General features: G+C 38.8%; 6 protein-coding genes and 1 long non-coding RNA gene across 15 annotated transcripts in view; 3 read left to right on the forward strand and 4 right to left on the reverse strand.

Annotated features, from left to right (window-relative positions):
* Positions 1-4,117, forward strand: part of LOC143889430 (uncharacterized) — a 15,237-nt gene extending 11,120 nt beyond the window's left edge. For 2 of the 4 annotated variants that reach the window (XM_077393633.1, XM_077393636.1), the window contains exons 8-12: positions 1-24; positions 374-477; positions 913-1,574; positions 1,846-1,950; positions 3,663-4,117. The exon at positions 1-24 is cut by the window's left edge and continues 19 nt beyond it. In XM_077393633.1, coding sequence (XP_077249748.1) covers positions 1-24; positions 374-477; positions 913-1,341 — 557 coding nt within the window. In that variant the 3' untranslated portion in view covers positions 1,342-1,574; positions 1,846-1,950; positions 3,663-4,117. The remainder of the gene's footprint in view (positions 25-373; positions 478-912; positions 1,575-1,845; positions 1,951-3,662) is intronic. The other 2 variants (XM_077393635.1, XM_077393634.1) reach the window with 2 other exon arrangements.
* A 3,067-nt stretch (positions 4,118-7,184) lies between these two features.
* On the reverse strand, positions 7,185-9,339 carry NDHM (subunit NDH-M of NAD(P)H:plastoquinone dehydrogenase complex). Its single transcript, XM_077393637.1, has 2 exons — positions 8,811-9,339; positions 7,185-7,533 (listed from the first exon to the last, which is right to left on the reverse strand). The coding sequence occupies exons 1-2, from the start codon at positions 9,252-9,254 to the stop codon at positions 7,357-7,359; spliced, it is 621 nt and encodes a 206-aa protein (XP_077249752.1). The 5' UTR covers positions 9,255-9,339; the 3' UTR covers positions 7,185-7,356.
* A 1,482-nt stretch (positions 9,340-10,821) lies between these two features.
* On the reverse strand, positions 10,822-19,827 carry LOC143889432 (F-box family protein). 2 transcript variants are annotated; one of them, XR_013254837.1, is made up of 2 exons: positions 16,965-19,827; positions 10,822-11,328 (listed from the first exon to the last, which is right to left on the reverse strand). XR_013254837.1 is itself a non-coding variant. In XM_077393638.1 (2 exons), exons 1-2 carry the CDS (start codon positions 19,633-19,635, stop codon positions 11,313-11,315), a joined length of 1,896 nt encoding a protein of 631 aa, XP_077249753.1. In that variant the 5' UTR covers positions 19,636-19,827; the 3' UTR covers positions 10,822-11,312. The 2 variants fall into 2 exon arrangements, 1 of the variants encoding a protein (XP_077249753.1); XM_077393638.1 differs by having other exon boundaries at positions 17,756-19,827.
* A 6,911-nt stretch (positions 19,828-26,738) lies between these two features.
* On the reverse strand, positions 26,739-27,328 carry LOC143890563 (uncharacterized). Its single transcript, XM_077395285.1, has 2 exons — positions 26,897-27,328; positions 26,739-26,783 (listed from the first exon to the last, which is right to left on the reverse strand). Exons 1-2 carry the CDS (start codon positions 27,326-27,328, stop codon positions 26,739-26,741), a joined length of 477 nt encoding a protein of 158 aa, XP_077251400.1.
* A 3,230-nt stretch (positions 27,329-30,558) lies between these two features.
* On the forward strand, positions 30,559-50,188 carry LOC143889433 (uncharacterized). 2 transcript variants are annotated; one of them, XR_013254839.1, is made up of 7 exons: positions 30,559-31,553; positions 31,649-31,705; positions 31,788-31,845; positions 31,994-32,059; positions 48,699-48,812; positions 48,923-49,040; positions 49,791-50,188. It is a non-coding gene; the product is annotated as an uncharacterized LOC143889433 (long non-coding RNA). The 2 variants fall into 2 exon arrangements; XR_013254838.1 differs by having other exon boundaries at positions 30,577-31,553; positions 48,699-49,040.
* Positions 50,189-55,566: 5,378 nt separating this feature from the next.
* Positions 55,567-104,769, forward strand: LOC143889435 (P-loop containing nucleoside triphosphate hydrolases superfamily protein). Of its 4 annotated transcripts, none has more exons than XM_077393640.1 (28): positions 55,567-56,077; positions 56,857-56,954; positions 61,148-61,237; positions 62,078-62,130; positions 64,317-64,382; positions 64,466-64,519; positions 67,222-67,281; positions 69,906-69,984; positions 70,345-70,412; positions 71,192-71,254; positions 71,424-71,528; positions 74,353-74,457; positions 74,635-74,742; positions 74,821-74,967; positions 77,745-77,927; positions 78,849-79,019; positions 86,541-86,777; positions 88,198-88,338; positions 88,435-88,560; positions 89,852-89,902; positions 90,007-90,054; positions 90,375-90,680; positions 91,231-91,926; positions 93,044-93,133; positions 98,095-98,177; positions 98,247-98,321; positions 101,122-101,170; positions 104,437-104,769. In XM_077393640.1, exons 1-25 carry the CDS (start codon positions 55,803-55,805, stop codon positions 98,113-98,115), a joined length of 3,441 nt encoding a protein of 1,146 aa, XP_077249755.1. In that variant the 5' UTR covers positions 55,567-55,802; the 3' UTR covers positions 98,116-98,177; positions 98,247-98,321; positions 101,122-101,170; positions 104,437-104,769. The 4 variants fall into 4 exon arrangements, with proteins under 4 accessions (XP_077249755.1, XP_077249756.1, XP_077249754.1 ...); XM_077393641.1 differs by having other exon boundaries at positions 98,281-98,321; XM_077393639.1 differs by lacking the exon at positions 98,247-98,321.
* Positions 104,560-109,021, reverse strand: LOC143889436 (aspartic proteinase Asp1-like). Its single transcript, XM_077393643.1, has 9 exons — positions 108,674-109,021; positions 106,963-107,080; positions 106,643-106,875; positions 106,317-106,553; positions 105,940-106,072; positions 105,650-105,841; positions 105,445-105,514; positions 104,936-105,023; positions 104,560-104,839 (listed from the first exon to the last, which is right to left on the reverse strand). Exons 1-9 carry the CDS (start codon positions 108,874-108,876, stop codon positions 104,704-104,706), a joined length of 1,410 nt encoding a protein of 469 aa, XP_077249758.1. The 5' UTR covers positions 108,877-109,021; the 3' UTR covers positions 104,560-104,703.
* Positions 109,022-119,654: the final 10,633 nt, after the last annotated feature.

Consider the following 119,654-nt stretch of genomic DNA (forward strand, 5'->3'; position numbering starts at 1 on the left):
AGGATTGCTCTTATTTCTTGCAAGGTGACTTGGCCTCTCTGTTTAGTGCTGCTTATGCATGGTTTTAAATTTCGGCCGAAATTTGAAATTTCTGATTTCATTTGGGTACCAAACCTTAATTTCCTGAAATCCGAAATTTTGGATCGGAAATTTCGACAAATTGATTTTTTTTTTCAAAAATATATTATTTTTCTGAAATTTCCGAAATAATAAATAATACTTTTTTTTACCGAATTTCGGCCGAAATTTCTGGATTTCGGCCAAGGCCGAAACTGTAACCGAAATTTAAATCCATGTACATATGTTGAGATATTGAGATAAATTATGTAAACCACTTAATAGTACAGACCTATTCTGACAATACCCTTGGCAGGAGTATGTACCAACAAGAATTGTCCATATAGGCATGTAAACGTAAACCCTGATGCATCTGCCTGTGAAGGTTTTCTCAGGGGTTATTGTGCTGATGGTGAAGAGGTAGGCACTATTATATGCAAAACTGAGCATCTATTTATATATTATGTTACTTTGGCCACTTTTGCTTGGAAAGAGAATCTAGACCCTGCAATGGCGAGAGCCTCGTGCACTGGGCCGCCCTTATGGCTTTCCTCCCTTCAAATATATCCTCATGCCTATTGGAGCGTGGGCATGAGTCAGAATTTGCTAGAAAAAGCTTACAATAATGGAATTTTCTTGTTTGATTTGACATAAAACCACGAGAAAAGCTTTAAAAAACATGTTCCTTATGCTCTAACTTCAAGTGGAATTGGGAGACAGATTTATTAGACTGAGACATTTGTATATTAAAAAAAAATTAGAATCCATTAAAAAAAAACTTTTGTCTCTCTTTCTTTCAAGAGCTAACATGTTCAACCGTTTTGTTGAAACTGAAAGGGTATTCCTTCTCTGCAGTGTCGTAAGAAGCACACTTATGTCTGCCCCCTGTTTGAAGCAAAGGGAATGTGCCCTAAGGGGCCAATGTGCAAGCTCCAACATCCAAAGAATGGTAACAAATTTAGGAAACAGAAACGTTCCAAGGACCAAAAGAATGCTAGAGGCCGTTATTTTGGCTCCTCTGGGCTTATTGGTATTGGTGAATCCGCAACCGCAGCGTCTGATCATAATAGTTTAGGGCAGAGTGGAGGAGACATTTTCTTCTGCGAGGGACGATTTATGGATTATATCGGCCTTGATTTTGATGTTGGAGAAGGTGGAGAGACTAAGGATTCAATGGTGTCACAACTAATGTTATTCAATAGTGACGCCTCCACAGATTTACAATCAGATGACCTTGATGAGCTCATTAAACCACTCCGTCTTATGAATAGCACTAAAACATGATGAAGCTCAGGGTTCACTGGCTCTCTCATGCGTTGTAAAGGTGGGCCCCAATGAAATTGGTACCCGTCACATTCATAAGTTTGGTTGGTGAATTGGGGTAATGCTGCAGTTCACTGACCAGACCTTTGGGGCTAGTTTTCGTTCTCCGGCAGGTGCAAAGCTTTCCTGTTTTCTGCTATTGCCAAATGGAGGATGGGATGGATAATAATGGCACCCGTGAACGTAACAAAAAGGTACAACAATGTTGTTACCTGTTGTTTTATTTATTTATGAGGAATGCTAGATTCACAGGCGCCCTTGCAAAAAAGTGGGCAAAGGATGCCCTTATTGGTCAATTTCTGTTAAAGACAGTTATGATCTTATTTTTTTGTGCCATATTAAATGGAATTTGACCAATAAGGGCGCCCTTTGCCCCCTTTTTGCAACGGCACCTGTGAATTTAGTTGCAATTTAGTTCCATTCCTTGGCTAACATACAGCCTGCACCTTGTGTTTGTGTCTTTAGTTGCAATTTGCAGGAGGGGGCTGTATATGGAATGACACAAGCTATCAGAATGGACGTTCAAACTCCTTGTGTACTTTTCGTGAATTCCCTCTGTTAATGAATTAGGTGAGGGGCCCTTTCACTCTTTTCTTTTTGTTCTCTCTTTATTATGGGCTCCATGAATGACTAACAATCACACATAAGCACACTGGAAATTCTCCTCCCCCTCGCCGAAAAAAAAAAAAACACAGATCATGTTAAAAAAATAAGCCTATATATGATCCGTGTGGTGTTTGGTTTTTTTGTAGGGATAGCTGTTATCGGATTCATCAGGTCATGTTTTACCGAATCTCGATCAATTTTTACCAAAAAAGTCAACCCAACCTGATCCAATTTCCACCCTAATTTTATAGAACCCTATTTCAGAAGACTTTGAAGCCTTTAATTCCCTTCCCCATTGATGCTTCCTGTCGATGAGTGAAGTGAGGCCCCTTGCACTGATATTCTTTTTCTGTCTTTATTAAGGATTCACACAACTTTAACTTGCATAAACATTAAAATGACGCATGTTTCATGCCTTAAGCTGTTTTTCATATTGGATAGCCCAGTTTTTCATAGTGGATGCCCACTCCATTGTTTTAAAAATAAAAATGATGTCAGAAAGTCCCAACAAATGTCATTAAAAAAAAAGTCCCAAAAATAATTAAAAGGTATCATTAAAATGTAATCATTCAAAAACAAAAAATGTATCATTAAAATGTTACATGTCCCCTTAAACTGGTTTTCTCTCTTTTTATTTTCTTTTTTTACTTTTTCTTCTATGGTTTTCGGAGTAAGGCTTACATTTCATGCCTTTCATTTTGCTACCCCAACTCTTACCTTAACATTTTCATTTTCAGAACAATCTTCAACATGGGGTCTTACCTCCATAGGCCTAACCCAAGTTGATATTACTACTGGTTCTGTGAATTAATAGTTTTTTTATGTGCTGGTCATGGTTCAAAGTTGTGCTATTCACCCGTGTACCTTACCTGTTTACATTGAATTTGAGTTAGATTCATGTTGAAAGCAATTCGTTTTTAAATTTAACAGAAGCTCAACTTAACCGAACCCAACTTCCACCCCTAGCTTTACCGAACCCTATATATCCAATGTTTCTGAACCCGCCAGCACCCTCCACTGATGAATGGGGTGAGAGCCCCTTATACTCACTGTCCTTTTTGTTATTAATATATTAAAATTCTAATGCATAACTAAAACTAGCATTAAACAAATCAATCATCACATTATGGTTACACCACACCATTCGAAAGACGAACATCAAGATCAATTTCAGGGCTTCTAGCACTAGATAATAGGCATTCTGGTATGGTACCTTGAATTGTACTACCGGTTGTCCCACCTCGGAAAGAGAATATGAAAAACCCGATTTCCTCCATAAATTCTCTGATCCCCCCCCCCCACACACACACACGAAATAGTGCCACTAAATCTATGAATTGTTTTGTTTGTGCCTTTTATGGTACACTATTGAATTGTTGAATTTTTGTCATACACTACTGTCCTACTCAGTACATGACTATTTGGAATGGTCTTTTATTTTTTTATTTTTTTGAATTGTTCCTCTTTTCATATATTCTTTCTTTCTCTCTTTATTTTCTTTCTCAATCCTCCAAGTAAAGCTTTTGCCTCAACCCTTGTTTTTTTTGCTTCCTTGATGACCCAACTTCCAGGCCTTACATTTTCTTTTTCCAAAACAATGTTCTAACTCAGGCCATTTATTATAAACGCTCAGTCTATTTCAGCCAATTTACGTTACTTCTGGTTTCTCTTAACAGTTTTAATTGTGCATATCATGGTTTCAAATTTAATATCAAAGCTTGTTTGGGTCATTTGACTGAGTCTTGGTCAAACTCGGAGAAAACTGGTGAAGTCGGCTAACTCGGCCGAGTTGGATGCTCTTTATTACAGTGACTCGGTAGTATTGCAGATAACTTTTGAAATGGTGCTCTTCATGTTATACCATCACATAACACTCACTAATCTTAAGTGATTCTTCAGGTGTGAGATGATGGGTGGCCACAAGGTAGATATCTCCTTAAATCTTTTCATTATATACATATACTAGAATTTTTTTTGTACCATTTTCTGTCAGAAATATCCTCCTGAACCAAGGAATTTGTTCCTTTTTTTTTGTTGGAAATGAGGGTATAATAAAGGCAAAAAGCATTCTGTGAAATTGTGCAAAAAATACTTGATCCCTCAATAAAAACACTAGTTTTTACTCTGAAAATATATGGTGTCATCTTTTTCCCTTTTTTTTTTCTTTTGGTTTATCTGTTAGGCGCTGTAATCTGGCGCCCGTGTGTGTGATCTGAACTGTTCATTTGGTGGCCCAATTCTAGGAAGGATGCGAGGCCACAAGATTTTGTTTGCTTATTAGTAAAAGATTTTATATGCTGTGCGGGCGTGAAGTCCAGTAGTTTTCAAAAAGTATGGTGGGGTCCACTTCATAAGATGATCCAAACCATTCACTCGTTGGGCCGCAATGTAAACAGGCTGTAAAGTCTCCATTCTCCATGGGATGATCCTAACCCTACTAGACTTCACTCGCACACAGATACAAGGATTTAATAATCCAGGATTGTATTTTCTCCTGGCGCTTCTGGCTAAATTTGGTTTCAATAACTCTTTTATCAACTTGATAAAGGGAGCCGTATCAAACACTTGGTTATCTATTTGCATTAATGGTGAACCAAATGACTTCAAGTAAACAAGGGGTTTCTGCAAAGGTGATCCTGTCACCCTATCTACTAATTATTGGTGTTGTCCTTGGCAGAGGCCTTAAAAACCTCTCCATGGTTCATGGTAGATAAGGCAAAATATTATCTTTGTTCAAGAGGGTGCGACCTTGTATCTCAAAATTGGAAAAAAAAAGAAAAAGAAAAAAGAAAATATATTTTGAAAAGCACATTAATAAAATCTGTCTCTGAATTGAAGATGGAAAGGGAAGTTACTATCTTCAGGGGGAAGCTGATTCTCCTTGATCGTCTTATGCCTTTCATTCTTATTATATATCTTATTTGCCTTAAAGCCTTGGATAGCTGTTAATAAACGCATTGAAAATATATTTTTTTCCAACTTCTGGTGGGGTACGACGGACCATGGCCTAAAACGTCATTGGGTGCTAGATCAGTTCGGCCAAGATTTTATGATATTTCTCTTCATATGTGGTCTGCTACCACGGTGGAATTCTGGGATCTCATCTGGGCCAGGTTCTTGAAACTCAACTCTTTGGAAATCATTCTCATTGTTTGGTGTTCGCCTCTGCCTTGGTATTTCCCCTTTGTGGAAATCCATTCCTCAGTTTATCAATTTAAAGGTAGATTCTAACATCTACTCGGTGGGGGTTAAGATGGTGTCTGAGGACAGCATAAATTCTCTGGCAATGTCGGTAGTGGGAGAGGTCAGTAGTAAAGATAATTTGCCACTTTTTGAGGAATCAGTCCGTCCAAATTGCTGATGATGTAGGGTCACCGACGGTAGATTTTTCACCGGAAAAGGTGGCAGAGGTTACTGGTATTGGGCCGGAGTCGGTAGTGGTTTCCAATTCAAATTTTGAATTCCCCACCTACCCACCTGTCCCCTTGAGCCTATCCCGTTTTCGTCATAAAGTAGGAAGGGTAAGGTTAGGGGCTCTGTGGGTCTGCCACTTGCAAGGAAATCACTAATGGTACCTCCACCTGGCAACAAAAGGAAAGCGGGAAAAGAAGCTGTGGATACTTTCGGCCTAAAATCAGCAAAAGATAAAGGTTCTAAAAATAAAAAATAGATTTCACGTGGTAAGGAAAAGTGATGAGACAAAAAACGCTCGCTCCGGAAAAGGTAAACTTAGGAAAAGTTTTGGGAATTATGCTTCGAGGAGGGTTATCTGTACTTAATAGAAAGCTTAAAAGTCTGTTCAGAAAAAAGGAAATCAGAAAAAAGAGGCGTGAATCCAATAGTTTTCACTATCTTCGATCCCCTCTAAAATCACCTTCTCAAAGTATGTCTAGCAACGATCACTTCGGAAACAAAAACACTATAGCTGATGGGGCAATCATGCTGGTTAATGAAGACTTATAACTTCTAAAAAATCTAAAGTACAACGAGAAGTTGGCGAGGAAGGAATTGCCTACACCAGCAGATGTCATGATATCTCCTTTGAAGAAACAATAGTTTAAAGAAAGGGTTGCCGGCACTCGAAGTTTGGGGTCATCCCCTTCTCGGTCCACTTTGAATAGTGAAGAGGAACTTCCCCCCCCCCCCCCCCCCCCCCCCCCCCCCTTCGTAATCTGCCCATCTTCAATAAGATTCTAGATAAGCAGAGGCTTATTCGAAGGCGCCTGTGGGAGGACGAAAAGCAATCGGCTATCTCTTGTTTGGAACTTAGGCGTCAATCTCTGGGCTCAATTCAGATTTGGGAATGAGGGACCCCATTAATGGAAGATACTCCACGGACATGGCAGCTTAAAGACTGCAATGATAAGGGTAGAGGTCTTTCTTTGCCATCAGCAGGTGATGGCCCTGGGCACCCTGAACTGGAGAGCTTTAAGGAATTCTTAGTGATGGGAGATGCCTTGGGATTCTCTTATCAGGGGAATATAGACAAGACCAGGGCGATGTTCCTCGGAGAGCAATCCAAAGTTGTAGAGGACAAAGTAGAGAAGGAAATCTTGATACTTGTCGAAAAGCAACTTAGGTGATTCTAAGCTAGTATCTCAACAAATTAATATTAATTATGATTGACTATTGTAATTATGTGTATGCTTAGATGGTGCTTCGCCACAATCTCGGTCTCCTCTCATCCTAACAAGTCCCCTAAATCACAACTAACGCCAATATCTATTCAAGTCTGTATCTCGCTATTTCCCAGCGTCCTTGTGAGGATATTTATCTATGTTGCATCGATATAGGTACGAGTGTCAGAATCCGACACTGGTATCATACATCATATTCAAATCTCAAAAAGAAGATTCGTGGATTCGTCAAAATATTTTAGGGCCCGTTGGGATGCTGAGAAGATTTTGATTTGGATTTCTCAAATATGTGGCCCATTTTGTGTTGTGATTTGGATCCGGATCACATCCTTTGATTTCCAAATCAGCGACGGACAGTGAAAAAAATCAGATTTTCAAATATGCTGTAGAAGTAAGTAATTGGAAATCCACATATCTGGCAGTTTACTTCATCCTCTTTCCTCCTCAACCTCTCCCCTCTAGTAGGAAGTACCCCCTTTCCTCTGTCCCTCAACATGAGCCGGCGGATCTATTCATTTTGTATTCAAAACTCAATTCCAAATTCAAGTACAAAATATGAGGTATCCAAACGGGCCCTTAATCAATTCTCATATCTTAATATTTTGAGATAAGATGGCTCCTATACAAATGACTATACCCAAAATTTTCAAAAGATACTGAATCAGGTGAGACTATTTGCCATACCTGAAGTAGACTAGATTTAATCATTACACGGTATTTGCGCAGTGTAGTTTCATTGTACATTTTCAATTTGGTTGTTATTAAATACAATACGAGGCTTTCCCATGCTGAAGTTGAGGACCCTTGCATTCATGTTGTACTTGATCTCTCCCTCATATAGTAGCTTTCGGATGTAATGTTCAATGTCCGAACCGATCAAACGGAGGGTATACTCTGTTAGCGGAGCGCCCTGTATACATACATACAGTACAATTTCTCAATTATACTAATACAGGCAAAACTTGGGGAATGATATATGATTTTATGAAAAAAAATCATCAACTCCTTTAGCCCTTTTTCGATTGCAGGAAAAACATTTTTGAGGAAAAAAAAATTCTAAGGAAAATTTTTTAGTTTCCATAATATAGAGGGAAATGCTAAATTTTGGGAATAATAGTAATTAAAGGTATAAAGACGGATGAGCCAACTTGATATTTTGGCATTATCATCACAAAGAAGAGATTCCGGATTTGGGTTCCTTCGTATCATCAGGGGTGATTGAAGTTTCAAACTTTCTATTACATATCCGTTGCAACCAGTATTTGGGTGTTTCCGCTTGAGCCGTACGAGATGAAATTCTCATATACAAATGATTAAATAACACCAACTCTAACAGCTTAAGCTTTTGGAGTAATTGGTTGTTTCACAGTCCGTTCAGGTTACCCTTTTTTCCTTTTTTTTGGGTGCTGAACATGGCCTTGGAACATGATGACGAAATTGTTCTCTGTTTTGTGATGACACAAAACTAGATGAATAGCTCTGTTTTGTGATGACACAAAACTAGATGAATAGCTTCTAGACTTCCCTATGCACATATTCATTGGGAAGAACATTGACATTTTGGCGAACTTCTCTACTATCAATTTCCGTGAGGCCCTCGACGTTTGATATCAGACAAGATGGGGGCTTAACGCGTTGATGATTGAATTGAAATCTTGTATTAACATGTCCTAATTGTGATCTTAATTTCACGGCTTATTCTATTTTCTTGATAATAAACCATAAATCCTATGCCACCTTGAAAACTATAATTCGTGAGAAAATGTGAAATCAGTGCTTCAAAATGCTGATGCAGGCCAAAATTGATCCTATTAGAATTGGAACGGTTGACGCAGACGAGTACTAAGTTGACGCGGCTTATTACTCGGTTGATGTGGTCGTAACTTACGAGAGTCAAAGGAGCTTTGATTCATGGTTTTGAAACTATGCACGAAATGGGTAATGAATCCATGGGTTTCAAATTATAAAAAGAGTTAGAATTTATTTTAGTAAGTTGATTTGAGCAAATTGAGGTTCGAAGCCGACGTTAATTACATAAATCATGATTGAGTTGCGAAAACTTCTGGACAGATATCCTACATCTGTACTGAATTCTTTCTGGTGAACAATTACGAGATTATACTAATTAAAATCCAAAATTGAAAAAGAATCACCATTAATTAGTGATATTAGAAACAATAATCATACCTCGTAATGATCTACGAGCTCTTGGAAGTAGGCGTAGACCTTGTTGCAGGTTTCAGGGGTCCAGAGGAACTCGTTTGTTGGATCGAGGATTAGCGTTAGCTTATCCATTTGTGTCTGATCAAAGGCGTATGTGACAGGATCGATGTAGGCCGCGTAGATTCGAACGTGACGGGTAACACTGCTAAGCCATTGACCTCCATATTCCCTACTCATGTTCTTGCTCTTTGAATTCAACTGAGGCATTAATGGAGGCTGTGGTGTTGCTTCTTGCTGTAAAATGAATTCTTTTTCTTGCTGTAAAGTGGGTATTTCTTGTTCTTTTTGTTCTTGTTTTTGTTGGGCTTTCAAGAAGAATCCTCTGCAAGTTTTTCCTTCTCTTCTACCTCCATTCCATCCAAGCATGGAGAAGCTTGTTGAATTCAGGTAAGAAGAACTGGTAGCCATGGGAGATTATTATTCTAAAATAATTACCTTTCTATATCTCCTTTTTTTTTGTTGCATCTATATGCATGGTCTTGAACCATTCATATCTATTTTTGTCCTTGGGGATAAGGGATTTTTTTTTCTTTTATTATTATTTTGTCTTTGAGAATATATACATTCGCTCGGTGTATATTCTTCAAAATACTGCCTGCATCTGCTTTCTGTTAATAATTCTTGGAATATTTTGGGTCTTTTGACAAGGTCATTTTCGTCCTTTCGCATATGGAAGGCATTAATTTTTCGTCTTTCTTCACATATGAAGGTAATTTGGTGTTTTTATAAGTAAAATAACCATGGTTATTTTGGTCACATTGATGTGGCACGATGGGATTTGCAAAATTCACTCACATGTGATGACCGGAGGGCTCATGGCATTGCTTGCTTGCCTATTTAATAAGCACAAAACCTTTCCAATGGTTATAATAGAATCATTTTCCCACATACCAGCCTTCTTATAATGAATTTCTAACTTCACAACTACAAGAAATTGGAAAGCCTACATTTTTCAATTTGCAAATGAATATTACTTGAGACCTTAGCATGCATTCTCAGCTTAGATTGATAATGGAGTTCTCTCATAGAGAGGATTTGGAGCGTTTGATAATGGAGCAGCTATCCTGCTGCAAAGACCCAACCTTTTGCTACACTTGAAAGATTTGTCAAACCATTTCCTTGCAATAACATTTCAGTAACCATCTCTCAGAATTCTTATGCCATTGTTAAAATCCCAGACGGTTGGTCTGTCGCATGATATAACAACCACAAAGACCACACTTTCGTTACCAGAGCTAACAAAGAAAAGTGGAGATGGGGATACCTTTACGAAATTTTCAAGAAAAAAAAGAACATATTTGCTGTGCAGCAATTGGACTTGACGCCGTTACTAATAAGGGGTTCGCTTTACCTTAGCCTGGAAAAATTCAAAGCAGGAAACAGCTCAGCTCCACTGAAAAGCTGACAGTTAGACATCTGAAGATGCCTTCACATCCTCTTAAGAGATCCAATTACAAATGCAGAGGGCAACTCACTTCATGGCAACAAGTTAGCAGAAATTCTGACAAATATATCCATGTATATGCATTGTACAAGATAGTAAAGGTGTTGCGATTATAGTTTTACAAGAATAGAGCATGTGTATTATTACCCTGATGTGCAGTATAGAGTACAAGTGTAGAACGTTTATTTCGGTAAGTTGGCTATAGTTGTCCAACTTTGATCAGTTCAACTTGAGCAGAAGTGTAGAACGTTTATTTTGGTGAGCTGCTTATAGTTGTCCAAGTTTGATCAAGTCCACTCGACTTTTGTAATATTTCCCTATTCAGATCCATCGTTTTATATGGCAGATGCTATATATAATTCATGATTCATCGTTTTATATAGCAAATGCTATATATAATCCATGATTGTAGCACCCGGAGATTTCTTCTACTTTTGTTAGCAATTAATATACATTCCACTAGCTTCAAACTATACTGATAAGAAGAATGAGAACTTGTTAATAATCTCAACACTAATGACAAAAATCTAATACTCGACAATGTGCTGAAAATTATATAGATACAAATGCAGGTGAAATGATAGAAGATCGTTGCACAGGTTATGTTCTTCTGAAACATTCGTATTTATCCTGAACTCAAGATTTTTTTTATTGAATTGGTAATCCTAAACTAAAGAAACAGATGTTGCTTTTTCGATATTATTTTCAATGAAATTAAATACAAGCAAAACAAATACACTGCTTCATCCTTCACACTCATTCAGGAGGGATTTTTGGGGCATTCCACAATAGCTTTGGCCATAGAAATAACGAAACTTGACAAACATCTTACAAGGTGTGCTTGGTCCTTGATGAGCAATTAATGGAACTTCATACCACAATAACAAATCAGGATTTGTACTTTTGAACCACCAGCCGGTGCCAAGCTTCCAAACATGATTCCTTAGCATGGAATCAAAGCATTGGTGCAGAACAACTTATATTCTGAATATTTGTTGTATCTCACAGCTCCATCCAGGTTACTAGCAATAATATTGCCTGAAATGGAAAATACCAAGTGTTGTACATCAGGAAATTGTTCATTAACTAGGTAGTAGGGGCTAGAGGAAATATAGAAACATAAGCAACAAAACATAACTAGACATTTCTTCTCCATAAGCATAGTTTTAAATTTCCACCAAAACCGACATGAAATTACTTAAATGTTTACGTTTCCATCTCCCCACCGAAACGCGTAGCAAAACCAAAAATGGAAGTGTATTAGTGATATACTGTATCAATATGTGTTATATAATTATATTTATATGATTTGCTGTGAAAAGTGTGCTTATTATGTATAAATATTTATGTAAATTACATATAAAATGTGTTTTTTGTACTGAATTATCAGACATGCCATGACAGCACATGTCAGTACGTGTTCGATATTGTTAAAACATTGATGGTGGGTTTTTTGCTTATGTGATGGTTTTTTATTGTGTATTTGTGCTTATTCACTCATTATGGTTTGCATTACTACATAATTCAAATGGATTGCATGTGAAACGTGGTGTGCTTATTATGTATAAATATTTATGTAAATTACATGTGAAATTTGTTATGTACTGAATTATCAGACATGCGCAACAGCACATGTCACTAGGTGTCCGATATTGTTAAACCATTGAGGGTGGGTTATGTTATGGTTTTTTGCTGTGTATTTGTGCTCGGTCTAGCAATTCCTGAGGTTTCATCTAAAATGTCCCATCATTTGCAAATGTTTCCATTTATTTTCGTAATTTTATGGGATTTCCACAAAAATTTCCATATGAAACTGACGTTTCCATTTCCATCACGACTAAAGCACATACCGAAACTGAAATCTGAAACCTTGTCCATAAGATTCTGACCTAGAATTCCATTAGGAAAAGATGCCATAGGTTTTGAGGAAAGATGAAACACTAAGGGGCCGTTTGGATACGCGGATTTTAGAATCCCGGTTTTTAGTTTGAAAACAGTGTAAAAGAGGGTTCATGATCAAGCTGCTGTATGCTGTCCTGACAGCATTTCTTGGATTTTAAGTGAGAAATTCAGGTTTTAAAAATCTCTCCCGCATCCTGAGATCTCAAAAACCTGGAAATATGGGAGGATCTGCTACTCTCTTGCTGATGGAAAGAAGGGAAAGTAAAAAAACGAGTCAAAAACGACGGCTGGTCCACTTCTTCTCGTCTCTTAGCTACAATTTTGAAGAAATCCCGGATTCTAAAATCCGTGTATCCAAACGGCCTCTAAATGGGCATTTAATGTTAAAAGTTCATATGTGGTGAATGCAAAACCATAATGAGTGAAATTTAAGATGATTAACTAATATACGGAATTACACTAGCACTCTGTTTCGACTTAGAGGCTGAACTATGCTAGCTGTATCGGAACTCCCCTCCACTGCTCCAAAGGGATACTCAAACAGCTGACACCTCGAGGCTGAACTATGCTAGATTATGCATAGAAGTTGAAGTGGGATGCTCCTTCACTGATTTCATTACTATCCAAACCTCGAAGGGACCCTCCGGCAACAAGCCATCAATGAATGGCGTCCATCTTCTAGTACCAAATGTCAAAATTTCATCCGTTCGGGCAAATCATGCCCGAGGAAAGCTGAAACAAAGATTCAAAAACCCATTCAAGACCTGTGTCCAAAGGAAACATCCTGAAGGTCGAGACTGAGAAAAAGGACTCACTGCCTTCAGAGGAGAATTAGACAGAAAATATTAAGCCAGAAGGGAAAATCCCGGAACCAAGAAAAATCCCTTTGCAGATTTCCTTCTCAATTCTATCCCCCAAAGAAGAAGAGAACTCAAATGATGTAACTTCTTCCCAAACCGAACCAGATTCATTATCCAACTCTGATGAAGATCCAGACCCTGGTGATGAATGGCAACCAGAAGAAGACACTCCAATACTATCTCCCCTCAATTTCTTGTCACCTCGACAACCCACCGCCCTCCATCAGAAGTTAGGGAAGAGTGAGAGAAACAGGAAGTTAGGCCAGGAGATGATAGCCCTCCTCCCACTGAGGACAAACCACCAAAAATAAAGGGCAAACCATGGAAAACAACCAGAAGTTGAGGACGAGCCATAGACTCACAGGAAGTTGAGTCAGAAGATGATAGACTTCCTGGAACATTAGGGGCACCAAGTTCACTTGAGTCATCTGCCCAAACTGACTACTATTGCCATGTTAACTATAGACATGTGGAAAGGGGGCGTATCAGGCCCCTTTTGGGATCCAAAAAAGTCAGATGAGCTTGAAATCTGTTTCTTCCCCATTGGTTTGCTCATAGCTCTAGTATTTGTGGATCATTTGAGTCCCTTGTTTTCCCTATCTAGTGTGTCTCAAGGATAGGGATTATGGTTATCATACTTAAATGTATCATTTTTCTTTTCATTTAATAAACCGGCAGGGGTTCCCGCCAAACCCCAACTTACCTAACAAAAAAAAATATCATCTGGCTCACCATTAGCATCAACCTCATTACTGTCAAGCTCATCACCATCTCTGTCAGGCTGTAAAATATCCCAACAACCTCTCCTGATTTGCCATGTGAATCCTCAATGTTAGTCAAAACCTCTTCCTCCTCTTGCTGATTACTCGACGCATCATCGGCCTCTAAGGGAGGAGAAGATGTGTGTCTGTTTGGAGTCTCTGAATCTGCACGATAAGAGAATCAAGATCAACCTTCCATTTATATCGAGTCTTCGTTCTCGATGACACTGGGTCGAGAACTTTTCACATTGGTCCTCATGGACTCTCTCCTCCTCACGTCACTGTTGATACTCCATTGGTGCATAGATCTTCAGAAAGTGATCACAGACCCCCTCTCATCTACGAGTTGGAGGTTCACCCAAATCACAATGTTCCATTTCCATGCATAGCCACATGGACTCGACACAGAGTGCTACGATTTCTCTAGCTCACTGGACGATCTCGCGATGGCTCAGACCGTATCGATCCTGGATTCCAGATACGCCTCTATGTCATGAATCCAATAAGTGCACTATGCCTCGCAGTCACCATAGCCATAGAACTTCAGAACGGAAGTAACCCCATGGTGGCTATATGTATCGATGCTCAACTCCGGAGTAGAAAGCAAATGACTAATTTCTTCAACTGACCCACATAAAAGTTCAATGAAGACAGGCCTCAAGGATGCTAGAATGGCATTCGAATTTATGCTCTGCTGAAATGAATTGCTACTGCATTGAATTGAACTCTGATGCAGTGATTTGGCACCAAAACTGATTGAGATCAAACTCAATGTTGGGTCAGGAATCGTGATTATTCAAAAAGTTTGGGAATTAGCACATTTCCAAAAGTATTGAAAGGTAACCACACTTCAGACTGGTTGTTGATCGTTTCGGCTACAAGAATATGGAGTGTACTAGATTGAAAGTCAATTAAATTAACCAGCAAAGGTATGTGTGCACGGTTTTCTCAAGGAAGAAGAAAACGTGAACTTTTGTCACGGGTATACTCCAAGCTGACTGATAACTATGATATTTCAATAACTATGTAGCAAAATTCCAGATCCCTGTTTCAAATTACTGCTAAAAAAAACTAAAAAAAAACTTAATAGATTGAAATCAGTTAAGACTTTATGGTCAAATCAGAATTCTCTCAGGTCTGTTTCAGATCTGAGATCAATTACACCCAAGAATAGGAAAATTAACTCAGTTCTTTCCCCTAAAATAAAAGCTTATTGGAAGTAAACAGATTGGGAATTAGCAAGGGAGAATCTGAACCGAAGTGACTTGTGCCTTATGCTTCAATATAGACTATTGAAAACAGAATACAAAGTAAGATATGTGGTAAACTTCAAATCAAACAAAAAGACTCGTCTAGTGAATCAGATCCAAAATTAATATTGAGTTTGCCTTGGAAATCTTAGATCCTAAACCTGAATCTCGGCAGATCTTATATCTCAATTCTGTAATTCAGTTGCTCCAGGCAAATATGATCTGAATTCAATGAAATCGAGAATTGGAATTCATCACAGATCAGAGTCTCAAGCACAGAAAGATTCCAGATCTGATGAGCAAGAGTGTAATGGGCTGGATCTGAGCTATTTCCAATAGAAACAGCTAAATCTAGTGTCCTAAGTTAGATCTGAGCTGCTCGCCTACTATCCTCTGAACTAGAGAAACTACACCCATTCATCACTCAGTTTGGAACAGATCTGGATTGCTGAGCAACTTGAAATCAGATGCAGTGGACGAAATGACGAATTGCTCACAATCGTTGCACAAGTCAGTTTCCTCATAGTTCTGGATCATAATAACTTCAAGGAACGACAGAAACTTAGAAGTTTTTGCAAACCTGCTCTAATACCATTTGACGCGGGCCACGATGCGTTTGTGATCTTCAAATCCAAAACCTACCAAATTTGACTGGTTTTGTCACAGTTGGATCAGATATGTGCTAGACTTGTTCTCTACTCTCTTTTCCATTCAAAAAAATACAAATTCCTGCAGATTTTAAAGAGAACATGAAATTGAAATAAGGAACCGCAGAGATAATTACAGATATACAATTTTTTTGAGTTTTATAGGAGATAATAAGCTTGATCTTTCCACGAGCGAGAAGACGCAAGCTATCAAATCAAGCATGGAATCGGCGAAATGGAATTCTTGCATTCCAGAGGAAGGACCAAATGCATACGAGAGATGGGGGAAAACTAGAATCACTAGCTTGCTAATCCATTATCACAAGAAGAAAGATGAAATGTATGAGAAGAGCTAAGTTCTCTCTCTACAAGAGAAGAATTTCAACAAATCTCAATATATAAGGGGCCGTTTGGATACGCGGATTTTAGAATCTGGGATTTCTTCAAAATTGTAGCTACGAGACAATAGAAGAAGCGGACCAGCCGTCGTTTTTGACTCGTTTTTTACTTCTCGCCCTTCTTTCCGTCAGCAAGAGAGTAGCAGATCCTCCCATATTTCCAGGTTTTAGAAATCTCAGGATGCAGGAGAGATTTTTAAAACCTGAATTTCTCACTTAAAATCCAAGAAACACTGTCAGGACAGCATACAGCAGCTTGATCATGAACCCTCTTTTACAATGTTTTAAAACTAAAAACCTGGATTCTAAAATCCGCGTATCCAAACGGCCCCTAAGTGTAATGAAAAATCGCGAGGGATGGACTCTATAAAGACAGCCCTTACAACTAATTCCCCAATGAACATAATTACCTAGTGAAAAGACTAAAAAGGGTATCACTAAGCAGAAAATTACAAGTACTGACACTAAAGGAAAAAAATACACTACCACTACTCCTATGCTAGAGCAGTCCACTTGTCGAGCCGACGCATCAATGAATGCTCTGCATAAAAGGGGTCCTCACATGGAGAGCCTTTCGGGTGGTGGGACGCGGATGCAAGCCTGTCACCCTATTGATCTTTAGAGGCAGAAATCCGTACCATTCACCTGATGTGAAGAAGGGCCTCCATAAGGAAGCGAAAGGAGTGGGTGAAGTTTTAGGGGAATCACTGGTTCGAAGCCCTTACGAGGCTAAGGCCCAAAGGAGGTGAACCCTCTTCCCATCTTCACTGGGTGGCTGATGGAATCGGAGGGGGCAAACAAAGGAAACTACAATATTAACAGAAGATAAACGAAGTAAGAGGAAAAGGCATTATACCTGCAAGGTGGTCGAGTCTGAAGTAAAGATAGCTTTTCTTGCATTCCTTAGGAATGGTGGCCGGCTTGTTTCCACAATGATTGGAGACATGGCAAATGGCATTGTTCTTCTTGAACCGATTCTCCTTATCTCGTCTTGTTGTTTGTGAGGGGTGGTCAAACGTTTTGCAGCTTCCCTAGAAGGTGTCGGCTTCTAGAAAGTGAGTTGCTTGCCGGCTAGTAGTTCAAGGGTTTAAAAGTCCAGAGTAGAGGTGTTTTCTTCAAATAGGAGTCCAAGGCTCTAGGAGCCTAAGAGTTCAGCAGGGGTTCAAGAGTCCAAAGAAAATCACAAAGATTGAGGGTGATGGTGCCAATCGAACCTCTTTGATGAGGAAGTCAACACCAGAGAAAATCCGAAAATAATACAAGCCCTTTTTGTGTTGGCTTAAACCATAAGAAGGCATATTTAAGTTGAATGTGGGCCACTCTTCTCTAGGAAACCCATGCTTAGAGTTAGAGCAAAGAAGATTGGGGTTGAAGGGAGGGAGGGATGACGTTTGCAGGAAGTGGGTCAGTTGTGTAAACCAAAAGAAATGAACAGAAAGGCCATTGGTTATTAAAATCAACACCTGTCATAACTGCATTCTATCTTGCTTGAACTTCCATGCAGAAAAATGGATATGCAAAGATTTGATGATGCCAAGAATATTAGAAATGAAACGATGGAATTCATATCTCCACACAAAGGGGGAACGAAAAATAGTAAACACCACATTTTCATAAAGACGTCATTACAGGGATAATAAAGCACACCTTGATGAAGACAAACAATTCGTGGTGCTCGAGAAGCCCGCAAACACATTTGAATAGGATTTGGTTAAATATGAAAAGTTGGCAATTGGGGGCAAGGGCGGCACTCTTTCGCCTTTTTTCAGGAGCTCTTGCAGGTCGAGCCTCTGTAAGGTCAAGACAGCCCTAGTTTCTTTCCAAACAAATGCGAGAAGTCCATTCTGAGCCACAAACAAAGAACCAGGCTTGGAGCCAGGATATCTGAAACCATACCCATTTGCAATACCCTCCCCACTGTAAGCATGTTGAATTTCCACACGGAGTGAATCCCCATCAGTATCCCACGGAAACCTATCTGAAGAAGGCTCATCAACATTCACAATAAACATCGCAGAGCCATTGGGATGAAGAACATAATGGGTTCCTTCCAGTATCTTGGTTGCAATGAGAAGTCTCTGCCCCTCGGACTCTTCATAAGATAACAAAAGGAAAAACAAGGCCTTCCCAGGCTTGTCCTCAGTAGGCCGCCCAGGAGGCCACCCCATTGTACCACCCCACAACCCAGCATACTCTTGACCATTCATCGGCGCCCGTAATGGCAACTTATACAGGGCAAACCGGTTATCGTGCATATTCGGCCATGCTCGATATGTCGAGAGCTTCATGTTGACCGCTCGTAAGCTCAGTCCCACTCCATCACCCACCCTCAGAAACTCGTGAAGAGGAACGTGTTTATTCTCACTACTCGAAATACCATTCTTCGAAATCTCTCTTCTCCTATTCACGGAATTCGACCGCCCTAAAATCTGGTTCAAACCATCTCTAAAATACCCAGCCACAGTTCTCCTCCTAGTATTCTGCGAATTATTACCCTCCCCCTCCTCCCCATTCAAATTCAAATTCCAACTACCCGGGCGATCTACAATCTTCTTCATCTTACTCAATTCCAAATGGGTTCCATCCAAATACAATCCAAACTCCCCCACCCACTCAAACCACCCCTCTCTAACCATATACATCTCGATCAACGATAACCTCCGATCCAATAAAATCCCCAAATCTTCCTTACACCGCGGAAACAAAGGACTACAATCCAACGATTCAGGAACTTTCAGACGAACCTGATTCGCAACAAGCTCCAAAAGCCTCCGCCTATCTCCAAACGCCAATCTACCAAAAGGAACCCTCATCTCCGCCCCCGTTCTCACCGCTGCCATGGCGGCTGCTTCCACTACACGGCGAGATCGGGAAAGTGAAGATTGAGATCGGGAAAGTGAAGATTCCGACCGACAGATTTCTCTCGAATTATGAAGCAAGACATGTTTGTTCTCGTTTTTCTGATCTTTCCTAGGGTTTACTTCAAGCAAAAGTACATTACAATTGACATCAACAGAATTCAACATACCAGGGTAGAAGAAATCCGCATCTTTCTCACGGCCATGGAGGAAGAAAACTGCAGACCCATCAGATTTTGCAATGATTTCAAAAACTGGAGCCCACAAAAGAGGGGAATCATCAATCCCCCTTTCACCAAGTTCTTGAGGGATAATTCTACAACCCACAAGTGACACAAACCCTAGCATGGTGTAGACTACGTTACCGAGTTCTGGGTTTTGGTGGACCCACAGGCCAAGTAAGGGTTTGATGGTGGAGAGGAATTTGTAGAGGGATTTGTAGGAAGAGAGTGAGGATCTCCATTTGAGAAGGTCATGAGGGGTAAGGAGAGAGAGGATTTGGCACTGGATGAGCCATAGTTTTTCAGAGAGGGCTAGGGTTTGGAGGGATCTACAACAGAGGCTGACGTGGTAGATATCGATTGGTTGGAGGTAGCGAGATATGATTGAGAGGACATCATCTGGCAGGGAGAGGAAGAGGTGAGAGCCACAGAAAGAGGAGGTATTCATAACAGAGGGAGAGAGAGAGAGATGGTATTACTGGAATTGGAGTACCGGCTGCAGTTGGAAAAGGGGAGAATGGAAGAAACCCTAGAAAGTCCAGAGATAGAGGGAGAGAGAGAGTGTGTGGGAAGTGTGGGATTGTGATTTGATATTGGCACCCAGATTTTTGGGAGTTTTCAGTTTTATGATGAGATGATAAGTGTGTTTAAAGATTTTTATTCAGCGGTTTTTACGCACGTGACGTTTTATATTAGGGGAATGATATATTCATCCCCTATTCTTCCCCAGGCCACACCCTTTACGGTGTAAAAAGAGTAGTAGTAAACTAGTAATTAATAAATACACTGTAGTCTGTAGGGGTGGCGCAAGGAAGAAAAGGAGCGGATATATCACTTCCTTTTCTACTAAATCTTCTTAGTACAGACTAATGAGTTTTTATACTTTGTGTGCCGGCCATGACAAATATTTTCCATGATTTTTTAGTTTAGTGGTGAGAGGGTGGGAGGAGCATGGTTTTAAATTTTGGTTTCCGAATGTGTTTAGGCCCTTGCCCAAACCCAAATTTTGAAATTTCGGCCGAAATGGGAAACAACATTAAAAAATAGTATTTTATTTAATACCAAAATTCAGGAAAAATGCTATGTGGTTATTGTTAGGCCTAAAAGCGGTAACAGGTTATGGTAGGGCTGGGTGGTCCGAACTAACGAGCCACGACTGAGGGGCTGGTTGAGTCCTGCGCTGCACAAGAGTACAGACAAGAAAGAAAAGGGTCAGAGGACCAACCCGGAGTGATACTCCGGACGGGCGCTTCGACATTCAAGTCAGTATGAGCAGGAGTGCAGAGCAATGTCAGAGCAAAAAGCTTAGAGTTTTGGTTCTCAGTTTTTCAGGACCCTCACCTTAGCACAAGTGAAGGCTATTTATAGTGATTCTGAGCCAGGTGGTGGCCTCTGTATGGACCAGGTTTCATACCTAAGGAGGGCAGGTGGAGGTCCCTGATTGGTCCAGGTGTCACACCTAGTGGAGACAGGTGTCGGCCTTCCAGCGGTCCTTGTGAGGGCCACGTGCCAGCAGCTAATTGGATGCTGAGTTCGGATTCTCTCAGTGCTGAGTCCGGATTCCCTCAGTGCTGAGTCCGGACCCTATCAGTTGCCCCCTGGTTCTTCAAGCCATGAAAGTGGCCAGAAGAAGCAAAGAGAAGGTAAAGACAGCGTCGGGCACCACTGCTGTTCGTCCTAAGTCTGCGAGAACCGAGCTGGAAGCTTGGTACTCAAACACTTAGGAAATATTTGAGGGTAGTTTCCACTGCGGGCGTCCTGGCTGGAACTGATCTCCAAGCCACTAGGATGAGCCGGAGTGCACCACTGCTGTTCGTCCTAGGTCTGCGAGAACCGAGCTGGAAGCTTGGTACTCAAACACTTAGGAAATATTTGAGGGTAGTTTCCACTGCAGGCGTCCTGGCTGGAACTGATCTCCAAGCCACTAGGATGAGCCGGAGTGCACCACTGCTGCTCGTCCTAAGTCTGCGAGAACCGAGCTGGAAGCTTGGTACTCAAACACTTAGGAAATATTTGAGGGTGGTTTCCACTGCGGGCGTCCTGGCTGGAACTGATCTCCAAGCCACTAGGATGAGCCGGAGTGCACCACTGCTGTTCGTCCTAAGTCTGCGAGAACCGAGCTGGAAGCTTGGTACTCAAACACTTAGGAAATATTTGAGGGTGGTTTCCACTGCGGGTGTCCTGGCTGGAACTGATCTCCAAGCCACTAGGATGAGCCGGAGTGCACCACTGCTGTTATATACTGATGTCTACATGAGTTACTCAAAGAGGGACACTTGTTCGGGGAACTTATTTTATTCATTCCAGAACTTGGATGATTACAGCAGTTCTTTACAAGCCTATGAAGGCAAACAAAATTACTGATAGTAGATCCGAAGATTTCTAGAATTCCAGGCGTGTGGTAGCATCTGTTCGTCGAGGGTCTCTAACCGATAGCTTCCTGGGCGGATGACTTCTTTGTCCTCTTCCCTTCGCAGTATGGGGAATGGATATTCTGGGCCCCTTTCCGCCGGCCTCGGGAGGCCGTGAGTTCATTGTTGTCACCATTGATTATTTCACCAAATGGGTAGAAGCAGAGCCTCTGGCCAAGATCACAGAGCAGAATGTACAGAACTTCTTCTGGAAATCAGTGGTGTGCAGGTTCGGAATCCCCCGGGTCCTCATAACGGACAATGGCAAGCAGTTCGACTCGAGGAACTTCCGAAAGTTTTGTTCTGACCTGCACATAGAGCAGAGATTCACATCTGTGGCACATCCTCAGACTAATGGGCAAACAGAGGTGACGAACAGGACCCTCTTGCAGGGGATAAAGAAGAGACTGGATGGCAAGGCCGGACGTTGGGCGGACGAACTGTATCATGTGCTCTGGGCGTATCGGACTACTCCGCGTACGGCCACAGGCGAATCACCCTTCAATCTCTCCTTCGGAACAGAAGCAGTGATCCCGGTTGACATCGGCGTCCCCTCCCCAAGGATCGTCCATTTCAGTGAGCAGCTCAACGGGGACGGACTCCGTGCCAACCTTGACTTGCTTGAAGAAGTCCGTGAGGAATCTCAGATCAGGGCGGCGGCCTATAAGCAGAAAGTATCCAGATATCATGACGTCAAGATCCGACCAAGGGAATTCCGTGCCGGCCACCTAGTCCTGAGGAAAGCCTCCGTTTCCCAGCCAAGAAGCGTGGGCAAGCTCTCTCCGACCTGGGAAGGACCGTACCGAATGGCTGCCAAAATTTGAGCCCTAGATGCGGTGAGTGGCGTGTAGCGCTCCCTCGTCGGGGGGCTCCTCTCCTTTCGAGGCCGGGGGGAGCTCCTTTCCTTCCGGGACGGGCTGCTCTCCTTCCTCTGGGGTCCGTCATCCCTACGCTGCTTGGCGGGGTTCTTCTCCTCTGGTCTTCTCTTGCTGACGGAATCCAGGGCAGCGAGAGTCTCCTCGACGGAGATGTACTCCTCCGCCCCGGTCATCAGATCTGCCAAGGACTGCGGATTGCGCCGGGCGACTGCTCTTCGGAAGTCGGTGGACCGGGCTCCGGCCAGAAGAGCATTCGTTGCCGCGGAGGGATCCAGGTTGGGTACCTGAAGGGCCTCCCTGTTGAACCGGCCAACGAACGCTTTTAAGGCCTCACCGTCTTCCTGCCTCAGGGCCATCAGTGAAGCCGTTGTCTTTCGAGGTCTTCTGCTGCTCATGAAATGCCGGGCCAGGTCGTCCCCGAAGTCGTCGAAATTGTCCACAGACTTAGGCTTCAGCCGTGAGTACCAGTCTCTCGCGGCTCCAGTTAATGTGGTGGGGAGTGCCCTGCAAAGGAACCCGTTCGACGCCCCGTGGAGAAGCATCGTGGTCCTGAAGGTCTGCAGATGATCCACGGGATCGGTGGTCCCATCATACTGCGGGATCTGCGGCATCTTGAAGCCCAAGGGGACTGCCGCACCGAGTACCCTGTCTGTGAAAGGGGGGTTGCTACTGAAGATCCTTGAAGCAGGGCGGCCATGATCTCTAGCCAGCTCTTCGATTCTATTATCGATCTTCTGGATTCTCAGTAACATCGGATCATCCCTCTGTTCGGCCAGACGGGCAGGTCTACTCCTTACGGCTGATGGGCTCCTTGCGGATCCGGACTGGCTGAGGGGACTCCTTCGCCGGTGCCGCGATCCCTCTCCGTGCATAGGGTCTCTCTTGCTGCCACGTTTCTGCACGGAGGGAGATCGTGACCGGTGATGCTGACGAGGCTCAGGGCGCACGTTCCTGTCCCGCGAGCGGTGGTCTCTTCTTGTGGAGTGACGAGTTTGGTCGCGGGGTGGAGACGCGCGTTCTCTGCGGGAGCTTTCTCCCCTCTGAACGGGTCGAGAAACCTCGACTGGGTGTTGCTGGAGTGCGGGGGCCGCATTCCTGAACTGCGCAACTACAGTAGTCATTTCCTGAAAAAGGGCCCGCATCTCCCTTGGGGTTGGGGTAGGGTCTGAGCGGTCCGAGTGGGGCGAAGTTCGCTCCACGGCCGCCCCGACCTCCACCTGTGAGGCCAGACGCTCGCTTCGTCCTTCACGGGGGGCCGTAGCCCGGGTAGCCCGAGAAGTCGGAGGTGCTCGCTTGCCGGTCTGTCCTACCATTTTTATCTGGGTGAGATTTCGAACAGCTTTTTGTTGCGTGGTCCCACGGATGGCGCCAAATCTGTTAGGCCTAAAATCGGTAACAGGTTATGGTAGGACTGGGTGGTCCGAACTAACGAGCCACGACTGAGGGGCTGGTTGAGTCCTGCGCTGCACAAGAGTACAGACAAGAAAGAAAAGGGTCAGAGGACCAACCCGGAGTGATACTCCGGACGGGCGCTTCGACACTCAAGTCAGTATGAGCAGGAGTGCAGAGCAATGTCAGAGCAAAAAGCTTAGAGTTTTGGTTCTCAGTTTTTCAGGACCCTCACCTTAGCACAAGTGAAGGCTATTTATAGTGATTCTGAGCCACCTGTCTAGGACAGGTGGTAGTTCTGAGCCATGTGGTGGCCTCTGTATGGACCAGGTTTCATACCTAAGGAGGGCAGGTGGAGGTCCCTGATTGGTCCAGGTGTCACACCTAGTGGAGACAGGTGTCGGCCTTCCAGCGGTCCTTGTGAGGGCCACGTGCCAGCAGCTAATTGGATGCTGAGTTCGGATTCTCTCAGTGCTGAGTCCGGATTCCCTCAGTGCTGAGTCCGGACCCTATCAGTTATAAAATTTGAGATTTTTGGATTGAATTTCTCGAAATTTCAAACGAAATATTAAAAAAATAAAATTTCGGCCGAAATCCAGTACCATTTCAGGTATTGGTGATTTCAATTTCAGTGTTGACCGAAATCCGAAATTTTAGATTTTAGTCGTAATTTAAAACCATGGAGAGGAGAGACCTTAGGAAGGGTAGGAGGAGAGGGTAAGAAGAAGGCGGAAAAGAAAAACTAATTAAAATGCAATTTATTTTTTCCATGCTTTTTAGCCCACTTCTTAAGCTCTCTTAGTCATTCTATCTCAAGTATCTTCATCTCCCATCATCTTCTCCAGCACTCTCTCACCCCTTGACAAACTTCCGTGGAAAAAATTCATAGTTGCCAAACATGACCATAATGATATTCATTAGCCCGATCTTGATCCTTACACATGGTAGTGGGTCTATATCGTACGTGGTTTTTATTAAATGCTATCATTTTTCTACTGCGATTGTGACTCACAAGGCGGACCAATGAGTCTAAGATAACATTTGCAAGATTGAAGGGTTGAAAAATTAACGGCTCAAAGAAAGTCTCAAGGCGATGTCCTTTTCATCATGATTATTCAAAGGTCAAGATTCGTCGGATGGAGGTAAGACCGAAGGAATATATATCTAGAAGTGTGATAGTTAAATAGACCAACACGCGGTCATGGGTCCACATCTTACAATGATTGTTTTCAGGAGAAACTACTAGGCACATGGGGTGTGTTTGTAAGATCGAGACCGTTGATCTTGTAAAACATCATGAGATGAGTCACATGGTCCTGGTCCCACGGCGAACGGACATCCCATGAGTAAGATAATTTCCATTTAGATCAACGGGATCTGAACACTTACAGGAGACAGATGTGGGGCCCTATAAAGATCAACGGATATGAACACTCAGATGTGGGGCCCAATAAGTGTCTTTTCTACTATGGGTAGCAGTATCAGCTCTCTTTAGATTCTTATACTCTAGTAGGGTAGGCGGAGGAAGAATTGAAGGGTGGAAAATTCCAATTTAAATGTGAAAAAACACAAGTGGAGTCTTGGGTCTTCCTTATTATTCATTCATTCAAGTACTTATCTATAGATAATCACTCGAGCAAACGTTTGGATTGCAGGAATCAGGAATTGGAATCGACATTCTATTCTAATTCCTCTAGAAATGGAATGGAAAAATAAATAAAAATTAATTAAAAAGTATCCAATAAAATTCTCATTCCGAACGGGATGAAATCACACAATAGAACCTCTTGGTGTAGGAAACAGGTTATGTTGTCATTTCCGCCTCTGAGATTGAGAATATGATGCCTCCAAACGCACCCATGGAGAATGTCAGGAGAGAAAAGAAAGGAAAATGATATCTACACTCCCTTATTTTTATAATAGCACTCCTAAGTTTATTGAGCACATACCCATTTGGCTGGTAATCGCTTTTGTTTGGACAAAATATAAAAACGTGGGGTGAGATTAGAATAAGATAAAGATGAAAACATTCTAATTTAACCTAATTACCACATCTAGCTTAGTTGCCTAGTCAAGCATATTTCCTTACTCTATCACCCAAGTAATCCAACAATGAGATCTCAACTCAATCTCACAATGAGATCTCACATATTCTATAATGGTTCAACAGTCAATGAGTGGTACATCTCCGATCAATATTTGTCCTACGCTCAAAGTAAATACGTTAGGGGTCCCGGAGCTTCGACTCCGAGGACCACTTTGACGCTCAAGTAAGAAATCGGCACAAAAGGTGTTATGCGATAGGAGAATGGAAAAAGAATAACTCTTGCTAGTGATTATGAGATGCGTACCTTTGAACGCGGGGCTCTATTTATAGGATAGGACACAACAGTTTAGGAAACTTGCCTTAATAGGAGTCTTTCCTTATTAAAGGAATTTCCATGGAGATAAGTTCTATCTTTATCTTAATTGACACAAAGTTTTCTCGTGGGAACTGATTTCCATACTGATCAATCGACCTTGTAGGAGGGTGATAGGTACCAAAAAATAGACAAGAAGAAGATGAAATAATGGTTTGTTTGGGAAACCAATCCCTCATACAGTAGCATGAAATTTGGTTGAAATCTTCTCTGCGTTTTCATTAAGAGATAAGAAGAAAATATAAAATGTCTACAATGATCTCAAGTTTCAACACAACTAGGACTCTACAACCAATCAGAATTAAGAATAATAAAAAGAAAAGTAAAAGATAATTATAAAAGATAGCTAGAACTAACAAGCCAACGTAAGCGTTGGTTATTGACATCCCGAAACTTTAGGGATTCAACATCCACTTCCCCTTGAAAATTGCCTTGTCCTCAAGGCAAATGCTCTTATTCATCTTCTTCTTCATTGCCACTGTCAAGAATTTGAATCAACTGAAATTGAGAAAACTTGCACTTGTGACCAGGAACAAATCGCTCGTTACAGTTGTAGCACAACCCTTTAGAACGTCTCTCCTTCATCTCGCCCATTGTAAGCCTTCGAAGACCTGTGGATCTAATGTTGAGTACTGATTCTCAATCATTGTACCCTTTAGAAATATCTGGCCATGCTGAATTTTTTCTTCGATCATCCGCGCCAACCCAATAGCATCATTCAATGTCTTTGGACAAAAGACTTGAACTTCTCCTGCCAACTCATCCTTGAGGCCTCCCACAAAAGTCCCAACCAAGGCCTTCTCAGTCCATCCTTCAACCATGTTAGACAGCCTCTCGAATTGTTTTTGATATTCCCGTACCGAAGCTGTTTGCTGAAGTTTGTTGAGTGTCGAATCAAACTCATGGAAGTCCGTAGGGCCAAATCTAACACACAAGGCTAACGTCAAGCCCTTCCACTCCATATTTTTGTGAACTTTCTCGTACCATTGAAACCATTGTAGTGCTTCACTCTCCAAATGGAAAGATGAAAGAGGTACCTTCATATCTTCTGCAGTCTGATGGAAGCGAAAAAATTGTTCTGCGCAATATATCGGTCCCGTCGGTTCTTCTGATCCATCGTATTTAGGAAAATCAAACCGAGTGTACCTCGCTTGGATAGATCCTCCATTTGTTCCAAATCCTGATGTGTCGTTTCCTCCTAATTCCACGTTAGAAGAGGTAGCCTTGCCACGGGAAACCTCATCCTCAACGGATTTCTGGTTTTCTTTCCATAAACTTGGAAAACATCTCTGTCATATTGTTAACGGTCTCTTCCAACTTCTCCACTCTCTCTTCCATGGCTGAATTGTTCTTGAGTTGACTCCTTTTTGCTATGCCAAGATCAACCAGATCTGATACCAAAATATTAGGTACCCAGAAATAGACAAGAATAAGATGAAATAATGGTTCGTTTGGGAAACCAGTCCCTTGTACAATAGCACAAAATTTGGTTGAAATCTTCTCTGCGTTTTCATCAAGAGAAGAAGAAAATATAAACGTCTACAATGATCTCAAGTTTCAACACAACTAGGACTCTACAACCAATCAGAATTAAGAATAATAAAAGAAAACTAAAAGATAATTATAAAAGAAAGCTAAAACTAACAAGCCAATGTAAGCATTGGTTATTGACATCCCTAAAATTTAGGGATTCAACAGAGGGTTGCCGTACCTGGCTGGGGAATGGAAGAAACCCTAGAAAATGCAGAGAAAGGGATAGAGAGATGGTGTGGGAAGTGGGGGATTGTGATTTGATATTGGCACCCAGATTTTAGGGAGTTTTCCTGATTGACGGTTTTACTTTTACGATGTGATGATAAGTGTGTTTAAAGATTTTTATTTAGCGGTTTTTACATACGTGACGTTTTATAATAGGGAAGAGAAAAGTACGAAATGGAGGTACAAGTTTCGAGAATTACGGATTTCGGGTACCTTTTAAAAGAAGCATCAAACACAGGTAATTCTTCAAAATCGGGTGGGAAAAAGAACCCAGTGCCATTATGACTTTAACATTCCTCGTACGTTGCCCTTCCTGACAAATTCACAACCCAACTTCAATCATTATCTTTGATGCTTGTTTTATTATTTCTCACTTATCTTTTGGGTGAAAACAGCTACGTTATTGAACACTAGTGGACAACCTGTGGACAAAAAAAAACTAATTCGCCAAAATTTTGCTAATATACGTAGGATATTGAGAGTTAGAAACAATTTTGCTAAAATCATGGTACATAGTGGAGCTTTTTCTCCAATAAATTGAAACAATTTTGCTATTATACGTGGGATATTGAGTAATAGAAACAATTTTGCTAAAAACGTGGGATATGGTGAGATTTTTTCTACAATCCAAATATATCACCTTATAGAGAGAGTTTTGAGTGCCACGTGGCGCACCCACGTCCTCCGGGATTTTGTTTTACACATATATTTTGGTTGAGAATGGCGGCGTTATTAAATATTTTATTATTTCTCGTGTCACTTTTGGCTTAGAACGGCGACGTTATTAATGTTTTATTATTTCTCACGTCTCTTTTGGCTAAGAATGCTGCCGGATTAAAGAGTACGCCACCGAAATATCAAGTATGTTGATGGATTCAAGGAACACCCACCATTCAAAGATATCAAGTATGGTGCCAGATTCTAGAGTATGCCGCCGGAATATCAAGTACGTTGCTGGATTTTCCGAGTTCAAACTTGTGTTCCAAACGTATCAAGTACGCCGTCGGATTCTAGAGTACACCGCCGGAATATCGAGTACGCTGCCGGATTTTCTTGGTTCAAACTTGTGTTCCAAACGTATCGAGTATGCCGTTGGATTCTATAGTACACCGGTGGAAATATAGTGTACGCCAGCGGAATTAAGGGTTACTCCAACAAAAATAATGGGTACGTCGGCGGAATCTCATACAAAGGGATGGCGGTATTGTTAGAAGACGCCACCGTTCCATATTGATGTCCACGTGTCGTGGATCCAACCGTCTATGCATATTGGCGACGGCCAAGATTTAAATGAAACAGAGAGAGTCCAGTGAAGAAGACACCAGTTTGGATGAAGGATTATACTCGTCATTAGAGTTAAGTAGAGGAGGATTAGTTAAAGGTTGCTAAACCAAGTTGTTATCTTTACAATTTCTTTTATTTGTAAAAAAGTCAGAAACTCAGAGTTGGTTACGATTGAGTGTCAGAGCATCAATTCCGTTAAGAATAGCTCTATATAAGAAGAGTCACCGCAAGTAAGAAAATAAGGAATAAAAATATATTTTCGTTGAGTCTCTTCCTCTGTTTGTCTTATCTTCTATCTTTTCTCTCCTTTGAACCTTCAGTTGCAGAAATCCACAAATTGCATTTGAGAGAACATATCATAAACCCATGTTTTATGATTGGAAGATTAGGGAGATGATATAGAGACCATCCCATGTTTTCGACTTGGGATTCCTCTTTATTTAAACTTCTTTTATTGGCTAAGGGTGCAACTTAGGTCGGGTTCAACCCAGGTTCAACCCTAATCGGTCGGTTTAAACCCGAAAAGAGGTCGGGTCAGGTTAGGTATCTTTTGGGTTGGGTTTGGGTTGAGTTTTCCTAGCCCGAGTTGAGCTCGGATCAACCCGACATTTTTGTTTCATACTTACTTTTAGTTTATAGTTTGTACACTTAAAGCTTAAAAACTCGGGTTGGGTCGGGTTGGAACTCTGGTTATGTGAGGTTCAGGTTGAGTAAATGGTTCCTTGGGTTGGGTTCGGGTTTGCCTCAACCCGGGTTGGGTGGGATATATTACTTAAATCAGTCATAATCGGTATCCTAATCCAATTCCTATTCCTATTGCCATGGAAATGGAATGGAAAAAAATTAATACAAAATCATTTCAATAAAAAAATCTATCCCAACAGGGGGAATCGTAGTCAATGTTTTAAATTTCGTCCAAAATCCGGAATTTCGGTCAAGACCGAAACCGAAACGTCCAAAATCCGAAATTGGCGAAACGTACCAAATTTCGTCAATTTCGGCGAAATTTGAAAAAAAATATTATTTTTTTATTCCTTTCACAAATTTCAGCCGAAATTACCAAAATTTTTGTTCCAAAAATTGATGTTTCGTGCGTATTTACTAAATTTTGGCCGAAATTTCAGTTTCGGCAAGGCTTGAAATTACCCCCGAACCCGAAATTTAAAACCTTGATCATATTACCACCCATGGGGTGGGGGGGGGGAAGGAGATTCCAAGATGTCATTTTCGCACTATCAATTTGTTCATTTCTGTTGAACCAACTGCTAGAATCGGAATAGGATAATGATTGTAACTATGATTCCAGCAATCCAAATGCACCCATGGGGAGCGGTTAGATTGCCGGAATCAGTAATCAGAATCTGATTCTGTCTCTGTCTATTCTAGCATTTAGTTCGAGTTTGTCGACGTAAACAGAGACTCCGGTGGTTGGAAAAGGGGTGGAATTTCAAGGGGATTTTGTTACCGCCGAAGAGGTGGTATTATTGATCCTGACTAAGAGGAGGTGTTCTTGATTCCGACTCCCCGTCACTATTTCAACCGAATCTCTCATCTTCTTCTCCACCTCCAAATTAATCTCTTTCTCTATGGAGAAAATTGAACCCTAAGCTCTTGTATCGTTATCGTAAATTCAATATCCTTGGCCGTAGCCGATTTCTATCTCGGACCATCACCTCTTGGCCCTTCATCTTCATTGGCATCATAACCCTCTTCTTCCTCTGCTCCTTGCCTTCGAGAATCCTTAATGAACCGTCAAATCTTGACTGGTTCCTTTGATGAGCCCTAATCTTGTCCAAACCTCAGGGAACCGTCAAATTATGTTTACGAGGGAGAATTGGAAAAGGAGTGGATGTGGTGTGGTTTGTTTACACCTGTTTTTTGGGCATGATCAGTCATGAGAGACCGAAATGTCGTACGGCGACTCATTTGGACCGAGTCAATGAGGATATATGCAAGCTTGGCACTCGATGAAATTGTGGAGGAATGTGCGAATGGTGGAATCTAAGAGAGTGGACAGTTATCAGGAGTCCCCTCCGATCCGGAGAAGGGTAAACCGCCCAATGAGGGAAAACCTGATAAAACGGTAAGGAGATTAACGGGAGGCAAAGGAAAAATAGAAACAGGGGAAAAAAGAAAAGAAAATAAGAGAAAAGAAAAAGAGAGGTTTGTCGAATCTGGAGAAAGAAAGTTACATACCCTAGAAGCCGAATCGGGTATTGATCTCAGGTATCGTTCAGGGTTTGGTATTGATCTGAAATCTTAGGATTTTTTATAGTAATTTCTCACTTCTATCCGATTGATTTCTTCTTTGGCTTGTTTAGGGTTTGGTTTATTTGATAGCTACATACCCTAGAAGCGGAATCAGGTATTGATCTTAGGTATGCGTTTCTGAAATCTTACGATTTTTTTAATAGTAATTTCTCACTTCTAGCCGATTGATTTCTTCTTTGCGTTGTTTAGGGTTTGGTTTGAATTGATAGCCACATACCCAAGAAGCCGAATCGGGTATTAATCTTTGGTATGCTTGTCTGAAATCTTACGATTTTTTATTTTAATTTCTCACTTTTGTTCTATTGATTTCTTCCTTGCATCGTTTAGGGTTTGGTTTGAATTTTTTATAGTAATTTCTCACTTATATCCGACTGATTTCTTATTTACTTTTTTAGGGTTTGGTTTATATTGAATACTCGACAGCTACATACCATAGAAGCCGAATCTGGAATTGATCTTAGGTATGCTTTTCTGAAATCTTATGATTTTTTTTATATAAATTCTCACTTCCATACGATTGATTCCTTCTTTGTGTTGTTTAGGGTTTGGTTTGAATTGATAGCCACCTTTTATATGATTTCTTTTCTTGGATAGGCAAGAAATAACAGGATGTACACAATCAGAAGGAAATATTGCTTTTTTTTCCCTCTGTTTTGTGAGGGGAAATTAAATATTAGGGCTCACAATATGAGATGCATGATTTGTTAGGAAGGGAAGAGTTTCTTTCAAGAATTATGTTGAACCATCTATAGTGTTAAATACTCTTGAAATTTTTGTGGTTGTCTGAAATTCATGAAAATTCAAGAAACACGCTGTTTTGATCACCACTTGTTATCTGTCAAATTCAAAGGTAGTGAACACAGTTTACTTTTTATATGTTTTTCTTTGACCCACAACAAACAAAAGTTTGTTTTGATGGTGTAGATATGAGATATCTATGTAGTTCAACAGTGGGATGGGGGTGATGATTTGGTAGGGCTCGACTGTTTGATCCTCGTAACGTCCAACATGGATGAGTTCTTGGTGTTGAGGTTTCATCCCGACATCTGTGTAAATGAGTTGCATGTGGTCTGTGAGCCATTGAACATAGGGCTGGGTGGCCAGCCAACGGCAAACCAAAGGGATGCAATTTCTACGTAAAAATGTTGATAGGATGCGACCAAACGGAGCCATGTGCTTAGCGCTTTGACACTTATCACCCTGCAACCCAATCGAAGGGGTTCTAGTCGGTTAAAAAATGGATCGAAGAGGAATCTTGACCTTGCTAAATGTTTATAGACAAGCTATTTGTCTTATTACTTTGATCTCCTTTTATCTAAAGAAGATAGGAAAATCAAAGTGTTTTCGCTTTAGTGGCAACCTACTATTTTTAGTTGGGACTAGGGAGCGGGTATGCAGCGATGGGTAATGGAGTCTTCACAATTGGATATTGTATTCACTGACAACATTGAGCCTGCATAAAGGTAAGTCTTAACTTTAGGAGTATGCGATTTCAAGGGCATTGTTGGTGGAACAATAGGTTACATGATTTGATGAATCCTATGCCTTATTTTAATCTGGTACACCATCTACATGCTTGCAATAAGGTTCACGACATTACATGTTAATCCATGGATTAGGAGCCAAAAGAAAGTCGGTCCATTTAATGTTATTTCCATTAGTTTCGGAATTTCCTACTTCCTCTCCCTGACTATGAAGGAATTTGGATAGATGAAGCGAACAGGAAAGAACTCGGTCTTTCGGTTAGGATGGGGATGGTGCCACAAAGGTTTGAAGCTGATCCATACATACACTATTATATCCTATTTCCCTAGACTCTAGGCCAGGCTAGGTAGGTAGTTGAGAAAGTCACTACTAAAGTAGAAAAGTAAGAAAGGAGAAGAAGCTAGAGTGTTTTTTCCGATTTTCGTGAAGAAGTCTTACTTACACCTCTCTCTCTCTCTCTCTCTCACTCTCTCTCTCTTAAATAGTCCCTAGGAAAACAATAAGAAAGTATAAATCAGAGGAAACTAAATAATAAATTATGGTGAACCAAACCAACAGACCATTAGAACCGAACTAGAGGGAACCAAACCAGCCAATACGATAATAATCCTACGCTTTAATGATCCCAGCTCATATGAAGACTATAATTGTGTGTCTAAAACTGAACCAACCAGTGAAGTAGGCAACTTAGATGAGCTACATCTTGTCGATTATGAAGAATCTCATTAGTAATTACCATCGGGACAACATCGCACCAGACCTCATCCATGTACTACCATCTTATATAAAACAAAACAAAGTTCCAAGTAGTAACAAGCATTGTTTCGAAATTCTCACGATTTACAGTTTAAATCTTATGGATTTTGATTCGAATCCCATGATTGAATCTTAAACTGTATGAATATTACACTTTTTGATTGAATCTTACGATTCGATCGTAAATCATACGTTTCATACGATTTATGCGATTTATACTAATTAGGTTTTATATGAAAGAAAATAGAACTTTCTTCAAAGGTTCTCCTTTCCTTTGCGCAGTAGAAGAAGTCTTCGCCCTCTTGTGTGAAGAAAGAAGACGAAGGAGTTCAAATGAATCGAACCAGTTTGAAACAATCAAGCACAATGCATGTGCTTGAAGGCATTACTCACATCGAGGAGGGAGACGACTGTAACGACGAGAACATCGATGACTTACCAATTTCTTATAATTTATATCTGTCATTTGATGTTTGAGGCTTTGAGAATTGATATGATCTTCTCTTTTACTATTTTTAAGAATATCATTCATATGCATGGGTTTGAATGGGAAGCAGATGATTAGCATGTGAGCACCGTTCAAGGCAATTTTGCAAGCTACATGTCCACTTCCCTGCCTATGGCACAAGGAGCTTCTTTGTCTTCCACTCCTCCCATGCCATAAAATGTAATCCAAGCTGCTGCCCCATAACCCAATCGACCGATAACGTGCTCCCAACATGCAACTCCCAACATGCAATGCAAGGAGCACAAGGTCAAATTTCAGCACTTGCACCTCTAGTATGATGCCATGGATTTGGTAATCTTGGGCAGTACATCAGGGATTGCACAAAACAGAAACCTCATATCTATGTTAATGAAGAAACCACTCCGGAAGAGGAGGATGATTGTCAGTGACAGCATTAGGCATCTGATGATGCTGAGGAGACCTATGTTATAGAGGAAGATGAGATAAGCCAAAGTTTGTTATCCTGGCGACTCTACTTGACTCCAAAGTTTAGGGAGGAAGAGTGGCTGCGACATAATATACTCCACCCACTGTACCATCAATGGAATGTTTTGCAAAGTCATTATTGACTCGGGAAGTTGCAAAAACGTTGTGGCAAGTGATCTAGTATGGCGCCTAGGATTGCATGAAGTTCCTCATCCGCACCCATACAACTTGGTGTGGCTTAACAACTCGAACAAGGTAAAAGTTTCCACTTGATGTTTGGTCTCATTTTCCATAGGTAATACAAATGAAGATTATGTGTGGTGTGATGTGGTTTCTATGTATGAATGCCACATCTTATTGGGACGGCCATGCCAATATGACCAGAAAGCTATTCAAGATGGCTTCTCTAATACCTACACCTTCGTCACGGATAAAATGAAGTTTGTGTTGATGCCATCCAAGGGTGAAAAGAAGAAACATGAGAAAATGAAGGACATACTCTAGCAAGGCATGAGATGGATGAAGAGGTTCAAGAAGGGACCGTTGGGGTAGTATTTGCATTGGTTGTTAGAAAAGCTGGTATGTGATGAATATGAGGGTTCCCCAAATTGCCATGCCTTTTGTTAATGAATTTTCAGATGTATTTCCAGAAGATCTTCCAAGTCAATTACCACCAATGAGAGAAGTTAAACATGAGAGAGTTGCAACCGGGTTATACTACCTACAAGCCTTACTAACAATTCAGATCCTCAGGTAATTGATGTGCTTGATAAAATATCTAGTAACGAACTATATGCCTTTCCTGGAAATCAGATTATTAGGTAATCTATGCGCTGGATGAAATATCCCGTAACTACCTAATGACCTTGCTCAGAACTTTGATGATTAGCCCTATATTTCCCCTCTGTCTCCTTGTCTTTTATCCCTATCTTTTCCCCTAATCTCACTCCTAATTTCCCTATCTGAAATTTTTCTGAAGAACCCCTTTTTCCAATCGTTGTTTTAGCTATTTCTTTAGCATCTGTTTTAAACTCCTTCACGAAGAAGACCATGGTCGAAGCTTGCACGATCAAGGTACGGGTTCCCCTTCATCTTTATTTCATTCTTGAAAACCTACTTTCATATTTGATACTTTCTACACTTATTTGCTTTTACCAGCCCCATCTTCATCACCCTCAGTCCCATACTATCCATACATCCACACACTCAAGCCACAATCCCTAGCTTTCTTGGACATATGTAGGTATTTTATCATGTCAAACAAATCACAATTCAATTTAAAATACTTATCTATGCCAAGAAAGGTAGGGGTTGTGATTTGTATGTTTAATAGATGTCTGTTGTAGGGTATGGAGCTAAGGGTGATAAAGATCGGGACTGGTATTGGCAAATTAGTGTTATATAAATTTGATAGAAATTGGGTTGGTTGCAATGAAGTAAAGATGCGTTGGAACCCCTAGCACGATCGTGCAAGTTTTGACCATGTAACGACCTCTTGGTCGAGGAGTGTCCAAGAGATGCTAGTGAAATAAATGCTGGACTGATCGGCAAACAGACTGTTCCAGCCATAGGAGAGAGTTCAGGTGACCAATACCCAAGTAATGGTATTGGTCATTTCTCCCCAACTAATAACGAAATAGAAAATAGCAGATAAAAATCCACAAACAAGGTACCAACACCAACTCCTTCCTTTCCCACTTTTCTTCTTATAATCATCTGTTACTTATGCTCTCATTCTCATATGATCATCTTCCACTCTATGCAAGCAATGCAATATGAAGAGTGGGAGTTGGACACGGTGACTCCCTCCTCAACCTCTTTTCACAAGGACTACCCATCAACAGAGTTCAAAGGTACAAATCCCATCAGAATCTAACATCGTTCTATTCACTCTGTAACATTTGCTTTGAAAACCAAAAGAAGCTTGAATTTCAATTAAAATCACAATAATCTTCAATGTTGAAATCATGGTATTAAATTTCCACCGAAACCAACATGAAACGGCCGAAATATTCCCATTTCCCTCCTCACATAAACCGAAACTGAAAAGGTCGAAGTGCATAAACCAAAATTGTAGGTGTAATAGTCGTATACTATATTAGTATGTATCAAGGTTGCGAGAGTGGAAAGTGAAAGCGGGAAGCGGAGGCCCTCGGGAAGGTGGGAAATGGGAAGCGGGAAGGGTCAGAGAAATTTTTAATAGTTAAATATTAAAAAAAAAAAAATTACCAAAAAACTATAATAAATAATTATATGAACCAAATTTTTTATTAGATGGATGTGCGGCTACACAAGGTTAGATAGAATTAAAAATGAAGACATTCGTAAACAGGTGGGGGTGGGCACCAATTGAGGAGAAGATGAGAAAGCACCGCTTAAGATGGTTTGGACATATCCAACATAGGTCTTTGGATGCCCCGGTGAGAAGAGGCGACTCGTGCCAAATTGATGGAGTAAAAAGAGGTAGGGGCAGAACGAAAACTTGGGTAGAAACAGTGAGGAAAGACTTGATAGCGAGGAACATGACAAAGAACATGACCTTGGATAGGATAGAATAGAAGAAAATGATCCACGCTCCCGAATCGAATTTTGGGGAATCGAGATTCCCCATTTTCAGTAGAGATTCCTGGTTCCTTGGTATGTATTACATAATTATGCTTATATGAATTTCATACAAAATTTGGTGCATTATTATGGATAAATATTTAGGTGAATTACATTTAAACTTTAGTATGTACTAAATTATCAGACAAGCGCGACAGTGCATGTCACTAGGTGTCGACATTTTTAAACTATTATATATGGTTGACTTGCTTATGTGATAGTTTCTAAGTGTGTATTTGTGTATATTCTAGCATTTCCTGAAGTCCCATCTTTAAATTCTATCATTTGGATATGTTTCCTTGATTTTACAGGATTTCCACCAAAATTTTCAATCAAAACTGAAACATTTCTGTTTTAGTGGCAACCGAAACTAAAACTGAAATTTAAAACCTTGGTTGAAATAAAAATTAAAAAGAAAAACTAGAGCACCACTAAACCTTTTAAAATATGAAACCATCTTTTATCACAACTGTGAAACTACTGGTTACTCCAAGAGCTTAAGCTGTTGGAGAAGGCATTATTTAATCTTTTATACTTTAACACTCCCCCTCACGTGTGGCCCCTCTTTTTAGGGTTGGCCTAGACGTGGATATGAAACCATCTTTTAAGACATTAACAACACCAACAAATAAATATCTATGATTTAATAAAAAATCAAAATTAAAAAACATGATAGGGTAAAATGAACAAAAAAGAAAAGAATAGGAAAGAAAATTTTCTAAAAAAAAATAGAACATATGAAAAATTGGGAAACACACTTCCCATGAATCAAAAACACACTTCCCCAGTTTTTCGGAATCGTCGATTTGGTAAACACGCTTCCCACAGATCAAAAGCACACTTCTTCAATTTTTGGGAATCGTCACATTTCCACCTCTGAAGCGTGATTCCCACCTGCTAGGTTTTTTTTTTTTTGGAATGGTATCCCACATTCCCACCTACTAGGGTAGCTTCCAATAACCTTGTAACCAACAATTCAATTGGTCCTTTGAAATATGGTATACCCCTACAAAGAATACATGCCAATGATTAACTCAAATTAGAAGCCTTAGAACCTCTTATTGCACCTATAGTTACTAAATTCAACGAATAATTGCAAATTTATCCAAAGAACTGTGAACTTTTATGACCCATTTGAACTTCATAGTATGGAATAAATTAAAAAAACCCACACTTTTTAAAAATAATGCACATTTCTTATATATTTGCAAATAATTCATCAATTTCCCATGTATATTCATAAATCTGATAAGAAATGTAAAGTATTTCAGTAGTGAAAATTGTATCGACAAATCAGCATTTCTCAACACATTAAGACTTGGGAAAGAATCATTAGGAACAAAAAAAAGAGAGGAAACCAGTGATAATAAAAATGATCACTACCTATGACAAATTTGGATGGAGCCATATGGGCTTTGTAATCCAAGATGGAGAGTTGGGATAACATGGTTTTATACTCTCGTTCTCCAAGTTGTGTATGCCATTATCAAAGCCCTCATTGTTCTCAACGTTGTCGTCATTCCTCTTCAACTGAGGAAAATCAAGAGCTGACAGAGAGAAGGATGAATTCAAGCCCAAGAACAACACCTGGTCACCTAAGCTTTCAAGCTCGATCCACTTTCTTGTGTTTTGGTCCAATTCAAAAACTTCAAAATAAGATGTCCTCGTAGTCCATCCCAAACTTCTTCGATTAAAATCATCATCCGGCCATTTAGATGGCCCAATAAGACGGTAATTCTCATTCTTGGGATTCAACTGATAGTATCGGCAAACATTCAACAACTTCCCAGATGATTCCACTACATACCTCCTACAACTTTTATCATCACGCATTGAAACTGCTGTTAAGTAGGGAAAGCCATTGGAAGCAAAGTCAAAAGCTACAAGAATACCCGAATCAGTGATGAAATAGAATTGACCGTTGTGATATATGACATCTTCACATGAACCACATGGATTCTTTAATGTAGTCCATCCTTTATCCCCCGGTTTATAGAAGGAAAATAACTGAAAATCAGCAACGATGGAGACAACAATGTAGTATGGTGCTGAAATAGGATCTGCCGATAAAACACTCTTGCACATAAACATGTTGTCATATGGTTTTTCAAGCATAAGATCATATTTGGAGAGCCCAAATTTATCAAGTGAGGGAAGCTGGATTTGGATTTTTGATAACGGATTTAAAATATGAACGTTGGATTTGTCATCTACTGTGACCAGCCATCCCTTGGAAGATCCGCAACACCATTTCACATGAAATTCTGGTATTTGAATATCATATGGCTCATTTTCAGAGAGACAGAAGAACTTACGAGATTCACTACGCTCTTTATTAGGGAGCATCAGCAATGGAAGTCGGTGCTGAGAGACCGACCTGTGGGGAAGTTTGGATTGATCACCCAAGTCATTGCTAATGTGTATCTTCTTGGTGTTGATTGCAATGAAAGCTGAGAAAAGAGAAACAACATAATAATAAACACATTGAGAATATAAAAAAACAAATGTAAATCCATAATGGAGATTTACAGCTTCATTGAATAGTCCCTACAAAAATATTTGCATATAATCATATTATTCAAATAAGAGATAGTTGTAGCTATGTTCCCAAATCATGTTTAATTACTTCCAAATAGGCCTTAATGTCCTATTGAATAATAATATTAGTTTCAAATAAATTTAATATTGATGTTGTCCAAAGAGGCTCTTAGTCTCATAATATAATTGTAATTGTCAATCGTACAATAAAAATGCAAGATCAGCACTAGTAAAGGGATAACACTAGTTATATTATAGGTTTACAATCACATTTACATTAGGAGACTAAGGGACCCATCTTATTTAATTCTATAGAGGGTTAGGATCAACCCTCTAACATTCAGATCGAAGGGTTAGGATCAACCTATGGAAATGATTTTTGGGGCACAACCTATTTAGGTTGTGGCCCATCTAATGGACGGTTTGGATCATCCTATGGTGCGGGCCATACCGTACTTTTAATAAAGTGAGGAGTGCCCTCATCAAAATACAGTGGTGCTTATAACATTTCCCTTTTTCAAAACGTATTGTATGACCCACGCTATAGGATGAACCAAACTAGACCCGGCAAAGGGGTAACCCGCACGGGTACGGGTATGATACCCGCTGGTACGGGTAAAAAATACCCACGATTCTACGGGTAGGTTTTTCATGTACCCGGACCCAACCCGCGCGGGTTGGGTAAACCCGCGGGCAAATTTAAAAAAAAAAAAAAAAACTTTGTGGCAACGACGATTTCATTCATTTCGCGGCCTATATTGTTGTTAATTGTTGTAAGTTTACCGACCATTCGTTGCAAATTTCAGCACCCAATTAAAGTTAATTAGGTGGATCAATCCCAACCATTGAAATTTGGGTCCCACACACAGGGACATGTAAGTGCAATTGATTGTTGGCCACTCACATAGTCTGATTGCTTTGACTTGTTTTGTTGGCTCATCCACATAGTCTATTTTTTACCGGTTAGTGTTTAGGCCTTAAGAATAAAAAATTGAAAACCGAATGGCGGGTAACCCGCGGGCACCAACGCCCGACCCACCCGCAGGTCACGGGTACGGGTTGGGTGGGGGTATTTTTTTTCACGGGTAATGAAATTGGTACCCGTACCCCTGTGGGCCGGGTGTACCCGCGGGTACGGTCCTATTTTGGTGGGCCACAATGTAAATTGGTTGTACCCACAAAATCTCCACAATGTAAATTGGTTGGGGATCATCCTATCCTATGGAACACAACCTATAATATATACTTTGCTGTTCCCATCGATTCAATATACAGAAAAAAAATAGGGCGCTGATTCCCCCCCCTCCCCCCCTTGGAGGCTACTTTCCCCACCCTTGATGGCTGGCTAACGTTAAACGTTAGGGTATGTCACTTTCCCACCATTTGACCGGTCTCTCTCCACTCACTCTCTCTCTCTCCCACCATTTGACCGGTCTCTCTCTCTCTCTCTCTCTCCACACACACAACAGGAACAGTTGGTGGGCCCAACCGTTGGTGGAATGGTGGGCCCATCTTTACACAACGTAGGCCCCGCCCATACCACTGTAGGATAATCCAAACCGTCCATTTGATGGGTGATAAACATAAATAGGTTGCGTCCCAAAATATCATTTCCATAGGCAGATCCTAGCCCTCCGATCTAAATAGAAACTACATCTTATACAACCTCTATAGATTGTAGGGTTGTGATCATCCTATGGAAATGATTTTTGGGGCACATCCTATTTACATTGTGGCCCATCAAATGAATGGTTTGGATCATTCTATGGAGTTGGTCGTAAAGTAACATTAAGGCCCGTCCACAACATAGGCCGCTGTCCATGGTTTGGATAATCCTATGGAGTTGGTAACATTAAGGCCCAATCGTAGGCCCCACCAATTTGTTTTCAAATTGAAGCGTACCGTCCACAACATAGGATGATCCAAGCCATCCATGGTTTGGATCCTCCTATGGTGTGGTTCGTACAGTAACATTAAGGCCCAATTTAGGCCCCACACATATTTTTGAAAATGAAGTGTACCGTCCAGACCATAGGATGATCCAAGCCGTCCATTTGATGGGCCATAACGTAAATGGGTTGTGCCCCCAAAAGGGTTGGCCCATCAAATGAATGGTTTGGATCATCCTGTGGTCGTACAATAACATTAAGGCCCATCCACAACATAGGATGATCCAAGCCGTCCATGGTTTGGATAATCCTATGGAGTTGGTCGTACACTAACATTAAGGCCCAATCGTAGGCCCCGCCGATATTTTTCAAATTGAAGCGTACCATCCACAACATAGGATGATCCAAGCCGTCCATGGTTTGGATCATCCTATGGTGTGGTTCGTACCAATTTAGGCCCCACCCATATTTTTGAAAATGAAGTGTACCGTTCAGACCATAGGATGATCCTAGCCGTCCATTTGATGGGCCACAATGTAAATAGGTTGTGCCCCAAAAATCATTTCCGTATGATCAAAACCCTACAATCTATAGAGGTTGCATAAGATGTAGTTTCTATTTAGATCGGAGGGCTAGGATCCGCCTATGGAAAAATATTTTGGGACACAACCTATTTACGTTTATGGCCCATCAAATGGACGGTTTGGATTATCCTATGGTGTGGTATGGGCGGGGTCTACGTTGTTCAAAGATGGGCCCATCATTCCACCAATGGTTTCTGTTGGGCCCACCAACTGTTCCTGTTGTGTGTGTGTGGAGAGAGAGTGTGTGTGTGAAGAGAGAGAGAGAGAGAGAGAGAGAGAGAGAGAGAGAGAGAAACCGGTCAAATGGTGGGAATACGTTAGCTAGCATCGGGGGGGGGGGGGGGGGAATATCAGCACCCAAAAAATATGCGGAGAAAAATTCAAGGTGCCATTGCCTCCCCTCTTTCGCCCCCATTTGACCATTTCCTCTCTTGGGTCGCATCATCCAGAAAACCCCATTTGCTTTGTTTGGATGCTGGTAGATGTTGGGGGGATTTAGAGAAGAAGAAGTCAAAGGGAAATCAAAAGGAAATCAGTCAACGGGGAGATTGTGAGCAAATCTCCCCGACCCGACGTTGTTTGGTTGGGGTAGGAGATGTGCAGGAGTTTTTTTACCGTATTTTTTAAGATTTTTTTTGGGAATGTTATCAGCACTACTGTTTTTTGATGAGGGCACTCCTCACTTTATAAAAAGTACGGTATGGCCCGCACCATAGGATTATCCAAACCGTCCATTAGATGGGCCATAGCCTAAATAGGTTATGCCCCAAAATTATTTCCATTGGTTGATTCTAACCCTCCGATCTATAGAGGGTTAGGATCAACCATAGTTGTAAATTCCGTTTCGGTTGCCATTTCGTTTTGGCCACCGAAATGGAATTTCGGTGGGATTTCGGTCATTTCGGTGCATTTCGGTCGAAACTTTTCGTTCACACAAAAAATATATTAAAAAATAAGAGAAAAATCCCAAAAAATAAAAAATCAATAGAAAAAGATGAAAAACTAATAAATAGTCCAAAATATGTGTCCCAAAAGGCATATTCATTACTTAAACACATAAAGTCTTGCACAAGTCTAACTGATAGTCTGATACATAGAAAAACATAAAAAAAAAGATACATGAAAGTGAAACATAGACAATAACTAGTAGCAACAACTCTCAGTCATCATAACCCGGATGATCATACTCAATATCTTCTTCGTCATCACCGCCGTCATCACCACCTGGACCACCAGTAGGGACATCTTCTTCAAGAGGCATGAGAAAGTCGTCGTCGTAGTCCCCGGCCCCAACCACAGCAGTAGGTGCTTCAAGATTTTCCCACCCAATGTCTTCCGGCGTGAATATGACATCTTCTTCTTCTGCAACCCAATCCATCATGACATCCAGATGGTCTATGCTCAAAGGGTCACTAGTGGTAGATGATTTCCTCAACAACTCCCTGAAAAGGAAAACATTAAGTTTAATGTCAAAGGTTAAACTTAAAAGCTTAAAGTGATGAGGTGAGAGTTGAAAACATTATATTACGTTGTATACTTTTCTCGAAACTTAAGATTGTAATGGACAGACACAAAGTCATCTAATCTCTGGTGCTCCAACCTATTTCTCTTTGCAGAGTGAATGTGTTCGAAGGTGCTCCAATTCCTTTCACACCCACTCGCACTGCAGGTCTGACTGAGGATTCTGATCGCAAAGGTCTGTAATTCTTCCACGTCACCTCCGAATTGATTCCACCATGCAACTGTAAAGTAACAAATAGTAAAGCATTATTTGTTGAGAAACTGAAAGTTAAAATGAATTATACTTAATTAAACAAAAAACTCAAATATACCTGGTCCCAACTTCGTTCGGTTGCGGATTGCAAGCTTCATTCCAAACATACCCTTAGCCTCTTGATAATCCTCAATTTGATTGGTGATGAGGTCTTGTGTACCTTCATCAGGTACCAGTCGAGTGATGCATGCCAACAAGCTTCTGGTTACTTCACTGTGCCTAGAGAAGGTAGGAGTGAAAAAGAGAGCAGGGTTAAGAAAATATCCTGCTGCATGGAGGGGACTGTGGAGTTGCCTATCCCATCTTTGGTCGATGATCCTCCAGATGGGATTGTAATCTGATTTTCTCTTCAACCTCTCCTTGATGTTCTCTTTGGCCTTATCCATGGCCTCATATAGGTAACCCATCGCCGGTTTGTCCTGCCGATCTACCAAGCGCAGCACTCTCACTAAAGGCTCGCTGATGTTTAGAATGTACTTGCATTGGTCCCAAAAAGATTTATCCAACACAGTACTAACTACCCCTTCATTCAGTGGGTGTTAGACAAACCTACTAGTACTATACTCATCAGATACAAACATCTGCTGAAGTGCTTTCCGATTCAACACCAGACTTTGTATGCTGATGAAATTTGTAGCAAATCTGGTTGCAGCAGGGCGGCACAACTCCTTCCCACCTGTGAACTTCTTCCTCATCAAATTCAAGAGGCTTCCATGGTTGTAGATGAACTTTGTAATCGTTCGAGCCCTCTCAATTGTGGTTGCTATGTGAGGAAATACAGTCGGTTTGCACAGATGCTCCAAGATGAGATCTAAGCAATGAGCTGCGTACGGAATCCAGAAGAATGTTCCAAACGCGGCTTCTAGTCTTTTCCCAGTAGCTTTGTAACTTGGCTCACTGTCAGTTACAAATTGCACCACATATTCCGGATTCACCTCTCCGACAATCTTTGCAAAGATATTGTATAATTCATCAGCATTCTTCACTATGCCAGATGCATCAACGGATTTGAGGAATATGACTCCTTTAGGGCAGTACACCAAAAAGTTGATTAGGGAACGTTGTTTGGTGTCTGTCCATCCATCTGCCATAATGCTACAGCCAGTGTATCCCCATGACATCTTAATCTCCTCCAAGTAGTTGTTTACCTCATCCACTGTATTCTTCAAAATGGGACCCCTTAAAGCATGATAAGTAGGTGCCTTATAACCCGAACCCACGGCATTCACAGCGTCAAACATAGGTTGCCAGAAAGGTGAATTGGCAACGTTGAAAAGGAGATTGGCATCGTAGCAAAGCATGCCAACCGCCATGTCTGCTCTATCCATTGTTTCTTTAGTAGCCAAAGCACTTTTAATGCTTGGCTGGGTTCCAGGGGTTGTTCGTGGTGCAAAGAAATTCCTGATCCCTCCTGTGATTCCCTTCTTCTTCCTTTTTGTACCACTCGGTTCTACAAGAACTTCCTTACCTCTTTGTTGAGGGACTTGAGGCAATTGTGTGCCAATGTCTTCTTCATCCTGCTCTTCTTCTTCGTCTGGTGTGCTATAAAAACCTCTGCTCTGGATATTCTCATCCTAGCCCTTTCTTTTCTCTTTGCATCTAAAAGTTGCTTCATTCGATATTTTACATCTTCAGTCACTTTTTTGCATGATGCTACTTCACCAGGAACATCCGCTAAATGTTCTTTCAAGCGGGTTATACCTCCACCCGATATGACTTTGCCACAGAATATGCAAGTTATTTTATTTCTTTGACCCGAAACCAATGTACCGTAAGCCCATGGCGGGTCATCCGATCTAGCGGGTGCCGAACCAATAGAGGATGTTCCTGCAGAAGGTCCTGAGCCCGACCCACTCATTCTGAAATAAAGTAGAAGGGGAAAAATGAATTAGAAGAAAGAAAATTGAAACAAATTACAAAAAAATGAAGTAGAAGGGGACAAATGAAGTAAGAAATAAAAGAAAGGAAATGGAAAGAAATAAAGAGAACCTTGAAGTTGAACTTGAGTTGAAGAGAAGAAGAAAAAATTAGCCTTCACTCACTTGAAATAAGCCTTTGGAAATAGTTCTTGACTTCTTGACCTTGTAGTGGTAAGTTGAATGTATGCCTTCCCTTTGCTCCAAAATAGACTTGGATTGAGTTGAAGAAGAGGGTAAATTTGTAGGAAATTTAGTAGAATAGATAATGTAAGTGAAAGTAGAGAAAGAAGGAGAATCACTTATGTGAAGGTGGAGGATAAGAAGGTAGGGAAAAGGCTATTTATAGAGTTTTTAATTGATTGTGCATTTAAAAATGACTAAAATACCCTTCCCAACAGCTATAAACGGTCACATTTTGAGGTTAAAATGGTCAAAAACCAAAAAGAGCTGTTGCAGGGGCATTGTCGTAAATTCTGCAAAATCCAGTCAAACTAGCCGTTATGCACGATTCCGGCCGGAATGTGGTTTTTTAAAAAAAAAAACTAGTTTTGCGTGTCGGGTGAGCACCACGCGTACCCGATACGTCCTGCTTCTTCCTGCTGCTTCTCTTTCCTCTTGTGTACTTCTCTCTACTCTCCAGTACTCGGTATTTACATGTAAACCATTTGCTGCTTCTCCTTCCTCTCTTGTACTTTTCTCTACTCTCCTGTACTCGGTATTTACATGTAAACCATTTAAGTTACTATTTTATTGTCCATTTACTTAAGATTTACATGTAAATAACGGAATACCCCTCTTTTGGATTTATTAAAAATAGTTTCAACACCTAAATCTAAAAGGAAAAAATCAACTCTCCAGTTCTAGTACAAAATTCAAAGAAAAATGGTCGGGTCAAAATTTTAACTTTCTTAACTTCCAAACGGTGGGGTATTTTTCAAATTTTAAAAATTCATAAAATCTATTTTGTCCAAACATTATTAAATCCCAAAAGTCCGGTAAAAAAAATATCATAATTTGGTCTCTAAAAATTATTCATCTTGTCAGGCACTGGTCAACACACTGGTGACAGACTTTTTTTTCTAATGAATGATGTATTGATCCCTCATGTTATGAAATATGGAACTTAATCACTTAAGAAATGAAGAGTAATATTAGAATTTTTCATTTTGGTGATATTATTGTTATTTGATTGCTCTACAATTTTTTTTTAAAATTTTTATAAATATATAATAAAATATTAAAATATATTATTATATTCGGCGTACCCGAACGTACCCGCACCCGTTTTTTTTGGCAAATCACGTACCCACGTACCCATGTCGTGTCGTACCCGCACCCCGTACCCGTACCCGTGCTTCATAGGAAATGATTTTTGGAGCATAACCTATTTAGGCTATGGCCCATCTAATGGACGGTTTGGATCATTCTATGGTGTGGGCCATATCGTACTTTTAATAAAGTGAGTGCCCTCATAAGAAAACAATAGTGTTGATAACATTTCCTTTTTCTTTCTTTTTTTATAGGAATTTGCTAGCAAACTTCTCCTATGCCACTTCTCGGCATGTGGCCATCCTTGTGCAGAGATGCCACATGGGCAAAGGTTGCTAGCAAAAGCAAAAATAAGCAAAAAAAGTAATCATTACAAAAAAGAAAAGAAAAGTAAAATAGCAGAAGTTATAAAGTTTTAAATGAAAAATTACCTAGAAATGGTTATAAAGTTTGAAAATTACGAAAAAAATACCAATAAAATGTAATAAAATATGACAATTACAGAAAAACTACAAGCAAAAGTAGAAAGTTATGACAATTACGGTGAAAAAGAATTTCCCTGAGAAATTCTCCCATTTTCCTTCGATTTGGAGAAATTCGTCCGGCGAATTTCGAGGGTTCCACGTCACCCGACAAGCGCCTGTCAAAATTCCAATTTATGCTAAATCCCTACCAAACACCCCTCGGGTAATTAGGAGAATTACATTCCCTGCTATTTTACTCAAAAAAACGTAACCAAACAGAGCAATTATTATTGTTCCTTAATCTCTTCTTCTATTGAAACAAAAATCTCTCAAACCCCCTCACAACCCTCTTCATTATTATTTTCCTTCCACGACTACTTAGCCTATTCTAAAATGTCCAAAACCCAAGACCGCCTTGTTTATATTCTTGAAACGAAAATCTTTATGCAAGTTATTAAGGAGTTTAATCTTCGTCAGGAAATCCTTCGGAAATATGATATGGATGAGGTAAGTCTGTAAAGAAAAAACCCCATTTTATTTTTTATTTTTCTCACAGATTTTTTTTCCCCTCATTTAGAGGGAAATAATCTGACTATGGTTCCCAAATTGAAGGTTCCTCCTAAGTTAAAAATTGAATAGGGTTTGTTTTTGTTATGTGTAAAAAAAAAAAAAAAGTAGCCATTTGGATTGCAGGAAAAACATTTCTCGAGAAAAACTTTTCCATTTCCACAATTTAAAGGGAAATAATATGGTCATGGGTTATTTAGAGGGATATCATTCTAGAGAATTGAAGAATAAAATTTGAAATGAATCAAGCAATAGAACCAAGCCAATTTGTAAAAATTTCGAGCTCCTCTTGTGATTCCTTCTATTTTTCTGTGTAGGAGGATGAGCGAGAGATAGAGAGTGTCCAAATTATTCTTCCAAAGGACTTCCCATTCAAGATCATCGATGAAAGCGGCATACTTTCAATCACCTTGGAGCGAGATTTCAATAGGGTGAGTATCCAAGTTGAGGTTCAGCCTCTTGTTCTTTCTAAGAAAGAAGAAGAAGAAGAGGAAAAGGAGATTTCGAGTCAGCTGAATATTTCTTTGGTGGTAAAACTCAGAACATGACGGGATTTCTTTGGAATTCTATTGCATTGCCTCTTCTACTTTTATCATCGTTGATAGAATACAATTAAAACTCTCTGACGTTGCACCTATTCTTATAGGCCCCAACTTTGTGTAAGTTTTTCTTCTTCTTCTTTTTAATTTCAATTGTTTGATTTCCGTGACTTATATACAAAAGAAATGGGCAGATGGAATTTCATTTTACGGAAGAACATTGGGCATCAATCAACTAAAAAGTGGAGATTTAGGAAATCAAAATAGGTTTTTCGGTTTTAAGATATCAATGTCATGAAAAAACGATGGTTGAGTATCTTGCAAACACTTAAAAAAGTGTTTTGGGCCCTGTTTGGATAGCAAGAAAAACATTTCTAATGATTTTTTGCACAAAGTTTTTTCTTTTCACAATGTAGACAGTAATTATATGATTATGGTTAATTTAGAGGGATATTATCAAAAATTGAAGTCCCTCTAAGTAAAAATTGAATATAGTTGGTTTTATTCATTTTTTTGTAGGTGGAAAATGCAGCAAATTTTGCCTTGTTGGTTTTTGGGTTGGGTACCTTTAAAACCCGCAAAAGGGTTATTTGCAATCAAAGAAAATGTATGGGGACTTGTGAATCTAAAATAAGATTGTGTTGGTTTTTAAAATTTTTTTTTTTTTAAATGGCTAAATATATTTAAATTTTTTGTTTTTGTTTCAAACAACAATTGGCATTCTCTTTATCAGTATCACACACACAGGATAGTAAAGATGTCTAGCTGGCAGTCTCAGCTGAAATAAAGAATTGGGCGTTTTGGGTATGGGTTGAATCTGGGCGTTTTGGGTATGGGTTGAATCTGTTACTTTATTTGTTTCTTCTGCAGGGATTTAGACGAGCAGTTTCAGAAAGATTTAAACAATTACCTGGAAGTAAGAGGCATTGATAGCTCTTTGGCGAATTTCTTGCTAGATTACATGATTTGGAAGGATAACCGAGGGTACTTGGCATGGCTATATGGCACACGCGATTACCTTAAGTATTGGTAAGAAAAGCTACTCAATTTGGGCCGAAGTTTGATGGAATGTAAGATCACTTTGGGAGAATTTGTGATGATTTTTAATTTATGTTTAAAATTAGTTTAAGATGGCTTTTAGTTGGGTTGATAAGGAGATTTCATATGAGTTTTTTTCTTTCTATTTTCATTTCAATGATGTTGCTTCTATGAAAGGTTTATGTAAGAGCTAATATTAGTCTGTTGGGGTTGGTAAGTCATTTTGTCTCTATGTGTAGCAAGTCTTTTTCCGGCAAGAATGAGTTATTTTTCTATTTTGGAAAATGGAAATTCTTTAGGCCTTGGCTTGGTCCCAACACACTCCATAGCCCACCAGTACTGGCATTTGATTGGATGGATAGAATTGCTTGACCTTGGAAAAACTTTGGTGGCATGCCAAGTTAATTCGCGAGGTTTTTTAAATCCACCTGTAAGATACACACGAAATACATGCAGGATCATCAGTAGAACCATCATACTTGCTGGCCGCTACTTTTGATTCTGCAATATTTTCTTCATTAATAACTCTGGATTCTTTCATTTCCATGTAAAGATCATTTCCTGCTATTTGTTTACATCCATTATTTCCTGAGGGATTCAATGCAGACTTTGATGGGGATCAAATGGCTGGTCATGTACCTTCATCTTTGGAGGCTCAAGCAATGGCCCGTTTACTTATGTCATCTCTAGTGAGGCTCTCTTGGTTGGTGGGGCCATGGTTGCTCACACATGCACCACATGTACATATGGTGTAGGTACCATCTGGAGAGCATGGGCGTGGTCCATTGCACCCAAAATACTCCTTTAGGATTTTCTTGTCACCCCTCTCTCTACTCAGAATATTAAAAAAGCCACTTATTCCTTTTTAAACGTTTCTTCACTAATGTTTCTTTTTCCGTTTTCATTGCTGCTATAATTTTGCAATTATAGCAAAAGCTTTTAATACAGCTATTATGTTTCCTATTCAGTGAAAGGAAAGATTTTTTAGCAAGAGTTTCTTTGGAATAAGGAAGCAACCCTTCCTATTTCAACTCCCCTTCTCTCTTTCTCTCTAATACTCCTTCACTTTCTCGCTATGGCTTTGCCGCGTGACCCCCTTACGTTTCCATGCCATTGCAAACGTCCTCTCGCATTAAGCTTTCCCACGTTTCCCTTCCTTTTCATATTCCTACACATCTAAAATTTAGTGGTATATACAATATGATTTTCGCCTATGTCCTTGATGGTTGCCTCTCTCTATATCATACACCGATGGAAGGTCTCATCCATCTCTCTGGCTATGCTGCTTTCCTATCAAGCCAATCAAGGCGAAAAAGGCTTCCTCCAGGTTCATTGATTTCAAGAGGTTTCTGTTTTTGGTTGCAGTTGATATTTATAGATCGTTCTTCTTCATTTTGGATATTTCAATTCTCTCTCTCTCTCTCTCTCTCTCTCTCCAATGTAAGTTATTTTTCAATTTTTTCCGCACTATTTTTTGGGATTTCAGCAAGGCCGCCAAAAAAGGATTCCGTCCCCCGTTTTGACTTATTACAAGAAGCATGCTTACCAAGTGAGTAGTATTATTTGAAGTCTCTCTATCTCTATCTCTCTCCAATGTGAGTTATTTTTCATTTTTTAAATCTCTGTCTCTCCAATGTATTTTTTGGATTTCGGCAGGGCCGCTTAAAAAGTGAGTTGTATTAAGAAGCATGCTTAGCAAGTGAGTTGTATTATTTGGTTTTTCTAAACTTTGTACCATGATAACAGTGTTTGTAATTCTCTCTTTAATATGCTATGTTGAATGGTACATAATCTCACCAATTGGGTTGGGGGACCTTGGCCATAGAAATGGATGATTCATAATCTCACAATTGGTTCATATTTTATTTGAATAAATATGAGCAAAACTTTATTTGTTGGTAAATTGAAATTATTTAAGAGGAAAATGATTATGAGCTTGAAGCTCATATAGCTTATATGAGCTTGAGGGCCCAAACACATGTGGGCCCATATTGTTAGGATGGTCCAAAGCATTCATTTGAAAGGCCCTTACATAGATAGGGTGTGTACAAAAAATCAGCTCCATAGGATCATCCTAACCCATCGAAAAGTGGAGGGCAAAATGGACAGATACCGTTGGCCACAAATTTGCCCTTTTTTGCCCTCCGCTTTTGGAGGGGTTAGGATGATCCAATGGAGCTGATTTTTAGTACACACCCTATCTATGATGGGGCCTTACAAATGAATGGTTTGGATCACCACAAAAATGTGGGACCCATCTGTTTGGGCTCTCAAGCTTATATAAGCTATATGAGCTTCAAGCTCACAATCATTTTTCTCATTATTTAATTGCTACTATTTGTGGGAGTAAAGTTTGGTTTAAGCTTATTGTAAACGGGTTGATCCTTATCTTCAAATGGAAGGCTAACTCCTCTTAGGAAGTCATTAGAAATGATATAGTTATTGACTTCCAAAGTGGCCTTACTGCCCTATTTGCAAATTAAAATAAGAGTGTGTATATGCAATTTTAGAAATCATATTTTGCAGCCCTTTTTCCACAGAGATGAGCGCTGTTACTTTCTACCTATCCATGTGTTTTTGCATGTGAAAACATGTTGGTATTTTGACTACCAATCCATGTGTTGCACAACATGATGGTTATTAGGTTTTTTGCGTGTGTGGTTTAGGTTGGTAATGAGCTATGCTACGCGTTTTAGATTTGCACTTTTGAATGTCTATTTCCATGTTTTTGTATATTGCAGTTGAAATGGCCCCGATAATGATACGCTTGATTATATATCGCCGATTTAGCCTGCATGTGCACCCAGTGTAGGTAATTGTGAACTCAATGTTCATTTTCTCATTTTTATTGGAATATACATCTTTACCAATAGATTACAACTAATGATCAGTTTTGCTTCTATCCAAAGATGGTTTGGTCTATTTTTTATGGTTGCATCTATAATCTTATCAATTTCATTCTTTTATTGGTAGTGTTGCTTCAAAACTAAAGAATTGATAATTCTATCTTTTCTTTCTTTTATTTTAATTACTAATTTGTTTGTACGTTTAGCTTTTCTTTCTTTTATTTTTATAGGATTGTTAACATTTATCCTCATAGATTTTTTTAAGAATGCATCTTTAATTTTAAAACAGTTTTAAAGCATATTTTGTTGGCTATAAAAGCCAAATTCCCTCATTTTCCATTTTAGACTTTGACATTGTATTTTTAACTTTGAAGAGAAATTGGACTTTTTGTTATTGGAGGAAATCTCATTTAGGAGAAATTTTCATCTTGAAGATCGATCAAGAGAAAGGAGATTGCAAGCTTTAGCCCAAGCTTGTGAGTTGCAAGAAGTTCTTCGAATGAATCAGATCTGAGCATCCCCGTGCCAGATCCATTTACTTGTACAATTCGTTTCAGGTTCATGAGTAAAGCGCAGGTTTATACTCTTCTGCCCTCACTGGGATTTCAATTGGATGCTGGAATTTCCTCTCTGTTGAGTTAGAAGCTTATCGATTAATTGAAGAATATCAAGGCATTGTTTCAGCTAGACACGTTTTCAATTATCAACAGTGGAATTCTCCTTAACGATATGGTAGCGTTGTTTTTTTATAAGGAATTTGAAAACTAGAATGAAAAGGAGGTGAAGCATGCAGTGAAAGGTCTAGCAATATCCATGCTCTATTAATTGATAAAACTTCTATATCTGTTCTTTCATTGTCATCTGTTGGATATAAAGATTTTCGTCATTATAATTTAGGGATTTTATCCAATTCTGTGTCATTCCTGAGTTTCAATCCCTCCTAAGAATCAAACGAATTAGTGAGGTTATTAAGATCAGATCCTTTATGAGTTATTGAATAACATTGTTGAAAGGAAGAATCCCATTAGAAAGCGTGCTACTCAAGAGAAGAACATGTACAGATGAAAGCTAACACATTCTGAAGAGAATTCCATTAGCAAGTGTGTTGCCCCATGTTGTCTTTCAAACGATCTTTATCAGCTAGCACATTAACAAAATTATTGTCTACATGACAGATCATGTATTCCCTGGTTGAAATATATTGTTTCATCGGAGCCCATTGTTTTTCCTATTTTCTCTCTCTAGGGTTAGTCTCTCTGGGGTTAGTTCGAAGAATTTTGATCGCCTGAGATCGTTTGTTCCCCTTTTCTTTTATGCTCTGTTTTGTTGCTCATTTTGGGGGGATTGTAGGAGTTTCAAATGCTTGAGTTCTTTCAAAGATCTTCCCAGAGCATGTTTGGTTGTCATTTAGACCTTTGACCACTATAGAACTTCTGAAATTTGTTTGGGGAATTAGGAGAAGATTCTTGTCTTATTCTCTCTCTTCCCTTTCTCTCTCTCTTCCATCCTATATTTGATAACGACACCCTACATCTTTGGCTAATTTTCTCGCGCAACTCCCATCTTCCATGCTTGTCTAATTCTCTTTGACTTCTTCTTCTCCTAATCTCCCAGCCATCTACAAACAACCAAACAGAGCATTATGATAAGGATGGTGCTTTGTGCTCCAACCAAATCATGTTTTATGTTGATCGGTTCTATTTTTTCGGTAGTTTCAACAAGTCCACCCCTCGGCTTTTATCCCATTGGGATGGAATGATCCGAAGCTGTTGATCAACATCTTAATAAAAGAGTGCATCTTGGAAAGATTATCTAAGATTCTAAAAATAGAGGAATGGTTTAGACTTTAGTAGGGTGCGACCCCTTTGGTATTGAATGAGGCACTAGCCACTAGTGCATAGTAGTTTCGACCTTTGATAAATCAGAATTGCTCACTTGATAGGCTTTGCTTTGGACCCAATATAGATCAAAATTCACTCAAATCATCCAATCCTAACATTCAATGATGGGTAATTTTCATCTGTCATTGAGAGGGCAAAAAACTACATATAAATAAGGAATAAAAACTACATATAGAAAAAGAATTTCGTAGGGAGCATCGCATGCAACAGTCCTACTGCAGAATAACATATCTGCCAGAGTTTTTTTTTTCTTGAGAAATTGTTTTCTTGGAATGATTTAGACGGAAATGAAATGATTCTGGCTAATTTAGGTAGATATTATCATAAATTGAAGGTCCTCTGACTGAAAATTGAATAGGGTCGACTTTAAGTAATTTTTTTTCACATGTTAAAAAAGTGAGAAATTTTAGAATTTTTTTTGCCTTTCGTAACTTTTTCCAAAAGTTCCAGCAGTCCAATAAACTAGGGAAATGATATCAGCACAACCATGCTTTTATATTTTCACTAATGCATATTCTATTCTAGTATCTAAACTGAGGGGTGCAACTTGGGTCGGGATCAACCCGAAAAAAGCCGGGTTGGGTTGAGGGCTTGGTTGGATCGACCGGAGTGAAACCCGACATTTTTATCATTTTTTTTAGTAACCCTAAAAAGCCGGGGGGGGGGGGGGGGGGGGGCGGGGTTGAAAAAATGTGTTCCTAGGGGTGCGTGTCGGGTTCGGCGGCCAACCAGAACCCGAACCCGACACGCACCCCTAATTTAAAGAGCTGTAAAGACAAGCTGGGTCCGTGCAATTATTAAAACATGGTAGTGCTGATATCATTTCCGTTGAACAAAATTGAGAGAGAGAAAGAGAGAGAAAGGAAGAGACGGCAGAGAGGGCCGGCAAAAGTAAACTGCCATTCTCCCTCTCTTTTTTCTCCCACGCCCTCTTCATCTTCCTCCATCATTACTCCTCTCTCTCTCTCTCTCTCTCTCTAAAAATGAAAAAAGAAGAAAAATAACTCGAGATCTCCCTAGTAAGTGCTACTGAGAGATTTCACATTTCTTCTCCGTTTCTAGATCAGAGCTTCTAGAACTACATTTTCCTCTCTACAATGTCGAGTGGTGGGTTGAGTTCTAGGGCACAGAGATTATCAAACAATGTGTCACCCTTCCGATCTCGAGCCTCTACTCCGTTAGGTTCGGCCAAGAGTGGCGGAGGAGGAGGAGGAAGACCCACCACTCCTTCATCTTCTTCGTCTCGCCCCCCATCTCGGTCCGGCCTCGGCATCTCTCCGGCTAACACGCCTAGCCCTTCAACCCCCACCTGTCTCGATCCCATTTTGCCTAAGGAGAATGTCACCGTCACCGTTAGGTTTCGCCCTCTCAGGTATACATTCACATTACCTTCTTCTTCATTTAGGCCCTAAGAAAAACATTTTTAATGGAAATTTTTTACTTAGGGAAATGATATGATTATGGTTGACTTAGATGGATATTACCATAAATTGAAGCTCCATCTGAGTAAAAATTGAATAGGGTTTGTTCAAGTCATATTTTATTTTTTTGTGTGTGTAAATAGTCCACATTAGCTTCTTCTTCTTCTTCTTCTAGGACCTGTTTAGTTTGCAAGAAAAAACATTTATGATGGAATTTTTTTTTCTTTCTGCAAAAATGATATGATTATGGTTAATTTAGATGGATATTATCATAAATTGAAGTTCCCTCTAAGTAAAAAAGTGAATATCGTCCCCTGCGTCACTGTGCACGCCCCCCCTAGTTGACTCCCCTTTACCATGACTGAGTTTTGTCCAACAATATCCATCAAAACTTCTTTGAAGTTATGACCGCGTTAACTGAGTTTTAAGCCGCGTCAACCAAGTACTCGACTAGGATTTGCTTTGGCCGCGTTTTGACCCACATCCATGTTTTGGAACACTCTTTTTTTTTATGTGTGAGTAAAAAAGTAAGAAAATTTAGAATATTTTCCTTTCCAAACTTTTTCCAAAAAATTCCTGCAATTCAAACAGGGGTCTACTGAACTTCATTTTGAAGTAGGACTATATGTTGCATGTGCTTTCAGTTTCGATGAATGTAATGTTGGAGTGGCTTTCTTGTCTCGGCGATGTTTGTTCTTACTTGTCGTTTTTCTGGGTGTGATTTGACAAGTGCTCGGGAGATTAACAAAGGGGACGAGATTGCTTGGTATGCCGATGGCGATTTCACTGTTCGAAACGAGTACAATGCATCGATCGGTTATGGTTTTGGTCAGCATTCCTTACCCTCTGCTCGGTTTCCTTTCATTACTCGTTCAGAATTTGGAATTTCTTCATTTATGCTTGAAAATGTGGTGACATTTGATAGTACAAGTTTAGTTCATTTGCTTCCTTTTAGAGCACTTTATGTTTAACATATGGATATGAAGAAAAATGATATTTGATGTTTAATCAAGAATAAAGGCTTCGTTTCTAATGACCGAATGCAATAGATAGAGGTGTTGGATTACATCCATAACACCACCCAAATGCGTGACGGAGAATCAATGCAAAGGAATGTGAAAACAATGATAGTTTCAATTTTGGCACTTTTTAGCAAGCAAATCTGCTATCTCATTTGCCTCTTGATTTTTATGGTGGAAGGGGACTTGAAGCTTCTCACAATTACTATGAATTTCCTCAATGGTATTTGCCCATTTCCATGAAAATTTAACGCCACTTCCCACCTTTATAGAACTATTCCTTCTGCCTCCAATATCTTTTGGCCACACTACGGTCAGAGAAAATATCTTACTGTTTAAAGAACGGCCAGATTTTCCACCTCACTAGGATCCTGGATACCTTAAACTTGAAAAAGCTAACCATCTCTACATCATAACCTTTGAAAAGATTCCACATGCATTATGGGTCTGATTTCCCAGAGTGGATCCATCCTTGAGGGGAATTCCATAACCTTTGAAAAGACTCCACATGCACTATGGGTTTGATTTCCCAGAGAGGATCCATACTTGAGGGGAATTCCATATTTTACTTTTATCACATGCTCTCTCTCTCTCTCTCTTTCTCTCACTTCTAGCTACTTGAAACCAACATTTATGAATATCCTTGCTTCTCGTCCCTCAAATTTCCTTGGTACTCTTTCCCACCAAATAATGTCTTTATATTTTTTGACTCTTGCAAAAATGCGAACTCTGCATTCAAAAGGTCATGATGCCACCTTAAAGCACCTCATATGAAGCTTGACTCACCCCCTCCATGTTGAATAGGCGGGGTAGAGAAGGTACCACGTCAAATTTGCATAAGGATAATGTATGAGTAAGTTATTTTTTAATTCTCTGAGGCGAGCACATGATACACAAGTTGGGAAGTTGTTGCATCGCTCAATTATGAAAATGGTCCTACTCTCATTTCACATAGCGTTTGCTCACTTTGGCTCCCCTAATCAACACTAACGTTTGTGCACTCTAGAGCTCCATAGAAGGGCATGGCTTTTTTTGTTTTGTTTTATGAAACATAAAGAAGCTTCTGACCGAAGTGGTTTGGGAAATGGGTTACAACTAAAGAAACAACTAGCGAGGAACATGGTCTCCAATAGCAAATGACTTCTTGGTTAAATCTTCCTCTATCAAGGCCCACTCTAGAGTTAGCCTCTCTTGAAACATGCGTGCACCAAACATGTAATGTCGAAGCAAGGCCGAGAGTCTCCTTGAATATATCTGCCATTCTTCAAGGATAAGATGACTCATGGGATACCCACTTAATGACATTCCTTGAGTCACCTTCTAGGCTTCCACCATCAAAGAGCTAAAGTTCAGGTTTCCTACCAACTCAAGACCTTGACTCAAGGCAAGAGCTTTAACCTCACTATAATCCCTGATTTCTATGGGACAAGAGAAAGCCACTTTCATGCTACATTCAACGTCTCTAACTACTCCAAATACTCATAGACCGCAGGTTGCCAAAGGAGGACACATCAAAGTTAAGCTCGATTTCCCCTAGAACGCACCAAGCATTTCTCTTCGGCTATGGCTTCTTGTTAGAAACAATTATTTGTTAGGCATCTTCTGAAGTTGTTCCCTAAAAACTCACTGAATTCTTCCCTTCCTCTCTCCCACCAATCGATGCAATTAAGAATCTTCTCCGTATACATAAGTGTCGCAAATCTTGTTTATGAAAATTCTGTTATTCCTTTCCTTCCATATTATCCATCAGTAGCGACCGAGCTTAAAGTTCATAGATTTCATTCTCTATGAGGGAGAAAATATTCCTTCTAACTCTCTAACGCTTCAGATATGGAACCAAGCATCACCCGACTCACACTCAAGATGGTAAAAAGGGCCACCCACAAGCTGTTCACAAATGGACAATGAATTAGGAGATATGAGACCGTCTCCTCATCTTGTTGGCTCTTGGCATATGATGCAATGGTTTGACATGCTTTAGTAATGATGAATTAGGTGATCGATATTGTTGATATATTCCAGACCTGTCACCCAACAAAAGGCAATGAGTTTGGGAGGACCTGGGGTGGACAAAGCCTATTTGTGGGCACAATTGATGGACTTGACCCTATAGAAGGACTTGACCCAAAAAAACCCATTTGGATTGATTTTCCCAACCCTAGAAACCTTAATGGCCCTCCTAATGTAGATGTTATCACGCAATGAAAGACACCTAATACACCCTCATATATCAACATCCCTCAAATTTCGAATGAAAGATTGTGACTATACAACCTTACCCCCCCCTTCCAATCCATATACTTAAGAATTAACACTTATTTTTTTGCATGCAATTCTTAACAAAAGAAAAAGGAGACTTTAAGTGGATATCACAGCACCATGGGTCCTCCCAAAACAGACTCATATCACCCGCACAAACTCTGAATCGAATGAACAGGGAAAAAGTAGTTGGATACTGTAAATGGTCTCGATACCCTAAACTCGATGGATCTCCATACCCTAGATGGATCTACACTCTTAGGTTCTCAATTGCCAAAACCGACACCATACTTTTTAACAAAGACTTTTCACCGGAAAGCATTTGATTCTTCACCGAATCTCCAGAACCACTTACTAAATAGGGAAATGCTCATCTCCGCATTCTTTCAAATCCCCAAGCCACCCACTTGTTTTGGTTTGTAGACCTCTTCCAAGCTACCAAATGATACTTCTTGAACTCAAGAAAATAAAGGACGAAGTAAAGCTTTTATTAGTGCTATGACAATAAAACAATTCATCCATAACTTGCATTAAGTTATACTTGACAGCATCCCATAACTCTTGGCAAAAATAGAATGAAAGTCCATCAGGTCCAAAGGGCCTTGTCTTAGTCTAAACACAACTTTGCACACCTCGTTAGAGAAAACAACTTTTTGCTTTACTTCTTTTACCGTCATCTTTCAGTATCATCTAAATTACCCCATTAGTTTATAGGAATCAATTTTTTGTTTGATATTCCACCGATGATAGGTTTAATAAGTTTTTTGTTTATGGATGGGAATGAAAGATCTCATAATATCTTGTTCTGCTATTGGCGATAGGGGGCATGTTAATAAGATCTTTCTTTCAGTCAATACGTGGCTTCATGCCTGAAAATTATATTCACCACCTCATAAGCAATGGTTCATCAAGTAGCCCATCTTATATGGGAATAAAAAAGTTATATGCGTTAATGTTACTCGGATCCTTCAAATGAGACGTAGTATTTGCGTCATTGGGATACTCCAAGAACACTAATATTGGATATTTCCCATCGTTCCCTAGCGCACTTGAGGTACATACTATTTCCTCCTCCACACCTTTGCTAGAGAGAATTGACCCCTTAAGCCTTTTTTAAGCTGGCAATGAACCTATCCATTCACAAAGAGCCCAGCTTATGTATTTTTTAGACCATATGGTACCTTTGGGTGGTTCTAGAAGTTACAGTTACCTACTTACAAACAATAAACACTAACATGCAGTTAGAACCATAGAAATGAACTGATTAATATAAACTTAAAAACCTTTTAGAAATTAATTTAATGTGGTTTTATGTTGACTTATATTACTAATATATTATAATTAGAAACTTAGAAATGTAACCATTCAAAAAAAAAAAAAAAAGAAACTTAGAAATGTAATAATCATATACAAATTTGATCTAAAAGTATAATATTTGGTGATATTCCCATATCCGACCCGCAATGCACTAATTTCCTAAAAGATTGGGGTTCGGAGAATCCATTGCACTCGTTCCTCGTCAAACTTGACCGTGTGATATTAGTATTCAGGCCACATAGATGTGATTATTAATCATTTTAGAACTGAGAACTTCCTCAATTCAAAGTAATATCATTTAATTTGTTTTTATTGCCTATTTCTTCATTTATTTTTCTATGGTTTATAGAATCACCATTTTTTTGAATGGCAGAATCCCATTATCTTTGTTTTCTGACCAAGTGAATATAATAATTTGCTTTGCAGATAGAGTTTTCGGGCCAGCAACAACCACACGCCATGTTTATGATGTTGCCGCTCAACATGTTGTTAGTGGTGCCATGGAAGGAATTAATGGTGACTCTTTTTCTAGACTGGGAATACCATTTTGATGCTTTTCAAATCATATTGGATAAAATTCATTTGGTTAATAAGGCATGGGTAGGTTTAATGACTTGCTTCTGTGTGTCAAAAGGGCCTTAAACCATAACTTCGTAGTTTTTTCTTGTCGTGATAAGTACTATCAATATACCTTATGGACCATGCTACCTGCATCCTTTCTTATGTAGTTCTTTACTTTGTATGTGAAAATGTGAAACTCTGTCAAGGTTGCAAAATTGTACTTCGCCTAAGTAAGAAGCAGGATAACACATTTTCATAAAAACTTTCTCAGAGGTAGTAAGAGTTGATGCATACTAGGCCCAGATACAAGGGTTCCTCCTACAAAGTTCTGTATCTTTGTGAATGGCTGCTTAATTTCATGGAGTAACAAAAAAAAATGCACATTTGCAAGATCCAATGTGAAGGCAAGTACCGAGAAATGGCTCCCACTACTGCTAAGTTGACTTAGTTAAGGAACCTCTTATATGAGGGCTCCATGAGCGATTTAATTCTCACGCTCTCTACTATGGTAATCATAGCACGATCAATTTTGTTAAGCTTTGTCTTACGGTCCTTGCCCATGTTACTCTGCATTTGTATCCATTCCCAAGTAATATACATTACAACTTTGTTCTCGTTGCTAGATTCTTTTTTTAAATTTTATTTCTATATACGGTAGGAACCTTCTTGTTTCAAGTGAAAGTTGATTCGTATTTATAGTAGTGATTTCTTGAGTTTTCAATTAAATGGTTTACTTCTTATTTTATGGTAACCAAGATTTTCTTGTGCTAATAGTGGGCTGAATTTTTCTCACAGGCACCGTATTTGCCTATGGTGTTACTAGTAGCGGAAAGACTCACACAATGCATGTAAGTTGTATTACTAGTTATTGGATGAAAACATTGCTTGGTTTCATAATATGTTTTTGTTATACCTTCAAAACAAAGAATTTCTTAGTTTTGGTTGACCATGTATGCGTCAAATGCTAGATTTAACCAATCCTGTGCCTCACTATTGAAACTTACTATATTCTGTGTCATAGACAGCTAGGCCGGTTGATAACCTTTCAAATTTTTTGAAGGAAATAACTATATATAGAAAAAGCAGAGGATGTTTCAATTCGTCGACGACCATCCTGCTTGCTGCCATCACTTTTTTTTTGAATGGTTGCCACCATCACTAGACTGTCAGAGAACACTACATGCATCCACTGTCCTCACGCCATTTCAGAGATTTAGAGAAGGCGACAAGCAACCACATGCTGTCTCCAAACTGCTGGAGAAGACAAGGACCAAGCCGTCATTCATCACCTTCCTTTTTGGTTTCCCCTAATCCCTTGGTCTGTCTCGTTTTTCGTTTACTCGTAGTCTTTGCACATGTCGGTGACCAATTGATGATCTTACTTGCTGTCTTCATGCCGTGGCCGAACCATCAGAGAAAGCGACAAACAATTGTCGATCGGTCTTACATATTCTCACTTTTTAATCTCTTTTCTTCCCTCTGACCTCATTCATCTTCACCCTGCAACCCTGTTGTTAAGCATCAACATCTTATTTTCCTTGCTGTCGTGGCTGGACTATTGGAGATGATTTGCCATACGTTTTTTCCCTTATTTTTCTTGATTTTTATATATTATTTATTTTTATCCCAAATTTTTTCTGTTTCATTCCCAACTTTTTTTTTACTTTTTTACTCATCAATTTTTCCTGAATCCAAACTTTTTAAGTATGCCAACTAGAATAACCTTTAAATGAGAGAAAAGACTTACTAAGCTAAAAAGAAATCTCCTTAGGTTACTTAACGGCATGTGGGCAGTGTTGGTCGTGGCCCTCCATGCATGCCAATTCTTGGTGCGCCATGGCTGACACGTGCATCACATTTTCAAATCTATATTGCGAGAATCATGGTTTCATCAAACTATCTCAAAATCATGTTTCCAATGCTAGGTTAAAGCATTTTTGGATATGCTATTATTTCATACACGAGAAGGTTAAAGATGGTGAAATTTATCTTAGCTACGTCACAAATAAAGAGTAAGTTGCAAATGTCTTCACAGTAAGTTGCAAATGTCTTCATAAAAGGCCTCACTTCTAGTCATTATAAATATTTGATCGGCAAGCTAGACATGTTCCATATCACACTTCAGCTTGTGGGGGGTATTAAAAGAGTTTGAATTGGACACTATGGAAATTTTGGTCAGTTGACCATTTTATTATAAATACCAATGTATAATCATTAATACCAATGCATCCCTCCATTTCAAAATTAATGAAGCTTGAAAAGAGTTCACACACCACATTCTTTCCTCTTTTCACCATCTTTTTAGTTCATCACATTCAAGAGAATTTATAGTTTCTACACTTTTTTTTTGATGAGTAGTTTCTACACTTCGACAGAAGGAAAGTTGAGAAAATTTATAATTACTAACCTCTTACGTGATACAAGTTACAAAATATTGGCTTGTGCAAGTAGTAATTATTAGAGGGCCAATGGCATTTAGTTGTTTTTTTTCTTCACTTGCTTCTTTCCAAAATGTGTTTTGTACATGCATATATACTAAATTAGCTTCTTGGAGACATTTGAACCTTGTAATACCAATAGCTGTATCTCTCTCTTATAGCAACACACTTACGGCTGAGGTACCAGTGTGCTTATAACTTACAAGTAGGCATATTTTCTATAGCAAAGGTTAATATTTGTATTTTTAATGGGGAGTGAGATTTAACTAATTTTGGTGATGTTGAAAGTCAACAGTCGTGGATAAATTATGAGAAGAGAAATTGAGTTTTCAACACGTGCTGTGCACCTTTTGTTTGGTTAGTTTTTGGTTGCAAGCCCCTATCTGCGCAACTATTTTTTCTTTTCTGTTATTAATTTTGTCCTCTATAAGTCTGATGTCTATCTTATGGACTTTTCTTGAATTAATTAATTTTATTTTTCTTCTTCGAAATTTATGTTTGACTCTGGGATGAATATTTCCATATAGGTTTTGTGCCTTTTTAAGGATGCTTGAGAACTGTTCACATAGTAATTTTCATCTTATTTGATAATGTAGGGGGAGCAGAAATCACCTGGAATTATTCCATTGGCAGTGAAGGATGTATTTGGCATTATACAAGAGGTAGCTACAATTGTATGTTTGCTAGTTGGTAGTTTTCATGTATTTCACTTTTTTGCAAACTAACCTTTCACCATATGCTTCAGACACCTGGGCGGGAATTTCTTCTTCGTGTTTCATATCTGGAAATATACAATGAGGTCAGCAAATCTCATTATTTTATAATATGGTGTGTTAGTTATTTATTTTCTAGTGCCAATAAATGATTCTAACTATTTGGTGCAACTGGTGGCTACCATATTTGCCTCGTGATGGGTATGAATTTCCTTAGAGGACAAATAAGGACAAATTTCCTTAGATCATTCCTATTGTCTTTAAGACCGATAAACTCCAATATTCCAATTGGGTTTGTGTAAACATGCAAGAATAACAAATGCAATCCACCAAATGGTCATGAAATAAATGATCTCTCCTTGTTTAAGGAAGACTTATATGATAGACTATGTCACTAGGTGTTCGATCTTTTTAAACCAGTATGGATGATTGTCTTGCTTTTGTGATGATTTCTAAGTGTGCGTTTGTGCTTATTCTAGCATTCCCTAAAGTTTCATCTGAAAGTTCTAATATTTGCATATGTTTTCATAAATTTCTTTGATTTTACCATTGAAATTTCCAACAGAAACCAAAATGTTTCCGTTTCAGTGGTGACCGACCAAAATTGAAACTAAAACCAAAACCGAAATTTTTAACCCTGGTGAAGAGAGCTCTCTATGTCATCCAAGGATGGGATCTATAGTTGATAGTCTCCATAGTCAAGAAGCGGGTGAAGGTGTTTACAAAGGAAACCTGAGGAAGGAGATGCTGCTCAGGGATTGATCACCAAGAACTTGTCTTCTATCTAATCATTCCTTGTGGTTGACACATTATTGTAGTTTCCAACACTAGACTCTACATCCACAGATCACCCACATTTGATGTGCTTTAACTAAAGACAGGAACTTTGTAAAACTTTCCTCAAATAATGTATGCTCCATGGGGATTTTGCCTCAGAAAGATATTTTTAACATGGGATTTCCAACATTTTTGGCCATAAATTCTTAGGCCTTGTGTTTTAGCCTTTTCCATTTTCCGCTTTCTAACTGATTAAAAAGCCAATCCTTTCACATACGATAATTCTATAGAATTAATATATAGAAACAGCTTTGATGATTTTTCTAAGAGATGTTTATTATTTTCTTTATTGATGCTCTCCTCACAACAAAAATAACTATATTGGTTGAAGATGGAGGTTTTTTACCCTAGTATGTATGGGCTCGAAAATTTAAGTAAATATGGTACAAGTAAACTACTAGGAATCCACAATAGAAAACTTGCTAGAGAATGGAACCATCACAAAAACAATCCAATAGCCCTTCACAGACCATGCTAGGGAGAGATCAAAGTTTTAAATTTCGATTTAGGCCGCCACGGAAATGAAAACATTTTGGTTTCAGTTGGAAATTTGATGGAAATCTTATAAAATTCCGAATACATGTGGAAACATATGAGAATGATAGAATTTTAAAATGTCACTCTAGGAAATGCTATAAGAAGCACAAATATACAATTCTAAAAAAAGTATTGGTTTAACAACATCGAACACCTAGTTAGCTGGAAGGAGGTTTGCAAACCCTTGTAGACAGGAGGGCTTGGTATTAGAAAGCTAAAAGCAGTAAATACTGCTCTCCTTGCCAAATGGCTTTGGAGATTTGGAGAAGAGCATCATCATCTTTGGGCTCAGGTCATCGAAGGTAAGTATGGGGCTCTCCCTGGCCATTGGTCATCAGATGATCAGTTCAGACCCGGGGGTGTTGTAATAAACATATGGAAACGTATGCAAATGACAACACTTTAAGATAAAATTTCATAAAATACTAAAATAAGCACAAATACTCATTTAGGAACAATCATATAAGCAAGAAAATCATCCTTAATAGTTTAATAACATCATAGACCCAGTGACATGTGCTGTCTCCCATGTTTGCACGTATCTGCTGAAAAGCACCTCGTGGCTGATGAGGAGGTCCACGAGGCTACTGAGAGGATCTATGACTCTTATCATTCAACTTAGTTTGCTCATTCATCAGTTTTGTAGGACAATTCGCCTTCCAATGTCCCGTCTGATGGCAGTAAGTGCACTCATCTTTGGCAATCCTTTGATTGAATCTGGTAGTCGAAGGCCCTAAATGAGTCAATATATATCACATTTCACATGTAATTGATACAAATTTATACATAATTCATACATCACATTTCACATACAATTCATATCAATATAATTATGTAACACATACTGATATAGTATATAACTAATGACGCATTTAGAAAGCATCATATAAGCAAGACAATCATCCTTAATAGTTTAATAACATCAAAGACCCCCATTGACATGCGCTGTCACCCATGTTTGACAATTCAATATATATCACATTTCACATGTAATTGATACGGATATTTATACATAACTTACACATCACATTTCACATGCGATTCATATAAATATAATTATGTAACACATACTGATATAATATATAACTAATGCACTTACGGTTTTGGTTTCTTTATATGTTTCGATTTCGATATCGTTTCTGTGGGGAGGGAAATGTAAACGTTTAGGTCGTTCTGTGTCGGTTTCGGTGGAAATTTAAAACCATGCTATGACTAATGGACCTACACGGGGATTAGAAAATAGACAAAAAATGAGTTGGTAATTTTTTATCTGAAATTTTATTCAAGTCCACATTGAATTTTTCCTTCAATATTTTATGTTATTTGCTGATTTTTTATTTATTTATGTCTAAATGTTTCTTTTGTTTTTTTTTTGAATGGTCTAAATATTTCTTTTGTTCTTTTTTCCTTTCAGGTTATTAATGACTTGCTTGATCCAATAGGGCAGAACCTAAGGATACGGGAAGATTCACAGGTAGAGTAGTTGATGTGGTGAAGTTTTACATGATACACATTCTCCCTCTAGCACTTGATATGATTGTCTAGAGGTAGACCATGGAATCTGTTTGTTGTGTATGTGTGTGCTTGTGGCTTTTTGCAAGCTCGCATGCTCATACATATGTATGTGATACATATTTCTATATCTAGGTATGGATATTTACGCTATATGGATGTAAGTATATGATAGTGTAGAAATCCATTCATGGATTTGTACTCGTTCAGCCACTTGGTCATGTTGTCCATGTGATTCGATAGGTTGACCTGTGGCTCAAGTAAATTATTCTTAAAAAATAAATTTTATTATAAAAAATACTAAAAATTAAATTAAAAAAGGAAAAAAACCTTCCAAAAGGAGTAGTTTCTAGAATATAACATGTTTTTTTATACACTTTTGGGGCATCAACTTGGCTAACTTGGGAAAAAACTGTAAAAAATACTAAAAATTAAATTAAAAAAGAAAAGAAAAACCTTCTAAAAGGAGAAGTTTTTAGAATATAATATGGTTTTTTATACACTTTTGGGGCCAAAACTTGTCTAACTTGGGAGAAAACTGCCCGGTAAACTATCGGGTCTTGTTTTACTCTATTGTCACCTAGTTAATGGCTGGTTTGAGTAAACTTTGACGAGTCCCATGTCAATCATCCGAGTTTTCTAATTATGCATATCTCCATTGGTAAGTGTTTATCAATGTGTCTCTGCCTACATCCTTGCAGGTCATGTGCTCACGCGTTTGTGCGTGTATATGGAACTGTATATTTGTACTTTTCTACATCAATATCATGTGATGCTTTTTTGAAAATATTAAATGCAATAAATATTTTAGCTTCTTCTCGCTGAAGTGGGATGTTTTTACCCTTGAAGTGGAAGACCTTCATTTTTTTCCGGTCGAACTGATTTAGGGTGTGTTCGGCAAGGCTTCTCATTCTTAGCCGTAATAATAGGGGAGAAACGGATTGATGAGATCGAGTCGCTCCGTAGAATCCCATCTTTTTAGGGTACAAAATGTACAAAAGTGAGAATATTTAGAATCGGACTTGTGGTGGGTTGGGTGAGCCGAACACGATTTTGGGGATTTCGATTTTTTCTCGTCCTCTACCCCTTAAAAATAGGCAGAATTCATTATCTAGATGGTTGCCGAACACACCCTTAGTTACCGCATCGTTCTTTTAGAGAAGTGTGACTAGGCATTGTTCATTGGTTGTCATAATTCTGTCTATAATCTGCCCAATCCATTCCAAAGGCGCTTTGGTTTGGGACCACTGGGAAAACAATAATCAATTTAATTTGGAGACGCACAACTATTTATAGAATTATTTAGACTTTTCCTATGAGTCTAACAGGTCTGAAATCTCATTATCTAAAGGATTTCGAGATTTCTAAATCTAAGCTATATGGAAGCATTAATGGTTTTAGTCAATGCATTGCAACAGAAGACTTCATTCTTTAGTTTTTTATAGTCAAGTCTAGATATCATTAGTTTCTTATAAGGAGATTGATAGGGTGGCTTTGTTGATGGAGGTGTTGGATGCTGTGTTCATAGAAAATGATGGAAGTGACAATAAGTGGGATTTCCTCCAGGGTTTTTAGCGTAAAATCGTTCTATCATCATCTTGTTCCTAGCTTCCTTTGTCTCTTTATAGAATTTGGAGGGTTCCTGTCCCGCCTTGGGTGTGCACCTTTGAATGGATGGCCATCCTTGACAAGATGGTAGATAATCTTCGGATTCGGAAAATGAAAATTGTGAATCATTGTGCAGCTGTGCCCTTTGCCTGGAGAACGGAGAATCAGTAGACCATATCTTCTTACAATGCAGGATCACAAGACAGGTATGAGGACGCGTTATGAGGGGATTTGGGGTATCTTCGGTGTTCCCATTGCGAAGCCTTTGAGAGCTGGACCTATGCTCCCTAGCCGAGGAAAGGGTGGATTTTATGGAGTGTGGTCTTATTGTCTACCTTACGGGATGACATGGAAAGAAAGAAATGACCACACATTAAAAAAACTACTATAAAATGCCTAAATATGTATTCTCCAAGATTGTGGCCCTTACTATTATGTTAGTGAACACTATGTCGTGATTCAAGGACATTTCTCACTTTGATCTCAGCTTCTTTTGGATGGGCATTTCCTCAGTAGAAGCGAATGAGGATCCCTATGCCCAGCAGTCTCCCCTGGATCCTAGAAAGCTAAAGCTGAACTTTGATGGCTTGAGCTTATGCAATCTTTGTCCTGCTGGCGTGGGAGGAATCCTTAGGGTGGAGTTCAGCTCAGTATTTTGGGCCCTTTATTGACTACCTTATAATGGTTGATTTGTACTCTCAACTTAAGGGGATTTTGCATGCGTGTGTCAATGTATTATTTGTTAATTATGGGTTAATTACTTTGAAATTCCACATTGCATTGCATTCTGTGAATACATGTTCATTGGAAGGATTGTGATCTCGAATAATCCTTAATTTGAACTATCAATTGTGTTGTACTGTCCATTGTTTTTCTGTAAACACTCTCTGCCAACCATCATTCAAACATCATGAATTCTCAATTATCTCTTTTGTCATTTTTCCTTATTTAAGATATCCTAAATACTTATTTTTTTAGGGAACGTACGTAGAGGGAATCAAAGAAGAGGTTGTTTTATCCCCTGCTCATGCCCTCTCTTTGATAGCCTCAGGGGAAGGTACTCAATGTTTCTCTTTGTATGTCATCTTATATCCATTTGCACAGAATACCCGTTCATGTTTTCTACAATACTTAAATGGTCTTGTAAAAAAAATTTCTTCTTTGCTTACTGTACTTATTCTTTTATTTAATATTTTAGCGTAAACTCATGAGTCACGTCTTTTTTTTTTTTGAGAATGCTATTTCTCCTTCATTTTTCTGCCTATTATTTTCATCCCTTTTATTTATTAGGATTTCATTGGTTACTTGACATTCATTTTTGTCACCTGTTTGTTTCTTTGTTGCTTGTTTCTTGCTTGTTTCTTGCTTGTCTAGTGGAACACTTATTAACATCCTTGTGATTGTTATGTGGTTGCAGAGCACAGACACGTGGGCTCTAATAATTTTAATTTACTCAGTAGTCGGAGCCACACTATTTTCACCTTGGTAACTACCTTAATTTCATGTGGCTAAATTTCAAACATATCCCCTACATGCATGTGTGTGCTTATTGTGTCACTGACTCTGTTTTACTGTGCTTGCCTTCATTCAATATTTGCAGGAATATAAACTACTTTTCTCTAGCAAGAGAAAATAGACCATCTATTTGCTTGATTTCTATTGCATGTGGTTAACATAGGTGTTGGTTTGTTGGTCTTTGTATAACTGCTTCATGTTAGCTTGTTGTCTTTGGATCTTGGTCTATGATATGATTTACTTTCTATCATGAGCTGTATATAATAGCATAATAGTCAACATGTACATGCAACACGAATGCTAGAAGTATGTGCGTTTCACATTCATGGTTGCTTAAAGATGCTCCTTATAACCTTGAGTGGTTGGCAATCTGATTGCTTAATGATGCAGTCCTAGTAAGGGTCTCACACAGTAAATCATTCCAAGATGACTGTTTCAACAGATCCAAAAAATCTCATATTTAAATAATCTAACACCAGACCTTTAGAGCATTGAAACAAACCCAAAACAGCTCATGTACTGACCTAGGGTAGAAATACAAGATTTATCACAATAATCTAAATTTTATGCTATTTGTTTGATCAGAATGCTTTCTTTATTCATTTATACTGTATTTATAGCTATGTCTATGTCTATGTATGTATATAATGATGATGATGATTTCTCCATTTTGATACCGACTGTATTTTCTATTTGCTTAAATCATATTCTTAAAGGACTCTGAATAGACGGTATATGTTGTATGTCAGACTATTGAAAGCAGTCCATGTGGTGAAAATCAAGGGGAGGAAGATGTTACCTTGTCTCAATTGGTAAATCTATCTCATAGAAGTTCAGTATTCTGGTCTAATTTATTCATGTTTCTTGCGGCCCAGCGCCAGCATTGTAGTTTGATACTTTGATGTCCTTTTGTGTTCCGTTGATATTTTATTATTGCTATCATAATTTTTTCCTTTTTTAAAATAAACTTTCTTTTGGCAGAACTTAATTGATCTTGCAGGATCAGAAAGTTCTAAAACTGAAACAACTGGGCTGCGGAGAAAAGAAGGTTCCTATATAAATAAAAGCTTACTTACTCTTGGGACTGTAAGATATTACTCCTTTGTATTTGTCATCTCAATGTTTTTCAGCATTCTGTTTTGTGATACCGCCATTACTAATTTGTTGTTGAGCTTTGATGTTCGTTTTGGAAATCAGTCACACGTATAGCCGTCTTCTGAGAATGCCACGATAAAGAAATATCAAAACTGAATCCTGAAACCTTCAAGTCTTCAACTAAACCCATGGTTTTAAACGTCCACCGACACGTGTCAATTTATGCTGACATGTGTCAACTTTTGTCAGGATCAAAGTCTGGACCGAAGTTTGATTCCTTTCGATGCACTTACATAACCAAAAGACCCATATATCCAAGAAATGAAACGGTCACCAAACATTCAAAATTTGTGAACTATCTTTGTTTAGAATGGACCATACAGTTCTAGACATGCACGACAACACATGTAACTTGGCGTTTGATCTTGTTAAACCATTATGGATGGTTGTCTTGCTTTTGTGATGATTTGTAGCTCTGTATTTGTGCTTAGCGTTTTTTGAAGTTTTATCGTAAATTTTAATTGTTTCCATGGACTTTCATTAGCTTCCATGATTTTTATGGGATTTCCGTGGACTTCCATAGACTTCTATGAAGTACTTAGACTACCGTGGGAACCGAAGTCCATACCAAAAAAAAACAACCATGGAATCTGTCCTTCCATATTTACAACACTGTCATAGGGAATTGATTTTACAAACACATTACTTGTTCATGTTATTTATAGGCGGACCCCACCACTCCCCAATAATGCTAAAGCGAGATAACTTTCAAATAGCATTAAAAAATCCAACGACGAAGACCCTTACTTGAGATTAACATGGGTATTAAGACTATCTATGCAGAGGATTTTCCAATGGATGGCTATAGAATCTGCAATCAATCATTTGACATATTGATGTGGCCCAGGGTAGGTGAAATAGGAGATAGAGTAGAAAGGAGAAGAAGGAGAAGAGAAGAAGGATAGAAGAAGGGAAGGGGAAGAGATTTGAAGAAAGAAGAGGGAAGAGATTTGAAGAAAGAAGAGGGAAGACAAGAATTTAGAGGGTAGAAATAGAAGACTAAGAGGGGGAGAAGAGGAATAAGAGAAGAAGAGGGATTGGGGAGAATCTTTGTTCTCAATTCATTAATTCATCATAAAAAAAACTAAAAACCCCAATACAAGAGGCCTATATATATATATATATATATAGGCAATTAAAATACCTTGAAATAAAATAAAATGGAAAAAAAATCCCTAAAAAACAAAAAACCTGGAAATAATAATTCTAGAAACTAAACTACAAATATGCCACTTAGTGGGCCTACAATACGCATCACATATCTTCTCTTCTCATGTTGATTACATGTTAGGATTTTACAGTTTTACCATTAATCGTTAGCTACAGAAACTTCACATCCTTGGAAGATGTTCTAGGATCCCCAATTTATGGATAGGGCAAATGTGATTCGAATTTTTGGATCTTGGAATAGTATGATTTATCAAGGTGGTGGGTATCCGACTGGTGGAAGAAAGGATTGCGAGCAGAAGAAATCTTGGATTGGATTCCGGAGGACCTCCTCCTTGATTTGCCGGATTTCCAAATCCAGCATATTATGGAGGAATTGGAAAAGTCTTCGGCCTAGGCGACTTGTCTAAAAGTACAAACTGAATGACTATCTAGATGGTGATGACAAGTCTGTTTTGATGAATGCCTTGCCTTCCTCCTGATTTGCAGAGATGGGAGTGGGACCTCAAGAAATAAAGCACTTTGGTGAGGCTTGTAAAGGCTTTTAGAAAGGGTTTGATGCCAGGAGAAGACAATCTTCTAAGGGTTTTGAGAAGGAATTGAATCTTAGGTCTGAGTGGCGTGTAAGATCTGCCCATAGCTTGGTGCAGGTAAGGAAGGGTCTTGACACCGCAAATATGGCACTTTTTGCTGGATTTGATTCAATTGAGGCTATTGGGCAATGTAAGGGATAATGGGTTTTCTTTTGAGCCAAGGAGATTGCTCCTGAGCAATTCATACTATGTAAATCTAGTGGGACTACTGGTCCCCATTGTAATTTTACTGGTATGAATATATTTGTCAATTTTCAAAAATAAAAATAAAAAAATAGTATGATTTATCAAAGTATACATTTCTTGAAGTTTTGCTGAGGTCAACTAGAGTACCCACCCTGTCTCAAAATCGGAGACCAGACCGAATTATTCCCAAATGAATCATAATAAGGACTGATAGTCATTGGGATTTTACTTCTCAAAAAAAGAAAGAAAGAAAGTCATTGAGATTTTAGGGTTGATTCGTGTTTTTATTCATGTTTGAGGAACTATTCGTCGATCATGTTGAAGTTTTATTTACTCATATTCTATTCGATTGTTACAGTTTGGTTTGATTTCTCTTTGTTATAACCTGTTTCCATGCTGTGCGATGGAATTGTTATCTGGGCACATGTGTTTGTTCAGGATTTAGATCAGGCGGTGCAATAATATACTTTTTTATTCTTTTTATATAAATAATCTTTATCTCTCAAAAAAGGATACACAAAATTTACCAAAGGGAAACCTTTGCTCAAAGATTTTGAATGGTGGATAGTTTATAGTTAATCAACTTAACTTCTGGAAATATCTTTTGTTTATGCATGCCAAGCTTAATGTTCTTCCAATCTACATGCATGTTTACCTCTGATATCTGTGAAGATTATCTGGTTTTCCTAGTCCTAAGCTACTCCAGTGCTTTCAAAGTTCTACATTCACAGTAAATGATTTAATTGGGTCATCTTTGAGTTCACTTTCTGCCCTAATGAGTAATTCCTACTACCTTTTCCTCCTTGTAGGTGATAGCTAAACTGACGGATGGGAAGGCTACACATGTTCCCTATAGAGATTCAAAACTCACTCGTTTGCTGCAGTCCTCTCTTAGTGGTCACGGACGGGTTTCTGTAAGTTCAATTTTGTAAAGTTGTTTTCCATTAGGTTTCTTTTTATGTATAATTATTTCTTATATGTATATTTGACTAGTTGACGTTAAAGATGTTGGGTATTTGTTGTAGTTTTGAGGGCTTTCTTTTCACAAACTATATTAAATCTTATCGTCTATGCACCCATTCTTTATGTAGCTGATTTGCACAGTTACACCGGCTTCTAGTAATAGTGAAGAGACGCACAATACATTAAAATTTGCACATCGGAGCAAGCATGTCGAAATTAAAGCTTCTCAAAATAAGGTAATTTTATTAAAAGATAGTCCATGTGTATCTTTATCTATGAGCTTCTTAAAGATTAACATTTAATCTCGAATGTAGATTATGGATGAGAAGTCTCTTATAAAAAAGTATCAGAGGGAGATTTCCAGCTTAAAGCAAGAGCTTCAACAATTAAGGCGTGGGATAATGGAGAAACCATATTTTATTGCATCTAGCCAAGAAGATCTTGTTAACTTGAAGCTTCAGGTTTGTGTGCTTTATTTATTTATTTATGGTTTTTAGCAACAATCACTGTGGCACTGTCTTTCTGAACTGATAATTTTAATACTTGAGAGATTTAGAATGCAAGAAACATTGCCATCATTATTTTATGCTTGTTTTATTCACTACTTCAGGAATGTGGTCATATTTTGTAGTACCTGCTTTTGTTTTATTGTTTTTAGCACTAGATATTTCAAATTCTTAAATGCGACATATACTTTACAGTATACTCACTTTTTAGCCAGTTTCATGCTATAAAGCCATTCTTTTATTGCTAGTCAGTGTTTTGATGATGCACTTGGAAAATTTTCTGCCATACTATTACTTTGCTTGGGACTATTGGAACTGCCCATGTTCCGAAACTGAGGTATTTGCAGAGTGCAATTTCCTTGAGACCATCGGAACTGCCCTGTTCCAAAACTGAGATATTGCGGAGTGCAATTTCTCTCTCCAACTTTGCAAGATAATTTACCCAAGTCATTTATCAGAAAAAGATCAATTTAAGTGGAACTAGACACTTAATATAAGACATTAGCGACGGATATGGAACTTCCTTTTCACTTAAAAATTGTTTCCAAACGGCTGAAACTGAGGTCTTGACTGCATGCGGTGCACAAAGGGGCTGGTAATTTGGAACTCATTTCCACGTGCTTCAGTGTAGGGTATTCCCTAGTTGCAATCCGCCAAATGTAGAGAACTTATCAGAGAATTGAACAAACAGAAAATAGTCTGATCGATTTTTGCAAATAATAATATTGGAAAGATAAAATACCACAAATTTGATCAAAACATGATCAAAGTAGGGTACACCCTAAATGCCAATATGAAAAATTTGGTAGGCTTCGTAAACTAGTCCAAAAAATTCATGAATACTTCATATTTATTGGTTCAAAACACTTAATAGTTAATACACCGATTTTGCCCTAGTCTCGTGGTCCATCCGTTCAGGTTCATTTTCTGACGTCAGATTTGCATAGGGGAATCTAATTTCTATTGTAAGACATACGAAAAGAAAGCACAAAGAATTACATTTCGCTGCCCTAAAATATAATCTACTATCCTTTTTTTTTTCTCTTCAATACTTCTTAATAATCGGCTTGGAATTTTCTAGACTCTTTCCTAAATTCTTGTAAACTTGAATGACTTGAGTTGCCAAATAAGAGCAGGAGAATTTTTTTTCCAAATGAAAGGATCTTTCCCTTTTTGAAACATTCATAGTTTTCCCGAAAATTGTTGTTCATATTTTACTTAACAATGCCCACCAAAACCTACTTAAACATCATCCAAAATTAGATATTCTTATTTTACTTAACAATGCCCCCCAGGAATTATCATAAATTGTAATGGCGTCACTTGCCAATTCTTGCGGCCTTGTTTGGTTGCTCAAAGGTGGCTGGGAGAGTAGTGGAATAAGAAGTCAAAAGGGAGTAGACAAGCATGGAAGATGTCTAGAAGAGTAGTGGAAGAGTGGTAAGTGGTGTTTGGTTGCGCGGCAATCCTCTAGAAGAGTAGTGGAAAATGTAGGGGTGTCATTACCAATATAGGGTGTGGTAGAGAGAGATGGGGAAGAGAGAGAAAGAGAATAAGACAAGACCATTTGTACTCTTCTTCCACCCAAATTTCTCCATTTTGGTGAAATTTGCTTGGAAGATGAGGGGAGGGAACATTAGCACCGGCAAGACCTTTTCTACTTTACTTCCACCCAAATTTCTCCATTTTGGTAAAATTTGCTTGAAGATGAGGGGAGGGAACATTAGCGCCACATGGGTGCTATGTATGAAAAAAGGCAATCATGATGTCCCCAACATATGTCGAATGCAGTTTCAATGCAAATTTGGCAACCAAACATGGTCCGGCATTTCAAATTCCACAAATCCCCCATCCTTCTTCCACGTTTTGGGCAACCAAACAAGGCCGTAATGATCACATCTTTACAAGGTTTAATATTGGAGTTGGCATTATGCTTCACTCTTTTTGGGGCCTACTATAAAGTTCCAGGTTTAGGTTTTCCTATGCATTTTGATTGTGGCGGAAATGAAATGACGTCGTTTTCATATGGAAATTTTGGTGGAAATCTCCTAAAATCATGGAACCGTATGTAAAGATTGACACTTAAGACGAAACTTCTGGAAGTGCTAGAATAAGTACAAATACATATTAAAAAACATAAGAAGAAAAAGAATAAATAACCATCCATAATGGTTTAATAGCATCAAACACCTAGTAACATGCGTTGTCGCATATGTCTAATAATTCACTCTATATCACATTTCACACTTAATTTATATTAATATTTATGCATAATACATTCACCACATTTCACATGCAATTCATATAAATATAATTATGTAATACATGCTGCTATAATATACCACCAATACACTGACGATTTTTTGTTTCGGGATGCGTGTCGTTTCTAGTATGCCATTCAGTGGGGATGGAAACAGAAATATTTTGGTCATTTTATGTAGTTTCAATGGAAATTTAAATCAATTCCTACCATTGAATCTCAATTGATCCACTTCTTTTCCCAAATATGTGCTTGTTCTTCAACTTTACCTGCTATATTTTAGCTCCTAAATACTCATTTGTAGTCATCTGATATCATATTGCATAACTAGTTTCAGGCTAAGATTTCAATTGTTTGTTGTACAAAGTTATATATGTATGTATGTGTGTTTTACGTTAAAAAAGTGTTATATGTGTGTGCGTGTGTCTCCACTTTTCTCTTTCCTAATATGTTGTTTTTTGAGATGCTACAGCTTGAAGCTGGCCAAGTCAAATTACAGTCCAGATTAGAAGAGGAGGAACAAGAAAAAGCAGCTTTAATGGGAAGAATTCAAAGATTGACAAAGCTTATCTTGGTATCCTCGAAGAACACAGTACCTTCCAGTATTCCTAAGAAGGTTGACTATAGACGAAGGCACTCTTTCGGGGAAGATGAGGTAACTGAATCGAACATACATTTTTTCTTTGACTTGGGGATGCGAACATATGATTGAGAGTCTACACAGTCGCTATGTCCCAAATAATGTTCTCGGGAATTTCTTCCCAAAGGAAAATCTCGGGATATATTAAGTTTTTTTTTTTTTTTTTAAATTTTTCGGGTTTATATCTGGAAGAAATGATAAAGTAAAATTATTTTAAAAATATAAAAATATATAAATTTAAGAAAAAAATATAAAATTAAAATCTCGTAAAAAAATCGGGATAATATCGTGATATCATCGCAATTTTTATGATAAAAAAGAAAGAGGAAAGGGTTCCTGCAAACATGTGCAGGTAAGCTTACCTGCACACGTTTGCAAAAACAGGGTGGGGGCCCACATTTTTTGGGGGTCCAAAGCATTAATTTGGAAGGCCCTTCCATGGATAGGGTGTGGCCCAAAAATCAGCCCCATTGGATCATCCCCCCCAACCTTTGATTGGGTTAGGACGATCCAATGGGGCTGATTTTTGGGCCACACCCTATCCATGGAAGGGCCTTCCAAATGAATGGTTTTGATCCCCCAAAAAATGTGGCCCCCACCCTGTTTTTGCAAACGTGTGCAGGTAACTTACGTGCACACGTTTGCAGGAGCCCTTTTCTTAAGAAAGAAATATCGTTATATTTTTAAAATCTCTGGATTATTTTGGGATTTTGTCGTTTTATCAAAATGCCATGACAACACCGCGATATTTTGGAAATATGGGAGATATTTGTGACATAGCACAGTCGTAATTTTCACCATTCACCATGCTAATGTGTATTATAGCTAGGAATTAGCTTCTTCCAATGGGTTTTGTTATTCTGTGTGAAGTGATATTCTTATTTGTCATTGCTCAATTAATTCTCATATTATTTCTAACGCTTTGTCTTGATGCAGCTGGCATATTTGCCCGATAGGAAACGCGAATACATGATTGATGATGATGCTACTAGCCTTGATTCAGAGTTTTCAGCAGAAGGAAGATCTGACACCACCAGCGTAGATGACTCTGTTAAAGATGAAAAAAGGAACAAAAGGCGTGGAATGCTTGGCTGGCTTAAACTGCGAGTGGGTTTTCCTCCTTTCTCATTTTTGTATCTTGCATACAAATGATGTTTTTCCCATGTGTTAGCGGTGTATGTATGTGTATATATGTGTCTGAGGGCATATTAGTCATTGTACCCTTTTCCCTTATATAATACATAAGTGAGGGGGAGCCATCTTCTCTTCTCTGTTCTCTTCTACCATGGTATCATAGCCCTAGGGTTGTGGTGCCCTAGGGACCACTTTGGAAGACCACCTTCCTCCCCTTCTCCTTCTCTCTTCTCCCTTCTCCTTCACTTCCTTTAGATTCACCCATTGCTTCACGTACACGTTCCCGTTCCACTGCACACCCTATTTCGTCTGTTGTCTCTTATGATCATCTCATTCACTCGTTTCGTAGTTTTGTATCCTTCTTGTCTTCTGTTTCTTTGCCCAGGTCTGTCCCCAAGGCTCTTGATCACCCAGTCTGGCGAGTTGCTATGGATACTGAGATGACCGCCCTTCAGGCCAATCATGCCTGGGATTTGGTTCCTTTCCCTCATGGTGCTCATCCTGTTAGCTGCCATTGGGTATTTGCCATCAAATACTTGCCTGATGGCACTGTCGAGCACCTTAGGCGTGCTTGGTTGCCAAGGGATATATCTAGACATTTGGCGTTGACTACACGGAGACCTTTTCGCCAGTTGCCAAATTCTCTTATGTGCGAGTATTTATCTCGCTTGCTGTCAATCGAGGGTGGCCTTTATATCAGTTGGATGTCAAGAATGCTATTCTCCATGGAGACTTGACTGCGGAGGTCTATATGGAGCAGCCTCCTGAGCATGAGATGTCCTCCTCAGTGTGCAGGCTTCGAAAATCTCTATATGGACTCAAACAATCTGCTAAAGCGTGGTTTGGGAGATTCAATGATGCTAACATGCGATTTGGCATGAAGCAGTGTGCAGTTGATCACTCTGTTTTAGTCGCCATTCTGACGCTGGGCATGTCCTTCTCATAGTTTATGTGGATGACGCTATCATTACAGGGAGTGGCACAGTTGGCATGTAGAGGTTGAAGACCTTTCTTCAGAAAGAAAGAATCTCCACAAAAGACTTTGGGCGTCTAAGATATTTTCTGGGGATTGAGGTAGCTTATTCTGCTAGTATTCTCTCCCTCTCACAGAGGAAGTATGTTTTAGATTTATTGAAGTATGTTTTAGATTTATTGGAGGAGACAAGCTCTATGGGATAGACGATCCACTACTGGATACTGTACCTTTGTTGGAGGTAACTTAGTATCATGGCGAAGCAAGAAACAAGCCGTAGTGGCCAAATCGAGTGCAAAAGCCGAATATCGAGCCATGTCACATACTAGTGGCGAGCTTATCTGGTTGTGCTCCCTCTTATCTGAGATTAGATTCTCCTCATCATCCCCAGCTCAGCTGTATTGTGACAATAAGGCTGCTATTCATATTGCCACTAATCTTGTCTCTCATGAGCACACCGAGCACATAGATGTGGATTGTCATTTCATTCGCTGGCTAATTCAAAAGGGTGAAAATACACACTACTTTCACTCGATCAACAGATTAGCTAGCTGATGTTTTCACTAAGTCTTTAAGTAGAGCTAAACTAAATGATATTTGTAACAAGCTAGGAATGTATGATATATACATTCCAGCTTGAGGGGGAGTGTTAGAGGTGTATGTGTGTGCATGTATGTGCCTAAGGGCATATTAGTCATTGTACCCCTTCTCCTTTATATATAAATACACGAGTGAGGGGGAGTCATCTCCAACTCACTCATTCTCTTCTCTATTTTCTTCTAACACCATGGTTTTAAATTTCGACTGAAATCCGGCAGGGACCGAAATTTAAAACTGAAACCGAAATTTAAAGCCGAAACCGAACTTGCCACCGAAATTTCGTTTTGTCTGAGGCCGAAACCGAAACTGAAATTTCAGACCTTGGTGATACTAAGGCCTAGAGAGGGTAATTATTGTCGAGCACATCGTAAAAGATGAAGCGATTCTGACAAATGTGATGTTCTTATTTGACTCGTGCATTTGCTCTAAAGTTGTGTAACCCTTGGTCAGAGCAAACAAAAAACCCCTGAAGCCTTTTCAATTGACATGTTCCTATTGCGTCTTGCATCATGAAGGCAGAAATGTAATTAGAGTTGAGCTAGTGGAAAGATGGATCTTTTTCTATGAGAGAACTTTGCAGCCTTGCTGAGATGCACACCTGGTTCAGTCGACCATTTCCCAATCGGGTTTCATGGGAAATGAAGATTTGATAATAAAGCTGCTGCAACCAATCTTGTTGGTATTCTTCTAACCCCGAGACAGGAATGGTTTCATTGCAAATGAAGGTGGAGGAACCTCCTGATGCAGATTTTAGGATTTATTTTCGCATTATTTAGCTTCTAGTATTTTATTTTCCATGTTATTTTAGTTTTCAGGATTTTATTTTCCATGTTATTTAGAATTATGAAGCTTAGTCTTTTAGGAATTCTTACTTTAGTAGGTTTCTATCTTTTAGGTTGTTAATTGCCTATTTATAGGCCTCTTTACAGCTTATTTTGTAACTTTGATGATTAATAAAGATTGATTGGCTTCTCCCCCTTAAAGGTTTCTTTTGTTCCCTCTAATTTCGTCTCTTCTTTTCTCTCTTCTTCTATTCTCTTCTTCCCTTCGTCTTCTTCTTGTATTCTCTTTTTCCCTTCGTCTTCTTCTTCTTCTTCTATTCTCTTCTTCCCTTCATCTTCTTTTCTATTATCTTCTTCCCCTATTCGTCTTCTCTTCTATTCTTTTTCTCCTCTTCTTTTCTTCCCCTATTCTTCTAATTCTATCCCCTTTCGTCTATTTCTCTCACCTTTCCTCAATTTCTCTTCACGGTCCTACATCAATTTCGTATCAAAGCAAAAGATTCAAGAATCCGAAGATCAAAGTGCAACTTGCGATCAAAGTCGAGGTATTTTTTTTCTCTTAAACTCAGTCCCAAATCTGCAGAAAACCCCTTCCCATTCAGCCTACATCAAATCTGCAGAAAACCCCTTCCCATAACACAACCCCCTCTCCTCCTAATACCTTGATTCCAAACCCTAACTCCTCTACCAACACCCCTAGCCTTAAATCTCTCTGTAACAACCACATATTTCCACTACATCTGAGAGCATCCCTCAAACCCAGCTTGCTTGCTTCCATTATTTGACCTTCCCGATTAACAAAAGCCTGCTTCGTATTTGCCGGGCTTCTTTGCCGTAAACCAGTCCCCAGGATCACATCAGAAATCCACTCTGTGTTGCACAAACAACCCCAACCAGTTCAGGTTACTTCTGCACAGTGTCCCACAGTAGCAGTTAAATCTTCTTATTAGGCCATTATTATTTGACTTGTAACTTGTAAACAAGGGGAATAAAAAAAAAGACAAGTGATAAGGCTCAATTTGCACCTTACGTTTCCAAGGAAGCTTATTTTCCACATAAGGAGGTAAAGTATATTTTCTCTTTCTTGTGTACGTGTGATTAAAAAAAGAAAGGGAGGCTTCTCATATGGGTCCCAGCAGCAAGTTACCATTCTTTATGAGAGAAGAATAAATAGGTTGCTCTACCTGTCATTTAGATAGTGAAAGTACCAACAGTAACTTGCCTTGCAAGTTAACATTTCCACCACTACAGAAGGAAAGTAAAAAGAGGCTATTTTCCAGCCCAAAGTTTCATGTGACAATCTGTCATGAGAGTGAAAGTGAAAAAAGGGCCTATTATTAGCACCCACCTTCTTCCCCTAGGCACCTTACTTACAATATTTGTGCACTGATTAACCCCCCCTGTTTTGCCCGAGGTACCACCCTCTTAAAAAAAATAAAATCTTCTCTCTCATCTTTTTCTACTTTTTTTCTCTCTATGCCATTGCATTTTCTCTCTCCTCAGCCGAGCCTTTTCCGCTCAAAATTGGCCCTCGACCTCAACACGAAAGTTGTTCGTGACAACTTTTAGAGCGCATCCAGTTTATTTTCAGCAGCGGACAACAGTCTTCAGCACAGTTTTAGGAGCCATCTCAGCCGTTGATCGTGCTCCTTCTTCCGATCATCAGCTTTCACTCATCCGATTTCAGATCCGCGACAGATATTGTGCTTCTTTTGACATGCCAGACAGATAATATAATTGATTTCAGTTTTTGACGTCGATCCCAATGGCTCCACCATATGTTCCATATTTTGACGGGTACGACGATCAATATTTCCAAGATCGCACTCCCTTTAGTTATTATGAGACTGTATGTCTACGGTGGATTAATGCTTTGGATGCATATCATGAGTACTACGGCTATGATCACTGAGCGACCATCTACTGAGCCAGAGAAACTGTACGACGACAAGCCAAGAGCTTATGGATTAGTCGAATCACGGACCGTCATCGCAGTTCTTTTTTTCGTCGATGGGAGGATGTCCGTGATGAGTTCATGGGTATTTTATGCAATACGAGCATACGGGTATGAAAGACAATTGATGCGTGAAGCTGCTCGACGAGAAGAAGCAGCTCGCCGTGAACAAGAAGCCGCAGCCCGCAGTGAGAGAAAAGTTGCAGCCCGTCGTGCACGCAAAGCTAAAATTGAAGCTGAGAATTTAGAGCGTCGCATGCGTGAGTCAGATTTGCAGAGCCACTCCACTACTTCATCCGTCTTATCCGTTATTGCTATTCTTCCGGGTCCAGATGCTAGTATTGATGAGCTCATTGATGTTGAGCCTTTGATTCCATCAGATTCAGACTCTGAGATGGACGATCCAGAGTTAGAGACTCAGTTGATTGCTGATATCGACATCGTTGCGCATGATGCGTCTGAGATTTCTGCCGCACCAATTGCCGATCATCTAGAGAGTGAGCTTCACTCTTCTGAGGCATATATTGTGGCAGATCCACGTGACGCTGATCCATTGCCTGAGTCCGAGCTGCGTGACCAGATCGTTGAAGCATTACCAGCGCATACACAGTACGAGCTGATCATTGTGCCGATTCCATATCATTACATGAGCACACTGATAGCATTGCTTCTCCAGTAGATGCCCCGATCGAGATGATTAGGGAGGTCGAGCCCGTCGATTTCAGTGTACAAGCTGACCATCTTGATGTTGATTGTGCATTAATACTGCCCATAGCTGTTTTGCCGATCCAGGAGGAGTACGTTGCCATCTTCTCAGCTTATTTAATTGTCAAGAAAGGTTCGCGTCTTTATGATTCTGCATGGATGATTTCTTCTGTATTATTACGCTCGCGTTCCATACCACTTTCTCAGTCATTACGAGCGTTGTCCAACATTCCAGAGTTCGGAAGATTGCGACTCATGCCACTTGAGTGGGTCATCTACGTATTTGATTGAAGCGGATTAGAACTCGAGGGCGAGTTCTTTTCAAGCCGGGGAGAATGATGCAAATATTATGATTTATTTCCGCATTATTTAGTTTCTAGTATTTTATTTTCCATGTTATTTTAGTTTTCAGGATTTTATATGCCATGTTATTTAGAATTAGGAAGTTTAGTCTTTTAGGAATTCTTATTTTAGTAGGTTTCTATCTTTTAGGTTGTTAATTGCCTATTTATAAGCCTCTTTACAGCTTATTTTGTAACTTTGATGATTAATAAAGATTGATTGGCTTCTCCCTCTAATTTCGTCGCTTTTCTTCCCTCTAATTTCGTCTCTTCTTTTCTCTTCTTCCCTTCGTCTTCTTCTTCTTCTATTCTTTTCTTCCCTTCGTCTTCTTTTCTATTCTCTTCTTCCCCTATTCGTCTTCTCTTCTCTTCTCTTCTTTTCTTCTTCTTCTCTTCTTTTCTTCCCCTATTCTTCTAATTCTATCCCCTTTCGTCTATTTCTCTTACCTTTCCTCAATTTCTCTTCACTGTCCTACATCACCTCCCCCCTTGAAGGGGGCTCCCTTCGATCCGCCATGGCAGCAAGCAGGTTACAGGTTTCTCTGATTAAAGCCTAAGGGTTTTTCTTCTTGCAGATTCGATCATGGCAAGAAATAAGGGAACAAATTGGGAGCACGACTTGCCACTTTTCATGCCCAAACTTGGTGGCCTAGGGTTGGCTAACCCTAGTTGATCAATGTCCTTATTTCTCCTCCTTGTTTGCTTCTGTTTGTCTTTTCATTTCATTGCCGATTATTTGGGGCCGAGTGTGATTGCTGATTTGATTGGATAAGTTTCATATGTCGGCCTTTTCTCCATTAGCCAACATCACTGTTGTCCTGAATCTCCACCCTTTCAGATATTGAACAAGAAATGTGACTATTTAGGGTTGGGTATGATTTGTCTTAGTAATCATAAAGAGTGAGGGCATTCAGACCTTTTACTTTGAATCATGGCACTTTGGACATAGCAAGATATGTTGCCCCTTCAGAAGCTTTCAGATGATACATATAAGGAGTTTGTTCAATAAGAGAGGAGAAAAGTCATTCAGTTCCTTAAGTGACTATATCCGGAGTTCAAGACAACATGGGCCAACATCATAAGTAGGGGACAGCTATTGGGCCTACAATCAACTTTGTCTGAGTTTTTCGAGATTGATAGCCAAAATAGTGAGCAATGCAATATTTAGGACTAAACATATTTAAGTAGATTGACATTTTGTTCAAACAAAGGTCCTCCCTGAGGCCAAGTGAAGAAACATATATTCCATATGTGAATGAAGTCCAAAGATCATTAGTCAATTTCTTTACTAAATCAATTGAGCATCATTATTCTAGGGAATTTTTGGCAAGGTGGGCCTGAAAGATATTTATGCTCCAGCTTGATGCGGGGTGTCAAAGTTTATATATTTTATTATCTTTAGTAGACTTGCTATTAGTAGCAGGGGAGATTAGTCATTTTCCCATTATTTAACTTATGAGTGACAGTTTTTGTAGCTTTTGAATTAGTGGAATGAATAAATCCATGACGAGAAAAGTCTCGAGGTTGGAATGCTCACAACTTTTAACCATGGTTTCAAATTTCGGTTTCGGAAGGCACCGAAATAGAAATTTCGGTCGAAATCCAACGAAATCAAATACAATAATATTTTACCTCCAAAATTTTGGTAATTTCGCCCAAAATTTTGGGATAATATTAAATAATAAATATAATTGAGATTTTTTGTGTGAAATTCCTTAATTTCGAAAAAGAAAAAAGAAAATTTGAAATTTTGGCCGAAATTTTGTAATGTTTCGGGTATACACAATTTCGATTTCGGTATGCACCGAAACCCGAAATTTCAGTCCGAAACTTTGGATTTCGGTCGAAATTTAAAACCATGCTCTTAACCCATTAATTCTTTTATATCTTCTTTATAGTTCCAATTGGTAGACTAGTACTATTAAAAAGATGATTGCATGCCATATGATGGTTCTTCTTACCATGCGGTTCTTCCGGATTTAATTCATATGCAGTTAGAACATAGGTTTTGCATACTTGGTAAATATAATTCTTGCTTCAATTTATACCACATGTTGACATTTATATTGAGCGAAACTCTTTTCTTGAGACTGCTTAAAAATCATGTGGTTATTTGAAATTTAATGACATTTCATGCAGAAGCCGGAACAACTTACTGGGATATCGGTTAGTGCCGATAGTGAGAGCTCTGCGAGTGGGTCTCCCGCATCATATTCACATTCATCCCAATTGAGAACTCTTGACATGAAGGATGGTCAAAGAAAATCAGTGAGTAGACGTGGTGATAATTCTTCATCAATTTTTGACTCCTTTCAAGAAAGAACACAAGCGGGTGACCTATTTAGTGCAACTGTCAGAGGACGCCGGCTGCCACCTGTGAGAGACAATTTCTAACTACTGGCTTTTAGTTAGTTACATACAGATATAAATAGATTATGAGGAAGAATATCATATTCTGAATTTTCGTATTTCATGCTTTTAAAATCTCATGGGTGTCGACTATGTTCCTAATCTATAATAAGCTCAAATACACACATAGAAGCCATCACATAAGCAAGAACTATTCATAATGGTTTAATAACATCAAACACCAGGCGACATGCGCTGATTTCTTCATTTAAGTATTTATACACAATCCGTACATCACATTTCACATGCAATTTATATAAATATAATTATTTAAATTATATTAGCTACTAATGCTCTTACAATTTTGGTTTTGGTATGCGTTATGATTTTGGTATCATTTCAGCGGGATGGAAACCCGGTCATTTTGTGTCCGTTTCAGTGGAAATTTAAAATCATGCTCCACAGCCTCTATCAGTTTAATTTCTTTTTCTTTATCTAATAAATTGGTAGGGGTCCCCGTTAAACCCCAGCTTACCCATCAAAAAAAAAAAACATTAGAAACATTTGGTTTTTTTTTTTTTCTGTAAATTATGTAGTGTTTTGTCAGAAGATCTATTCAATGACACCAATAGCATGAGATACAAGGGGCATTACATATGATGTTTAACTGCTATGAATTCATCTAGGAAAACAAAACTTTTGCTCAGAAATTAATTTATGAAAAATGCAATTGAGGATAGGCATTGAAGATCCAGATCTTTTGCCTCTTTTATTAACTTTGGTTGAAACATAAATATAGCTTTTAGCGTTCCTTGACAAGGTCTTTCGGGAATAAATATAACTCAGGAAATTATGGAGATCCTTTCTGTTATTCATTCATTGGCACATTTCCATCTTGTTGCTGTCATGTGGTCTTAAGTTTTGACTGAATCATTCCTTTACTGTTAATAACATTGCATTTCCGAAGTTCCATAGAGAACTGGAAAACTAACAGATATTTTTTATTAATAGATATTTACACTTGTTATATTACATTGGTGCAAAATTTTATTTCTCTTTCAAACAAAAAATATGTTAAAGATTTAATAACGACTTATTGATCACATGCCTTCAGTATGAATTGGTGGTGGCGTGGTGCTATTGATTCCTTAAAATCTGATATCTATTCTCAGCTAAACGACCATCTTATCAGCGCATTTAAGGAAGGGAAATGATAAATCCGCACCCCCTGTAGGATAATTCGCACCCCTTTAGCGTGAATTATGTGGCGGACTTTTAACACTTTTTCACGTTACAAGGGTGTGAATTATCCTACAGGGGGTGTGAATTTATCATCGCCCATAGGTGTTTCACCAGATCCATCAAAGTTTAGTTTTTTTTTTTTTTTGATAGGTTACGTCAAAGTTATATATGGCCCATAGTTTCTTGGCATGACTGTTTCTTGCAGACTGGGAGCACTATTACCGATCAAATGGATCTACTCCGCGAGCAGGTGAAGATGTTAGCTGGGGAGATAGCACTGTGTACAAGTTCTTTGAAAAGATTATCAGAGCAAGCAGCAAGAAACCCCGGAGATTCACATATTAAGGCATGCTATATATTATAAAGTTCTCTTAATCCATATATTTGAAACATTCTATGAGCTAGATGTAATATTTGGTGATGCTTATGTTGGCTCAAACAGGAACAAATGCAGAAACTGAAGGATGAAATCAATGAAAAGAAATCGCAAATGCGTGTTCTTGAGCAACGGATGATTGGATCAATTGAAGTAACTCCACATGCTTCAAATAGCTTTGAAATGTCTCAGGTAACATATGATGTAGCTGACACTTTGAATTTACTACTGACAAATGTGTCCTGCCGTGTGTGACATGACACGCGTGTACACACGTGTCGACGCTCCTCTGGACACTTTTAAATGTATTGCTACGAGTGTTAGAGTTAATGTGGGCGTGTGGACACGTATTTGTGTGATAATCAATAATTTTATGTGTACGTGTCGCCGCTTCTAAATTTTTAGATGTCGCCATGTCGGACAACTCATATCCGTGTCGAAACTCGACACACGAAACCATATCGACAAATCATGATTATATATACTTTTTATTTTAGCCTCGTCTCCGTTTCTAAATTTTGTGGGTTTGCCGTGTCCGACACTCCGTGTCAGTCCGTGTCCACAAATCATAGCAGGTAACTAATATTCTCGGTTAATTGACTCTTAAGAACTAACTGTGGCATTAAATGAAAAAATAAAGGCTAATAAGAAAGGAAAGAGTTGTAACTAATGGTGCTGCATAGGGTTGCAACAGGGTCGGGTTTTTCAAAACCTTAGCCCAACCCTGGAACCCATTATCTCGGCCCTGACCCTGAGTTAGGGCCGAAAAACCTCAACCCATTGCCCGCACTACAGGGCTCAGTGCTGGCCCTGGCCTGCCCTGATTGGCCCTGATTGGGGACCCTAGTGCAAATACCTGTTAAGAGTGCCAAAAATAAACCAACCACTTATCATATAGAGAACAAAATGATCAATAAACAGAGAGAGGGAACAAAATAAGACAATATGAATTCAACAACATGACGGGCAACAGAGACAATTAATTATAATAATCTAAAGAAGCATCAATCCAAGATAAAAGAAAACATTAGCAAAAGAAACATGCACAGATGGTTCAATTCTATAATAGAAAACTTAGGGTCGGGCCGGGTCAGGGTACCCGAGGCATTAACCCAGAACCCGACCCGACCTGAGTGAGGGTCTAAAAAATGAACCCTGACCCGCCCTCAGGGTTGGAAAATCCAGCCCTGACCCTGTTCGGGCTCAGGGCGGACAGGGCCAAACTTGCACCCCTAGTGCTGTATGTGGTTAAATGTTGTCCCCTTTTTTCCTCTTAACTGGGAATTGTCACTAATATCGCTATCCATTTAACCATATGTTTATGGGTTAACTCTACATGGGCTTGCACATTGTTCACAATTTCTATACAAGAATATTATTACTTACATTTTCAGAAGAAGATTAATATATCTTTTTAACGTAGCAATTCTCGCTGAGTGTTATTTTATTTGGTTTCTAATGAGTGGGCTGTACTTCCTTGTAGACTCTGTCAAAGCTGGCTACTCTGTTAAATGAAAAAACTTTTGATCTTGAGGTTTGTTCATCATATTTTGCTTCTTAGGATTTGATAATGATTTCTCCATGTATTGTACTGACTTATTCGTGTTTTTTTAATGTTACGGGATATTTTATTTGAAGATTAAATCAGCAGATAATAGAATTCTTCAAGAGCAGCTTCAGATGAAGGTGGGTTTTTACAATGGCATGGAGCCTACTCTGCAAGGTTTAAAATTTCGGTATCAGTTTCGGCTTTGGCGGAAATTCGGTAAAAAGAAAAAAATATCGTTAAAATCCCTCTTTTGCTGAAATTTCTGAAATTTAGGTAAAAAATTCAATTTCAAAAAAATAAATTTTTTTTGGAATTTCAACCGAAATCTAGAACCGACACCGATTCAAGGTACTTTCGGTGTCGGTCCCGGCCGAAATCTGAAATTTCAAACCATGCTACTCGGTTTACTGCAGGCTTAAACTATAATTTACTAATAATCATTTTCGACTTGTACCAGATATCTGAAAATGCTGAGATGCAGGAAACTATTCTTCTGCTACGGCAGCAACTTAGTTCTTTATTTGATAAAAGTTCCAGCCATCCAAATCAAATTGCAGACAGTGAGGTGCTGGTGTGTAGGAATTGTGTTTCCGAGGCATCCAAAGAAAATGGTAGATGGAATGATGGGTTTAGTTTATCAGAGGAAGCTTATGTTGATGAGAATACACCCACAAGTGTCAAGTGCTTGCCCGGCACATTCTTACAAGAAGATTCTATAGGGTGCAATCCTGACATATCTTTAAGTTCGCAAGTTCTCATGCAGGTTATTCTCTTCATCACTTTCATTGACCTTTAATGGCTACTTGTTAAGAAGCATATTTTATTAGGGGTGCAAGTCGGGTCGGGTTGGGTTAGGTTGAACCCAACCTGAAACTCTAAACTGCGAACCCGAACCCGACCCTCAACCCGATGAAGGGTAACCCGACCCAACCCGAAATATTAATCTCTCAACCCGAACCCGATTTCCCAATTCGGGTCGGGTTGAGTCGAGTTGGGCCGGGCTGACCCGGTTATTGTGATATCTTTCCCCTTTAAGTTTTTATGTTCTAAAAAAAAAAACAGAAAATGGTAATTTTTAAAAAAATGTCGGGTTTTTATGTGGGCCGGGTCACCCCGAACCCAACCCGACTCAGGTTCAACTTCCTCAACCCAAACCTGAACCTGAACTGACCCAAACACAACCTGACCTGTGAATTTTTCGGTTTGAACCCTACGCGTTCGGGTTGAACCCTACGATATCTGGTCAAGGCTGAAGATATTGTTGAGTAGTTGCATGATTCTCACTATGTGTTGTATTACTCTTTTGGTTTTAGGCTGCGGAGATCGAGAATCTAAAGCAAGAGAAGGTAAGACTCATTGAAGAAAAAGATGGGCTTGAAATTCACAGCCAAAAGTTAGCAGAGGAAGCGTGTTATGCCAAGGAGTTGGCTGCAGCTGCGGCAGTTGAGCTTAGGAATTTGGCTGAGGAAGTCACTAAACTTTCTTACCAAAATGCAAAGTTGAGTGGTGATTTGGCCGCATCAAAAGAATTGGCCCTTTGTGGAACTAATTGTTCTCATAGGCACATCCCACTTGATACTTGTTTGAGAAAAACAGAGGATGTTGTTTCGATTGAGGAGCTGAGAAAAGAGCTGATTGCAAGATGCCAGAGAGAGGCTTCTTTGGAGGCTGCATTATCTGAGAAGGATCAAAGAGAAGGTGAGCTACAGAAAAGAATTGATGAAGCAAAACGGCATGAAGAAGATTTAGAAAATGAGCTTGCAAACATGTGGGTGCTTGTCGCAAAAATGAGAAAGAGCGGAGTTATTTCAGAGGAAGCCTCATTTGAGGGGGCAAATGCTCCCGAAAAGTTCCAAATAAAAGTACGTAATGGCTTTCATTCTTCCCATGGGGAAATGGAAACTAGTGTAAACGCGGATGAGGAGCCTACGCTGGATGAACTTAGAGCTCGCTATGAAAATGAAAGGAGAAGATGCAACGAACTGGAAGAAACTATTTCCCGATTGAAGGTATGTCATTCTTGTACTGCTTGTGAGAGTAAACTTGTTGTTTCCTCTATTCCGTAGTTATATTTATCACAAGTGCAGAGGCAAGGAATCACATAATTCAGAAATGGGAGCCTCCAGAGAGGGGTTTTCTCAAGCTTAACTTTGATGGGTCTAGTTTTGGCAACCCGGGTCCAACCGGTATTGGGGGAGTGCTAAGAGATGGGGAGGGGTGATGCGGTGGGCCTTTGCGGGACCTATTGGTGTTGCCGATTCTAGTGAGGCGTACGTGCCATTCACCAAGGTGTGAAGCTTTCAGCGAGGGAAAATCTAAATCGTTTGTGGTGGAAGGGGATTCTCTCAACGTGATCCAATGGTTAGCCAGCTCTCCTCATTTTCCTTGGTGATTTGCGGACCATTCAATGAGATTAAAGATATCACAGGAGATTCTAGAATTTCCTATCGCCATATTAGGAGATCGGCTAATGGGGAGGCGGATAAGCTTGCTGGGAGCGGAGTTATCCTGGAATCGTTGGAGCAATATGATTTCCTCCCTCCTTGATTTAACTTTACTTTTTGCTTGAGTCTTGTTGTGTGTGTGTGTGTGTGTGTGTCTATATATATATATATATATTTATTTATTTATTATTTTTTATTTTTTTTATTTGTATCTTCTTTTACTATCTTGGTCTTTCCATGAAATCTTTGATCATTCAAAAAAAGAAGAAGTGCAGACTGCTCCTTATTTTAATGGAAGGGAATTTTTCCTTTAGTTGAGGCTGTCATGACCTTCTTGGAAAATTATACTGGTTAATATTGGGATATTGTCATTAGCATTACAAATGCCTCGTAAATATAATACCAATAACACATCTGTTGAAAGTTATTCCCGAAATTTATAGTTATGGACTGGTTTCCTCGTTACAGTTGACAAAGTTTGCGTTTTGGTAGGAGTTGTCCATATTTTTTTACACTCACTTTATGTGATGCTTGTTGAGTGTGAGTCTCCACATTCGCATGTTCGTTTGGATATTTGTTAGAGCATATGTACAAATACTACACACAACCAACACTTACATTTTTACTTTCATATGAAAAGATAAGCCACTTTCATTGATATGTTGTTCCATTTCCTTCTTAGAGTGAGGATCTTGGTGGTCTGGATATCCCTGCCCTTGAAGAACTGCAGAGCCTTCATGTTGAAGCAATATCAAAGATCTGCCATGCAAAGGTAATATTGTTTCATATATATATATTGAATGGTTTGAATGATTTATTTATTTTATTTTTTGACAAAGCATTTTTTTTTTATAAAGTAAAATGATTAGTCACTTGATGTGTGGGAAGTGGGCACTTTATTAAATTGCCAAGTAGCATAAAACAACAGAAGAGAAATTCATAAGGAACGCAATAAAAAAGTTCCGTTGCCGGGATATAACTCATATAAGCTCTTAACCAGTGTTATAACTTGTCCACTCGGCTTGAAGCATGGCCTAGGTGACCTGGTTCTGGGGCGACCACTTTTCGAGTCCAAGGCTTGACTTGTTTTAGCTAAGTCGAATGCAAACCTAAGCACAGTTTAGACCTGATGACTTGGCAGGGAATCTGAGCTCTTTTACAGTGTGTAGCAATTCTTCTTCCACCTCCCATTTTTTTTAAAGATCTTGAAAATCTTAGTGCTTGGTTGAAGAATCTTACCTCTATCTGAGTGATGCTCGATGAAAATTGAGAGATTTTCCCATAATATTGGCTCTGATCGAGCATTGATCCCATCATTTTCATCTCTGTTTCATTGGTGTTGCCCCTTCCAACTGTTTCGTCGGATTTTGTCTGCTTTTGAAGAATCTTGTTTGCAATCGTCAAATCTTGTGCATTTGAAGAATCTCTATGTTTTTCCAAAACAATCTCCGGCTTTGGTTGTCTCCCCACCCCTTTTTTGTGCTTGTTTTTCTTCTTCTTAAACATAATAGCCTGAAACCCTAACCCTAAATCTTCTAACCTTTAAATAGTAGATAATAAGTAATAACTATGTATTCCTATGTTAGGTGAGTAACATAATAATAATATGTAATAACTATGTAATAACTTCTATTTAAATTTTCTGTTAGTCAAATTTTATCATCATAAGATATAAAAATATTGAGGGATATTATATTACGTATGAGGACTGCTGGCGAAATGGAAATCCGTTTTGAAAAAAGGGAGCTTCTATCATGACACGTGCGTTAGAAAACAAGGGTGAGAGCCCGAATCCCCACCAAACATAAAAAAAAAAAGGTGAAATGACCAAATTGTCTGTATTTTTCACTTTTGTCTCTATTTTCAGAACGGATTTCCGTTTTAGAAGTGTTTTCCTATTTGTGTGTGGATAAAGAGTATGCTAAAAGAATGCTGGTGTTAGGCTCTTTCCTAACAGCCACATTTTAGGCCACACTTGTGTTACTTGGACATGATGGGTTGATTCGATTCGATTGAAGATTACATGTGCGATCCATTTCTGTTGACCCCACCTAGATTGGATGACCGTAGCCCCTTGATCCATGAAGCCTCGATTAAATACCAACAAGAAACCTAAACCATTTATTTATTTTTCTTCCTCCATTATCATATGGATATGGGACGTTCGTTTGGCATGGGACCGGGCGACACAAGTGGTTTCCCCATGATGATCTACCGGATAAATGCTTTCGATTAGACATACATGTCCCCATTTGGCCCAGAACATTGACTGCTAGGATTGGTACATGAAACCTTTTTTTTTTATGGAAAAGTGAAACAAGGTATGTGGTTGTTAGGCTCTTCCATTGGTGTGAACACTACCTAATTGGATGATCCTGCAATCCTTATTTTAAAAATTATTTCCGTATGCCTTTTGCTTTTTTTTCTCATGTGTTTTTGTGGACTTTAAGGACTCGCTTTACTTGGCCGATTCAAGTAAGTACTTGGCCGAGCCTGGTTGAGTCGACTTGGATTTATCATGTCGGAGTTTCAGCCTGCATCTGGGTTTTGAAACACTGCCCTTAACCCCCATATTGTTCCTTTCATAGTTTCTTATACTAAATTAAACATACCCGATGTATAATGGGTATTACATCTTGGTGCATTGGGAACATGCACTAAAAGTGTATAGCAGTTGATTTCTGTATTTTTTTTTGTTGTTTCCCAGACCATGCTTTTTTTAACAAATGAGGATTTTTTCAAAGCAAGAAGAAAAAGAAATTGAAAGAAGAGATGCAACGCCCCACTAATTGAGTAAAAACCAACATAAAAAAATACAAGGCCCGAAAGATGAGGCCAAATAAAAGATCATAAAATTATAGATTGGGTTTATAGTTTGGAGAAATTACATTAGGACAAGAGATGCCCCATAGTAGGATAAAACGGCCAAACTTCCTTCTCGATGAATATGTGAAAATAAACAATCATAAGATAAACTTGACCGGGAATTTCAGACCACTCCACACTGCTTTAACGTCATTGGCTTGAGAATCGTTGACAGGGCCAGTGCCAGTGCCATAAAAAATAACAACAAAGGAGTCATATATTACTCCAAACCAATTTATATATGCTAATCATTACCATCAGTGATGATTATGATTGTTCAATTAAAACATGATTCCATATATCTCGGATAAGTTTTTGTAGGTCTCTTGTAGATTTCTGTGAGGCTCTGAAATCATTGGATATGTGGATGAATCATGAGTCAACAATGGAATGAGATAGAAGTTTGTTATCACCATAAGACATAGATGATTTTGTTACACCATCTAGATTGTATGACATGGAATCCACAAGATGTAGCTGAGAGAACCAGAGAGAGTTAGAGGCATTGATCAATGGCTAGAATTTGGGGATTCATGGGTAGAGAGAGTTTTCCTTTTCCATGTCAAAATAATATCTTTGATTAGGGGACCCTCTCACAAGCATTCTTTTAAATTTTGTCCCAGTCCGAAATTTTGGATTTCAGTTGGGACCGAAATTTGAAACTTTTGGATTTCAGTTTGGATTTCGGCCGGAATTTTGTCATTTTGACCGAAATTGTAAAAATTTCAGCCAAATGACCGAAATTTGAAAAATAAATAAATAACGGTTTCGGAGGGGACCGAAACCGTAATCGAAATTTAAATCCATGCTCACAAGCAAGTTACTTATTTTAAGCGGAGCTTTAATTAAGCTAGTAAAATAATACTACTTAAATCTCTATGCTTCTCCGATGATAAAACGTCCACAGCTTAGTGAGTATTACAAGTTACTTGTTTTAAGCGGAACTTTAATTAAGCTAGTAAAATTAATACTCCTAAAATCTCTATGCTTCTCTAATGATAAAAAGGTCCACAACTTAGTGAATATTACGAGTATGTCATTGTCAACTGACGTATGAATTATAATTTATAAGTAATTCACTAATTGAGAATTGATTTCCAATAGAATGAAAGATCCTATCATACGACTAGGATCAAATGTGTGGAACCTATGTGTGTCCAGCGGCCAACAGAGTGTGAGCCACACCAAATGCCATTGCAAATGATGTAGAGCATTTCTAGTCTCCACAGCACTTACAACTATGTTATCCATACTAGGTCTATTAGTCTTGATGCCTCAGAAACTGAAAGCTACGTTCTTTCAATAGTCCTATGATAACATGCTTAATCTCTTACCAGGTAAACTATGATATTTTCCAAAACCTCATCTTTACGAAAATGATATAATACCGTCACATACATCAAAAACTAGTCTTCCAATTATCAAAAAAAATAAAATGATGTGAATATGTGCATTAACAATATCCTGGTCTAAGTCAAACCCATTTGGCCTAGCATGATGACTAAAATATGGATATTATGGGCTCTCCCTTGCTCTTGTCCAGTTCACATGCTTTTCAATCTACCTACATTCACAATTATGCTCTAGTTAGCCCTTCCAGCATGACATTAGTATAGAATATGGAATTAGAGGTCAAATTTCGACTTTAGGATGAGGGTGGGTAATTAAGGTACTAACCTCTCTTGCAGATTAGAAATGAATATCACTTATGTGCCTATAGGTACTCATCTCTGAGATGTGAAGTGATGAATCTACCTCAGTTTTATAAATTGTATGTATAACATCTTTGTACCGTCTGTCAAAAACAACACCATGTAGGCAGTCAACCTATTGGCTGAATGAGACATCTCTAACATTTCACTTATCTCATATAGGTCCATAATTCCTAAGCCACTACGGTGGTGTCATCTCTCGATCATCACATATCTTAGCCGATTTACTTCGCGATAGAAGCAATTCCAACCTATCGGTGAATTAATAAGGGCGGCCCAGTACACGAGGCTCCCGCCCGCTCCCGCCGTTGTGTGTCTGGGGAGGGCTAGATGTACGCAGCCGTACCCCTGCTTTTGCAGAGAGGCTGTTTCCATGACTCAGAACCGTGACCACCAGGTCACAATGGAGCAACCTTACCGTTGTGCCAAGGCTTGCCCTCTGATTGGTGAATTAATAACTATATCAAAATCATCACAGTAAATACCAGTTATTGGTAAATTCATCACATTAATAACTATATCTAAATCACAGTAAATACCACTTAAATAGATATCCACAATAAAAGTGCCCGATAAGCCACACCAATGTTTAATTAATATTTGGTTATCCTGCATAATGAATTGGAAGTTATTTTTTCCAATTCATAATGAAAGAGCTTTATCAAAAGCAAAGAACAACAAAGCTACAAAAGCTCAAAGACTGAGCTGGTCATGAGCAAAAACATTATCATCAAGGAAGATAAAGAAAGACTCAGTTACAGTAAAAGGCAACGATAGTCTCTTGGGATACCCTCTCATGCGGCAAGTTTGCAACCTCATTAGGACTAAAAACTTCTTCACACACGGACACACATGTTTTTTTTTTTTGAAAGTACACACACAAATGTCTATACTAGCATTCTTGGCCCATGCTATGCTTGGGTGCAAAATAATGGGCCCCACTCCCATCAAAACATGTGTAAAATGGTGGGCCATACCCTATGCATGGGTCCCACTCATTTAATCAGGCCACTGATACTAAAGTGTGCTTTCCTTTTATATGGGCTGACAAACATTTTCAACCAATGGTGTTCATGTGTATTTTTTAGTTTGGAACATTTATCCATATACTTGTAGAGTTGTAGTGACCAATGAATGGCTTATTTTCAATGTGTAGTGTTCGAATCATGTCTTGTAACCTGTCAAATGCCTTCACCATGTGGATACTTGAGCAGATGAAGTTAGTTTTTGATTCCTGAGGTTAGTCCCTTTATATTTTTCTAATTTTCTTAATTTAACTCCAATTAATCATAATTCCTTGTTTTATAGTATGTGAACAATAGTCATAAATCTCTACATACAGCTGCAAAGATTGGACAGTCAGGATGGAAGCCGTGTGGTAAAGTAATTTGCATAATGTCCTTGCAGTGTTATCTAGTTTATGTTAAAGTATTGCCGTCATCATCTTTTTGTTGTTGTTAACCCATCTGGAATGATGATGGAATTCAATCAAGAAAATGAGGTGAATTGGCAATTTTATGGGAAAACTGATAGAAGACACCCCCACCAAACAATGTGAAGACACGTACACATTACAAATTATACAAATTGTAAACCATCATAATATGGGAATTTGGTTGGATCAGACTAAACTAAGATTGCTTATCTGGTGAAGTGTTCCCTCTAAATGAATGTGGTAGATATGGCCAAGGGTGTCATCTGGCACCCAAATTATTGGGGAAGCTACACATTTGAGTGGGGAAAATGATTGTGAGCTTGAAGCTCATATAGCTTATATGAGCTTGAGGGCCCAAACACATGGGTCCCACATTTTTTGTGGTGATCCAAACCATTCATTTGCAAGGCCCCATCATAGATAGGGTGTGTACCAAAAATCAGCTCCATTGGATCATCCTAACCCCTCCAAAAGCGGAGGGCAAAAATGGGCAAATTTGTGGCCAACGGTGTCTGTCCATTTTGCCCTCCACTTTTGGATGGGTTAGGATGATCCTATGGAGCTGATTTTTTGTACACACCCTATCTATGTAAGGGACTTTCAAATGAATGCTTTGGACCATCCTAACAATATGGGCCCACATGTGTTTGGGCCCTCAAGCTCATATAAGCTATATGAGCTTCAAGCTCACAATCATTTTCCTCTCTCTCTCTCTCTCTCTCTATATATATATATATATAGAGAGAGAGAGAGAGAGAGAGAGAGTTTCTGCTAACGTTAGCAGCTAGCTTAGCTGCTAACGTTAGCATAAAACAAGGGTGGGGCTACATTGTTGGGGTGATCCTAAGCATTCATTTGAAAGGCCCCATCATGGATGGGGTGTGTACCAAAAATCAGCTTCATTGGATCATCATATGATGTCCATTTGTGGGGGTGAAAATGGACAGATACTGTTTGTCCACTAATCTGCCCATTTTTTCACCCCACAAATGGACACCCTAAGATGATCCAATGGAGCTGATTTTTGGTGGACACCCTATCCTTGAAAGGGCCTTCCAAATGAATGATTTGGATCCTCCCAACAATGTGGGTCCGACCGTGTAAGTTACCTACACACTAGCTTAAAATATAGTGGGGGCCCACATTGTTTGGGTGATCCAAAGCATTCATTTGAATGGTCCTCACATAGTAGGGTGTCCACAAAAAATCAGATCCATAGGATCATCCCAACTATATATATATATATATATATATATATATATATATATATATATATATATATATATATAAGGAAAAAGATTGTACGCTCGAGTGTACCTAACCTTAGGTACGCTCGAGAGCCAAATCACATGGGTCCCACATTTTTTTTGGTCATCTAAACCATTCATTTGCAAGGCCCCATCATAGATAGGGTGCATACCAAAAATCAGCTCCATAGATCATCCTAACCGATCCATTTGTGGAGGTCAAAATGGACAGACACTGTTTGTCCACAAATCTGCCCATTTTGCACTCCAGTTTTGGAGGGGTTAGGATGATTCAATGGTGCTGATTTTTGGTACACAACCTATCTATGATGGGGTCTTGCAATTGAATGGTTTAGATGACCAAAAAAAATGTGGGACCCATGTGATTTGGCACTCGAGCGTACCTAAGGTTAGGTACACTCGAGCGTACAATCCTTTTCCTCTATATATATATATATATATATATATGTGCCCAAAAAATCAGCTCCATAGGATCATCCTAATACTTCGATTTGTGGAGGTTAAAAACATACAGATTTGTGGAGATTTATACCCGTCCATTTTAACCTCCAATTCACATATGAAAATTTCCCACTGTTATGTGATTATTATTCTTGAAAATAAAATGCATCTTTTAAATCTCTCAGAATACGTCGAACTCCTTCCTTACAATCAGACTATGCATGAACAGATTTACAGCACTTACAAGAGAAGCAATATATATGGCTGTATTTATCTGTGCCCAAAAAATCAGCTCCATAGGATCATCCTAACCCTTCGATTTGTGGAGGTTAAAAACATACAGATTTGTGGAGATTTATATCCGTCCATTTTAACCTCCAATTCGCATATGAAAACTTCCCACTGTTATGTGATTATTATTCTTGAAAATAAAATGCATCTTTTAAATCTCTCAGAATACGTCGAACTCCTTCCTTACAATCAGACTATGCATGAACAGATTTACAGCACTTACAAGAGAAGCAATATATATGGCTGTATTTATCTGTGCCCAAAAAATCAGCTCCATAGGATCATCCTAACCCTTCGATTTGTGGAGGTTAAAAACATACAGATTTGTGGAGATTTATATCCGTCCATTTTAACCTCCAATTCGCATATGAAAACTTCCCACTGTTATGTGATTATTATTCTTGAAAATAAAATGCATCTTTTAAATCTCTCAGAATACGTCGAACTCCTTCCTTACAATCAGACTATGCATGAACAGATTTACAGCACTTACAAGAGAAGCAATATATATGGCTGTATTTATCTGTGCCCAAAAAATCAGCTCCATAGGATCATCCTAACCCTTCGATTTGTGGAGGTTAAAAACATACAGATTTGTGGAGATTTATATCCGTCCATTTTAACCTCCAATTCGCATATGAAAACTTCCCACTGTTATGTGATTATTATTCTTGAAAATAAAATGCATCTTTTAAATCTCTCAGAATACGTCGAACTCCTTCCTAACAATCAGACTATGCATGAACAGGCTTACAGCACTTACAAGAGAAGCAATCTCAAGCTGTGTAATTCGTCAGGTAAATGAGCCTTCTAACAAGGTGACGATATCTTCGAAGATCCTCATACAAAAAGCATTAGGATTTATAGGAGTATCAATTGGTTTTGCCCTTAATATCCAAAAGATCAATGACATACTTTTTTTGAGATAAACTGATGACAAGTTTCCATCGTACAACTTCAATGCAAGTTCCAAATCTTTTGTCTGTATTTGCTCTTGCAAATATACTGTTTTTTTCAATGGTACTTGCAAATATACTTTTAGTGCATCAATTTTCCTTTGATCAATTTTAGTAACAACAATGTCATCCACATAAACACTGACTGGTCCGCATGTCTTCGATGAATACGACTCCGTAACTGTGGATCTAAATTTATCAAACCAAGCACAAGTAGACTGTTTCAAACCATAGATAGCCTTTTGCAACTTACAAGCCTTACCAAACTCCCTCTGAGCAATATACCCCGGAGGTTTCTCTATATCAATTGTCTCTTGTAAGTTGTAATTCACCATAAAGAATGCGTGGCCATCTATGATGGACCCTCAAATTTAAATAGAAAGTACTTACATTTGTATACATGCTGATATAGAAAGTATTTAGTCTCACAGTTCTGATAAGCGTGGGACAGTCTCACAGTTCCGATAAGCGTGGGACCAGCAATGGGTCTGCATATATTAATATATTTTCTAAGGGGGCGGAGGAGATAGTTGAGACATCTGAATAACATGAAATACACAAGATGACTCGAAGGAATTGCACTGAAACTTTGATATAAATCTAACTTAAATTTTATAGCTAATAAAAATGAAAAAGGAATGACCCTTTGGAAATCACCTTATCTGCTATCATGTAGAGTTTTTGGAGAGGAAGAACATAATCTCTTAGGATGGAGAAGCCTCTCATAGTATGGTTTCGTTTAGAATTACAAGTTCCAATCGTCACATGGATTATTTTCCACTTTTGACTTGGGTGTCTTTCCATGGGAAACTATTGTAGAAAGTGGCACAAAATAGCGTGGGGCAAAGATGTTAAGCATAAATATGTAACTAATTGGGTCCCGCTGCTCCTAACTCGTTCAGATATAATTTTCATGGTAGGTCCAGTGGAAATGAATTGGGGGATTTTTCAGAGATTAGGACAATTCTATCGTTAAGGTCCTCTCTGGGCCAGTTGGTGTGGTGGAATCAAGTGAAGCCGAGTTCAGAGCTCTCCTTGTAGATTTGAAGGTGTTCAAATCCCTCGCAAAATGTTTCTTGTGGGTTGAAGGGGAACTCCCCAAATATCATTACTTGGGCTGCCAATGAATGTCCAGGTCGGTAGCGCTTGCTAATGTTTTTGTTGCAGATCAGAGACCTTTCCTGAAACCTATCAATACCCTTCACACAATCCCATGCTGCAAATGAGATTGCAGATGGTTTGGCTAGAGAGGATGTTGATAATGAGTTGTGGTTGTTAGGGATAATGTCCCTTTATTGCAATCTAATATACTTTGATGAATTCTGCTTTCTTATCTGCTATTTATAGGTTCAATAGATTTCCTTTTCTATCAGTCGAAAAATTGAAAAAAGAAAAGTAAAAAAGAAAAGAAAAAAAGTGCCATCTACATCACTACCAATAAGTAAAAATCGAATTATGCTAGAAGTTCATCTGGTGAATCATGAATGACCATTAACACAATAAATGAACCCTGTTTGTATTAGAGATTGCAGAATTTCTCTAATCACACAGAGAAACGGTTTTAACCCACACTAATTTTTATACATCTTACAACTAAGGGTCCTGAAGATTTACATCTGAAGGGCCAGAACACACACTTCTTCCATTAGATGATTACGGATAGAGCAACTGTGTTGTATTCATAGAAATCCACAACTGCTTCCATTTTGATAATGCAATGTGTCTGCTGCCAATAAAATGCTAACTAGAAGGCGATGGATTTAGAATGTACAAACATTAGTCGGCTACTATGATATTCCCAGACCATCCCATGCAATGATGCAAGAAATTTTGATCCAAATAAAATATATACCAGAAGGCGATGAACTTACGTCGCCAATGTACAAGCATTTGCCAATTTCTCAAATTCACAAATATCTGTTTCAGGAATTTCTTGTTGAGGATGTATCTCAGATTCTCAGGACAAATCTCCCGATATTTTAATTTTTTTTTTGTTAATTTTGGGTTTATATCGAGAAAATTGGAAAAATAAAAATTTTAAAAATCTAAAATTTAAGAAAATTAGGACAACAAATAATATCATGATATTTTTGCAGTAAAAAATAAAATATGAGGATATCTTAACAATTCTTAAAATCTCGAGAAAATTTCAGGACTGTCATTTTATAAACATTTCGCAAATTATTGTGATATTTTTAAAAATGCAAGATATTTGTGACTGATATTCCTAGATCAAGGAATTTTGACCTATTGAGCTCTGCTTACAATACTAAAGCTCCATGCCTTTTCTATTTTTCATAGCACTTATTTTCCATTGACAGATTAAACAAAGTAGGATTAGGATACAACCAGTGTTATTTACCATTTAAAAATATAGGATACTGTTATTCATTGTTAAACTACCAGTTACTCCAAAAGCTTGTTTATCTTTTATACTTTTAACACTGCCCCGCACATGTGGCCCACTTGGCAAACACGTGGCACGTGTGGCTCACTTTAGGTCGACCATCGCATGTGGATTTCTACCATCAGGGAGGTTTGAACTCGAGACCTTTGGCTCTAATACCATGTTAAACTATCAGTTACTCCAAAAGCTTAAGCTTTTGGAGAAAGGCGTTATTTATCTTTTATACTTTAACATTCATCATTGCGGTCTTGGTTGCGACCTAAAGTGCATTATTTTCTTGCTTATATATATATATATATATATATATATATATATATATATATATATATTGTGGACACCCTATGTAGGTAAGGGCCTTTCAAATGAATTGTTATATATATATATATATATATATATATATATATATTGTGGACACCCTATGTAGGTAAGGGCCTTTCAAATGAATTGTTTGGATCACCCAAACAATGTGGGCCCTGATTGTTTGTAGCTCGACCGAGTATGATAAGCTTATCCACTTGACCGAGTACAATAAGCTTATCTACTCGATCGAGTACGATCACTTTTCCGATATATAGGGGGCGAGGTTTCTGAGGTATCGCGCAGCCTGAGCAAGCAAGTCTCTATATATTTGGTGTTAATTGTGGCACTTAGTTTGCATGCTGAAGGTAATGGAATGCTGATGATATTTTGCTGATTGCAGATGGGACGCAATTTGTACAGAAACCAAATCCACTACCAACTCTGTCAATTTGGGGTAGAAGAGGAAGACATTGCCCATTAATTCACAAGATTAGCTAGAAAGAATTTTCAGAAAAAAAAGGACTAGCTAGAAAGAGATGCTAAATTTATTCTTCATATAACAATATGTAAATCAACATTTCTTATGGTACCTAGTACAACACCTTATGATTTTTGAATGAATGTATTTACCTATTTGCAATATAGTATAGAGGAATGGTCCTTCTCTTTATTGTAATCTTCTTTTCACATTGGCCTGTTTAGAAAACATTGGTGCAGTAAACTCTTCTGTTAAGACACCCATGTTAGTAACATGAGGCTGTGAGAAACCTTCCATGTAGCTATCATCGTCCACATCGTCCATGCTGTTGAATAAAAAACATAAAAGAGTTGCTTGTGAGAATCTTCCCCTTGCAGGACCACATAAAAAGGATCAAAATCACAAGAGAGTGATTCCAGACTTGGGAAGCCGATCACAATTCGCACGAGCCCATCCAATCTTTTGATTTTCATTGTCATAAATCACGATGAGATCTTGAAATGATATATCTGCAAGTACCCATGAAGGAAATGTCAAGCTAATCACGGTTACAAAAACATTTCGGTTTCGGTGGAAATATTGTAAAATCACAAGAATGTAAGGAAACGTATTCAAACGATGAAATTTAAAGATGAGAATTTAGGAAATGCTTAGAAACCGTATACATTTTCTACATTAATGAAATGAAAATAATAATTGTCCATTTTTTGTCGTTCCAATCGTTTCAGTCGAATTTTGAGAATTTCGGACAAGTTTCGAGAATTCCAGATTCTGAGAAATAGATTCGGAGAAATAATGACGTGAAAGGAAATCATACACATTTTTTTTCCGATGCGGATGGAAATGAAACATTTCGGTCGTTTCGGAGAAATTTAAAACCATGGTTTAAAAAAAAACACAGTTTAGACCCTTGGATCATGAGAATTTTACCTCCGATAATGTTATCTTGCAGCCCGATTTGGGTCCCATTCAGAATCCCCAAGCAAACATTGCCGTGCGACTGACGAGAAGAAAAGATCGTTAGACACCGAGTTCAGTCAATACAGAAGCAGTTGTTTGTGTTTCATTTAGTCATTGTTTTACATTCATACACTACAAGTATAAATTATACACCCTTAGTTTGAGACGCACTTACCGTAACGATCAGATAGCCTTCAGGTGGTATTTCCAGCTGAGCTTTCTTGTTTTTTGCAAATGTAAGTACCAAGGGATTGAAGTACTTCTTCACCTCCACTATGGATATGAACTTTTTCGCACCTCTCCAGCACTGTGGAAGTGATTCATCGAACGTTTCTTTCAATGGCTTTCCAGATAAATCTTTCCGCAGCTGAAAATGACAACATCAATCAGTTTTTATAAAGCTGAAAAGATATTGAACACATTAAAAAAAAAAAATCGAATTCCTTTTCTCTTATTTCGACCCACCGCAGAAATGAATGCTTGGTAAGGTCCAGAAGCAAAGTAAGTGTAGGAACTCCCGCTATCGAATACTAACTGAATATTACCAATAGGCTGCTTGCCTAATGCGAGATCCACAGCGCCGGCAGAGTAGTGTTTACTAGCAAAAAGAAAGCAGTAGCAAAAAGAAGCAGCATCCATCATAGGAAGAGAGACATCAAATAAGAAATACAAGTACTTCTCTGGGATTATGGTATAGAATTTCGGCCGAAATTCTGGATTTCCACCTTGACCGAAACAAAATTCGCATGGAATTGTTTTTTACAAGATTTCGGCCGAAATTTCCACCGAAACAGAAACCGAAATTTAAAACCTTGTCTGGATCACACAAGGAAGATGCTTACTGCAACAGATTGCGAGACATTGGTGTCCAAGTCACCCCTGAAGAAGGAACATAATCATCTCCAATGAACAGGTACCCTCCTCCCCGTCCACTTAAACAGTGACCAATCACATTCCGTGTTAGGCCTTTATCTCGTAGCTGAGATACTATGCTAGCTTTGCCATTACCCAAGCCGAGTACTCCATCAGTTTTAGTAGGTGAGATTTGATCGGCAGGGTTCTGTTGATCATAACCGCATCTAGAGACATGACCCAAAAATCAAACATCTCATATCAAGAAAAAGAAAAGAAGGATTTGAAGTAGCTCAGACACAATTATTTGTGTTACCCAAAAGCTAGATGGGGTTGGAGAAGGGAGCCATTGGCGAAGCGAAGGGAGAAAGCATCCTTAACAAGGACACCAAGGGACGAGCCTTGATCGGCGTACTCAATCTCGTAGTCGCATTGGTCTTTAGGATTCTCGCATACGTGATTTTGGGGAGAGGTGAGGGCGGCACAAATGGGATCATCACAAGGAACTAGTTTTTGCTTGCTGGGCTTGTAAAGAGGGTGTGGAAGGTTCTGCGAAAATTGAAGAGTATAATTAATAGAAAGTGAGGGAAACAGAGAGGAGGTAGAGTTGGAGAGCGTAGGGTGTTGGTGTTTTACCGGGGAGCAATGCACACATGGGGCGTTACATTGGAGCCATGTGAGATCGCTGCCAGTGTCGATGTCGAGAAAGTATGGCTTTGGTGGCTCTCCGATCTTGAGCTCAGCATAGTATAACCTGCACACCACAATAGAAAATAGGATCACCATCTTTCTTAAATGCTGAAACACATCAAATTTATTCCAAGTTGGAGAGAGAGAGAGAGAGAGAGAGAGAGAGAGAGAGAGAGAGAGAGAGAGAGAGAGAGAGAGATGGCTTTCTTGGATGACCCATGACACAAATTGAATGAGTTCCACAAGCAAACAGTTGAAATCGTATAAAAGGTAGCTAATTTGAGCATATAATAAGATCATCATCTTTCCTGACTGCTGAAACAAATCAAATTCACTACTAGTTGCAGAGAGAGAGAGAGAGAGAGAGAGAGAGAGAGAGAGAGAGAGCCTTTCTTGGATGACCCATGACACAGATTGAACGAGTTTCACAGGTAAACTGTTAAAATTGCATAAAAAGATACATAATTTGAGCATATAATAGGATCACCATCTTGTTTTCTTTTCTTTTATGGGTAAGCTGCAGTTTAACAGGGACCCCTACCGATTTATTAGAAATAGAAAAAGGTAGAACAATAAGATCACAAAATCAGCCCTAACTCGGAACAAACGAGAAGGGGAACCAAGCCTCTACAAATATGAGCGACAAGCACTGCAAATATGAGAGACAAGCACTAAGCCTAAGAGAACAAAATGATCAATACTTCTGAATTACAAAATCATCTAAGTTTGAAGGGGTGTGATGGGCTCTTTGTGAGCACTTTGGCCAGGTTTTCTTGGGAACTTCCTGCCAAATTGAAGGATCACCATCTTTCTTGACTACTGAAACAAATCAAATTTGCTACTAGTTGCATAGATGGAGAGAGGATGAAATGCCAGTCATCTTGGATGAATCATTAAGTATAGAATAGAATCGCCATCTTTCCTGACAACTGGAAAAAATCAAATTTACAACTAGTTGCAGAGAGACGGAGAGACAGAGAAAGGATGAAATGCCGGTAATCTTGAATGACCCATGACACGAAATGAACGAATTTCACAACCAAACATTTGTAATAGTAAAAAGATAGAGAAATAAGTAAATTAGAGAATTATTAAGTATATAATAGGATCAACATCTTTCTTGACTGCTGAAAAAAAAAAAAAAATTTACAACTACTTGCATAGAGATCACCATATTTCCTGACTGCTGAAACAAATCAAATTTACATCTACTTGCAGAGAGACAAAGAAAGGATAAAATGGCTGTATTTTTTAATGAAATAAATTAGAAATTAAAAATCAATCAAACCAACTCAGTAAATAGGACTCAACCCTTCTAAAACCAACTAAAAACAATCCATTGGAAGATTTGCAGAAAGATCAAATCAAGATGAACAACAACAAAGAAACCCCCAAATATTCAATCCTTCCAACTACAACTTCAAAACCTCAAATAAAAAACAAAGCCCAAAAACCACAAGTCAAACATAGAAACCAAAATCCCCTATCAAACACAGAAACTAAAACCCCAAATCAAACAGAGAATCAGATTAGGGTTGACCCACTAGCCCAGTCAGTTTACTCTTTGTTTCTCCAACCTTAGGTCCAGATGTTCAACCCAGCTTACCTCACAAAAAAAAAATAAAAAAAATAAACAGAGACAAGGGTTTTAAATTACCCATCAGGATATACTTTTCCCTTAATGGGGAAGACAACAGAGGACGGTTTAATGGGCTTGGAAATAGGGGTTGATGATGTGGATTTTTGCTTGTTGTTGTTGGGCTGTTCTTGTTTGTTTGCTGCAGCAGAGCAGCGGCTAGGGAAGGCCATGGCCATTATCATCATCACCAAAATCACCTTCCAACACACCTTTCTCCCCATTTTCTCTCCTTTCCTCCCCCGACACCTTCTAATTTATAGAGTTGGGGAGAAGGAAAGGAGGGAGAAATATCGTCTGCTTCTTTCAAGTCTTCGTGGAAAACTATAGCATTTGAACGCGGACTGACTTATGACTAGTAGGTTATTTTTTTAGTAGTTTTTTGTGGGGAGAGGGTTGGGGTGTTTATTTGTATTTATTAGGGGGAAAACTATGATTAGACCATGAGGTGGACATTGAATGTGGACCGTTGATTGTTTTTGCTTTCTGTGAAAGTCATTGATCTGATTTGTTAGGATTGTCTAATATTGGGCCTCAGGGGATGAACAATCCCCTGTTGTGGGCCCTTCTTACTATAGTTAGCAAAACATGATATGGCAAAAAAACGGGACGGGAAAAATTCGAGTTCAAAAAAACATTGTCGAAAAAACGGAAACACGAAAAAATGCATTCAAAATTTTTTCATTTACAAAATGGGAAGTGATATTTACGCCCCTTTTGATCACCAGGGACACCCAACGCCATTGTACGTGGCAATCAAATCCACTGGATTCTTCTGACGTAAAGTACATTAGCCCCCCTTTTGTCATTGATACACTGAGATTGGGTGTCCCTGGTAATAAAAAGGGGCGTAAATATCACTTCCATTACAAAATATAGTGGGGTAAAATTGGACCCAAACACGGAGTTTTTTTCACTGTAAAAGTTTTAAATGGCAAGGTAATAACATGTTGGAAAAAAAAACGCAGTTTAAAATGGAGTTTTGTTAACTATGCATCGTTCCTTACAAAGTCACAGCCATTACGTGATCTATCCGTCCGATTAATAGGCTTTTTTACGTATTGAATGTGGACAGTTCTATGCCTTTTGTGAATGTCATTGATCTCATTGTTAGGATTGTCTAATGTTGCGGCCCACGATAAGGCGGTATCGGTCATTCAATGCTATAACCACCCCTTTTTTTCTTGACCACTATTCTCTAGGTAAGTTCCAAGTAAATCCAATGCTTGTCCCATTTTGTTGACTACTTACACCACTAACCTACTAGGTAAGTTCCAAGTAAATCCAGTTCTTCTGTCCTCCCTGATGACTACTTACACCACTAATCTACTAGATAGGAGGGCTAGGATCATCCTATAGAGAATATTTCTGAGTAATGTGTGCCCCGGTGTCTTTCTTTTGTGTATTTACATTGACGGCCCTGCAGTGTAAAAAACCGAAAAAATTCCTATTTGTTTTACTTTAGGACAATGATAAATTCGCCCCCCTAAAAAGAAGAATATATCCTCTTTTAACAGAAACCTTTAAGTTTTAATGCATTGGAGCTAACCCTAGCTCCTCTACTAAGATATCCACAATTTCTGTTAAATGTGGTGTATTCTTCTTTTAAGGGGGTGAATTTATCACTGCCCTTACTTTATTTAGGAAATTAAAGTGACCAAATGACTGTGGAACTTAATCTTTTACTGATCTCAACATTGATAGGATCTATATTAGATGACCAATTTCTCAAGATGTTTGGATTGCAAGAAAAACATTTCTGACATTCCTTTTCATGATTTAGAGAAAAATGTTATAATTATGGCTAATTTAGAGCGATGATATGATTATGGGTAATTTAGAAAGATATTATCATAAGTTGAAGGTCCCCCCTCCTAGTAAAAAAAATTGAATAGTATTAGTTCAAGTTATCTTTTTCGAGTGTAAAAAAAGTTTAAACTTTTAGCCAAAAAAAATTCTTTTCCAAACTTTTCCAAAAAATCCCTGCAATCCAAACAGGGTCTTAAAGGATTACTTAGTTGCAAACAAATGGATACTCATAACCGTTGGATGCGGCGTGGGAGGGACGCGTGGTAAGGGCGTCCCTAACCATGCAAACATGGTTCTTCCTAGAAGATCTCTTTAGACAGAAGCAAGGTGAGGGGAGGAAGAGAGAGACTATGGACTTTGCTTGGGAATTAAGAGAAGAGAGGGATAAAGCATGCTTTTCTTTGATCTCTTGTGTTTGCTTTTGATTGTGCTTAAGGATACTTTGTATATATGCTCTTGGGTGGTTCTTTATTCTTTTCCCTTTCCTCCTCCTCACTTGGGGTCTTGTGGGTGAATTTGCTCTGATGCTGTACTTGTTTAATAATATTGAATAGAAAGATTGGAAAGCAAATATTGTTTTTCCAAATTTTCAATGTGTATTCTATCTAAGCATATGTCCGTTACAAAGATAGTAAAAAGAGTAAAGAAGTAACAATGATATTTGATCAGTGAAAATTGGGAAGCAGATAATAGTATCTTTTGCATGCTAGGAACAACAAAAAGTTCAAGAGAAGAAAGATTACCAATGCCCTAGGCCCTGTTTGTTTTGGATTTTAAGAATCGATTCTGGGTCCAAATCCGATTATTGGACTCAAATTTACGTAGGCCCTGTTTGTTTTGGATTTTCAGAACAGATTGTGAGTCCAAAACTGATTAGGGGACCCAATTTGAGTCGAAAAATCAATTTTAAACTCACAATCAGTTCTCAAAATACAAAACGAGCCGGCCTTAATTTTGAGTCCAATAATCAGCTTTCAAAATCCAAAACAAACGGGGCCAGAGTGAAAGATGGGAAGTCAAGTCTCATCCCCAATGAGTAAGCATTTCTTGTTGATAGTTGACATTAAAATACTGATAGGAATTCATGATGGTTAAATTCTTGAAGCATTTCAGTATGTGAAGTGTTGAGGCTCTTGATGTGTAGAAGGGAAGGTTAAGGCATAGGCAGTGATGTGACTTGATTCCAGTGTGATTTGCTCATGTTGAAGTAATGATAGTTTATGGCTATTTGGGCTTAGATTGAGGGGATATGTGGGGTCATATTCCGTAGACATGGAGAATATTTTGTGTGACATAAGCCCATACATGGTAGTGAATTTTGTCTAACAAATTTGAAGATGGATTTGTTTGAATTCTTGGAAATTTGTCCCTTTGAGTGGTAAGGTGTCCTAAAAGTATGTTAGCCAATGTTTGGTAACCTTGATTTTTTTTTCCTTGGAATACTAGATTACCAAATGGTGAGAGAGGGACAGGGAGAGTGGGAGAGGGAGAGAATTGAGTGGGCATGAGTGAGGAGATGATGCAAAGTGGCTGAAAAATAAGAAAAGAAAAAACTCTATTTTGAATAACCAATATGAATCCCTCAAGATTGGTTCAAATTCAACATCTCGAAATCGATGAGCCAGATCCAAATAGATCTGATCGATCTCTAATTATCTAAGTCAATCTCTCGAAATCAATGAACCAGATCCAAGCATATCTGGTAGATATCTGATCATCTCGATCAATCCTTCGGAATCTATGAACCAGGTTCAAGCAGACCTGATCAGTATCCAATCATCTCAATCAATCTCTCGGAGTTGATGAGCCAAGTCCAAGCATACCATATCGATCCTTGGTCGTCTCATTCAATCTCACATAATCGATGAACAGGGCTCAAGCAGGCCAAATTAACCCTCGATCATCTCAGTCGATTCCTCAAAAATTACAAACTAGTCCCAAGCAGAACTAATCAATCTCTGATCGATCTCTTGGCATTGGTGAACCAGATCCATGCAGATCTGATCAATCCGATCCGTGTGGAATCATGGTTTTAAATTTCGATTTCGGTAAAATTTCTGTCCTGGCCAAGACCGAAATTTTGGCCGAAATTCAGTGGAAAGTCCCGAAATTTCCGGAATTTCAGCCGAATTTCTAGAAATAAAAAAGGGCATTTTTTTCAAAATTTCGACTGAAATTTGGTAAATTTCGGGAATTTCAGTTTCAGTACATTTCGGTTTTTGGACTTGACCTAAATCGAAATTTAAAACCATGCCTTCTTCTCCCCTATAGTCTAGCTATAGCGAGAGTTGCCAAGATGACTGGTCTAGCTGCTTGATTTAACCTTAGAAAAGTTTAGATTGCTAACGAGAGATTTTAGACTCGATGTCCTAATCATGGTTTTAAATTTCGACCGAAATCCGAAATTTTGGATTTCGGTGGAGACTGACACCGAAATCATGAAAACCCGAAATGGTATTTTATTTCGGCCGAAATTTTGATTTTTCCGAGATTTCACCCAAAAAACCTGTTTTTTTTTTTTATTAATTTAATATTTCACCGAAATTACCAAAATTTAGGTAATTTCGGCCGAAATTTAATATTGAATAAATATACTTTTCTTTGTTTCTCCGGATTTCGGCCGAAATTTCACGGTTAAAATTTCGAAATTTCAAGGGTCCGAAACCGGTACCGAAACCTAAATTTTAAACCATGGTCCTAATGACAAGGTTTCCAGCAAGAATCCAAGATTCGGATTCCAAAACCTGAAAACCATGTGACCCTCACCAGCTATAGAAAAACAAAATGTTAGTATTTCCAATTTTGGCTTTCGGTTGTCGGGTGGCCTCCTCCTTGGCATCCAAACTCTAGGAAACTTGTGCCAAAGAGGTACCTATAAACACCCCATTTTGCGCCACTCAACTGATGAGAGCCTATGGTGGTAAACCTGGTAATGAATAAGATATTTTTTTGGAGGCTTAATAACTTTTATGGCGTGACCTCGATAGGAAGCACCTAATACTTTGGAAGATCTTACTTTGACAAAAAGACCTACCTTCTTTCAAAGACATGCCCCCATTTCAAAACCATGGAACCCTTATAGAAGATAGGATTGAGCCCTCAACATGTCCAGTGCACTTTTAACACATGCACGCGCGCGAACACAGATCCCACAGCCCCACCAGTTTCCCAGAAAAAAAAAAACCAAAATACAACATTTGCAAGACTCTTTGCATTCACACCTGCGCACACGTGCGTACGCGTACTGGTCACTTTTTTCTATGAAAATCAATCAAATTACTCCCTCAATTAGTTAATCTCACGTCAACAAAATACAGTGATTTCAGTGTACTGAGGGCCTATAAAAGGCTTTAAATCCATTGGAAAAGAATTGAATGCTTCCCTCGAGCCAAGCACTTTGTGAAATCTCCCTTTAAGGCCTTATACTAGGATAGCTAGTTCTCTTGTGTCCCAAGGAAAAAGAGTGACCCATGTGGAAGCTCGGGGCAGCTGAGAGAACAGCTTCATACTCAGCTCCCTCAACCACATAATCCTTTTTATTTCATTTCGTACCATTAGCTAATTAGACTAACATTTAGCCAACAATTTGTAGCTAATGAGCAAAGTGTTAGTTTAGCTTTAGTTTAAATCATGCATAGATAGCTTAGGTGTAATGGTTAAAGTAGTTTATTTTTCCTGATAGCATAAATTAATGTAAGCATGTAGAATATTAGGGGTATGAACAAGGCATTGAATTCCGGGCCAGAGACTTTTAGCCCATATATTGGGTACCAGCCCCTCCAATACTTGGCTTATTCATCACTCATGTTAACTCTCTTTCACCCTCTGGTCATGGAAAATCCCCTTTGTGGTTGAACCCCATGCAGCCTACATGATCACCCAACCCAGGATTTTGAAAATCAGAGTGGAAAAGACCAATATGGGAAGTAACTGCCCAATGTAAGCCACACAACACCTAAATAAATATAGTTCTAGCATAAATGCACCTATTTTCAAGTAGGGACAAGTGCAAACTGGTAATACTTTCCAATTCTGTAATTGGACACCAGACAGTCCTTTGGGAAAGTGAAACAGTGCCATAACAGACTCTACATGGATCCTAAGCCACATTCCTTACAGGGCCAATCTCTAGGTAATATCTGCAGCCTATTTGGTGGGGGCTTAGGCAAAATCTTCTTCTTTTTCCCACTTGCTTCTCTTCCTCTCCATGGTTCATGCTGGTTTTTTTATGAAATTCTCTTCTTCCTCTCTTCAGAAAGCCCTGCCTTCCCTTTGATATATTAAATGTTCTCAATAGAGATTTAAATAAAATCCAGCAGCAAAACCTGCCTCTGCCTGCTAGATATTACACTTCTCTTAGTAATAGTATCTTGATAAATTTTGTATACATACTCCCTTTTTTTTTTTGATGGGTAAGCTGGGGTTTAACGGGGACCCCTACAGATTTATTAGATAAAGAAAAAGATAGAACAAGAAGAACACAAACCAGCCATAACTCGGGACAAGCGAGAAGGGGGAACCAAGGCTCTACAAATAAGAGAGACAATCACTAAGCCTAAGAGAACAAAATGATCAATACTTCTGAATTACATAATCATCTAATTTTGAGGGGGTGAGATGGGCTCTTTGTGAGCGCTTTGGCCAGGTTCTCCTGGGAACTTCCTGCCAGTTGACTGTCCAAGTTCCGGGGTCTCCTCCTCACCATTATCCTCATGTTCGGCTTGAATCAGGTGGACTTCATTGAGTTCTTCCGCTGAGAATACATTCTTTTTTGGAGAGACTCCAGGGCTTTTTATGCTTGTTTGAAGTGAGGGAGTCTCTTCAAGTTCCTCTGATCCTGAGTCGTCTTCACACTCTTCTTCTTCCGTCTCTTTGTCTACACTCCCTTCGTCTGAACTAGGGTATTCGTTAAAGCTTTTGGGTTGGTCCTCTTCTTCGTCATGCTCTTCTAGCAAGTTGAAACTATTGTGGATCTGAATGCTATTCTCTGTAATCCCTTTTGCTTTGACTGCTCCTTTTAATGGTGAAGAAGATTCTCCCACAAGGACAATCTCTAGACAAGGGGCCAAGATTGGCTCTTCATTCTAGTCTTTTTCATCAGAATTCTTCACGGGCTTAGTGGGCTTTTTTTTCCATTCCTGTTTTGGTTTTTTTGTTTGCCGAGTGTTACTTTTCAGACAGTTTGCATTTGTATGGCTGAAATCTCTATAGCACAAACAAGCTGAAGGGCGCCAATCATACTCAATCTGCTGAGTAATGGTTTCTGAGGGAGTCTGGAGGTCAATAGAATCTGGCAAAGGAAGAGCATCGACATCTATTTCAACACAGAAGCGGGCATAGAGAAGACGAGAGCCTTCGGCTGTAGGAGTATCCATGTATAGGGGTTTTCCAATACCACTAGCAATTTTACTGATTCCTCTTTGGGTCCAAAATTGCAGGTGGAGATCCGGGAGCCTCACCCAAACGGGAATGCTAGCCAGGTTTTGTATACATACTCCTATATATTGAAAGACACAAATAGTCCGCACATATATTTATGCAATGTTAAAAGTCACAGTGATCTGTTCCAGCTCGTACTCAAGAATACTCAGTCATGTTTGGCAACCATGAAATTTTTTTCAGGGAATATTAGTTTGCCAAGAGGTGAGAGGGGAGAAAGAGTGAGGAGAGAATTTGAGAGTGCAGGAGTGAGGAGATGGGGCAAAGTGGCTGCAAAACAGGGAACAGAAAAACTCTACTTTTGAGCAGAAATTTTCTTTTCCCTATTTTTCAGCCACTTCTCACCCTCCCCTCACTCATGCCCTCAATTATTTCCTTCTCACACCACTGGATCAACTAATATTCAATGGAAAAAAAATTCATGGTTGCCAAACAGGGCAAAGGTAAGTTACCTATGATGCTGAAAGAACCAATACAAGAATATAGATATTGCAGAGAACAACAGTCTGTGAAGCATGTATCAATCTGTTAGACTGAATGCAGTGTCAATTGAGACAGGTTTTTGAGTCTTTCCCGGCATACACAAACTCTTCTATGACCTGAAACTCATCTAGTAGCTTTAAGAGCAAAAGAAAGCAATTGGGTTTTACAGGAATAAGAGATTCAAACTCTTTGCAAATAAGAAAGAAAAAAAAATACATAGTCAGCATGGCATGAAATGTTGAGAAACTAAGGGAAAAAAAATGTGGGCAACGAAGAAGGATCATAGCAGAATGGTTAGAGAGCCCTCTGATACCATGTTAAGGAAATTTTCCCTTGGTAGAATCCTGCTTACCAGTCTTGGTTACAGTGTGTCCATTAAATAGAAAGGATTTACACACTTTGCATGGCATCAGAGGGCATTCTGTACATGGACGCTGCGAGGAAAGGTTACAGGGTATCCTTTTTATATTTTTGTCCCTTGGTATCCATTATATTTAACAGTTTTGGTTATAGGGTATTCATCAAATTTTAATATCAGAGAGAGAGAGAGAGAGAGAGAGAGAGAGACTGCATTTGCATTTGAGTTATATTTGCAAACAACCTACACACATGAGTAATATTAGTACATAAAATATAAACGAGACTGCATTTGCATTTGAGTTATATTTGCAAACAACCTACACACATGAGTAATATTAGTACATAAAATATAAATGCCATCCTCTACAGGAAATAATTGAAAGAAAAATGTCTTTATATCCTTTTAGGAAACTCGTAAGTGCCAGTGCCAGGTACCCAAACACAGCATCATGCCCAAAATTGCATGCTTTTTCATCCTGTCCTATTATCATCAATTTTCTTCTCTACCTTTCATGGCAATATTTAATCTGTAAAACCAGCAATGAAAACAGAATTAGCATAACCCGCCTACCCAAAACACATAAGCAGCAGCATTAAATCGATATAGTCTATGTTGCATCAGTACGGGTACGAGTGCCAGAATCCGACACGGGTATCGAATGTTTTGATCCTGCGAACCTCGAAAAGAAAGATTCGTGGATTCGCCAAAATGTTTTAATTAATTCTGAAATTTTAATTATAATAAATAATATATTACAATTTGTAGTAGGTTGAGTAAATATAATGTTTTATTTTAGTATAAAAAAATATAAAAAACTTACTATCAAAATGGATAAAACTTAAAACATGCAATAATTGTAAGGTTGTGGTAGTAGTATTGAAGGGAAAAAACAATTAAAAGAGACCTAGAAGTGTCTCTGTGAATCCTAGAGTATTGGAATCCGAGACATGTCGGACACGGATTCTTCGCCCATTCAGAAGAATCAATGTAACATAGGATATAGTTGATAACCATAGAAAATGAATAACAATAAAACCCACAACCTACCTCCACCGTTGGCAAGGTTGCAGTGCCTGAGAATGGTCATGGCAACTTGTCTTAGTGCCAGAGCTCTTTACCATCTCGGAAAACATGACAGGACAGAGGGAGCTTGGGCTCTTAACCTGAAGGAGGGGCCTATCCAAAACTTTGGCCTTCTCATTTTGTGCTGCAAATACACAAGGAGCCAGTTAGACATGAGTTTCAAAATTGATTATTAAAACACCCCCGCTCCCCTCCCCCCCCCCCCCCCCCGCCAAAAAAAAATGCAATTTTGAGTCCAATATTCAGTTTGAACTCAAAATAAATTCTAAAAATCCAAAACGAACAGGGCCTAAGATAATCTTATTTGTAAACGAGGCATTAAACTGATATATTATAAACTATCATAAAGGTTATTTGCATATGTCGCTATATGCATTTAAAACTATCACCACCATTATTTGCATGTTACATTACATGAAAATAAGGCTGCACATTAAAGTTATATACAGGTTATTTTTGGAGTATTACCCCTGACTGACATTTGGTTTTTGACAGAATAACAGGTATGTCCCTATTGTACTATTCAAAAAAAAAAAAAAAACAGGCATGTGCCTCTTGTGGAAATTTACAGAAAAAAAGAGAAACTTAGTAAAAAAAACTTGCAGGCCTGATTAATGCAAAATGCTTTTAATAACACAGCCTCCATCGTTGATTAGTTCGAGGTTTTTTTTAATGGTGAAGATTTCATTAAAAACAAAGAGACCAAGATAGTGATCAATACAAATCAAGAAATAAAGAACATAGAGAGAGAGAGAGAGAGGGAGGGAGGGAGGAGAAAATCGTAAAGCTCCAATGCCTCTTTCGACAGCCCTTCCCTAGCTAGCCTATCGGCTACCTCGTTGGCCGACCTTCTCACATGAAGGAAGGAGGGGAATCGCCCACCCTATCTATAATTTGCTCAAGGAATTTAGTGAACCTCCATGAATAGGAATGTCAAATTGTGTTTGGTATCATCAAAACATGACTTTGAGAATTGCCAAGTTTGAACCCGTGAAAGGTGTTCTACTACGTTATTCTCTTGTCGTTCTGCCCAAGTCTACTCTTTCGACATATTCAGTTGGTAATTCATCACATTCCACCTTCGATGAAAGATCGGCTTTCGACATATTCAGTTGGTAATTCATCTGGTGGATTTGTGGACCCTCTTGGGATAGGGTTGTTGCGTATACAGGACTTATCTTTGGTCGAAAAGCTGGATCGAATTAACGACATCTTTTTGATGATGACAAGCACAAGATGGTTTTCCATTGTGACTCCCCCTAAATAATTGTTTTAAAGCAATTAAAATTCCCCTTAATATATGTTTTGCTTAAAAACAATTTAGTAATAATATGATTTTCATCTTTTCAACTCATCCAAATTCTCTCCCCTTTTTGCATCAATCAGAAAGATGGGGTGAGATTTTTTCAAAACACAATAATTTTTTCAAAGACAAGGGGTTCAAAAGCAATATGATTATTGAAGTCTAAACTCCCCCTCTGTCAAAATTTAAAAAAATATGATACTCCTCCTATTTGGTTCAAAAAGATGATATTAAAGGGATTTAAAATTTAACAATAATTTCTAGGGATTTTAATATGATATTTCTTTAAGGTTGAAACCTTGAGCTATTTCAAATTTTCTTAAATTATTTTTAAAAAATATTTGTTTCTTCTTGGTTGTCGATGATCATCTCATGTGTAATGAGAGATCCTATTATTTCTTTGAAAGAGAACTTGGATAAATCATTTGCTTCTTATATAGCCATTACCTTTGGTTCCCAATTTATTGTGAATGAGATTATTGATAATTGTGATCATACTTGAAAGGTCTATTATTATAATCTTA

Source organism: Tasmannia lanceolata, unplaced genomic scaffold (genome assembly GCF_043159265.1).
Source record: "Tasmannia lanceolata isolate RefF3 unplaced genomic scaffold, GAP_Taslan_0.1 ptg000013l, whole genome shotgun sequence".
Classification (NCBI taxonomy): Eukaryota; Viridiplantae; Streptophyta; class Magnoliopsida; order Canellales; family Winteraceae; genus Tasmannia; species Tasmannia lanceolata.

Bases quoted from the DNA above. Each gene is read 5' to 3' on its own strand.
- NDHM (XM_077393637.1), bottom strand. From the start codon at position 9,254: ATGGCTACCAGTTCTTCTTACCTGAATTCAACAAGCTTCTCCATGCTT. The intron at 7,534-8,810 runs GTATGATTATTG...GTATGTATACAG, and splicing joins AGCTCGTAGATCATTACGAG to GGCGCTCCGCTAACAGAGTA.
- LOC143889436 (XM_077393643.1), bottom strand. From the start codon at position 108,876: ATGGGGAGAAAGGTGTGTTGGAAGGTGATTTTGGTGATGATGATAATG. The intron at 107,081-108,673 runs GTAATTTAAAAC...TGTGGTGTGCAG, and splicing joins GGAAAAGTATATCCTGATGG to GTTATACTATGCTGAGCTCA. The intron at 104,840-104,935 runs GTCTGGAATCAC...TTTATTCAACAG, and splicing joins AATTGTGATCGGCTTCCCAA to CATGGACGATGTGGACGATG.
- LOC143889435 (XM_077393640.1), top strand. From the start codon at position 55,803: ATGTCGAGTGGTGGGTTGAGTTCTAGGGCACAGAGATTATCAAACAAT. The intron at 67,282-69,905 runs GTAGAGTAGTTG...TTATTTTTTTAG, and splicing joins GGATACGGGAAGATTCACAG to GGAACGTACGTAGAGGGAAT. The intron at 71,255-71,423 runs GTAAATCTATCT...TTCTTTTGGCAG, and splicing joins ATGTTACCTTGTCTCAATTG to AACTTAATTGATCTTGCAGG.
- LOC143889432 (XM_077393638.1), bottom strand. From the start codon at position 19,635: ATGAATACCTCCTCTTTCTGTGGCTCTCACCTCTTCCTCTCCCTGCCA.
- LOC143890563 (XM_077395285.1), bottom strand. From the start codon at position 27,328: ATGAAGGTACCTCTTTCATCTTTCCATTTGGAGAGTGAAGCACTACAA. The intron at 26,784-26,896 runs GTCTTCGAAGGC...TCTCAATTTCAG, and splicing joins ACTCAACATTAGATCCACAG to TTGATTCAAATTCTTGACAG.